The sequence below is a fragment of the Melanerpes formicivorus genome, unplaced genomic scaffold (assembly GCF_026170545.1).
Source record: "Melanerpes formicivorus ecotype bairdi unplaced genomic scaffold, bMelFor1.0.p_v2 SCAF_45, whole genome shotgun sequence".
In the NCBI taxonomy this organism is placed as follows: Eukaryota; Metazoa; Chordata; class Aves; order Piciformes; family Picidae; genus Melanerpes; species Melanerpes formicivorus.
Genome location: NW_027142397.1, coordinates 1888414 through 1990202, shown reverse-complemented (window position 1 = coordinate 1990202; position 101789 = coordinate 1888414). Strand labels below are relative to the sequence as shown.

The 101789-nt window shown below is 61.2% G+C and overlaps 7 protein-coding genes across 11 annotated transcripts in view; 3 read left to right on the top strand and 4 right to left on the bottom strand.

Annotated features, from left to right (window-relative positions):
• Positions 1–10745: 10745 nt before the first annotated feature.
• Positions 10746–24968, bottom strand: NT5C1A (5'-nucleotidase, cytosolic IA). Its single transcript, XM_068159183.1, has 6 exons — positions 24652–24968; positions 17732–17899; positions 16725–16854; positions 15772–15894; positions 15150–15334; positions 10746–14397 (listed from the first exon to the last, which is right to left on the bottom strand). Exons 1-6 carry the CDS (start codon positions 24754–24756, stop codon positions 14032–14034), a joined length of 1077 nt encoding a protein of 358 aa, XP_068015284.1. The 5' UTR covers positions 24757–24968; the 3' UTR covers positions 10746–14031.
• A 2496-nt stretch (positions 24969–27464) lies between these two features.
• On the bottom strand, positions 27465–31902 carry HPCAL4 (hippocalcin like 4). Its single transcript, XM_068158923.1, has 4 exons — positions 31776–31902; positions 29900–30069; positions 29541–29756; positions 27465–28889 (listed from the first exon to the last, which is right to left on the bottom strand). Exons 2-4 carry the CDS (start codon positions 30059–30061, stop codon positions 28692–28694), a joined length of 576 nt encoding a protein of 191 aa, XP_068015024.1. The 5' UTR covers positions 30062–30069; positions 31776–31902; the 3' UTR covers positions 27465–28691.
• Positions 31903–35028: 3126 nt separating this feature from the next.
• LOC137451585 (CYFIP-related Rac1 interactor A-like) lies at positions 35029–43130 on the top strand. Of its 4 annotated transcripts, none has more exons than XM_068159180.1 (12): positions 35029–35172; positions 37900–37981; positions 38504–38584; positions 40379–40500; positions 40578–40683; positions 40869–41005; positions 41189–41266; positions 41382–41498; positions 41606–41685; positions 41767–41893; positions 42332–42402; positions 42512–43130. In XM_068159180.1, the coding sequence occupies exons 3-12, from the start codon at positions 38515–38517 to the stop codon at positions 42573–42575; spliced, it is 972 nt and encodes a 323-aa protein (XP_068015281.1). In that variant the 5' UTR covers positions 35029–35172; positions 37900–37981; positions 38504–38514; the 3' UTR covers positions 42576–43130. The 4 variants fall into 4 exon arrangements, with proteins under 4 accessions (XP_068015281.1, XP_068015280.1, XP_068015279.1 ...); XM_068159179.1 differs by lacking the exon at positions 38504–38584 and adding an exon at positions 39774–39853 and having other exon boundaries at positions 35030–35172; XM_068159178.1 differs by lacking the exons at positions 35029–35172; positions 37900–37981 and adding an exon at positions 39774–39853.
• A 4435-nt stretch (positions 43131–47565) lies between these two features.
• Positions 47566–67544, bottom strand: TRIT1 (tRNA isopentenyltransferase 1). Of its 2 annotated transcripts, none has more exons than XM_068159157.1 (11): positions 67312–67544; positions 60773–60913; positions 60252–60350; positions 59900–60048; positions 58167–58309; positions 56822–56978; positions 55509–55621; positions 54660–54737; positions 51739–51848; positions 51347–51464; positions 47566–48195 (listed from the first exon to the last, which is right to left on the bottom strand). In XM_068159157.1, exons 1-11 carry the CDS (start codon positions 67486–67488, stop codon positions 47996–47998), a joined length of 1485 nt encoding a protein of 494 aa, XP_068015258.1. In that variant the 5' UTR covers positions 67489–67544; the 3' UTR covers positions 47566–47995. The 2 variants fall into 2 exon arrangements, with proteins under 2 accessions (XP_068015258.1, XP_068015259.1); XM_068159158.1 differs by having other exon boundaries at positions 56822–56933; positions 67312–67518.
• A 2392-nt stretch (positions 67545–69936) lies between these two features.
• Positions 69937–75379, bottom strand: MYCL (MYCL proto-oncogene, bHLH transcription factor). Its single transcript, XM_068159162.1, has 2 exons — positions 74511–75379; positions 69937–72069 (listed from the first exon to the last, which is right to left on the bottom strand). Exons 1-2 carry the CDS (start codon positions 75013–75015, stop codon positions 71495–71497), a joined length of 1080 nt encoding a protein of 359 aa, XP_068015263.1. The 5' UTR covers positions 75016–75379; the 3' UTR covers positions 69937–71494.
• Positions 75380–82326: 6947 nt separating this feature from the next.
• Positions 82327–92903, top strand: MFSD2A (MFSD2 lysolipid transporter A, lysophospholipid). Its single transcript, XM_068159155.1, has 14 exons — positions 82327–82439; positions 82546–82668; positions 83285–83409; positions 86840–86963; positions 87097–87175; positions 88039–88211; positions 88328–88418; positions 88968–89089; positions 89386–89469; positions 90279–90362; positions 90873–90985; positions 91193–91336; positions 91522–91698; positions 92211–92903. Exons 1-14 carry the CDS (start codon positions 82356–82358, stop codon positions 92275–92277), a joined length of 1590 nt encoding a protein of 529 aa, XP_068015256.1. The 5' UTR covers positions 82327–82355; the 3' UTR covers positions 92278–92903.
• A 5713-nt stretch (positions 92904–98616) lies between these two features.
• Positions 98617–101789, top strand: part of CAP1 (cyclase associated actin cytoskeleton regulatory protein 1) — a 14591-nt gene continuing 11418 nt past the window's right edge. The window contains exon 1 of the mRNA XM_068159166.1: positions 98617–98711. The gene's annotated coding sequence lies outside the window, so the exon portion shown is untranslated. The remainder of the gene's footprint in view (positions 98712–101789) is intronic.

The following is a 101789-nucleotide window of genomic DNA, read 5'->3' as shown; positions in this document are numbered from 1 at the left end:
TCAGTTAAAAAACGCAGACATCTCCAAACTAAACTTCCCATAAACATGTGTTTGGGAGAGATTAATGCTCTCTCCACTGATAAAACCCTTTCAATGGGATCCAGAGATTGGTGATTTCAGGCTCTTGCTCGTATCACAGGGAGCCCTGAACCAAGTGGAGCCCAGACCTGCCACGGAGGAACACTTTTCTTCTCCATTAGAAAGGAATTCACTGTCCAGACTTCATCTTTTCTGGGCCTTGTCTAAGCATCATTATCTGGGTTCAATTGAAGTGTAATTGGCAACATGTTTTCCTAGGATTACACTTCATTACCGGCAGAGTGGGGGCCCTGGAACCCACTTCTGCTGTAATCGGATCCCTTTTCCCAGCCTGTGCTCCCGGAGAGTGGTTTAGAATGGTCCCCAGCAAGCCCTGGGGATTGGAAGGGCCATCTGAAGCAGCCTGGGATTAGCTCTGTGCCGTGGAGGAGTCCCCTGGCAGGTCAGCTCAGTGGAGACGACAGGGCAGGATTAAATGGGTTTAGCTGCGTGTGAGGGGAGCCAGGTTTCAGGAGCACAGCTTTCGGGAGCACAGCTCTCAGGAAGCATTGCCCACAGCTCCTGGGAGAGAGCAGCCAGACACAGCCTGCTGTGACCTAGAGCTGATGCTGGGGAAGGGGAGCTGGGGTAGGATCATAGAACTGGTTGGTTGTAAAAGCCCTTGAAGATCATCCAGCCCGACCATTCTCTCCACTCACCAAGCCAGGTGCTAAGCTGTGGCACTCAGCACCCCACCTCTACCTCCAGGGATGGGGATCCAACCACTGCCCTGGGCAGCCTGGGGCAGTGTTTGAGAACCCTTCTGGTGAAACCCACTGACTCTCCAACCTAAACCTCCCTTGGTGCAATCTGAGGTCATTTCCTCTCATTCTAGCTCATGTTTCTAGGGAGAAGAAACCAACCCTCACCTTGATCCAGCCTCCTTTCAGATAGCTGTGGAGAGCCAGGTCTCTCTCCTGGATCTAAGAGCAGAAATGGGGTTTCTGCCTCCTGCTTGCCTCTCCCCATGGAAACCATTCCCACTACACACTTTGTTGTGGTGCAAAGCTTGTCCTCAAGCACAGAGCCACAAACAGTGGGTGACCAACATCTGCCCAGAGCCCATCTGCTCTTCCCCAGCGACCTGTGGGATTTGCCACAGCCAAGCCCTAGGATTTATTAGAGGAAATCTCTCCCCAAGCCCTGAATTACCAACCCTGGCCAAGTGTTCAGGGCTGCTTCCCCTCCTGCACAGTCTCTAGGAGCTCAGCAAGCATGGCTGCAGTGCCTGTCCCTGTCTCCAGGACCCCCGTGAGACCCTGCAGGACTCAGGAGGTTGGCAAGGGCTGTTCTCCGCCATGGCTGGCTCCGTGGTGGGAGCTGCCTGCAGAGGATGGGTGTCACGAGGATGGGGCTAAGCCATCCATCACACCCAGCACTAATTGGCTCCCCTGCTTTGGAGGCCAAGGAATAAGTGAGCTGCAAAGATTGATGTCCCTTCTCCGCAGCAGGAAAAACTCTCCCGGCCAGGGCTGAGGGTGGATCCCTGCCAGGGACCTGGGATCACCCAGATTTGCCTGTGTCAGCTCGCTCCTAGGGGAGAAAGGCTCCAGCTCAAGGTTCCCTGAGGGGGTGACAGTCAGCCCAGCCACCAACCCCCTCCTTCCCATGCTGGGACCACAGCCCCTCCCTCCCCTCCCTGCTGCTCAGCTCTGGGAAATGTCCCCAGAGAGCGGCCAGCTGTGAAAAGCTGCAGCAGCTGGAATGTGGGAGGGAGGGCAAGGCTTCTGGAAAGCCAGAGGCAGCCAGGAGCAGGAGGTATCTGTTACCTCCCGGTGAACTGACACCTCTGCTTTAACCCCGTGCGTGCCTGGAATGCCCTGTCCGCACTTCTTCAGTCAACATCACCTCCTAACCTCAGGTCCCACCAGTGGCTGCCAGAGCCACAGCTGTAATTTCCAGAGCAGAGGTCTGGCAGGGATGCTGGATGGGATTCCTGGCCAGGGTGCTGTGGCCAGGCTGTCTTGTTCTGTGGCTAAGCAGAGGGATTAATCACAGAGAGGAGAATCAGGCAGGGCTCTCAGGAGATGCTGTGGGATGAAAGCGTGGAGGTACAGATAGGATATCACCTCCGTGCCTTGTCAGATCTGGAGCGTGGCCAGCAGAGGATTGTTTGCCATGGCTCCACTCCAAGCCAGAGGCACTGCAACTGTTGACTCCCCCCCACTTCCCTGGCCCACGCAATCCAGAGCTGGCCCAGCCAACTGCTAGGGGCAGTCCAGGGGAGGGAAACCCAAAGTTTTCCCACAAAGCCACGGCCTCACCCTTCCCCAGGCAGGGACAGGGCAGATCTTGTATCTGCTCAGCACCAGGCTCAAGCTCGGTGCTACCCTGACACTGCCATCTGTGCCCTCGTGCCTCCTGCCCCCCAGGGTCTGTGCTGGCCCTGCCACCACAGCCTGGAATGTGGTGAGCTCAGCTTGGGCAGCCCTACAAACCCCCATGGGATGGGGCACCATGAGGCTGCACCTGCTGGGTCCCTGGCCAGGGCACCTTAGAGGTGCTGCTGTCTCCGCAAGAGCTTCTGCCCCATCAAATGGTTGTTGTCACCCTTAGCCTGTGCCCAGGGCAAGACTGGGACCTTCAGTCACAAATGCCAGGTGTAAGGTGGCTGTGTCACTGCATCCCCAGCTCAGCAGGGCTGGAGGACAGCCAGGGACAGGAACTCCTTCCTGCATCCCGAGGGTGAGCATCAGACGACGCCGGCGTTTCAGTCCTGACTGGCCTTGATATGCCTCAGTTTCCCCACCCATCCTGACACTAATGCACTGGGCACCGACTTTAGAGAGGAGCAGCAATGAGGGATAATTAATATTGCACCAGCCCTGCTGCCAGCCTGGGTTACTGGCTTGTCCAGGAGCCCAAACCGAGAGCAAGGCTCCACTGTGGCTACAGAGAGAGAGCTCCGAAACTCTCTGCTGGTGGACACAGGTCTGCTCTCCTCTTGTGCTTTGGACCTGGAAAGGACAATGTGGACAAGGTGAACTGTTGCAATACAGGTTGGTCTGCAGGAACATGCCGTGGTGGGCTCCTTGGCTGCCAGGGACAGGCTGAACCCACCCTGGAGGTGCCAACCCTGCTCCAGTCTCCAGGTGCTGGAAGGACACCGATGGCCTCGAGGTTACACCGGTGCTAAAGCAACACCAGGAGCTGGGCTGGGAAAACCCATGGCTGGTGAAGCAAGGCCCTGGCCTTCCCCTGAGGCCAACCCCCAGGGCTCCAGGGAACACACTGCCTTTGTTTGGGACTTTGCCTGCGCAAGGAGCCCTTCCCTCGCTCAGCCCCAAAACACCAACCCTTCAAAAGGCTTCTTCTGCACTACCAGCGGCCCCCCCCCCCTCCCCTTCCCCCAGCAATGCTAATGTGCCAGGCCTCTTCTCATGAACCCTGGGAGAGATCAGGCTGGTAGACAGTTTCACCACTTGTTAAATGTGTGTTTAGCGATCTTGTGAGTAGACAAGAACAAATACAAACAAGCCAGGCTGGAGAGCCCCTGCCCCTCCGCCCTGCCTGGAACGCACCAGCCCCAAAGCCTTTCTTCTCTAACCACTTCAAACTTTCATTTCTTCTGAAGCCACAACAAGGCACACTTTGTAAAGCAAATGAGTAAACAGCAACTTTCAGCTTAAAAGGAAAAACAAGGGGGAGGGACTGCTTTTAATTACTGGATTTTAAAAAGGGCTTTCTTCAGTTAATTGCTTTCTGTTGTAAAATGTTCCTCTGCGCGCAGCCCCTGGGTTCTAGCTGCGTCGCTGCCGGCCAGATGGCATTGCAGAGGCAACGACAACATGTGCCTTGGCTGCTTGGGTACACAAGTGCCTTTAACATTCACAGACATCGCTCCCCCGCCCCCAAGCCCTCCCAGCCTCCTGGAAATGACACCAAGGCACCAAGTTGTGCTCAGACACGACCAGTTTGGTTTGGCGTGCCCAGCTCCCATCGCTTCCCAAAGGAGCGGAGGAAGAGCCATCGGCACGCACAAGGGGGGGGAAAAAGCCTCTGCAGCATTTCAAGTCAAGTTCCCAAAGAGGGCTAATTGCTGTTGATTGTCTTGGCTGCAGAGTGTCACCTTCCTTGTCTGGGGTAATAACCCAAGTTCGTGCGAGGTGCTGCTCTCAGCTCAGCCCTCACCCGGCAGGGTGCCAGTCTGCTCTACCAGGGCGCAGGGAGAGTGCTGTGAAGTCTGGCACGGCAGCCGGCGTGCGTGGAGGCATCTGAGCAGATCCTTGTGCGTGTGGCTCGCTGCAGCAACACGAAACGGCTTCCAACTGCGTGCCCAGCGATCACAACCGGCTCGGAAGATAACCCTGAGCGCCTGTGGAGACAGGAGGGCTGCAAGCAGGGAACCGACAAAGAGGTCCCCCAAAGGACCTGCAAGCAGGAACGCCACCAGCGCTGAGCTGTGGAATTGTCACCGTGCTGGGGACAGATGGCACGGGGAAGGGATGGGCAAAGAAGGCAGCAGGAGGCTCTTCTCCAATTGGAGGGGAAGAGTGGGGGAAGGAAATGGAGCAGGAATGGCCTTGGGAGCTGCCAGGGAGCCCCTGGAAGCCCTGTGGCTCCTGGCTGCAGTCTGGGCACTGCAGGGGCTCCATGGAGCCTTGGTGAGCAGCTGCCTCCTGAGCGGCTCAGAGGTGGTGCAGGAGACAATGGAGCCAGGCTTGTAACCAGCCATGGAGAAGATGGAGCCAGGCTTGTAACCAGCCATGGGGCTCACAGGTGCATGCTCTCTCCCCTCCCTTGCCAGCCTAGAACATACCACGAGGGAGCACACAGGTGTGTGAGGGAAGGGGCACAAGGGGGTTCCCTGTTCCTGCAGGGATAGGGATCATGCTCTGCCCCTCCACACACAGGCCAGCACCTGCTGGCTTGGACAAGACAAGCATCCAGCACAGGGGAGGAGAAATGAACATCCAAAGGGCTTCCGAAGCTTGCAGACCTCAGCCACAGAGACCTCAGAATCAGAGATTGTGCAGAGTTCAGGGCAGAGGCTGAACCTGCAGCGGTGAGACTGGCCTGGGAGTGGGGAAGCCACTGTGCTGCTGCTCTCTCCAGCACTGCAGGCCTGTGGCTTTTCCTCCCCGCTTGGCATCCCCCCAGCCCTCGGTGGTGCTTTGAACAGGTGAGCTGCTTTCCCAAACCAAACACGGGAGGGAACATCAGCTGCAGTGCAGGACAGGAGGAGCAGCATCCAGCCTTACCTAGGAGCTCTCTGGAGCAGCGCTGGCAGCCAGCTCCGTGGTGCCCAGGGCCGCAGGCAGCTTTCCCGCAGCGGAGAGCCTAGGAGGGGTTTGCCGCTCCCGCCGCGGCGGGGGGGTCTGTGCCTGCCAGCAGCCAGCAGCTGCTGATGAATGCTCACTTTCTCTAATTGAATAGCAGGAAGTTAAATCTTGTTTCTTTGCTTTTCAGCCTGTCAGCTGGAACAATTGCCCACCTGTGGCACCACCCCGGGGGTATAAATAAGGAACAAAGCACAATGCGGCCAGAGGAACGGGACTGCGTTCCCAGAAGATCAGAGAATGAGCAGAGAATGGTTTGGGTTGGAAGAGACCTTTAAAGGTCATCCAGTCCAACCCACTGCAGCGAGCAGGGACATCCCCAACTAGAACAGGTTGCTCAGAACCCTATCAAGCCTGGCCTTGAATGTCTCCAGGGTAGGGGTCTCCACCACCCTCATTGTAGAGGTGTCCAACCTAAATCTACCCTGCTCTAGCTTAAACCCCAATCTCCTGAGAGCTCCTGATGCCACAGTGTGCCCACTCAAGAGAGTTCTTGCACCCTGTGTGTCACAGCCGTGACCACGGGGTGCACACAGAGCACAGCAGTGGCATGCAGGGAGGTGTTGCCCCGGGAGGCTGCTGCAGCAAGCCTGTGTGCACGGGATCCTGCCAGCACGTGGAAGCACTCGTGGGTGACTTGTACCACCAGGAGATTGAATTCCAGACACTTTGGTGGCCGATGGTCCCATCCAGCACGCCGGGTTGGTCCTGCCGCCCTGCATCTGGTGCACCGGGGGCTGCTCCCCGTGCCCGTCTGCCTGCTCGCCCTGCCAGCCTGGCTGTGAAACCCAGAGCTCCTTCCTAGGGCTGAACTTTCCCTCCTCACCACCCAACGTGCTTCTCCACCGTCTGCAGCACTCACATCATCAGTTCACAGCCGGGCCTGGCGCTCCCCCCGGGACGCTCCCGAGGCCGCGGCTGTCACAGCTGGGCTGCTGAAGCTGAGGGTTACACACAGCTGGAAGAAGCCCAGCTGAGGACAGGGATGGAGGAAACCCGCTGTGAGCAGCACGGACCCTCCGTGCTCGGGGGGAAGGGGGGCTGGGAGGGCAGTGGAGAGAGCGGCACGCGTGCAGAGGCACACACCCGGCCCTGGCATTGCTGCCGCCAGAGGAAATTATTAATTTGCTGGGAATAAAGTCGGCAGCGAGTCAAGAACCCCGAGCGCCGGAGCAAAGCCTCCCAGCCCTCCCCTCCTGCCCTCCCTGGGAGCAGCCCTGTCGCCTTTGTAGCGAGAAGAGGAGCCGACACCAGGGCGTCTGTCTGGGCACCACATCCCCCCCACGCCGGGGTGAAAGGCGGCCGGGGGTTGTGCCCAGACACCAAGAGCCCCTGCGGCACTCGGGGATGCCCTGAGCCGGCATTCCTGCCCCGCCGGCCCCGTGGCATTGGGGGGAACGTGGCCGTGGCCCCCCTCCCAGACAGCCTTTTCTCAGTTGCTGCGGTAACAGCCGCGGTGCAAACGCCTCTCCCCTGTTTGTTTCTCCCCTCTTCCAGTCTCCATCACAAGGGCAGCCATAGCCTCCCTCCCTCCAGCTCCCCGAGCAGGAGCCAGGGTATTCAGGGCTCGGCAGCCTGAATGAAGCCAGATCCCTGGACACATTCCTGTGGGTTTGGGTTTTGTTGGTGGGTTTTTTTTTCCTTTCTTTCTTTCCCTTTTTCTCTTTATTCCACACACCCCCACCCCCCACCCCCTCCCCTTCTCCCTCGCTTGGCACAAGCTAAAGGATTCAAAAGGAAGCCAGGCTTGGCAGACACGGGGGGAGGAGGGAGTGGGGAGATGAAAGAAGGCTTCTCTCCAGCTTTCTCTTCCAGTTCCCACACTCAGCCCGGCGCAGAGAGCTCCTAATGATTCCCAGCCGCACCTGGAGGAGGCTGCCCGGCCGCCGAGGAAGTGGGGGCCTGGTTATAGAGCCAGAGGGGAGCGTCCCCACTGCCCCAGCCATGCCATGGGGGGTGGCCCTACAGCCCCCTCCCAGCATGGCCACCCTAAGTGACAAGGTGCCCAAGGTGGTAGCCTTGTTGTGCCGCCCAAGGACACAGCCAGAGCTCCAACAAGGGGCAGTGCCAGCTGCAGGGCTGCTCATGGGTGCCACTGGCTGAGGGGATGTGAGCTTCCCACCAAGTAAAACTCAGAGCCAGACCTTTTTTGCCACAGAGAGAAGGGTAACCATGCCAACTGCCCCAAGAGAAAAGAAACCCAAGTCCCTCCTGGGCACAGGACAGCTGGATGCCACCCCAGAGGGATCTGTTTGGTTCTCAAGTCATTCAGACAGAGAACCTGGCACCAGCTGTGCCATGTTCACCATGCACCAGAGGGTGCAGCATCTTGCCTGGCATCTGGAGCCCCAGGGGCTGTGGAGACCCCCTCCTCTCCTCCTTGGTGGGATTATGTGCATGGTCCTCTCCGGCACCGTGCTGCCAGCCAAGCTTTGAAGTGCAGCCCTGGTAACAGAGCTTCTGCTGCAGGAATGGGAAAGCATCAGGGCACAGATCTCTGCCTCCTTCCCTCCCCGGGCTGGGCAGAACTGGGAAAATGAAGCCATTTTTCAAGAGGTGAATCTCCAGGCACGGATTTGGGACAGATTTGCTAAGCAGTTATGAGATCTTGGCCCTCTTCCATTTTGCTCCAGCCCAGGAACCAAGGGATTATTGCCACAAGCAGGGAGAGCACACAGAGAGATCCCCACAGCTGCCTTCAGGACTAGCCCCAAGGTGTGGAAACCCAGGGGCTGCCAGGCAGAGCTGGCCAAGCCCCAGTTCTGGTGAGAAGAAAGAAGTGGGGTGGAAGCTGAGCTGCTTTACCCCCACTGTCTCTCCCTGGCTAGGGACCAAACCTTAAACAGAAACCGTCTGGGTGCAGCTTCCAAGGAGCTGGCCCAGCGTGGAGCTGCCTCTTGGCAGAGGGGGACGGCAGCTTCCTCCCGAGCAGCTTCACACAGGGGTCTCTTGAGACACCACATCGTTGGTGGCCTCCCCAGCACGATCTGGCTGAGCACAGTCACCCCGGGGGAGCGCAGGGGGATCCATTTTAGGCTCTGGTGACAGAGGCATCAGCGGAGGCTCTATAAATAGCGGCGTGGCAGGAACGCCGCGGGTCAGGCTGCTCCCATCCTGGCACGGCCCCGCTCCGGCCGATAGCGGAGTGCCCTCTGCTTGTTCTCTTGCCGCCGGGTCTGCTTTATCTGTTCTCCCAACCCGGGGTGTTTCTGTCGCCCTGTCACCAGGTCCCCTGCCCTGACATGTGAGCCTCCCGGGATGGCTGCAGGTCTCTGCTCGCATCTCTCGGCTGCTGGTCGGCACCGCGGGGCTGTCCCCCCGAGCGCAACCTGGGACCCCCTCACGGCCAGCGCCATGGGGCTGTGGGGACAGCCCTGCAGCTGCATGGGGTCCTGCTGCTGGTGTCACTGCACAGAGCAGCGGTTCACTGTGCTTAAGAGCTCTCCTGGTTGCTGCTCGTCTTTTGCAAGGAGCTGCAGGCAGCCTCCAGACCTGACATTACCTCTCCAGCATTCTGATCTCTGCCGTGGTGGTGAGGAAACTGAGGCATGGAGCTGTCATGACTTACCTTAGGTACATGAGGACCAAGAGAGCAGAGCCCACACTCTGTGCAACCTCCCTGCCATGCAGCTGGTCATCAGGAAGGGTTAGCTGGTCACCTAGAAACCCCACAAGTTCTTGGGGTTAAATCTTCTGGATTCTGAGAGGTTCTCCTCCTCCTCTACTCTGCCCTAGTGAGGCCACACCAGGAATATTGCAACCAGTTCTGGGCCACTCAGTTCAAGAAGAACTTGAGGGAACTGCTTGAAAGAGTCTAGCACAGAGCCACAGAGCAGCTGCAGGCAGTGGAACATCTCCCTGTGAGGCCAGGCTGAGAGCTGGGGCTTGAGGGCTGCCCTCATTGCTGGGGATGAAGATGTGCAGGGCTGGAGCCAGGCTCTGCTCAGGGATGGCCAAGCACAGCACCAGGGGCACTGGGGGCAAGCTGGAGCAGAAGAGGTGCCAGGGGAACAGAAGGGAAAACTTTGTTGCTATGAGGGTGCTGGAGCCCTGGAACAGAGAGGTTGTGGAGTCTCCTCTGGAGAGCTTCCAAACCCACCTGGATGTGTTCCTGTGTGCCCTGCCCTGGGTGATCCTGCTCTGGCAGGGGGGTTGGTCTGGATGATCTCCAGAGCTCCTTTCCAACCCCTACCATTCATTCTGTGATGATTCATGGATCCATCCGGGGCTGGGGCTCAGCAGAAAAAGCAGCTCTTGCTATTCAGAGGCCATGATTACCTTGTGAACATCTGTGCTGACAATAGCTGAGTGGCAGCTCCATCCTGCACCAGCTCTGCCTCCGCTCTCTCCTCCTCCAGGGTCTTTATTTTAAAGCAGTCACTGCAAAGCCCAGGGATGCCTGATGGGGGAAAAAAGCTCAGAAAACAGCCAACAAGCAAAAACTCAGGCTTGCTGCAGAGCAAGAAGACATCACAGATGCCACTGCACAAGCCTCCCCCTTCCCTCTCTGCATGGCCTTGGCCCAAGTCTCTCTAGGACCTGTTGGCTCCTTGGCCCCAGTCCAGTGCTGGTCCCATGAGAACAAGGCAGAGGCTTGGGGAGGACTTTTCATGTGCAGGAGAGGCAGCTCTTGGCTTTGGCATGGACATCTTGACCTCTCAGGGCGGGGGGGGGCACACCTGAACTTTCACTGGTGCCACATGGGTCTTACCAGTGCTGGAGTTTGGTTTTTCCTCCAGGGATCCAGGGCTGGGGATGGAAACAGGGAAGACATTCCAGTGAGCAAGGCTGAACATGAATGCTCCCTGCTGAGGGCCATGCATCCCATAGCAGAGATGCTGCCCTGGGGCCTATAGACATTCCTTGGCTATATTTGGAGAGGGATGGAGGACTTTGCTGCTCCCCCCTACCCCATCTGTGCTCCTTATTGGCAGGGAGGAGCCAGCACGGGATCGGCAGCGTGGCGAGCTGGATAAACCCAGAACTCCAGCAGCCATAAATCTGCTCTAAAAAGCTTCTGCTGCCTCCCACCTGTTGGCTGGGAGAAGTTGACAAGTTGACAAAAGTCTTCTGCCAAGCTGTGTTTTCATCCAGGACTTCATCACCAGAGTCCAGGTTACAACAGAAGCCTGTTCAGGAAGCAGAGGGAGGGAGGGAAGGAGCTGTCCCATGGCACAGCTCCCAGCTCTGGAATCCCACCTCTCCCAGAGCTCTCCAGTTCCCAGGTAGCTGCTTTCATTACATTGTCTGAATTCCCTTCACTCCCCAAAGGCCTTTTTCCTTCTCATCACCCCCTAACCCCTTTCACAATAAAATCTGGGAGGTCCCAAGCAGGGACCCCCAAACTCTCTTGCTGGCTGCAACCAAGGAGCCAAAATATCCCTTGAGAGAATGTCAACAGAAGGAGCCAGGCTGGGACCAACACAGTTTATTACAGAAGAACAGGCAGAGGGGTTCCATGGCCATGGCAGCTCAGCCACAAGAGAAACCACCAGAGGACAATGAAGAGAAACCCACAGCAACAACACACAGCAGGAGAGTGCAGCCATCGGCCAGCAGAGCACAAGAGGCACAACCACACTGCCCCACATCAGGGTGGGAGATGTGCCCAGCCCATGCAGCTGGTCCTGAGGACCACCTCGTTCCCCCAGCCCCGGGGGGTGTCATGGCTGGGCACACAAGGGAAGACCACAAGCAACAAATCCATGTCTGGCAGTTGTGGTGATGGAGGAGGGGGAAAAAACAACCAGAGGAAGCCATGTGAGGAAAAGCAAACAGGGCAGCCAGGGAGGGAGCATAAAGTCCTCCCCACACAGGAAGGGCTCAGGAGGTGCAAAAGGAGGTCCACCTCACCTGGGGCCCATTTCCCAAGGCCCAGGTCTCCCAGCAAGCTCCTAAGCTGCCCCAGCAGCAGGAAGACCCCAAGTAGAGTCAGAGGAAGACCCTACACAATGTCACTGAAACTCTTGCCTGCACCATGCTCCTGCTCCCCAGCTTGCACCCAGCTCCATGTGCAACTCAGGGGCTGGGAAGGGAGCAGGGAAAGCTGCTGAGATCCCAAAGCCACGACACATTGCTTCCCTAGAGCTAACACCACCTTCAGACAGGGCTTCTCCTGCTGCATCCCTCCTGGCACTCAGTGCAAGCACCCATTCCCAGTGCCCAACTTCACCAGCACCCTGCCCTGCCTGGGGGTTCCAAAGAGCTTCCTGTTCCTCTTGCAGCATCACCCCGGGGCTGGCAGGAGGCCCCAGTGCAGCAAACTGGGCTTGGTTGGGTTTCCCCAGTGCAATCTTCAGGAAACACCTTGGAAATGCTTTGTGGGAGGCCCAGGCTGTTGTCCTCCTCCCAGCTGCCAAAGAGATCTCCAAGACACAGTTCAGATCCCAGCAGCTGGGGTTGACATTCAACAAAACAAAACCAAACCAAACCCAAGAGATGAAACCTTACAAAGCTCTCCAGTGATAAATGTGGTAGTGAGATGCTCATTTCCTTCAAGCCTGCTTTTTCTTCCTGGCTTTTGGACCTTCCTCTCAGGTGCTTGCCACCAAGGTGTGACAAAGAACAGTCTGGCAAAGTCAGATGGTAAGGGGAGGGGGGAAGAAAAGTGCAATTAGCTTTTCAATGCTAGAGCAAGGAGAAAACAGTCTCCAGAGCCACTGAAGGCATCAACAGATTCTTCAGAGAGTTATCAAAGTGCAGGAACTCCAGCTCCAGCCTCACTGCTGGGAAGAGCTGAGCTGCAAGGTTGAGCTGGAGGCAGAACCTAACCTCGGGAAAACTGAGCCCATGGGCTGGTGTTTGGAGGAAACAGCTGCCTGATGGCACTGGGCATCTCTGTGCCCAGCCCTGGGGCATGCTGCACCCAGCTCTGCTTTCCCCAGCATCAGAAGGACACAGAGCTGCTGGAGAGAGTCCAGAAGAGGCCACAAGGATGAGCCAAGGGTTGGAGCAGCTCTGCTGTGAGCACAGGCTGAGGGAGCTGGGGGTGTTCAGCATGGAGAAGAGAAGGCTCCAGGGGGGCCTCAGAGCTGCCTGCCAGGACCTGAAGGGATCCTGCAGGAAGGCTGCAGAGAGACTTCTGCTGAGGGAGTCTAGAGACAGGCCAAGGGGGAAGGGTTTGGAGCTGAGGCAGAGCAGGGTCAGAGTGAAGCTGAGGAAGAAGTTCTGCAGTAGAAGGGTGGTGAGGCTCTGGCACAGGCTGCCCAGGGAGGCTGTGGCTGCCTCCTGCCTGGGGGTGTTCAGGGCCAGGTTGGATGAAGCCCTGAGCAGCTGAGTCTGGCTGGGAGGTGTCCCTGGGCATGGAGGGGAGGTTGGAGCAGAGGAGCTCTGAGCTCCCTTCCCACCTGAGCCATTCTGGTGTTGTGTGAAACACACTTGAAAAAGGAGTCCAAATAAAGAGGACAGAAAGAGGTCATCTTCAGATTGTCCTCCTGAGAGTGTCCTTTGGGGCAGACCCAGCAGGGGTCATTTTCACACCACTTTTGGAGCAGGTTTCCAATTGATTTCTCTTCCTGATTTCCCCCCCCTTTACTTGGAGATTTGATTCTCCCTCACAGCATCACTAGCAGAGATGTCTATTTTAGGCCACAGCAGAGGTTTTGAGAAGCTGAAGAGCAAAAAAACAACACCAAAAAAGCTTATCAACTGATATGGGCTCAGCTGAGAGAGGGAGGGGGGGAAAATAAATAGAATAAAATAGAATAAAAAGCCTTTAATTAAAGCCCTCAGGCTGAAACTCTGAGCAGATTTACCTAAATGGACTTCAAATGCTGTCCCTAATACATGAATTAAGCTAAAAGCAGGCTCTGGAGCCCCGGGCTTGTGTCTGCAGCCCCTGGAGGGCTCACACCAGAGCTGGGGGTTGGCTGCCTCACTGAGATTATTATTCAACCCTGAAGCCCCAAAATTCAAACCCTGGGCCCAAAGCCCCAAACAAGAAAGAGGATTTTTTTTCTCCCCTCTTCCTCCTCCTCCTCATTATTCTCTCTCTCTTTTCTTTTTCCTCCCCCCATTTCAACAGATTTGTTTCTAATTGTCCAGGTTTGGAAAGCTGCTCAGCTGAGGAAATCCTGAAGGGTGGACAAAGATAGGGAAGACTCTTGGGGTGGTTTGGGGTTTTTTTCCCTCTCCCAGCTGGGGTGTGTGAAGGAGCAATAGTCTGGTTTTCATTTGAATTCAAAAGGGACATTTGGGTTCAAAGCTGCATGGAGTGGGTTTTGTGTGCTCCCCAACTTTCCACTTTTCCAGTTCAGCCTGAAGGTTTTGCTTTGGCCATCAAAGGGCTTTAAAGAAACACCAAGAGGTCAAACCTGCCCAGCCTAACAAGAGGCAGGATGCATCCTGGAGGGGATTTTTGCCTGAGCAATGTGCAGAGGGATGGAGAATCTCATGGGGCTGGGCTGGCACAGGGCACTGCCCATGGAGACTCTCATGGGGCTGCTCTGGCACAGGGCACTCTCCAGCCCCACCAGGGCCGGGGCTAACACCACCACACGGCAATGACTACAGCAGCAAAAGGAAACCTCCTGACAACTCCCATCCTCCATCCATGCCCCCAGCAAGGCTCCCACTGGTCTCCAAGACAAATGCTCTTGGTCTTGTGGAGCAGAACACGGAGCAGAGGGTGAAGCCTGTGCCACACACCAGGGTCCAAGGCACCAGGCAGCTTCCACTACTTGCTGTTCGGGGTCTGCTTCTCCTGCGCCGGCCGCTTGTGCTTCTGGGCAACCCCATAGGGGACGTGGGCAGCCACAGTGCCCAACTCCTTGGCTCCCTCCACGTGGAACATCTGGTCATCAAAGAAGATGTGAGGACGAATCTTCCTCAGCAGGGGACCCTTGGGAGCCCCGGCCAGGAACAAAGCTTCGTCGGTCTCCAGGCCCCAGCTGCGCAGAGTCTTTAGAGCCCTGGCTCCCGAGCTGGCGGCGCTGCGGGCGGTCACCAGGTAGGTGCGGATGGGACACTCCATCCTCAGCCCCTTGGAGTAGAACTTCTTCTGCAGCTTCCCCAGGGCCTCCAGGAAGCCCTTCAGGGGGCCCTGCCAAAGCAAGAGGAAACCATCACAGAAACATTCAGGTTGGAAAAGAGCCTCAGGGTCACCAAGTCCAACCAGGAACCCTGCTCTACAAGGGTCACCCCTAAACCAGACCATGGAATTGTCAGGCTTGGAAGGGACCTCAGGCTGCAAGCCTGAGTTTTTGTTTCTGTTGGCTGTTGTCTTCCTAACATCCAATCTGAATCTACTCATTTCTGCTCCATTCCCCCCAGTCCTATCACTCCCTGACACCCTAAAAAGTCCCTCCCCAGCTTTCCTGTAGCCCCCTGCAGATACTGGAAGGCCACAATGAGGTGTCCTCAGAGCCTTCTCTTCTCCAGACTGAACAACCCCAACTCCCTCAGTCTGTCTCCATAGCAGAGCAGCTCCAGCCCTCTGCTCATCCTCGTGGCCCTTCTCTGGACACCTTCCAGCCCCTCCAGATCCTTCCTGTAATAGGGAATTTCAACAAGCACTGCATCCAAATGACCTTTGCAGACCTGCACACCACCCCTTCCTGCTGGCACCCACTCCCAGCAGAGCCAGGCACGGTGCTTAACCCCCTGTGAGCCCCCCAGAGTGACAGCAAGGAGCCAGCCCCCTCCCTCCCACGGGGCCAGCAGGACCAGGCTGCCAACCATCCCCACCTCACGCTCCCCATGTGCCAATCCCTGGCAGCTTCTCAGAGGGGAGAGCATCCCTGTGATCTGTCTCCCTGCCAGAGGATCTTTCTGGCTGCCCTCCCCCAGCAGTACCTGTGCCAGAGGCTTGTTCTCGTGAGCCTGCTCGTGCTCAAAGAACTTGTCCAAGCCGTGAGCCTTCACGATCTGCTCCGACTCGTCGGAGAAGAGCACAGCGTCGCCATCGAACGCCACCCGCAGCTGGCTCTCCGACACCTCCAGGTCTTTGCTGGGGCTGAAGATGGTGGCTGCAGCAATCCCTGTGGAGGTAAAGCATGAGGCAAGAGGTGGCAGCTGCCCAAGCTCCTGGCCTTGTGGCTTCTTCCCCAGGGAGCAAAGCAAAGAGGGCAGGCTGGAAGCAAACGCCGCGAGGAAAGCGCAGGTGCCCAGCAGAGCCTGCAGCTCGGCCCCAAGAGCAAAACCAAAGCCCCAGGTTCCAAACCTCTCTTTGCACACAAGAATTACCAGGGCAAAGCAGTGCCTTGGCCCTGGAAGGGCTGTGGAGCTCATTTGTGTGGAAACAAGAGGCTGCTGGGAGCAGCAGGGATGGGGATGTGGAACGAGGCAGATCCTCGCTGCACAGCTGTGTAGGGACAGGGACGTTGGAGCTATGGCTCCTGGCACCAACAGCCCCCACCCCGAGGGCTCCAGTTCCCCTCACTGCCCTCTCCCTCCCCAAGCTGGACCCCAGACTCACCCTCTTCAATGGCCCCACTCACTTTCTCGGCATCAGAGGAGAGGTAGAGGTTGGTGTGGTAGGCCTTGAGGTAACAGATGGGGCTGTTCCCTCCTGTCATGCAGAACCTCTCGATGAACAGACCTGGGGGCAGATGGACCCCAGGCTCAGCCTGACTGTTCCCCATGCAAGCTTGGATGCTGCTCCCCTGTGGTTTCTCAGGAACCAGCATGATGGGAGAGTCATTTTGTCCCAACAGCATGGCCACAGCCAGAGAGCATCCTCCTCAGCAGCCAACTTCCACTCCAAGCCCAGGAAACTTGGGAGAAGTGGTCTCAGGATGTGGTTTGGAGGACAAGAGAGGAGAAAGGTCAAGGGAGGAGATTCTGCCCCTCTGCTCAAACCCCACTTGCAGTGCTGGGGCCAGGTCTGGAGTCCTCAGCACGACACAGACAGGGACCTGGTGGAGCAGGGTCAGAGGAGGCTACAGCAATGCTGGGAGGGCTGGAAGCCCTCTGCTGTGAGACCAGGCTGAGAGAGTTGGGGTTGTTCAGCCTGGAGAAGAGCAGGGAGACCTTCTGGTGGCCTTCCAGGGCTTCAAGGGGCTGAGCAGAAAGCTAGGGACAGACTTTTGAACAGGGCCTGTTGTGACAGGACCAGGAGTGAAGGTCTGAAGTGAAAGAAGGAGATTCAGAGTGGAGAGAACAAAGAAAATTTTTATGCTGAGACCCTGTCCCAGGTTGCCCAGAGAGGTGGGAGATATCCTGGGCTGGGATGGCTCCAGGGATGGGACATCTGGGGCTCTGGTTTGGGGATGTCCCTGCTGACTGCAGGGGGTTTGGACTGGATGACCTTGAAAGGTCCCTTCCAACCCCAACCCCAGCCCGCGATTCCATGACCTTGCTGCCAAGCAGCAAGGCTCTGCCCCACAGCCAGCAACCCCTGGGCCAAGGAGAGCTCTGCTCTCAGCTTACCATGGTGGTTGATGCTGTTGATCAAACGAACCCCAACCTGGGCATGGTTGTTGGTCATGAGGACGATGTCGAAGAGCTCCTCGCTGTCAGGGTAGAGCTCCCGCAGCTGCGTGTTCACCGCCTCCAGCGCCTGCAGCACCCCAGGGGGGAAGGGGTGGGAGGCTGTCAGCAAGCCCTGGAGTGGCCCTGACCTCCTTCTCACCCAGCAAACCCACTGCTGCTCACCAAACCCAAGGACTTGGCCCCCAAAACCCACTTTTGTTCACCAAACCCAAGGATCTGGCCCCAGCCCCAGCTGTACTCCTGAGCCAAGCTGACATCAGCAAGCAGCATTAGCTGGGGAAAAGATGATTGATTGGGGGGGGAGAGGGGAGGAGGGGAAAAACAAACACCCAACAGACATAGCTACTCTTCTATTTTCAGACACAGAAGGTTCCAAGTTTTCATCTGCAGATGAGAATAAATTAGCTCCAAGTTCCAGAGCAATCAGAGACAGAAGAAGTCTCTCCCCACCGAGTGGATTCATCTATTCACTGGGAACAGGCAAGAGATTGCTTCCAGTGGGAGCCAGCAGACAAAACTGCTCCAAGTGCAGTGGAAGTGAAGCAGAAATTGGGGGTGGGGGAGGGGGAAATATAATAAAAATTAATCTTTTTCCAAGGTTGAAATTGCTTCATTTCAACACCTCCAAATTAGCAACTGGCCGACTCCAGAGCATGCCAAAGCTCAGCCAGCTTGGAAAGGAGAAATGGAGAATTCCCCTAAAGAAATCTGCTCCACCAGAGATGATTCTCTTCAGCTCTTGGCCCTGGTTGCCAATTCAGTGTTTCCTCAGTCCTGGAAGAAGCAAATCGCTTGCCAGGAGGTTTGTTTGACCTCTCTTTGCTCCCTGGCCTCATCCCTTCTGCCACGCTGCTCAGCTCCCATCCCTTCCCCACTCCGCCACTACAACTCTCCCCTCAGGACCACAGAGCAGATCCAGCGCTTGAAGGTGCCCAGATGCTCACCTTGACGAAGGGGAAGGCAGCCCCAGGGAGGAAGGGCTCATTCTCGTGGTCCAGCTGGTACTTCACATAGGCCTCCACCCCTTGCTCGTTGTAGATCTTCTGCTCCTCCTCCATGCGGAAGAGCGCTCGGGAGGACACCGCGATGGTGATGGCGTTCTCGGGCTTGGGCTGCGGGGAGAGGGGGCAAGTGAGGGGGGAGAAGGCGGCAGGGAGGAGGGGGAGAGGGCAGCAGGGCTGGAGGGGGAGAGGGCAGCAGGGCTGGAGGGGGAGAGGGTGGCAGTGAGGAGGGGGAGAGGGCGGCCGGGCTGGAGGGGGGAGAGGGCGGCCGGGCTGGAGGGGGGAGAGGGCGGCCGGGCTGGAGGGGGGGAGAGGGCGGCCGGGCTGGAGGGGGGAGAGGGCGGCCGGGCTGGAGGGGGGAGAGGGCGGCCGGGCTGGAGGGGGGAGAGGGTGCAGAGGCAGCCCTTACACCCAGCTCTGCTGCCCAAGGAGGCATTTGTCAACCTCCACCACAAAAGGCCACGGGTGGGGTGTGTGTGTGTGTGTGTGTGTGTGTGTGACACCCCCATAGCACTCTGGAAGGTCAGCTGCAACTCTGAGTTTCCAACCCTTCAACAGCTGATGAGCCATCCCCATACATCTGAGACACCCAAGAGCTGCTTTCTGCTGCTTACACCCTGGCCAAGCACTCCCACTCCCAACAGGCTCCCAGGATCCACCCAGCCCCGAGTGATGAAGCCCTCAACCCCAGGCAGAAGGAACTTGTGTGGCTTTGTGTCCCCCCCACCCCCCAGCCAGGACAAACCACACACTGTGGCTGGGCCAGATCCACGCTCCCACGATGCTGTCCAGATGTGACAAAACAACCCTGTGCCAGCTCAGCTCAGGGAAAAAAAACAACCAACCAACACTTGATAGAGTTCTTGTGGGTGGAAACATGACAAACAGGTGGTGCAGGCAGTGATTTATGAGTCATTATTATTAATGTTGGAGGGTTTGATCCAAAATCCACTCAAGAGACCTCTAGTGGAACCTGGCAGCGGGAGAGGGGCAGCAGGAGAGTGGATCTCATCTTGACCGTCCTCCCTGCCCCTGCCCTTGGAAGGCAGAGGGGTGTTAATCCCCATCACTCAGTGGCCAGCATGCAAACAACTTCATTCCTGATGGCCAAGCAAGGATCCTTGCTCCCAGAACAGCAAAGCCCAAGGCTGGCACAGGCAGCCCTGTCCCCAGCGGGCTCTGCCTGCAGGGAGTCCTGGCAGCAGGACAGGGCTGGAGGGGATGCCCCCCAGGAGCAGACCCAGCCCATGTCCTCTCTGGGTGCACCTCCACAGGCAGCCTGTGGAATCCAGGCCACCAGCACCTCAGGAACACCTCACCCTCCGCTCCCTGGTGGTTGCCAGGATCCTCCCGCAGCACGTTGCCCTGTGACTAAGGCTGCAGCAATGCTGTTTGCCCAGGGGCAGGAGGGTACCTTTGCCAGCTGCTCTGCACACCCAGGTGCTCCAAAGTTCAAGCTCCCACCCTGCCTGGGGCTGAGCTTTACCGAACAAGCAGCCTGGCAAGGCCAAGGTGCCCCAATCCACACCGGAGATATTTGCTCCCTGCAGGGCTGGGCTTGCCCCGAGGCTCACTCTGCCCCCAGCCCAGCCCCGCCGATCCTGCCCAGCATGCAGACGCACCCAGCAATGAGTCAGTGGCAGCCCCCAGCCCATTCCCAGCACCACACCCACCCCCTAAGCGGTGCCAGGAGCCACCCCTGCAGCATGGTGGGTCCCAGACACCTCTCCAAGGCTGCAGCAGCATCCCAAAATCCCCAGCAAGCAGAGGGTGGTGAGAGAGAGACAGAGATTAGCTCCAGATGAGAACATCTCTGTGGCTCATGTGGGATCCATTCCCACAACATCTGCAGAGAAATAAGGTCCTGTTTGGAGGTGGCTCTCTGGAGGAAGCAGGTGAAGAACCCTCAGGATGTGCAGGAACACCCAGGGTGGTGGAGAGGCTGGTCAGTGACACCAGCATCCCTGCCACGAGTGACCTCCAGACCTCTTTCCCTCAGTGGGTGTTAGCTATTAACTTATCATGGGCCACATCTGGGCACTCCACCTCATTAATTAATAACTCTGGTGTCATGGGCCATTTATTAGCTGAAAAATATCAATAACCATTAAAGATCTTAGGACATCCAGCCCTTAGCCTTCAGCAAGGAGTCCTGCAGCTCCCTGCTGCTCCTGAGTCCTTGCAGCGTGGGGTTATGGATCTGGGGCTGGAGGAGAGGAGAGCTGCTGCCTGTTTGCTTCCTGATGGACCCCAGGGCAGAGCATCCTCTACAACCCCTCCAGAGAGCATCCTGAGAAGGATGGCAGAGGAGGCTGAGAGGGGATCTGATCCATGTCTATAAATACCTAAGGAGGGGGGTGGCAGGATGGGGGGGTGGCACCCACTGATAGGACAAGGACCAACAGGCCCAAGGTGGAACACAGGAGGCTCCACCTCAACGTGAGCAGAAACTTCTTTGCTGGAGCCCTGGGGCAGGCTGCCCAGAGAGGTTGTGGAGTCTCTGGAGAGCTTCCAAACCCACCTGGATGTGTTCCTGTGTGCCCTGCTCTGGCAGGGAGGTTGAACTCAATCTCCAGAGGTCCTTCCCAACCCCTAACATCCTAAGATTCTCCAGTGCCAGCCCTGCCAGAGGATCCCCAGCACAGAAAGTAGGTCAGCAACACTCAGAGCACAGAGACATGGCCAAGGGGGGTGAGAGGTGTGCGTGGGGGCCACGAGCTGAGCCGTGCTGGGTGCCCAGCCTCAATCTCCATCTCTCTCCCCACCCAGCACACACCTTGCACCCAAGCACCTTACACAAGGGCAACAGCAGGCTGCTCAAGGTCCCTTCCCTGCCATTTAAAGGCAGCAGCCTCCAGGAGGTTAATTTAAGAGGTAATAAAGGCAGCAATAAAAATAACCAAGGGCTTGGGGCACTGCTCTCTGCCCCAGCGTGGGCTGCTGCAGCCCCAGCTGCCTGCAGGCTGGGAAACCCAGCTTGGGGAATGGGACCTGCTGGATCCTGTTTGCTCCTGCCAAGGAAGATTTGCACCTTTGGAGAACTTTGTGCAAGGAGGAGGGGGGGAAAGCCTCAGCTGGGTTGCTGGTGCAGCTCCCAGCTGGGCTGGGAGAGCTGTGCTGCTCGCTGGGAAATGCTGACAGCCCAGAAACCAAGCAGCTCCCAGCGAGGAAGGAGCTGCAGCCTGGCAGGGCGTTGAAGGGGAGCTTCAGTTTGGAAGTTCTCCTTTCTCAAGGCTGTTTGGATGCCTCTCCATCCCCTCTAGCACTGCAGGTGATCAGCACTACGACTCAAAATGGGCTGGAAAATAAGTCACAGGGCTACAGGCAGCCCAGCACCTCAAATCCTCCAGTGGGATCAGGCTGTGGACAACCCAACACCCCCCACTTTGCCTTGGAACATCACTGTCTGGGGAGAGACAGCCTCCATTTTCAGTAGGAAACATGTCCACGGGAGGGGGATGCCCTCCTCAGGATGTGTTTGGTCCCACAGGCTCTCCTGGAGCCTGCACAGCACCCCAGGCCAGCACAGCCTCCTGCTCCAGCTGCCCCAGCACTGGTGGGTTTGGGCACTCTGGAGGGCAAACCCTGCTGCACCCTCAGAGCAGCAGCCAAGGGCAGCTAAAGCACATCCAACACAAGCTGGGAAGCAGCTGTGGGGGCTCTGCTCAGCTGAATCCAACCAAATCTGCTGCCTGGGGGTTCGTGGTGAGCTCCTCTCCTTTCTGTCCTTCCCCAATCCAACCCCATCCTGAATATCAAGCAAGAGATTGATAATGATGTGCTCAACCCCAGTGTGAGCAGGGCCACAGGAGGGGAGATCCCATCCTGACCCTGGGCTATCTCCAGGCTCAGCAGGGCAGGATGGACCAGCAGGGGCAGCCCAGCCCTCTGGGGAGGAGCATCATGGCCCTTCAGGACATGGTTTAGAGGCCATGGTGGTGTTAGGTCACCAGGTGGTCTCCATGATCTTAGAGTTCTTTTCCACCCAAAAGGATTCCCTGATGATCAGGGGGTCCACGAGGCCCAGACTCCACCTCAGGAGCACCAGTGACCTTCCCAGCAGGGTCTGGCTCTGTGGAGTGTGCAGCTTAACCCTCTCAGGCTCAAAGTTTTGAGGTGAAGCCTGTGCCAGCAGTGACTGGGAATGGCACATTTTGCTCTGCAGCCCCAACAGCTGGCAGGACTTTAAAGCATCCTCCTAATCACTGCAAATCCTAAGCAGCCCCCTGAGGATTAGAGGCAGACATTTGGCTCCCAGGAGGTGCAGTGAGGCTGTGTCCTTCCTCCCTCCCTCCCTCCCACCCATCAGAGCCACTGGTGCCCACAGCAGCACCCAACCCCCAGCAGCCTCACTGCCACCCCTGGGAGCCATCACTGGACCCCATTCTGCACCCCTTGATCCTTTGGCATTGCCTGGTGCTGAGCCTGCTGGGCTCACCTGGAGCCTAAACCCCTGGAACTCTGGCAGCTCTGGGCACTGTCCCTGGATGCTGCAGGGGACCAGATCCTGGCTGGCTAAATTCAAACTCTGAAGGAGAGTTTTGGAGTGAGTTTGGGTCACAGGAAAGGGAAGAGGAAAGGGTTTGGCTCCAGGGGCAAGGACGGTTCTGAGCCCACCCAAAGTGTGCCAGCAATGAGGCATCCCTGGTGAGCTGGATGGGTGCCCATGGGTGCAGGGGACAAGCAGGGTGCTAAAGGATTGGAGCCAGCAGAAGGCCAGCTCCCACCGACCCAGCAGCACTTCCCTTCCCTTCCTCGCAGCACTGAGGTGTCACTGGAGAGGCTGGGGGACATTGCTGGCATTGCTGAGGGGTGACAGCTCTCATCCCTGACCTCCCCAGCTGGCAGGAGCAGGCCTGGGAGCTGGGGCATGGGAAGAGCAGAGAAGCCTGCAAAGCAGGGAGCCCCATGGGCTGCAGAGCACCCTGGGGTCCCATTTCCCAGCCAGAAACAGGCACCCCCCAAAACTGCTGCCCTCAGAAGTCAGCTTCCTGCTGTCCTGCAGCCCAGCTCCACCAGGGAGCAGCTCCCACAGCTCACTTCTGATTCCCCACAGGTCCCTGCTCCTGCTGGCAGAGGTGGAGAGGTTTGCCTGGGAGGATGGACAGACCTGGCACCCACAAGGGCACAGCCAGCCAGCAGCAAACTCCATTTCCCTGTGCACTGGGAGCCCGGGGCAGCCACGAGCCCCCTGCCTGGGATCAGATTAAAGTTCAGGGTAGTGGCTGAGATGGGTTTGAGTTTTCCAGCCACATTATTTATACTGCAGAAAAGTGCTGGGCAGCCATCCATCATGGGGGGAGACAGCTGCCTGGCAGGGCAGGGCAGCCAGGCTGCGTGTGAGGGCAGCCTAGCCATGGCCTGGGGGCACCAGGAGAGGGGCACAGGGCTGGGTGGGCATCATGGAATTGTTCCAGCTGGAAAAGCCTTCTAAGATCATCAATTCCAAGCATCAACCTAAGGCCACCATGGCCACTAAACCATGCCCCAGAGTGCCATGGCCATACACTTCCTGAACACCTCCAGGGCTGGGGACTCCACCACCTCCCTGGGCAGCCTGTGCCAGTCCCTGACCACTCTTTCAGGAAAGAAATTGTTCCTAACCTCCAACCTAAACCTCCCCTGGCACAGCTTCAGGCCATTTCCTCTCATTGTGAACACCCCCAGCTCCACGTGGACCCAAGCACCTGGACCTCAGCTCTGCTGCTGGTTTGCTCCACAAGCAAACCACATCCCTGCCCTTGTGCCTCAGCTTCCCATCTGGGCAGCAGAGATGGGCACTGAGCAGGCTGCAAGGAAAGGAAGAGGAGGGACCTGGGCTGACATCCACAGGAGGCTGAAAGCATGGCATGAAAGACAACCAGGCACATCTCAGCACCCAGCCAGGCTGACCCCTTCTGGGAAGGGCAAATAGTTGGCAGCAGGGACAAAACTGAAGGCTCAGCACCTCCAGCTAAACAAACACAGGAGCTGGGGTGCACAGAGCAGGGACATGGCCACCTCCCCTCACTGCAGGGGGTCACAGCACCAAGGTGCCAGCTGTGAGTGGACCTCACGGTGGGCAGCACCTCTGCTGCAGTCCCAGGGAGGAGGGCACCTGCAGCCCTGGGGATGGCTGTGGCTGGATGGACTCAAGAGGCTGTGGGACCAGGACCAGCTCACCCCGGGACATGGCCCCAGCCCTGCCAGGCTGCCAGCCCTGTGCTGCCGCAGCTGTTCTGAGATAGGGCAGCACTTGAACCCCGGGCTCAGCCCTGGTTAGATAACACAGACTGTGCCTCTAATCTCCCGGAGCAGATGAGCCTGGCAGGGGTGGCTGCTCGCTGTGACACCCCTCTGCTTGGATTCACCCCCAGCTGTCCCCTTGCTCTGCCACGGCCACCCCTCTGGTCCCCAGCAGGGCCTCCCACCTTGGCACAGGGCACAGGCAGCTCATGGGGCACGAAGCTGCTCTACAAGGACATCTCAGCCCAAGAGGAACACCCCAAGGACCTGCAGGAACCCCAAAAGGCTGGGGGGATCCAGAAAGATCCCAGGCAACCAGAGGATGCCATGGAGGAATAAAAGCACCTGGAGAGCCCCGGAGCTTCCCCAAGGATCTGGATGGAGACAGAGAGTGTCCAAGGAAAACCAGAGCCACCCGTGGGGGCTTTAGAGTGCCCAGAGAGTTCCACGGGGGAACCCCGAGGAGATGAAGCACCCAGGAGGACGCCAGGGCACCTGGAGGAGATGGGACACCTGGAGAGGACCCAGAGGAGATGGGGCAGGGACAGGAAGGCACCCAAGGAGATGGGGCACCCAGAGGGGATGATTCCCCTGGGGGCTGGGGCGCGCTGCCCGGCTCGGCAGGTCGGGGGTCTCACCGATTTGGGTTTCTTCTTAGGGGCGAGGTTGTCGTAGAAAGCTTTGGCCTCGTCCCAGGGCCGCCCCGCCGCTCCCGGTGCGCCGGCCGTGCCCGGGGGCTCCATAGCGCGGCGGCTCCGGAGCGCCGGCGGCTCCGGGCACTGCGGCAGCTCCGCGGCGGCTCCGCGGCGGCTCCGCGGCACCAGCGACAGCGCTGGCTCCGGGCACGGCGGCGGCTCCGGAGCACCGGCGACACCGCTGGCTCCGGGCACGGCGGCGGCTCCGGAGCACCGGCGACACTGCTGGCTCCGGGCACGGCGGCGGCAGGTCCGCACGAACCGGGAAGCTCCCGGAGCTGCTGCCGGGCCGGCGGAGCGTGCTTTATAAGGCATCCCATGAAGCTCCGGGGTTTCAGCCCACCGGGACACGGTTTAACCTCTTCGAGACCGCCCCGCCGCCGCCTCTCCTCCCTTACCGCATCCCCTCCGCCCCCACCGCCCCTAAACCCCGAGCGCGGGGCGGGGAGGGAGGCAGGAGCGCTCCGCAGCCGCCCCGGGACAGAGCCAGCCCCGGGGGCACGCCTCCGACCCCCAGGAACGAAGGGAAGGGGCTGGAGGCAAGAAGGTGCCAGCAGAAGAGGGGATGTGGGATCGGGGGGTCAGGGTACCCAGGGTGTCATGAGGGCACTCTCGGCTCAAAGGCACCGGAGGCCGGTGGGGTTTGTCCATCCTTGCAAGACACAGGGTGGCACCGATGCCAGGGCACTAGGCAAGCTGGAAGGGCACAGGGGTGGTCAGCAGGCAGAGCTGCAGGGGCAGAGGCTGTGTGGTAGGTCACAACCGTGCTGGCACCCAGCTCCCTGCCAGGGTGACCTGCACTGTGAGCTGGTGAAAGGAGAGAGTGTGGGCATCAATTAAAGCTTTTCCCCACCAGTGCCAGGGGAGTTTAATTAACTCCCTCCTGGGAGATTAATTAACATCATTTCAGCATCACCAAAGATTCCTTCTCCCCAGTACCTTTGCAGGGAAATTCCTGAGGTCCTCTGGGACAACCCCAAGGGAAGCAGGAGCTTTGAGAGCCCCAGGGTCAGGGAGGCTGCACCCAGTGTCCTCTCCACCTTGAGTTGCTGCCCTGTCAGAAAGCAGCCCTGGCACAGCCCCAGGCTCCCACACACAGGGGACAACCAGCCCCAGCCCTCCTTCCCCAGGCACTGCTGAGGTGCAGACAGCAGCTCCTGGCCAGTCCAGGCAAGTATGGCAGCCAAAGCCAAGGTGAAAAGCTCTCCCTCAACAACACTACTAAAAATACACTGCCCTGGCCCTGGCAGGAGCCCATCTCTGTGCTCAGGTGCTGGCTGCTGCAGGACAGATGAGATGCTGGTGATCTGAAGGGTGGAAGCCAAACCACACACCTCCCAGCATGCTGGAGCCAAGCAGGATGGGCTGAGCGTGGCCAGGACCACAGGCCAGAGCCCACACTGCTGCCCAGGAGCTCACACTGCAGCCCAGGAATCAACACTGCTGCCCAGGAGCCCACACTGCAGCCCAGGAGCCCACACTGCTGCCCAGGAGCCCAGGAGCCCACACTGCTGTCCAGGAGCCCAGGAGCCCACGCTGCTGCCCAGGAGCCCAGGAGCCCACACTGCTGCCCAGGAGCCCACACTGCTGTCCAGGAGCCCACGCTGCTGTCCAGGAGCCCACACTGCTGCCCAGGAGCCCACACTGCTGCCCAGGAGCCCACACTGCTGCCCAGGAGCCCACGCTGCTGCCCAGGAGCCCACACTGCTGCCCAGGAGCCCACACTGCTGCCCAGGAGCCCACACTGCTGCCCAGGAGCCCACACGGCTGCCCAGGAGCCAACACTGCTGCCCAGGAGCCAACACTGCTGCCCAGGAGCCCACACTGCAGCCCAGGAGCCCACACTGCTGCCCAGGAGCCCACACTGCTGCCCAGGAGCCCACACTGCTGCCCAGGAGCCCACGCTGCAGCCCAGGAGCCCACGCTGCAGCCCAGGAGCCCACACTGCAGCCCAGGAGCCCACACTGCTGCCCAGGAGCCCACACTACAGCCCAGGAGCCCACACTGCAGCCCAGGAGCCCACACTGCTGCCCAGGAGCCCACGCTGCAGCCCAGGAGCCCACACTGCAGCCCAGGAGCCCACGCTGCTGCCCAGGAGCCCACACTGCTGCCCAGGAGCCCACACTGCTGCCCAGGAGCCCACGCTGCTGCCCAGGAGCCCACACTGCTGCCCAGGAGCCCACACTGCTGCCCAGGAGCCCACGCTGCTGCCTGATTAACTACAGAGAAGTCTTTGAAGCTGATGGTAGCTCCTTAGCAACAGCCACTGTCACTGCAGGCTGCTGCTGGAGAAGAAGGGACAGAGGAAAATCTGTGTGGGAAAGATGGGGGTGGGAAAGCAAAGGCTGAGAAGAAGGACAATGGTACAGTGCCAGCAGGTCCCACTTGATGGTGGTGCTGGGATGGGCCCCAGGACAAAGCCACCAGGTCCTCTGGCTACGTCCAGCCTTGAAGGAAGGCCACAGCCAGACTGCAGCTCCTGGCTGCCTGATGAAACCTGTTTGCAGCACAGACCAGGGCTGTCTGGTCCTCCCCACCCCCAAGAGATAACATTCTCCTTCCCAGAGCTGCCTGAGTGGCTGAAGGGTTCCACCTTCCCCCATCTTCAAGACCCCCCAGGCTGTGTGAGCTCCACTGTGCTGTCCTCAAGGGTTTCTCCATCCCTTGGAGTGCCACAGGCTCAGGTGACACCAATGCTGAGGAGTGCAGTGCCCACAGCTGCAGCTGCTCCCCAAGAAGCCACTCAGGGAGGAACATCACACGTGGGGGACAGTTTTATTTTCTCCATTAAAAAAATAGATACCAACTTCACCACCTCCTGACAGACACTACAGGCATCAACACCACCACTGTGCAGGACAAATACTCATCTGTGACAACATTCCTGGCCTGGGGCAGGAGGGATGGAAGCAGCAGGCTGGGATGGGGGCAGGGAGGAAGGAGCCAGACATGTTTCTTGTGGCCTCAAAAGCCTTGCCAGGAGGCTCAGCAGGTACAGAACCCAAGACCACCTCTCCACAGCCTCAGTCCAGGACCCACCGGTCCCCTCAGCAGTGCCACACACCAGGAGCAGCAGCAGGGCCTGCCTTCAACACCCACACCCCCAACCTTGTCCCAGGGCAGCCCACAGAGTCACACGTCCTCTGCTTTCAACCTGGGGCCCCAAGCATCACCTCAGGATCCAGGAAGGGGCAGAAATTCCACAGAACATCCAAGATGCTGCCAGGGCAGTTGTGGAGGTCACCCACTTGCTCTGCCAGCTCACACAGGTGGTGGGATGGAAGATGGCTTCTGAGATCAGTCACTGACCACACCTTGGACACTTCTGCTCTCCCCTGACCAATCCTGGATGCTGCCAGCAACAAAAGCAGGGCTGGAAAAGCTAAAGCTGGGCAGAGGAAGCCAAAGCAGTGAGCCCTCAGGGAGGGTGCAGCACCCTGCTCCAGCTCCCCAGCACCCTGGAGCCAGCCTTCTGGCAGCCTTGCAGGGAAACGCCAGCAAAGAGCCCAGGGCCAGGATTTGGGACCTCCCAGCCTCCCTGGAGGCATCACAAGCATTGAGAGGGGATCAGCAGAAAGGGGAAAGAACTGGGTTTGGTTTCAGTTAGGATCAGGGAATGAGGCAGGCAGAGCAGTGAGGGAAAGCAGGGAAGGTGAGGACAGTTAGCCCTGGGTCACCAGGATGCTCAGCACTGGCTGCAAGGAGTCCAGCTCCAGGGTGGGAGAGGGCTGATCTGAAGTTAACCTCAAGCCAGCAACACCCAGAGCAGGCTCCACTACCCACCAAGGGAGAGCTGGAGCCCATGGACTGTGTGCACCCAGGGCACAGGAGCTGCCCAGGAGCTGCCCACCTGGGAGCAGAGGCGGAGGGGTGGCAGGAAGGATGGAGCAGGCACAAGGGAGGCTTAGCAGAAGTTGGGGATGGAAACCACCACAGGGAGCAGAGGTTGGCTGCACCCAGTCCAGCAGTGAGCCCCCAGGGCTCTATTTCTGCATGTCACACTGCAGGAGGAGGACGATGGAGGGGTCACTCTTTGCTGCCTCCTTGAACTCCTCCAGGGAGATTTGGTCATCCTTGTCCTTGTCCATCTTGGTGAAGATCTTGTCCACACGCTGCTGGGGGGTCAGCCCATCCTGGTTCATCCTCATCATGATCACAGTCCCCACCATCTTGTAAATGGCCTGGAGCAGGAGGAGAAGCAAAGTATCAGAGTGGGAATGCTGGATGGACAGAAGAGCCCAGGACAAGGCAGGGGACAGGATTGCTGCTCTGCTGGGACCTGGTTAGCTGCTGGCATGAGCTGTGCTGCTGCACAGCTACCACCAGGAACAGACCAAGGGACCTTTCAGGCAAGGCTCTGGGGAGGAAAAAATCGTTCTTGGATGTCAAAAAGAAGAGGGGGAAGAAGAGGGGGAAGAAGAGGGGGAAGAAGAGGGGGAAGAAGAGGGGGAAGAAGAGGGGGAAGAAGAGGGGGAAGAAGAGGGGGAAGAAGAGGGGGAAGAAGAGGGGGAAGAAGAGGGGGAAGAAGAGGGGGAAGAAGAGGGGGAAGAAGAGGGGGAAGAAGAGGGGGAAGAAGAGGGGGAAGAAGAGGGGGAAGAAGAGGGGGAAGAAGAGGGGGAAGAAGAGGGGGAAGAAGAGGGGGAAGAAGAGGGGGAAGAAGAGGGGGAAGAAGAGGGGGAAGAAGAGGGGGAAGAAGAGGGGGAAGAAGAGGGGGAAGAAGAGGGGGAAGAAGAGGGGGAAGAAGAGGGGGAAGAAGAGGGGGAAGAAGAGGGGGAAGAAGAGGGGGAAGAAGAGGGGGAAGAGGCTCCTGTGCTGCTTTTAACCACTGCTACCTCAATGATCTCCAGCATCTCCAGGCGTGTGATCTTCCCATCGCCATCCAGGTCATACATCTCAAAGGCCCAGTTGAGCTTCTGCTCGAAGGTGCCCCTGGAGGTGACAGAGAGGGCGCAGATGAACTCCCTGAAGTCGATGGTGCCGTCCCCGTTCTTGTCGAAGGTGCGGAAGGCGTGCTGGGCAAACTTGGAGGCATCTCCATAGGGGAAGAACTGCAGGGAAGAGAGGAGGGAGAGCTAGGAACAAGGAGGAGGAGCTCAGCGTGGAGCCCACACCCAAAGCGGCAGCCTCGTCCCGGCAGGAGCAGGCTGCTCCAGCCCCACGGGCAGCGCTTGGGACCTCGGACAGAGCCTACCTTGATGTAGAGCTGCTGGAACTCCTCCAGGTTGAGGATGCCGGTGGGGCAGTCCTTGAGGAAGCCTTTGTACCACTGCTTGAGCTCCTGCTCGCTGAACTCTGTGCTCCTCACCAGGTCATCCAGCATCTCTGGGGCCAGCTTGCTGCTGTGCTTGCCCATGGCTGCCCCTGGGAGGGGAAACACAGGGCTCCTGCACACCAGGCACGGGGAGGGCTCTGCTCCCAGTCCTTGCTGGCCAGCCCTGCATGACTCTTCCCCATGCTGGAGCTGATCCACCCAGCTGGTGGCTGTCCATGCACTGCCAAATGCCAGGACAGTGACCCTGCCCCTCAGGACAGTGCCCACTCTTAGCTGTGGTGTGGCTCCAGTCCACCCCATCTCCAAGGCTGGCTCCTTTCAGGCTGCAGAAGAACACTCAAAAATCAGCTGAAGACTCAGAACTCCTCCTCACATGGCCTTTACCAGGCCACAGTGCCCAGCTGCCCTCTGTAGGGATGGGACAAAGAGGAGACAACACAAATCTGCCACCAGAGCAGGGAAACACCTCCCTGGCACCATCTGACTCTCGACATCCAGCCAGGCACACAATGTCCAACTTGCTGCTGGCCAGCCCTTGGTTAGGATGAGGTCCACAGCCAGGCTCCCCCCTGCCACGGGCTGCCCACAGCAGGGTGCCCTGGCGCTCTGGCAAGCCCCCAGCTGCGTGGGCAGGATGTGGAGCTGCTCTGATACACGCCGTGCCCGCTCCCACGCAGCCTTGGCTGCTGGCACCACTCAGCCTGAGCAGCAGATGGTTTGCTGAGAGCTCCTGGGGCTTTGCTCTCCGTGGAGAAAGTTGAGGAGAAGCTCACCTGGAGCTCAACCAAGCACTGTGTCCCTTCCAAGCATCTGATTTCCTGACCATGTGGACTCGAGGGACATGGGGGTTACCCTGGGGCGGGCACAAGCCTCCTCTGGGAGCGATGTGAGGCTTCCGAGGCTCCCAGCTGCTCCCACAGGCAGGAGCTGCTTCCTGCCCCATCAGCCCACCAGCAGCTGTCACTGTCTGCTGCGACAGCGCTGAGTCCACCACCCCTCAGCAGCCAGAGCTGAGATGTCTGGATGCCCACGGAGAACACGCTCAGCCGTGGAGCTGCACGAGTCCTCCTGGCACCACAGCCTGGCTCTGACCTGCAGGGACCAGCTGATGCCCACCTTGCTCCATGCCCAGCTCCCCCCACGCCTCCCACCAGCCATGTGCAGCCTCTCAGCTGCTCAAGGGGCAGCTTCTCCATCAGGGAACAGCAAGGAGAAGCCAGAAGCACCACATCTTGTCCTGCAAGCAAAGCCCTCAGCCAAGCTGGGACCCAAGAGGAGCATCCTTTGGACCACAGCCATCCATTCCCCAACATCCTTTGGACCACAGCCGTCAGTTCCCCAGCCTGAGCAGGACCACGCCAGGGGAGGGGACATCAGGGACCGGAAGGGCCATGCCTGGCATGATCTTCTTGTCTCCAAGCACCGATGTTATCCTTGGTTACTGGATGCTGCTCCCGACATAGGGCAGAGAGATCGCTACGGGCGTCCCCCAGACTCCAGCACCGCCCAACGCATCGGCACCTGGGGTGGCAGGGAAGGGGCGCAGGACCCGGCCCCGGGGTCTGGGTGGGGTGGTTGGGCCGGGGGCAGCAGCACTGGGGCGGTCAGGGGCTGCTCTGCCCACCCGGGGACGGGTCGGGTAGCTCCCCGGGGCACCGGCACCCGCTGGAACCGGCTGCCGGGATGAGTGCGGCTGCCGATACCTGCCCCGACGGCCGCTCCGCACCGGGCGGAGCTGGGGGAGCACCGGCTCCCGGCGACCGGGGGAGCGGCTCCCAGCCCCGACGGCCCTTACCTGTGTACTGTGCGGGCAGGAGGAAGCTCGGCGGGGCCAGGCGGGGCACGGAGCCGGTACCGGAGGGGCCGCTGTCCAGCCCGCCGGCTCTGCCCGCGCCGTTCCCGCCCCTCTTGTAGACGGGGGCCGCCTGCAAACTCCCCCCCAGCGCCGGCGGCAGCGATCGGCCGTTGGCTGGGAGCGCTGTCAATCAACGGGAGGGGCTGCGCGGGGGGTCGAGGTGGGATACTGGGGGGCAGTACTGGGATGCTGGGAGGCGAAATGGTACCGGGATGCTGGAGGGGGAAGGTAGAAGAGATGCCGGAGGATGATGGCGGTGGGATGCAGGGGGAACGCTGGCAGTGGGATGCTGGGACCAGGATGCAGGGATGCTGCTGGCCCTGCCTGGTGCCCAGTGCTGAGCAGACCCTCACTGTGCTCTGTGCTCCCTGCTCCTCCTGGCCCTCTCTGCTGATGCTTCCCTGCTTCCTCCTCCTCACTCTGCCCCACTCAGCCACCTCTGGCTTCTGTCCCTGGTGACGGCTGATACCGAAGCACCCCCAAATCCCCTTCCTTTGGTGTGCTGCAGGGCTGGCAGGGCCATGCTGCCTGCAGAGGGGACACCAGGACACATCTCAGTGCTCCTCACTTGGCAGAGCTGCGGCTGAAGGTGGAGAAAGTACCCGGGAAACTGCTCTGATCTCCAGAACCAAACGTGGAGTGTTTCCATGGTGATCACTGGCAGCTCCTCACAGTGACCTTGACCATCCCTCTGCCACCCCAGTGCCACCAGTGCCCATCTGCAGCAGCCCCTCTGCAGCTGGTGGCTACTCTATCGGGCAGGGCTAGTCCCCATCCCGGTCCTCAGTGGGGCTGGGGGGTGCCATGGGGGGCTCTGCCCTATGGCTCAGCATCCTCCTGCCCAGCTCTGCCCTGCTTTTGGGGGCACCTACCCTCGCTGGGGGGGTGGCTGCATGGAGCTGCAGAAACTGCCCCAGCTGGAGGGGGGAAAGGGCAGGTTCACAGAAATGCACCAATGCTGCAGCTGTGTTCATGCAGCAGGGCTGCAGGCATCCCAGAGCCAGAAACTCTGAGACTCCCCCTCCCAGGGCCGGATGTGACCCCTGTCCAGGGCTGGATCCTCACCCAGGGTGGGACAATTCATCCCCTTGGCTTTTAGGTCACTCCAGTAGCCTCCACCAAGCAGGTGCTGGGCACTCAGCTCTGTCTGTCCCCAAAGGCTCTCCATGAGCACCCCCCACGATGCCAGCTGGGCATCTCTTGCCAGTTCTTCCAATGCTTAAGGAGAGAAGACATCAATTAGCACCACTGCTAACTGCCTGTGCTCAGGGGGTGCAAAGAGGGGGGGCTGAAAAATTAATGAGGGCTTAATTGAAGTGGCATGGCTGCCAGGGCTAAGACTGGCACAGCTCAGCTCATGGGACACAAGCAGCTGGAAGAGAGTGGCAGGGCAAGGCTAGGGGTGCCATGAGGATGACCAGGGCAGCTGTGGGGTGCTGGGGTGTCCAAGGTTTTGGGGCTGTGACCCCTCAAATCCTGGTTTTGGGGAGGTTTGTGTGCAGCTGGGCACACTGGTGAGCCCGAGCACGTCAGCTGGAGCGCCCAGCTGAGCCCAGCACCCCGATGGGGGCACCCCAAGCCCTGGCATGAACCCAGGCTCAGCTGAGCTGCAGGTTCTGGCATTGCAGAGGGGACACCAGGCTGGCCCGGGCTGGGGACACAGCAGCTCTGCAGACACCTCTGGCTCCATGGCAGCCCTTTGCTCCCCACTCCTGCAGCAGCGGCACCCCAGCTCCCCGTCCCGGGGCGCAGAGCTGCCAGGACCTCACCGATCGCTCAAACCTCTCCTTCCCCAGGCAGGCTGCCGGTTGCAAAGGGCTGCAGCTTCCCCCAGTGGCTACGAGCCGCAGCAGCACAGCTCTGGGGGTCTTGTGCCCCACGGCAAGGACCCCACAGCCGCACCCCCCCCACTGCCTTGGGGCTGTTGTAGCTTGATCAGCCTCCCCCGAAACTGCTGGGAGCTGTGGGGAGCAGGAGTCGCCACTGCTCGTCCCGGTGCCCCCACAGGCAGATCCCAGCCAGCCCCTCTCTGACCCCCTCCCCAACTCTCCTCTGCCTTGAGCCTCCCCACGCCGTGGTCCTGGGCAGGTCCAGCACCCCGGGAGTCGTGGGCTGGGCAGGGCTGGGGAGTCCTGGGGCGGACACCATCCCTTCAGAGCAGCTGCAGTGTTCACAACCAGTGCAACCCCACAGAACCCCACAGGGGGCTGGTGGGGCATGGGCACAAGGTGGGACATTGGGACGGGCTCCAGGTGGCTTCTCCCCTGGCACACGTGTGCCCATGGGCAAGGCAGTGCCAGCCCCACGGGGTGAGCTGTGCTTGGCAGGGGCTTGGAGCAAAGTGGGGATTTTTTTCCTGCTCTCTTGCCCATTTCTCCTTCTGCCCAATCCCTTCAGGCTGTGTTTCCTCAGCAGCCTTTTCCCAGCCACTCACCAGGTCACTTCCCTGCCCTCTGAGCCCCGGAGCTGGGTGGTGCTGGGTGCCCTGGCACCGGGGTGCTGTAGGGCAGGCAGCCACATTCTCTTTTCCTGCTCAGAAATGTCCTTGTGCAAGAGCAAGGAGCTGCCACTGGGCAAGCTGGGTCTGGCGGTGCCCACACTGCTGGGAGTCCCTCCTGGTGTCCCTCCAGCCTGGCACTGGCCTGGGAAAGGGGGTGGAAGAGCAGAAATACTCCGAATTTGGGGCTTCTCCCCGGTTCCTCCCTCCCCCACCGCCCCTGTGGGAACAGCTCTGTGCTGCCATGTGCCGTCCCAGCCCCTCCTGGCTGTGCTCAGGGCTGAGCCAAGGCAGGACAAACCGTGCTGCCTGGGCCCCTGGGGCATGCATCTGGCTTGGCCCCACGGCAGTGGCACTGGGTGGGCTGCCCCCCACCCCCGGAGAGGGGGCTGGGGTGGGGGGAGTTGTGCCATCCAGAAGCCAAGGGAAATGTGGGGGTTCCCTCTCCCTGCTCAGAGCAGGCTCTGTGTGCTCAGCTGGGCTGACTGCGGTGGGGGCCGGGGGGGGGGGGCACACAGAGGTACCCACTCACTCCCATCACCCCCCCCCCAAACCCCAGCAGGACCCAAAGCCCTCCCCCAGGCAGGCCACAGAGATGCGCCGGCTGGCACGCAGGGGGTTAATCGTCCTCATCTCCCTCACACTTGAGACGTCACCGTCACCAGTGGCGGGGGGGGGGTGGGGGGGGCTGGGGGCTATGGTGGTCTTTGTGGTGCATTGGCAGCTGGCGCAGGGCGGCTCACGCACACGGCTCTGCCCCGGCTCCCGCGCTCCGCCAGCAGCCGCAGACGCCCCGCAGCCGCCGCCGCCTGCCCACGCCTCCAGCGCCCCACGGCCACGGTGAGCACGAGCGGCCACGGGGGACGGGGGACAGGGATGTCACCAGGCCTGAGAGCAGGGGGAAGGGGGAGGGGGGGGGGCTGTGGCAGCCGCTGATTATCTCCCCCCACCCCTCCCCCAGGGATCCAAACTGCTAGCGGGGCCCCCTCTTTCCCCTTGCACCCCCAACGCTTGCTGGGTGCCCCCAAGAGCGGGGGGGTGAGGGGGTGGGTGCAGCCTGCCCCCAGCACCCCTTCTCCCCTCCACTCTCCCGGACGCTGCGGCCCCAAGGTGGCCCTGGGTGGGTGCGGGCACAGGGCTGGGTGCTCGCTGCTGCGCCGGGGGGGTGCTGCGGCTCAGCGCCCCAGCAGCCCTGCGGTAAATCCTGCTGCTCACCCACAGCCGCAGCCAGGCAGGGGGGAAGCCCCCAGCACCTCTCTGACCCCGTTTTTTTTCGGGGCTCAGCACCATGGAGGGCTCAGCCCCATGGGGGGGGGGACACTCGCATCACCATCCAAGCCAGGGAGGTTCTCAAACCGAGGTGGGGGGTGACAGCCCCGGGAAGCCCTACCTCCACCCTGGGCAGGGATAGGGGTGCCCTGCTTCAGCCTAGGGCAGGATTTGGCCCCAGCATCCCATTCCCGGGATAAGCTGTCCCCCCGCCCCGGCAAAATCCTTCAGGCACCGCGAGTCTGACCCTGCGAGCGCTGCGGCGGTGCCAGAGCGGCCATGGGCGGGGGGCGGCTGCACGGCGGCGACTCGGTGGTGGCGGTGGGCACCGGTTCCAGCACCCAGCGGGAGCTCACTGGGCACCCAGGCAGGCGGCGGTGAGGGAGGGGTCCACAGGATGTGGAGCCGAGTCAAAGGGAAGGGGCAGCCAGCTCCTGGCCGGGGGAGCGGTGCTGCACCAGGCTGCGGTGCCCACAGCAATGCTGTGCCAGCAGCAAAGGGGCACAGCCCCAGAACGGCCCCCGGGTGACACAGCAATGGCCCGATCCGGGGGCAGCGCTGCCCCTTTGGCGTGGCCAGCCTGGGCACCACCGGCTGCCGGGGGAGAGGCTTCTGGGTGCCGGATTTGGCCCTGCCTGGGGCAGGAGAGGGGTTTGACCCCATTGGCTGCCATGTCCCTACAGAGGTGGCACTCGCTGCGGGGTCCCCGTGGGGCAGGATGCTTGTGAGGAGTGGGGAGAGGGTGGAGGGAGAGGAAGGGCTGCGGGGTCGGGCTGGGACACAAGGAGGCCACTGCAGGGAGGGACATAACTCGGGGCCACCTCAGGTGTGGCTGGGGACAGGGAACCAGCTGCCTCCCACCCTGCTTCCCCCTCCCCCGAGAGCAGCTCTGCACCGGCTGCCCTCCCCAGGCGATTTGTGGTGCGTGGGACCCCAGCTCAGCCTCGCAGCAGCCCCTCACCCTCCACGGCAGTACCCCCGGGGGACCTGCCTGCGGGTCGCAGGGCCAAGGGCCACCGCGGGACACAGGCACCTGGGGACAAGGACCTGCTGCAAACTGGGGGCTGAGCTCCCCCACACCAGGGGGGCTGCAGCAATCCCCTATCCTCCCAGCCAGCACTGAGCCCCCGTGTCATGGATCAGCCTCTTACTGGGGTATCCCCACCCTGGGGACCATGGCACCCCACCCGTGCCCCCTCCCTGGGCAAGGCAGAGCTGGGTGGTGACAGAGCCCAGCCCCAAGCTGCCCGTCAAGGACACTTGGTGGCACGGGGACGAGGACATCCCTGTGCTGATCACAGCCTGTGTGCCACAGCTGGAGCTGAGCAGGTGCAAATCTCTCACCCCAGAGCCCCCAGCACCCATCCAAAACACCCCAGCACCCAGCAGGATGAACGATGGGGTCACTGGGGGTCTTCATGCCCCACTCTGGGGGCTGAGCACCCACCACATGGGGGGAAATGGGGGCAGGGGTGTGCAGTGGCCAACCTGGGTGCCCTGGCTCCCCCAAAGCAGCATTTGGGCATCAGGCTGCTGCCTCTCATGCAGCCTCAGTGCGAGGCCATCACTTACCAGGCCCAGGAGGAGGAGGAGGAAGGCAGAGTCTTCTCTGCCGATGCCTAGGGTCTGCACTGGAGCTGTGTGGGGAGCACTGGGCTGGGGGTGGGGACACAGCAACCCCATCCCTGGCACAAGGCTACCTCACCCTCCCCACCACCACTGCCTCTTTCAGCTCTCCCTCTCCCCTTCCCCAGCTGCTTTGATTAAACTCAAGCTCATAATTAACAACCTGCTGAACCCCACAGCTGCTTCCTGGAGCCCACTGACACCACGGGGCCAAGGCTGACCCCCTCCCAGCCCTGCAGGAAACGCGGGAACCAAGGGAGCATCCCAGTGGATGCAGGATTTGGGTTGTGCCTCAGCAGCAGCCAGGGCTCTTCCCACAGGAAAGGGCAAACCCAACCAGTGGCACTGGGAAAGTCACCCCCAGGGTGGGGCTGGCCCCTCCAAGGAAAGATGGGGGGCAGGTGGTGCAGCCCCCATGCTGCTGGCAGGTGCCCCAAGGCGGGGGGCAGAGGGGAGGTGATGCTCAGCCAGTGCCTGGTGAGCTCCTGGCAACACCAGCTGCTGGCAGGGGAAAAATAATTGAGGCAAATAAGGTGGAGGCTGGCAGCTGAGAGCCAGGCCTGGGAGGTGCTGTGTGTCCCCCCTGCTTCCCTGCCTGGTCACCCCCCCCGCTGCTCCCCAGGGTGGGGAGGTGCCCCACGGGGTGGCCTGACCCTTGTGTCCTGCTCACAGGTCCCCGCCGGCCCATGAAGTGATTCAGGCAGGTGGCACAGCCCCTGCTCCTGCCATAGCTGCCCCCACACCAGGCACTGAGGTAAGGACCCAGCACCGTGGCCCTGGGGTGGGTGGGATGCTCTGGTGGGGGCACCAGGTCCTCAAACCAGTCTGTGGGGCAGAAATCCCAGCTGGGGTCTTCCCCTGCCCACGGGGGACGCCCAGCCCTGCCACCCTGGTGAATTGGCATGACCTTGTGGGGGGTCACCTGGGGCAGCCCTGCCGTCCCTGGGGCTGGGGTGGGGGAACTGGGGTGCTTTGGGGGGAGATGTCACAGCCAGGGGCACCCACAGGCAGAGTGATGCTTGTGAGCCCACCCACCCCCAACTCCCCTCCTCACCCCGGCCAAGGGCAGCAGCAGCAGCGTGGGGAGAGCCACCACGGCCTGGCAAACGCCCCCAGCCCTGTGCCCTGGCCAGGGGGGCACGGGCTGGGGGACAGCAGGCCCGTGGGGCGCAGAGCCCAGTGGGATGGGTGCAGGTAGGTGCCACGGCAGGCAGGGGCTCGGTGTCCCGCCGGCAGCCCCGGTGCTGTTCCACTCTGTTCTGTTTCTCTCGCTCAGGTCTGCTGGCCATGGGCAACCTGATAAAGGTATTGGGCAAAGATTTAGAAAACTGTCCTCATTTTTTCCTGGATTTTGAAAGTAAGTCCTGTGAGCAGGGCGGGCGTGGGGAGGGGGCCAGGGCCGCTGCCGAGGCTGCTCGCCCGGAGAGGGGGACGGGCACAGTGCCCCCCGAGCTGCCCCCTGTCCCCAGGCACACCCCGTGGAGGGCTGAGTGGGGCAGCGGAGTGGGACCCTGAGAGGGGCCCCAGCCCTGAAAGCACCAAGGAGACCTCCCTGGATGAGCAGTGGGGATGCAGGACACATTCCAGCAGCAGAACCCGGGGCAGGAGGACCTCAGGCCTGTGCCCGCTGCTGTTGGGCTGAGTGGCCATGTGGCACGACCCCTGCCACCACCACGGAGGCCAAGGGAAGGAGGAGGCAAAGATCCGTGTCAGGAAGGGCAGCGTGGTGGTCACAGCCTGTGCCCAAGCCTCAGGACCCCAGCTTCAGCCTGGGCTGGGCCAACAGGGACAGGACAGCACAGCTCCGGGGTGGGCACAGGAGTGTGTGGGAGATGGTGACCACCATGGCAGGACACCGGACACAGAGCAGCCCCGTGGGGCCCCTTTCCTCCCTCTCCTCCTCCTCCTCTCGAGGCACAGCTCAGAGCAAGAGCCGGGTGGGGTAAAAATAGTGCAGCAGCAGCAACCAACCACCGCTCCGCCCGGGCCCCGACGGGGAGAGGCCGAGCTCGGCTCACCGCAGCAGCTCCGCGCAGCCCAAAGCAGCCAGGGCTGGGGTCGCACAGCCCCCCTGCCCCCGCAGCGAGCGACCTTCCTGGCTCCTCCTGCGCCCTCTGAGGCAGCTCCGCCTTCGCCCGCCTCCGGCAGCACCTCGGCACTGGGACGAGGGGCTGCGGGGGCTCCCCAGGACCCCTCTTTTCGGGGTTGGATCTGGAGCCAGAGGTGGGGGGACGCCTGTAGCCAAGACCCGAGGGTCTCGCTCACCGCTTCGCCCTCCTCGCCGGAGCCCGGCCGCTCTCTCCTCCCTTCGCTCCTTCCTCTCCATCAGCCATCTGCCAGCGCTCATCACCATCGCGGGGGGAAGAGGCTGCAGCCCGGCGCTGGGAGCGGCCGGGGGGGGTCACCCACCGGCACCCCGAGCCCCCCCGGGGAGCAGCAGGAGGGGGACGAGGGCTCCAAGCCGCCGCTGCCCGCAGCCCCGCACCTCTTCCCCGAGCACCACCTCACCGGTCATGCTTTTTTCCCTCTTGTTTCTTCTCTTGCAGGTTTCACATGGGGAACCTTCTTAAAGTGTTGACTTATAACGAACTTGACCAAGGCCCTAATTTTTTCCTTGACTTTGAAAGTGAGATGGGATTTTTATTTTCCTTTTCTGTTTTGTCCTTACTCTTGAGTTCCACATCCGACACCATTTTGAGTTTCCTCGTCCCTCCCCGTCGCCCATCGCCCATCGCGCCCATCCCAGATGTCCTCCCCCCACCTTTGCCGTCCCGGGGGTGTCACCCCGGGGAGGGGGGTCCGCGGCTGTTGGGCAGACCCGTGCCCTTTGGGGCTATCTCTCGGCACCTCTTCCCCGGGGCGCTTTGCAGCCCATTGGGGCCGAGCCCGGGGCTGGGGGCTGCTCGGGGACCCCCATGAGCAAGGACCACGGTCGCAGGGCAGCCAGGACTCACCCCCTACTTGTCCCTTCTCCGTGACTTGGCTCGAACTGGGGCAAGGAGATGGACCAGGGGGAGAAACCCGCCAGGAAGGGCTGCGGGCTGGCGGGGGGAGCTGCGGGCTGGGGTGCTGGCACCCCGCTCCGGCTCTCGCCGCCCGGGGCCCCGCTCAGAGCCCTCCGGGTTTCTCTCCCCGGGGCGCTGCCCTGCAGATGCGCAGCCGACGGAGGCCGAGACCGCGGTGTGGAACCAGGTGAACGCCGTGCTGGAGGAGGCGCAGGCAGTGCTGGCCGAGCTGCAGTCGTACACGGGCGCCGGGCAGGAGATCCGAGAGGTGGGCACCGCTCCGGCGCCCGCTGCCCACCCCCCCACCACGACGCGGGGCAGTCACCGGTGCTCTCCCCGCAACAGGCCATCCAGAACCCCGGGGACCTGCGGCTGCAGGAGAGGGCTTGGAGCGCCGTCTGCCCGCTGGTCGCCAAGCTGAAGCGTTTCTACGAGTTCTCCCTGCGGCTGGGTGAGCTGCTGAGGCTGCATCCCCACCTCCTTGCATCCCCCTCCTTGCATCCCTCCGTGGGGGCAGGCCCCGGAGAGCCCTGCCCACGGGGTGTGCTCAGCTGTGGATGTCGTGCCGCCCCGTGCCTCAGTTTCCCCAGGCGGGGCTGAGGAGCAGGAGGGGGACCGGTGGTGCTTTGTCCCCAGAGAATGCCCTGAGGAGCTTGCTGGAGGCCCTCACCAGCCCCCCATATGCCCCGACCCAGCACCTCGAGCGGGAGCAAGCCTTGGCCAAGCAGTTTGCTGAGATTCTCCACTTCACCCTCAGCTTTGATGAGCTCAAGGTACCTCCCTGAGACCCCCTGGGGTTGGGGGAGGGGGGGGGCGGCCATGAGGTCCCCACATTGAAACCACACAAAAGCCACGAGGCAGTGCAGTCCCTCATGACCCCCAAGGGGCTCACCCTGGGCACAGCAAGCTGGCCATGCCCCTCACCTGGGTCCCTAATAGCGATCTGCCCCTCCCAGATGACCAACCCTGCCATCCAGAACGACTTCAGCTACTACAGGAGGACCATCAGCCGGAACCGCATCAACAACCTGCAGGTGAGAGGCTGCTGCTGTCCCCACCCCACCCAGGGGTGGCCTCCCAGGCTGGGGATGGCACAGAGGGGAGAAGTCAGGCCCCCCAGCGCCCTCCCCCCATCCTCCTCCCTCGCAGCTGGATGCAGAGAGCGAGGTGAACAACGAGATGGCCAACAGGATGTCCCTCTTCTACGCCGAGGCCACCCCCATGCTCAAAACTCTCAGCAACGCCACCACCAAGTTCGTGTCAGAGGTGAGCGAGGCCGGGGGGGCCCTTGGGCAGGGGGCAGCCTCCCTCCCGCCCCAGCACCACAGCAGGGTCAGGAAGGGAAGTGGCAGCCAGGGCCTGCTGGGTTTCAGAACAAGACCCTCCCGATCGAGGACACCACCGACTGCCTGAGCACCATGGCCTGCGTCTGCAGGGTGATGCTGGAGACCCCGTGAGTACCCCGCAGGGGCTGGGCATGCCTCGGTGCCGGGGCCCAGCCCGCTGGGCTCAGCCAGCCCCTCCCCCTGCACAGGGAGTACCGGAGCCGCTTCACCAACACCGAGACCCTCCTCTTCTGCATGCGGGTGATGGTCGGCGTCATCATCCTCTACGACCACGTCCACCCCGTGGGGGCCTTTGCAAAGACCTCCAAGATCGATGTGAGTGGTCGTGGGGGGCACTGGAGGGGGGGTCCCACTCATCCCAATGGAGCTGTGACACCCAGGGGTCCCTCTCCCTGGCTGTCCCCCTGCAGGGGGAATTTCTGTCTGAGCTGGTCCAGAGGGGAACTTGACCCCACCTGGAGCAGTGAGGAGGAGGAGGGGGAGGAACCATAGGCTGGTAGGAGTTGGGAGGGACTGCTGGAGATCATCCAGGGTCCCCTACAGCAGGTCACACAGCACTGCAGTGTCCAGCGGGGTTTGAAGAGTCTCCAGAGGAGACTCCCTGGGCAGCCTGCTGCAGGGCTCCAGCACCCTCGCAGCAGAGAAGTCTCTGCCCGTGCTGAGGTGGAGCCCCCTGTGTTCCACCTCAACACAAGGGGACAGCCCCCCGCGGCACCTCCAGGCTCTCACAGCCTCTCCTGCTCCCTCCACCAGATGAAAGGCTGCATCAAAGTCCTGAAAGACCAACCCTCGACCAGCACCGAGGGGCTCCTGAACGCTCTGAGGTGAGCCGGGGGGAGGGCCGAGGGCCACGGCAGGGCTGCCGCCGGGGTCGTGGGGTGGCAGTGGAGCAGCTCACGGTGCTGGGGGCGTGACTGTGCCCTCTCCACCCAGGTACACCACCAGGCACCTCAACGACGACACCACCTCCAAACAGATCCGGGCCCTGCTGCAGTGAGCTGGGGGTGGCCCCAGGCTCGTCCCCGTTGTCACCTCCCCCATGCCCATACTGCTCATTTTGTACAGAGGGGGAAAGGGACAAGAAGAAATACACAGAAATACACAAAGCAACCCTGACGAGGGCCTGGGGCCACCCCCGAGGCAATCCTCTGTCCCCCCCCACCACTTCCCACCCCCTGCTCACCGCTCACAGGACACAAAGGGTGGGTGGCACTGTGGGGACAACCATGCTGGGGGGTGCTGGGGCCAGGCAGGATGGACCCAGGCAGGGATGTGCCAACGGGGCTGGTGGCAGTGAGTGCCCATGGCATGGGGGGGGAGGCACCTTGGGGGGTGGGGAAAGGGGCAGGTGTTAGCCCTGTCCTCATCCTTGTCCCTGAGCATCTGGCTGCAGAGGAAGAGGAGGGGGAGGAGGAAGAGGCAAGATGCCTGCAGATGTGCACTGGAGGAAGTGGCTCAGGCCCAGCTGGCAGACTTTCATGAGCAATCTCCACTCACCTCCTCTTTTCTACAGCCTCTCTTTGGGTGTGCAATAAAAAGGACATTTAATGGTTGGGGTCTCTGCTGTGTCCCACCCTGCACTGCACAGGCTGCAGGCACCTGGAGCACTGTGCCCAGCCCTCGCACCCCCCAGCTCTGAGCCCTCCCCCCGACAAGGACCATGACCCCTCCCCTCTCCCTGACACCCTGGGGACCTGTTCCTGCTGGGTACCAATCCTCTCTCCCAGCCACCTCTCAACCCCCCTGGGACACTGCCAGCGACCCAGAGGGACAACAACCAAGGGCTGAGCCCCGCAGGGTGACCCCCAAGCACGGTGGGGCTGCCCCCAAGCACGCCCCTCTAGGGCATCCTCCTCCCCCAGTGCCCCAGCAGCCGCAGACTGGCAGAACCGGGAGGCTGCTGGGGCCAGGCTGGCTGCCACCTGCCTGTGCCTCTGCCGGCAGATGGCTCTGTGGCACCGCCACAAAGCAGCCCCCGGGCACCCCCCTGCACCTCGCCCCCGCGCCAGCCCCACCCTGGCCAGACCCACCCAGCCTCTGCCCCACCTGCAGCCCCCTCAGCTGGGGGAGGCCCCAAGGGGCACCCCGGAACACAGGGCTCTGTGCCAGCCCTTGGCAGCGGCTTTGTCACTGCCCCTGCCCAGGCATGGGGACACCTCAGGACATTCCCTGCCACAGCCAGGCTCCTGGGACCCAGGGCCAAGTCTTCTGGGGTTTGGTGTCCCCCCAGCCAGCCAGAGCTCCAGGGCTCCCCTGGCTGTGGCCTTTCCCACTGGGCAGCCCTTTGCTGCCCCCACACTGGGGATGGGCACCCCAGTTGTGACACTGGGACCCCAGAGCCCACCTACAGGGTGGCTTTCTGGTGGCATGGCCCTGCCTCTGTGCATGCCCACGGGGGTTGGAGCAGGGTCCTCACCGGCCTCTCAGCTCCAGACTTCATCATAGTGCCAACAGGGGCACCCAGCCCAGCCCCCACGTCCCTGAACCTGCAGGGGTACCCACCAGCAGCCCTGGCCACAGCACCCCCAGGGGATCAGGAGCAGTTCAAGGAGAGGACAAAGGAGGAGGAAGAACTGGCAGCCCCCAGCCCTTTGGGGCATGGCACTTCCTGTGCCCAGTGCCAGGCTCCAGCCGGGCACACCCAGGCTTTGCCGCCAGAGCTCCCGCGCTGGCCACGCACCGCTGAGCAGCCTTGGCCAGCAGCTCCTGTGAGCCTCTTGTGACTCAGCTGCCCCACAGCCAACCCTGAACAGTGCCAAGGACCCCAAAATCCCTGCCCTGCTCCAGCCCTGGCAGCAGCTGTGCCTCAGTTTCCCTGCGGTTACCTCCAGCCCTGCAGACCCCGGAGGCTCCATCCCCCCAGAAACATCACCCAGGGCTGGGTTCTGCCCCTGTGGTGTTCCACAGCACAGTGATTCCCCTGGGGACCTGCAGATGAGGCCCCAGTCAGGTGGCAGCAGCTGGCATGTGTCTGCAGGAGCTGCCATCCCCAGGTGACACCAAACCCCAGATGGTCCCCAGCCCGCCCGAGGCACCAGAGGCAGGATTCTGTCTGCAGGGTGGGAACCGGGCTGGGAGGAGCAGCACCACCCAGGAGCTTCAAGAGGAGTCAAGGGGCAGTTAGATCCTTCAGAGCCACCCCCGAACACAGGCACAGGCAGCAGCTGGTCACCGGTGCTGGGTGAGGTGGCAGCTGTGCCACAGTGCCCTGGTGGTGGCCAGCTCCTGGCACAGAGCCGCAGCCTGGCCACCCCTGACGTCCCCCATGGTGCTGCCTCTCCCCTAGGAGGGGAGGGCTGATGCCAAGCTCATCTCACATCTGTGGCTTCAGCCCCAGCTGTCCCCAGGCAGCTCCCTGCAGGGCAGAGCAGGTGGCAGGTCCCAGCCCGGCTAAGGGCAGCAGCGTGGGGATGAGAAATGTCCTGCGGTGGAGCAGTGGAGCAGAACACGGCAGGGAAAGGGAACCAACAGGTGGAGGAAACAGAGGCAAGCACAAGCCCTCAGGCAGCACAGAGGCTGGATCTGAGATCCAGGAGGTTTCACTTCAACATGAGGAGAAACCTCTTGGGTGTGAGGCTGCTGGAGCCCCGGAGCAGGCTGCACAGAGAGGTTGTGGAGTCTCCTGCTCTGGAGGCTTTCAAACCCACCTGGGTCTGTGGAACATGCTGCAGGTGACCCTACCTTAGCAGGGGGTGGGTCTGGACGATCTCCAAAGGGCCCTTCCAGCCCCTGTCCTGCTGGGATTTGGTGATGCCACCAAAGGGACTTGGGCTGCTGTGAGCTCCAGGGCTGGTGGCCAGCAGCGAGGCTCAGCCAGCCTCAGCTTCCCCTGCAGGCAGCGAGCGAGAGCTGAGCTTGCTCGGGTGCCATGGAAGAGGCTGGTGAAGGCTGGAGACCACCGGCAAGAGGGCACAGACGGTGGCACACAGCACACGCACCTCCCACAGCCAGACCCGGGGCTTGGGGCTGCAGCGGCTGCCCTGCCCCCTGCCCTGCTCCCAGGGCCGGCCCCCGGCCCCCAGCCGTGCCAGGGGCTGGGGAGAGCTGCCCGCCACGGGTGCCCAGGCGAGAGGGCTCCCCTTAGGACAGGGATGATGCCCAACCAGCGAGGGGCTCTGCCCAGCGCCAGCTCCCCAGCAGCCAGCCCCGGCCCGGCCGGGGCAGCGAGGAGTCGGCAAGCGCTGGCGAGCCCAGGCGGGCCGGGCCGGGCCGGCAGCAGTTTCTAATCCCGGTGTAATTAATGACCTTATCTTTGGCCAAAGCCATTTAGATTAAGTGGCTGTGTGATGGGCTGGGCTGCGGCCGCACAGATGGGAGAGCTGCGCTCGTCTGGGGATTAGCGCGGCGCAGATGGAGCCGGGAGCCAGTCCCCAGCCCCAGCCCTCCCGCCTCTGAAACATGAGACCACAACAACTTTCTCGGCCAGCCCTGCCCGGGCTCGGAGCTGCTCCGCATCGATTGTCCCTTCCGCAGGGCCGGGGCGAGAGGAGCAGGAGCTGAGCAACCTGCCGGGGCCAGGGGTCGGTGCAGTCCCTGCCGGCAGCTCCATCCCAGGCCCTGCCTGGCGCCCTCTGAGCAGCAGAGGTGCAGCAAAGCCTCAAGGAGATGCTGGCCATGGCTCTGCACAAAAAGCTGTCCCTGCCTGACGGCCCTCACCCCTCTCAGAACGCAAACTCCCCTGCTGCTTGCTGCTGGCAGCATCAGGGCAGGCTTCCACCTCCCTGTGTCCAGCCACAGCATCAACAGAAGCAAGGGGGACAGACCCCAGCACCACCCCCTGCTTCTCCGGGGCATCTGGGAGCTGCTAGCCCCAGCAGAAGGCAGAGGGTGGCATGGAGCAGGGAGGAGGCTGAGGAGCCCCTGGCAGAGCAGGCTGGTGAGCAGAGGCAGCTCTGGTGGCAGGGGAGGAACATTGCTCTGTGGGGATAACAAAGTTCCTATCAAACCGATTAGGGAGGTGGAATCCACTGCTGCCAGCAAGGGCTGCTGCCTGCACCCAGCAGTCAGAGCAGAGAACTCCCCCCCCTCGCTCCCAGAGCTGCCCCCATGGTCCCAGCCTGGCCTGGGGAGCAGACTCAACAGAGCCACACTCAGTGTTCCAGCAACAAATGCTGGAAGAGCCTGGCTGGAGAATCAGAGTCCTGGAAGGGCTCAGGTGGGAAGGGAGCTCAGAGCTCCCCTGCTCCAATCTCCTCACCCTGCTGAGGGACACCTCCCAGCCAGACTCAGCTGCTCAAGGCCTCATCCAGCCTGGCCCTGAACACCTCCAGGCAGGAGGCAGCCTCAGCCTCCCTGGGCAGCCTGTGCCAGAGTCTCACCACCCTCCTGCTGCAGAACTTCCTCAGCTCCAGTCTGACCCTGCTCTGCCTCAGCTCCAAACCATTCCCCCTTGGCCTGTCTCTAAACCCCCTCAGGAAAATCCCTCTGCAGCCTTCCTGCAGGATCCCTTCAGGTCCTGGCAGCAGCTCTGAGGCCCCCCTGGAGCCTTCTCTTCTCCAGGCTGCACAGCCCCTGCTCCCTCAGCCTGGCAGGAGAATCCCCAATGCCCTGGAGAAGGCCCTGCCAGTGCCACCCAGGCTGGGAAGTGTGGTGGCACAGACCAGGGCTGGCACTCCCCAGGAACAAGGCTGAGGAGACAAGTGCCTGGCAGACAGGGCACAGGGAGTTTTGCTGCTCAGCAACTGGGATTCAAATGTGGGGCCAGCTCCTGCTGCCAAACCACAGTGCAAACCCCTGGGAATCCAGCTCCAGCTAGGACAGGCTCCTCTGATGAGCTCATTCCAAGTTCCTGCTTAACAGGTGCCAGCTCCTTCTGCACCTGCTCTGTGCACAGGGCCCAGCCTGCCTCCACCAAGCTGAGAACATCTGCTCAGCTCCCTCAGAGGCTGCAGGAAAGGTGACTGGAAGAAGGAACCAGGCTTGGACATCCTTGCCCTGTGCCCAGAGGAGGGAACCTGAGCCAAGTAGAAAGAGAGAGAGCAAGAAAATGGTTCTTGGTAGCAGGGAGGGGAAGCCACAGCCACCTTCCAGCTTTATTTCCACACAAAAGGGAAACCAAAACAGATCCTCTGCCTGCTGGAGGCAGGGAGAGCTCCCCCAGCTCTGGAGCTGCACTCCTGGCCAAGCTGGAGGAGCACAGGGTGGGTTCTGCCTTCTGACAAGGACAGGTTCCCATGCCAGCAGGGTTGGCTCAGCCCTTCCCAGGCTGATGCTGCACACCCCTGGCATGGCAGGAGGCTTCCAGCAGCCTTGCCCTGGGGCCCAGCCCTTTCCAGGCAGGGCTGGGGCACCATGGGAACACTGCCTGGTGAGGCCACATGAAGAGGATCTGCTGCAGCTCACAGCCTTTGGTCATCACTCAAAACACCCCCCAAAACAAAGAGTGCCTCAGCTGGCTCAGTTCAAGGCCACCCAGGACTAAGTGGCTCCCTGGCTGTGCAGGTGGCAGCCTGGCTGCTCCTCTTGGCCAGCTGGTGTGCAAGCCTGGGGCAAAGGCAAGCTGCTGTCCTCCCCAGAGGTCTCCACCTGCTCCCCCTGAGCCTCTGCAGCGAGGCTGGGGGCCTCCAGCTTCCTCCTCTTCTTCAGATGGTGCAGGTGGGACTTGGAGCGTGTGTGAGCTGGGGGAGGCAAGCAGAGCACAGAGCACTCAGTGCTGGGGAGCCTGGAGAGGGCACCCAGAGAAACCACCTGGCTGGAAAAGACCTTCAGGTCATGGGGTCCAGCCAGAACCCAACCAACATCTCCCTCTGCACAACTCTCAGACCACATCCCCAGGCTCCTCACCCAAATGGCTTCTGAACAGCTGCAGGGCTGAGGACACCACCATGTCCCAGGCAACCTCCCAGTGCAGTGCAGAGCACTCTCCCTTCCCATCCTCCCTTTCCACCCTCCCTTCCCTCCCTCCCTTCCCATCCTCCCTTCCCTCCCACCCTCTCTTCCCATCTTCCCTTTCCTCCCTCCCTTTCCACCCTTCCCTCCCTCCCTCCCTCCCACACAAAAGGGAATCCCAAGCCCTGCCCTGGCTCTTTCTCAACACCCTTCTAGGCCAAACTGCTGGGGCTCAGGGGTGTGCAACCCTTCCAAGGCAGGAGAACCCAGGGACAAAGCCTGGCTTGGCACATGCAGAAGGCCCCAGAGCATCAGGGCTCAGCTCTGCCAGCAAGGCTGCTGCCAGCTGAGGCAGGATGCTGGGAGGGCAGGAGAAAGGCAGGAGTGGCACCCAAGCAGCAGCAGCAGCACACCTTGGGCTGTGGGGGAGGGTTGTGCAACTCTCCACCACCCATGGAGCTCTGCCAGCAGCATCTGTAAGCCCAGATGCTTGCAGCACAGCACTGGGGACATCCTGAGCAGCTGCAGAGCAGCTGGGGACAGAGCCTGCAGCAGGCTCAGCTCTTGCATCACTCCAGAGCGATGCCTCCAGCAACCCCAGCACTCCAGCAGCAGTCAGGATGGGATCAGAGGTGTGATGCCAAGGCTGCAGCTTGTCCTGGGCACAGCAGGAGCTGCATGTCAGTTTGAAATCACACAGCTAAGGGCAGCAAAACCTCCTGCAGCAGTGGCATCAGCTAGGCAGAAGGTGCTGTGTCTGACCAGACCAAGGCAGCCCTCTTAGCAGGGTGGTTTTGCTCTTTCCAAGAGATCAGAGCAGCAATTAAAGCAGCAAACTCTCCAAGCAGGGCCTTAATTAAGCCAGGCCATGTGAATCAAGGCCCTCAGGTGCCCTCCAGCCATCCCTCTCCTGCCAAAGGATGAAATTACAGGGCAGAGCTGCTGCTCTACCACAGTGCTGGAAGGGTCACCCTCAGCTTGAAATGAAGCCTCACCTCTTCCAGTCACAAGCTGACACCAGAGCTCCCAGGGGCTGGAGGAGGAGGCAGCACTCAGAACTCCATCAGGCTGGTCAAATCCAACACCATTTCCCAGGCTTCCAAAGCCAAAGGGGGACAGGGAAGCAGCTCCCAGGCCCCTCTCTAACCTGACTCCAGAACACAGAGCAGGCTGCAGCTCAGCTCAGCTCCCACTGCTGCTCTCACCTCCCTTCCAGCTCCCTGCAGGGGAGACCTCCCCACAGAATCACCAAGGTTGGAGGAGACCTCAGAGATCACCAAGTCCAACCTCTCACCACAGACCTCAACAGCTCCCTCTGGGAAGAGCTTTCTCCTCACCTCCAGCCTAAACCTCCCCTGGCACAGCCTGAGACTGTGTCCTCTTGTTCTGGTGCTGGCTGCCTGGCAGAAGAGCCCAACCCCCACCTGGCCACAACCTCCCTTCAGGGAGTTGGAGAGAGCAATGAGGTCACAGAACAAGAGGACACAGTCTCAAGCTGTGCCAGGGGAGGTTTGGGCTGGAGGTGAGGAGAAAGCTCTTCCCAGAGAGAGTTGTTGGCCATTGGGATGTGCTGCCCAGGGAGGTGGTGGAGTCCCCACCCCTGGGGGTGCTCAGGAAAGGCTTGGATGTGGCCCTTGGAGCCATGGTTGAGTTGTCAGGAGGTGTTAGGTCACAGGTTGGACTTGATGCTCTCTGAGGTCTTTTCCAACCTCACTGATTCTGATTGCAGACTCTGCAGCTCCAAGGCAGCACCCAGGGTTTGGAGCTCTGGTTTTGCCTCCCACCCTCTGGGGGGCAGGAAACAAACTCAGCCTGCTGCAGAGAACAGCTGCTGGGGGCTGAGAGAGGTACTGCCAGCACCCACAGAACCTGGGATGGCATCCCCCAGGAGCTGCAGCTGCAGTGTTTGGGGGGGGCTGGAGGAGCTCTCCCTCAGTCTCAAAACTTGCTGAGCCTGGAGGGATGGCACAACCCCCTGAGAGCTTTCAGAGCCCTCCAGCTCTGGAGGAGGTTGAGCTCCTTCAAAGCACCTCCAGGCTGCTCAAAATGACAATTCCAAACTGATCTCCCTGCAGCCAGCTTCCAGCTTTGCTTCCAGCAGTTCCTCAGCTCACCAGGGATAAGCAACTTGTCTCAATCCAAGCACCTGGGGACTTGCTCTTTGCACTGGGGCTGTGCACACTGCACTTGGGCAGCACAGGAGAGACCTCCCAGGCCCATCTCTGCAGGTAGGAGTTTCTCCACTGCTGCTGGTTTGGTTTGTTTGTTTCTCAGCATGAGCTTCACAGCAGAGAGAAATTCACTGAGTTAATCTGACTCCAGCTGAGCTCTTTTAAAGTAAGTCTATTGACAGCAGAAAATCCCTTCCTATTAACACCACAGCCAGGAAGAGTCTGGCTTTGCTGTGGCACCAGCCCCCCAGGCAAACAGGAGTCCCTGCAGCAAGCTGGAGCTACTGAAAACACGAAGAACACAGCAAAAACCTCAGAAGAAAGAGATTTGGCCTCTGCTTTCTGCCTGCTCTGGAGTGCTGAGGAGGGCCAGCAGCCCTGGCTAGCCAGGCTCTGAGGCTTGATGTGCTGTGGAGATGGCCAGGTCCAGCAGGAGGGCAGAGCATGGCAGTGCTCACACTGGGCAAGGGGGGGAAGCCTGGCAGATGGCTGCTGGGGCACAGCTCCTGCACCCCTCTGGGCTGGCAAATGGCTGCTCTCACACCCAGAGCTGTGAACAGCCCCTGACAGCCCAGGATCATGTGCTGAGGGTCACCCAGCCAAGGGAGCACAACTGCCCTGCTCCTGCAACCTGTGCTGGGTTCCATGCTCCTGCCCTGGCAGGGGGCTTGGCCTCAACGACCTTTGGGGGTCCCTCCCAACCCCCTAACATCCTGGCATTGCTGGTGCCCATGCCAGGCCCCCCCCTCTGCCCACTCCCAGCCCCTACCTGCCCACTCCCTGTCCCCAATGATGAGCCTGCTGCAGAGCTCACAGAGGTGAGGCCTCCGCTTGTCCTCCTCCGGCTCCTGCTCCATCCTCAGCGGCTGCGCCGGGGGCTCGCGGCCCTGGGGGGGAAACCAAGGCTGCAGCTGCTGCCCCCCACCAAAACCTGCCTGCCTGTGTCCCCTCTGGGACAAGAGCCTGCCAAAGCAGGTCACTGAGGTCAGCAGGGCAGAGTGCTGCAGTCCTGCCCTGCCAGGCAGGAGGAGCTGCAGCAGCAGCAGCAGCGCTGCCCTCGGGCAGCAGCCCCCAGCCCCAGGCAGGACACCAAGGCCTGGAGGCTGCCGAGGAGCTGGGTCCTCAGCCATGGCTCCCAGCTCAGCTCCTGCTCCCCAGTACCTGGATGAAGCTCTCCACAATCTCCAGGGCAGGTTTCAGCACATCCTCCTCCCACCTGGAGTGGTCAGACACCTCCAGGCCATACACTGGGGGCACGTTGGGCCCGGGTCCTGCAGGCACACAGAAGAGGAGGGAGGTCACCACCAGGCTGCACCCAGGGCTGCAAGCAGCTCAAGGCTCAGCCAGGCCCAACCCCCTGCCAGGGGCAGGGACACCTCACACCACAGCAGGCTGCTCACAGCCACCTCCAGCCTGGCTGCAAACACCTCCAGGGCTGGAAGTGTCAGCACCCCTGGGGCTACACTGTCAGCAGGGGCATCTGCCCTCTCCTGTGTGGTTGTCATTCAGAAGCAGACCACAGCAGCCTCCCCAGAGCCAAAAACCACCAAAGGCCTCAGTCTGGGGGACACAACCACCCAAGCAAAGAAGAAGAAGACCTAAGAGCTCCAGCAAGCACCTCCATGGCTGCCTGCCTGCCCTCAGGACAGCACTGGGAAACCCCAGCATGCCCACAGCCCACCACCACAGACACTTCAGCACAGCCAGGGCCACAGGAGGCTGCAGAGGGTCAAACCCAAAGCTAGATCCAGGCAGGAAGCCACCAGAGAAAGCAGGCATGGAGGCTGGATGAGGCTCCCACTCTGAGCTGGGATCCCTCCTGTGGCTGCAGGGGCTCCTGGCTCACAGCAAGAGAGGCTTCACTAGAGCCTCAGCTTGACAAGGTTCATGTGCACTCACAGCTCAGAAGCCAACTGCATCCTGGGCTGCAACAGAAGTGTGGCCACAAAGCTGAGGGAGAGGATTCTGCCCCTCTGCTGAGGCCTCCCCTGCAGGGCTGGGGCAGCTCTGGAGCCCTCAGCACAGACAGGGACCTGCTGCAGCAGGGCCAGAGGAGGCCACAGCCATGCTGAGAGGCCTGGAAGCCCTCTGCTGGGAGGCCAGGCTGAGGGAGGTGGGCTTGGGCAGCCTGGAGAGGAGAAGGATCCAGGGAGAGCTGCTGGTGGCCTTTCAAGGGCTGAGCAGAAAGCTGGGGACAGACCTTGGAGCAGGGCCTGTGGTGGCAGGGCAAAGGGAAGGGCATGGCTTGAACTGAAAGGGAGAGACTCAGACTGGAGAGAAGGGAGAAATTCCTTGCACTGAGGGTGCTGAGACCCTGGCCCAGGCTGCCCAGGGAGCTGGGAGGTGCCACATCCCTGGGCCCTCTCCAGGCCAGGCTGCCTGGGGCTCTGAGCAGCCTGCTCCAGCTGTCCCTGCTGCCTGCACAGGAGGGAGGCTTGGACTGGGTGAGCTTCAAAGACTCCTTCCCACCCAACCCACTCTCTGATTCCCTGATTCCAAGCCACCCTTCAGCCACCCCCAGCCTGGCAGGAGGGCAGCAGGTGCCCACTGCAGCCCAGCTGCAATCAGAGTGCCCACTGCCTGCAGCTCACCTGCCTGCAGCCACAGGGCACAGGGAGCCTCTGAGGCTGCCATGTGCCAGGGCCCAGCAGCTGCTGCTTTTGATTGCTGTAACCACAACCAAGCTGCCACAGGGCTGCTCTGCAGCACACCTGCCAGCAGAAAGGTGAGAAGCAGCCACCAGGCACATGGCTCCAGGAAAGCTCTTGCACCTCACTCAAAGCCCAGCTTTTCACTCTGCTTTCTCCCTGCCTCTTTTCCTTCCCTTTTTCTTTGGTGGTTCCTTTTCTTTTCCCCCTCCTGCATTATTGTTGGTTTGCCCCTACCAAGCACCTTTCAACAAGTGCCTGGCTCCCAGCTGCTGCTGCTGGCCCTGCTCCAAGGCTGGGGCTGGGATGGGGAAGTCCTGCTGGCTCCCTGCCACCGTGGCCCAGGCTTACAGCAGCCAGCAGGATCCTGCTCCCAACCTGGAGGGCAGCTGCCAGCTGGGCTTTGCACCCTGGGCAGGGAGCAGGAGTGGGTGCCTGGGGGAGGGATTGTGCTGGGCACCCTCTCCTGCAGCCCCTGGGCAGGCCAGGCTGCAGGGATGCTGCATCCCATGTACTGGGGTCACTTTGGGGGCCCCCACCCCAAGAAGGACATTGAGGGGCTGGGGCAGGTCCAGTGAAGGGGCTGGAGAACAGGGCTAGGGAGGAGCAACTGAGCTCAGCCTGGAGCCTGAGGGGAGACCTCCTGGCTCTCTCCAACTCCTTGAAAGGAGGCTGGAGCCAGGTGGGGGGTGGTCTCTCCCCCCAAGTACAAGAGGAAACAGCCTAAAGCTGCCCCAGGGAAGATTTAGGGTGGACATGAGGAACAATTTCTTCCCCAGAAGGGTTGTCAAGGCCTGGCCCAGGCTGCCCAGGGCAGTGCTGGAGCCTCCATCCCTGGAGGGGTTTCCAGGCCATGGAGCTGTGGTGCTGAGGGCCAGGGGTTAGTGGTGCCCTGGCAGTGCAGGGTTCATGGCTGATGACCTGAAAGGTCTCTTCCCCTCAGAACTATCCTGTGGCTATGACACTGTGGCCACCACCACCTCCTGCTGCCCAGCACCTGGCTGTGCCTTTGCTCACTGTGTTCCCCTGCAGCATTAACCAACCTGAGGCAGTTGGGTTGGGAAGAGCTTCCTTCAGGAGGGGCACAGGGGAAGCAGTGACAAGGAGCTGCCTCCCTGGGCAGAGAGGCTGTGAGCAAGGTAAGCACAGGCAGTACCTCTTGGGCTGTCTCAGGGGCAGGCAAAGAGCTGCTCTGCAGCCCAAGCCTGTGGGAGGGCAGCAGGGCAGAGCCTGCTCTGCCGATGGGGACCTTGGGTGCCTGGGGCTGCTGGAGGGACCTGGCTGGCAGAAGCACCTGCAGACACAGGGCCAGCAGGAAGAACCTGGGGAGGATCATCTGCTGAGAAGCTGCAGAAGCTCCACTCTGCTCCCTGGAGCTGGGAGCAGGGCTGGGAGGGGAGGGAGGGTGAGGGAAGGTGGGAAGGGAGAACTCACGCTTCAGGAAGCGGTTGCGCACCCACTTGTTCTGCCTCCGAGCGTACCTCTTGGTCACCTGCTTGAGGGCCTGGATCCCTGGGGGGCAGAGGGAGGGAGAGAGAAGCTCTGCTTTTATGTGATCAGGTAGGACACAGCTGCTCAGGGGCTGCCCTGCTCTCCTAACACCCAACTGAGTACTTCCCTGCACAAAGAGAGCCCGGGGGGGCAGAGGATGGTTCTGCACAGCCTTGCAGTGTTCACTACCAGACTCAGCAGCTCCCTCCCTCATCACCTCCTGAGCAGACACAGCAAGTCCCTTCTGCACCAGCTCTCTTTCCAAGCCTTTTAGCACTTCTGCTTCCTCAGCCTCCACCTCCCCTCCACGCTGAAGCCTCCTCACCACAGCGTGGCTCTGCCTGGGACCTCCTCGGTGCTGAGGAGCAGGGCAGCAGCTCTCTCCTCCAGTCAGTGCAGAATGACAAATGGCATCCTGCTGTGGTCCACCAGATCCCCAGATCCCTTCCCCCCATCCTGCTGCTGCACCAAACACTGGCTTCTGCTTCACTCCTTCTTTCCAGCCCTGTTCTCCACAGCTCTCAGACCCCAGCTGGGATCCCATCACCAGTGGGCCAGCTCCAGATCCCAAGTCATGCTGTGCTCCATCTTGCAGGGGGGCCTGGAGGAAGGGAGGAACTGCTCTGGGTGTGCTCAGAGTCTCTCCAAGCACTAGAAAAGGGCTCTCTGCACCCCCTGGGCTAGAAGATGCAGCTCAGCCCCAGCAAGACCCACCCCAGGGTTTGAGCTTGGTTCAGCCCACCATGCAGCGTCCCCTGGAGCTGCAGAGGGCACACAGGGTGCTCCTCCCACCTTTCTGCAGCAGCAGGGCACTGGTCTCAGGGGAGCAGCTCCCCTCAGTGACAAGGTACTCATGGAACTCCTTGAAGCCAATGGACTGGAAGATGCCATGCTGGTAATCCTGCCTGAAGAACAAGAGGCAGAGGTCAAGACCTTTTCCTCCTCCTTCTCCACCCTCCCCAAAATAGCTGAGGTCTTTTGATCTCACCCTGCAGGGACCCCCCCAGGGGCCACAAGCCCATGGCCTCAGGGGCCAAGCCCAGCCAGGCACAGCCAGGACACAGAGTGGTGCATTTGATACCACCCCACATCAGCCTTGCTGTGTGAGCACTGAGGCAGCACCAAGGGATTGCTACTGAGGGGAAATGGCACAGCCCAGGCCAGATGAATTCAGCACTGAGACCCAAGGGCCTCTGCTGTGTGAACAGCCCTGCCCTGTGGGGTCTGGAAGGGGAGGCTGGGAGGTGCTGGAGGATCTGGCTGGCTCAGACCTCTCTGCTGAAGGCCTCCCCCCAGGGGCAGGCACCCATCCCCCAGGGGCAGGCACCCATCCCCAGGGGCAGGCACCCGTCCCCAGGGGCAGGCACCCGTCCCCAGGGGCAGGCACCCATCCCCCAGGGGCAGGCACCCATCCCCAGGGGCAGGCACCCATCCCCCAGGGGCAGGCACCCGTCCCCAGGGGCAGGCACCCGTCCCCAGGGGCAGGCACCCATCCCCAGGGGCAGGCACCCTCCTCCAGGGGCAGGCACCCATCCCCCAGGGGCAGGCACCCGTCCCCCAGGGGCAGGCACCCATCCCCAGGGGCAGGCACCCTCCTCCAGGGGCAGGCACCCGTCCCCCAGGGGCAGGCACCCGTCCCCCAGGGGCAGGCACCCATCCCCAGGGGCAGGCACCCATCCCCCAGGGGCAGGCACCCTCCCCAGGGGCAGGCACCCATCCCCAGGGGCAGGCACCCGTCCCCCAGGGGCAGGCACCCTCCCCAGGGGCAGGCACCCGTCCCCCAGGGGCAGGCACCCGTCCCCCAGGGGCAGGCACCCGTCCCCCAGGGGCAGGCACCCTCCCCAGGGGCAGGCACCCATCCCACCTGCTGGCCCTGCCAGAGGAGCAGTGCTGCCCGGAGAGGCCTGGGAGCAGCAGCACCTCGGAGCTGCCGCAGGGAGAGGGAGCCATGGGGCTTGCAGGGGGTGGGAGCAGGGGGGGGCAGCAGGGGGGGCAGCGGGGGGGGGGCAGCGGGGGGGGGCAGCGGGGGGGGGGGCAGCGGGGGGGGGGCAGCAGGGGGGGGCAGCAGGGGGGGGCAGCAGGGGGGGCAGCAGCCTTGCACCCACCGCTCCTGGGCCAGCCTCTGCTGGTTGTAGCGGCGGTGGAAGTCCTGCAGCTCCCGCAGCAGCCCTGCCGCCACCATCTCGTCCACTCGCCGCTCCAGCCGCCGGTCCAGGGCTGCCAGAGGCCAGGACACAGCATCAGGACCACAGCAACAGCCAGCTTGGAAAAGACCCTCGGGATCACCAAGGCCAGCTGGCAACCCTCCTCTGCGAGGCTCAGCCCCAAGCACCACATCCAGACCACCCCTAACCCCCTCCAGGCTTGGTGACTCCACACCCCCCTGGGCAGCTCATCCCAGGGCCTGGCCACCCCTGCTGGGAAAAAGGGTTTCCTGCTGTCCAGTGGCAGCCTGAGGCTGTTCCCCCTTGTTCCATCACTGATTACCTGGGAGAAGAGACCAGCAGCAGCCTCTCTACAAGCTCCTTTCAGGTAGTTGTGGAGACCTGTGCCCCCGAGCCACCCACAGCTGGACAATGTCACATATATATACCTGAATTTATTGAGACCAGACCAGGTTGGAAGAGACCTTCAAGATCATCAAGTCCAACCCATCAACCAATCCAGCCCACCTCAACAACTAACCCATGGCACCAAGCACCCCAGCAAGTCTCCTCCTGAACACCTCCAGGGATGGTGACTCCACCACCTCCCCAGGCAGCCCATCCCAATGGGCAATCACTCTCTCTGTGTAGAACTTCTTCCTAACATCCAACCTAAACCTCCCCTGGTGCAGCCTGAGACTGTGTCCTCTTGTTCTGGTGCTGGCTGCCTGGGAGAAGAGACCAATGTCTGCCTGTCTACAACCTCCCTTCAGGTAGTTGTAGAGAGCAAGAAGGTCTCCCCTGAGCCTCCTCTTCTCCAGGCTAAGCACCCCCAGCTCCCTCAGCCTCTCCTCACAGGGCTGTGCTCCAGACCCCTCCCCAGCTTTGTTGCCCTTCTCTGGACTCGTTCCAGCAACTCAACCTCCTTCCTAAACTGAGGGGCCCAGAACTGGACACAGGACTCCAGGTGTGGCCTAACCAGTGCAGTGTCCAGGGGCAGAATGAGCTCCCTGCTCCTGCTGGCCACACTCTTCCTGATGCAGGCCAGGATGCCCTTGGCCCTCTTGGCTGCCTGGGCACACTGCAGGCTCATGTTCAGCCTACCATCAACCAGGACCAGGTCTGGCACTGCCAGCCTCCTGAACCAGCTGTGGAAGGCAGAGCCCAGCAGAGAGGGGAGCAAGCCTCTGTCACCCCCACTGCAGCCAGAGGAATCTCTGCCTCGTCAGGGAGGGGGCTGGGGGCAGGAGCAGGGAGCCAGCCCTAGCCCTGCCTGGTGCTCAGCCAGCCAGCAGCCCACCCTCACCTGCCTGGTCTGCATGCAGCCACAAGATGCAGCAGTGTGGGTACTTCAGGGGCCCACCTAAGGGCCCCCCACCTTCCTCTGCCTGCTGCTGGTGCAAGATTTCACTGTGAGGGATCCCAGTCTCTTCAAACACTTGGAGGCTCCTGTAAGCAGAGACAGACAGGGCTGGGAGGCTGGGTGAGGGGCAGCTTTCCCATCTCCCAGGCAGCCCTGGGGGCTCCTGCAAAGGGAACCGCAGACACTTGCCGTGATCCAACCCTCTCATGTGGGGGGAGGGCAGGTTTCTGCTCCCCTCCCCTGCCCAGCACACCCTGGGGGTGCAATGCAGAGCACAGCAATGGCACCCAAGGAGCCCAGAGCACAGCCACCCACTCCTGCCTGGCACTGGGACAAGCCCTGCAGGGGACAAGGTTCTGGCTCCAGCCCTGCTCTGTGCAGCGAGGCAGAGCTGCAGGGAAGGGGCCAGTGGTGCTGCTGCTGCTGTGAAGAATTTACCACCAGCCCAGCCCAGCCCAGCCCAGGCAGGGAGGTGGAGGAAGCTGTGCTGGGTGCTCCCTCCCCCTGCACCGTGCGAACGGGGTGGGCGTTGAGCTCTGCTGCCCCCGGGCCAGGGCTCGGCTGGGCTGGGCCTGCCAGAGCAGCAAGCCTGGTCTTGCTACCCTGCTGCTCCCACAGAGCTCAGCTATGTTACTCAGCCAGCACAGCAGCTTGCTCTTTAAATAGCTCCAGATAAACCCTGCTGCTGGGGCACGGCAGCAGGAGCAGCCCCAGAGTACAGGAGCCAGGAGCTGGCCTGCACCCCAAGGGCAGCTCAGGCTGGCAGCTGAGCGGCCAAAGGTCTCAGATCCCCTCCCCAGGGTCTCCATGCAGGTTGCTATGAGGCTAGGAGCACCTAGCTGGGGCGGCACAGCCCGGCCGGCAGCGCCCCCGGGGCAGGCACAGCCCGGCCGGCAGCGCCCCCGGGGCAGGCACAGCCCGGCCGGCAGCGCCCCCGGGGCAGGCACAGCCCGGCCGGCAGCGTCCCCGGGGCAGGCACAGCCCGGCCGGCAGCACTCCCGGGGCAGGCACAGCCCGGCCGGCAGCGCCCCCGGGGCAGGCACAGCCCGGCCGGCAGCGCCCCCGGGGCAGGCACAGCCCGGCCGGCAGCGTTCCGGGGCAGGCAGAGTCCGGCCGGCAGCGCCCCCGGGGCAGGCACAGCCCGGCCGGCAGCGCCCCCGGGGCAGGCACAGCCCGGCCGGCAGCGTCCCCGGGGCAGGCACAGCCCGGCCGGCAGCACTCCCGGGGCAGGCACAGCCCGGCCGGCAGCGCCCCCGGGGCAGGCAGAGCCCGGCCGGCAGCGTCCCCGGGGCAGGCACAGCCCGGCCGGCAGCGTCCCCGGGGCAGGCAGAGCCCGGCCGGCAGCGCCCCCGGGGCAGGCACAGCCCGGCCGGCAGCGCCCCCGGGGCAGGCAGAGTCCGGCCGGCAGCGTCCCCGGGGCAGGCACAGCCCGGCCGGCAGCGTCCCCGGGGCAGGCACAGCCCGGCCGGCAGCGCCCCCGGGGCAGGCACAGCCCGGCCGGCAGCGGCCCCGGGGCAGGCACAGCCCGGCCGGCAGCGGCCCCGGGGCAGGCACAGCCCGGCCGGCAGCGGCCCCGGGGCAGGCACAGCCCGGCCGGCCGCGCAGGCAGGCACACAGCTCCCTCGGGAAGGGGGGCAGGGCCCTGGCCCCTCCTGCCCCCTGCAGCCCAGGCTCACCTGGCCAGCTTGCGCCTGTCGTGAGGGTGCAGCCTGGCTGCCATCTCTGGGTCCACCTGGCTGAGGCGGCGATGGAGCTCCACACCGTCCAGCTGCTCCAGCTCCACCTTCCTGTCCCTGCCTGCCCCAGGGGCCGTGGTGGCTTTCTCCTGTGGGGCACAAGACAGCCCTGAGGCAAGCCACTCGTCCATGTGCAAGGCCCAGCACAAGCAAGGCCTCCCCCAGCCCCAGCAGCTGACCAGGGCACTCCTGGCTCTCTTTGCCCCACCCTGGCTTGGGGAGTACCACGCTCAGTGGCAGGAATCCTGCCCTGAAGGTGGGGCTCAGCCTTTCTCACTGCCCCCCAAGGTACCTTGGTGTTGATGAGGACCTTCCAGAGCAAGGACTCGATGTAGTAGTTGGTTCCTCCCACAACAATTGGGATCTTGTCTCGGGCAAAGATATCTTCAATGTGCTACAGTCAGGGAGTGTAAGCAGAGCTGCATGGCTGGGAGGGAGGGCTGTGGGGAGCAGAAGTGTGGGGCACAGACTCCACTCTCCCAGCCCCAGAGAGCCAGTGAGGCTGCAGGACAGGGCTAGAGATGTCCCTCATTTCTCACTGCTATCTTCTGCTACCTGTGCCCTGAGGGAGGGCAATACCTGGGGCTCAGCACTGCTGCTTCCCCACCCAGCCCTGAGGAGCAGCAGCTCTTGGCAGCAGCTGGGTAAGAGGAGCTCCAAGCCCCACTCTCCAGCAGCATCCTCTGAAAACTGCAGTTAGTTGCAGTGTGGAGAGCCCCAGGCTGATGTGAACACTGATCCCTCCTGCAGGCCTAGCTGTGGAGGGGGGAAGTCCCTATCTGCTTGGCCAGGCAGGCTGCAGTGAAAGGATATCAGAGCCACAGCCTTGTCTCTGAAATCCACCACGGTGTAGTTGGAGACAAGGGGATCCACGAAGCTGATCATGTGGTGCCTGCACAGACGCTGCTCCTGGGGAGAAACCTTGTTGGTGATGATGTCCAAGCCCTTGTACACCTGGGGAAGAGAAGAGAAGGGCCTATGGCTCACCCCTGTGTCCCACAAATGCCTCACTGACTGCTGCTCCTTCCCCCAAGCACAGCCACTCTCTGCCCCATCACCCCTCTGAGCCCCTCCTGCAGAAGCAGCACAGGCACAAGCCCAGCTCAGGCGAGGCAGCAGGAACCCTGCCAGCACCTGCTCCTGCCAGGGCCAAACTGCCTCTCTCTGCTGTTTGTTCCTGCCCAGGAGAGGTGAGCCCTGAGTCCAACAGCTCACCACTGCCTGCCTGCTCCGATGGAGCCCTGTGGCTAGGGATGGAAAGGTTCAGTGAGCGATCAGAGAGCGCTGTCACAGCCGGGTCAGCACAACCAGCCAAGCCCAGAGCTCTGCCACAACGAGGGCAGCTGCCTCCCAGCTGCCAGCTCCTCATCTGCTGCCCCTGCAGCTCAGACCTCAGGTGTGCCCCTCTCCAAACATCCCTCTCCACTCACCTGGGGACGAGGATCACTGCTTCCTGCGACACACCAGCATCCCTCTGGATGCAACATGCAGCTCCAGGGAGCCTCCTAAGCACACACCAACTGCCTCAGCTCATGCACAGCTTAACAGCCTGACATCAAAACCTGCTCCTTCTGAGCCAGACAGGCACAGAGGGCAGCAAAAGGCATGGGTGCAAGTCAGTGACCCCAGGAGAGAAGGGGCACTGTAGCAAGGTGCCAGGAGGCACTGGTCAGTGCAACCAGCAGCATCTCGCTGCTTTGAGGGGCATCAGCCAGACAGCTAAAAGCAGAGCAGGAAGAAAAGCCACCCAAAGCACCCCCTTGGGAGCAGTCTTGGTGAAAAGCCAAGGCATCCTTGGATGCCAGCAGCAGGCACCTGAGCCACAGCCCAAACCCACCCTCCAGGCTGCAGAAAGCAGCAGCCACAGCCCAGCCCAAGGAGCCAGGCAGCGCTGCCTCAGCCTGGTGTCCTGTCCCCGTGGCTGGGCTGGGGCCCCTGAGCAAAGCCCTTGCAGGTAAAAGTTCTTTCACCCAGGAGAAGGGAAATGACTCTTTCCTCTGCTGCTCACAGCCCTCCTCAGCAGGAGTCGCCCCTGTGCATGCCCTGGGCATGACTGTCAGTGGGTGCTGCAAGGCTTTGCAGGGCTGCAAACAGGAGTCAGAGAAGGGATCCACAGCCTGAGGGTGGTGGCAGCAGGCACATGGTCACAGTGGGGCACATGAAGCCTTCCTGCCCAGCACAGCTCTGCATCATGCCAAGGACCAAGCACTCTCCATGCCAGCTGGGGGTAAGGCTCTGCTTCAGGCCACGGTCACAGGGAGGATTTGTTCAGCTCTCAGCACCTTCCTGCTTGGAGCAGCCTCCCAGATTGGGATAAACTGGGCTGGCAGAAGGAAGGGCTGGAGAAATGGCTGTGCTCATTTCCTCCTCCATCACCCAGTAACTACCCCAGCCACAGGGCCAGACCTCCCCAAACAAATTTCCCTCTAATCCCCTCGGAGAAGCTGCCAAGCCCCCGGCGGCAGCACAGCCTCCTCCCACTGCCTCCCCTGGTCCCAGACAGAAGGACAAGGTGACACCGAGGTGACCCACAGGCAGAAGGGACGATGGGAGGTTAGTGGAGCAGGGAAGCCCGATCTGATCCCTGCCTGGAGCAGTCATGCGAGCTGCTGGGGCAGCTGAACCGGCTGCAGCCTGGCAGACACTCCCTGTCTTGCTTAACTCTTGCTGGGATGGTGAGGGCCAGGGCCGGCTCCTGCCCCAGCTCCGGTCCCTCAGCAGCAAAAGGCTTGCCCTGGGGGTAGGAAACGAGGGGGGAGCAGGAGGGCAACCAAATGCTCTTCCTTTCTGCCCTGCAGAAAGCCAGCTGGCCCCAGGGGATGGCGAGCAGACAGGAGGAGAGGCCCAAGAGGCAGCTCCCTGCCAACATGCCCCGTGGCTGGCTGCAGCCTATTGATTCCCTCCCATTAGCCAGCACCATTCAACGCAGGCCCCCAGTCGGCACCGAAAAGCCTTTGAATTCATCGAGTTTTGGCTCGGTGCCTTCTCTCCCCCCTTGCAAGGGCCAGTCCAGACCTTCAGCTCCTCCAGCTCCCCTTCATCTGCCTGAAATCACAGTCAGCACCGAGGGGCTGGCAGCGAGATGGGCAGGCAGCCGGGAGCGCGGGCAGGGCTGGGATTTACAGCTCCAGCTGCAGTCCCCCAAGGTTCTCCTGCAGATTAAACAGCAAGAGCCTCCCCAAATAATCTGGCAACAAGAGGAGGAATGTGGTGTCAGTGTGTGGGCCGGCAGGAAACAAAGGCAGCCTTTTACACACGCCCAGCAAAGCCCGGAGAAGGTTTCCACCAGCTGGCTGTCGGCAGGGCCGCGCTCCCAGCCGTCCTCCCGCCGCTGTGTCTATTTTCAGCAGGCAGCTCAGATAAGCCTTTGTTGCTTTCTAAGGCCCCAAAACAGATTAGCGAGCAGCCCGGAGCAGCAGGGCCTCCGAGACATCGAGTCCAAGCCGGGGACTAAAGATGCTTAGCCTTGACGGCGTCCTCCCACCTCTGCGGCTGAAACCCCCGGGGCAGGTCGGTCCCACAGCTCCCGGGGCTGGGCTGGAAGGGCAGCGCTGCCTGCCCTCCTAAAAGGGTGGGGAAACTGAGGCAGGAGACACGAGCAAGCAGTGTGTGGGTCCTCAGGAAACGGTGAGGACCCTCAGCCCGAGGCCTGGGGAGGAGGGGCTCTCCCAAACCCTCACTCTGCCACCAGCTTCGTGCACAAAGCCCAACTCTGTCATTCTGTCCTCCTGCAGGGAGCACAGCTGCAAAGGTGACACACACAGCACAGGGACCTCAAACACATCCAGGCCACCTACAGCTGGGAGAAGCATGAAGATTTCACAGGGGCCAAGGCATCCCCCAGCTGGAGAGGGACATGCAGGACCCCAAACCAAGCTGGGGTGCACGACTCACTCTCTCACTCTCCTGCCACAAGAAGGATGTCAGCCAAGGCTCCCGAGCTGGCCTGGCCTGACACAGTAACCAGCACACGTCCCCAGTGTGCTCCACCGGGCTGTGGAGAAGGACTGCACTGCCACCTCCAAGGGTGACATCCAGAAGGGAGAGTGGCATCAGGACTGAGAGCCCTGCAGCAAGCTGGCCCCGGGGCTCACTGCCCAACCAGGAATGAAGAAAGAGGACCGGCTTCACCCCGGGGAATGACTTACTCCTAAAGGAGCCTCACTGGGATGACAAACGTCAACAGAGAGGACAAAAGAAAGATTAAGAGGCCATCAGATTAAGCAGAGCTCCTGAGCTGCAGGCAGGCAGCAGCTAAATCTGTAATTTGACCACAGCGACTCAAGGGCCATGACTAAAACGTCCTGAAGATAGAGGGGTGTCTGTGTGCAGGAACAGGTGGGCCTGGGGGCTCCCTGCCCCTTCCCCAGCCTGGCTGCGGCTCCAGCAGCTGCCCAAAACACTGCCAGCATTTGTCAGAGCTCCACAGAGCCCACACAGGACACGGGGATGAATGGACAAGAGGGAGCTGAGGGCGGCTGGGTCGCTGGCAGCTGTCAGTCCGAGAATGAGCAATGGGGAGGTTTAAAACCCAGCGACTCTTCCCCGCCGACACCGGAGCCAGCTCTGCGCGGCAGAGGGGAGAGAATACTGCACGGGAACAAAGCCAGCGAGAAAGCAGCCCCAGTTGGCTGGCCGCGGCCGCCTAAGCAGGGCACGGGGGTTAGTGGAGCGTGGTGGGGGAGGCGCAGACGGGAGCTGCTCCAGGCTCTGCCTTCAGGCGGCCAGGGCTCCCCCGCCCCGCCGCCCCGAGAGGCCTCGCCGCCAGCACGGCTGCCCGCCGGGATAAAGCAGCAGAGCTGCTGGGCTCTCGCTCCACAGTCACGCTAGAATGAGATTAAAAGGAAAGGAGGACAAGAGCCACTCAAAGCCCAGATGCCATTGGGTGCCTGCAGCCAGAGTCCTCCTAGCGCCTGCATTCCCATAGTGGGACCTGAAACAACCAGAGCACAAAATCCAGGCTTCAGAACAGCCACCAGCAGCCTGCTGCTCGGCTCCAGCCGCGTCTGCAGAGCTCAGGATGCAGCAGGAACCTCCTGTCCACAGGACTGCCCAAGACAATGATCTCAGAGGTCTTTCCTCCTGATCTCAGAGGTCTTGTCCAGCCTCAGTGATTCTACGCTGCACTCGCTGTACATACAGCGCAGTCACCACGTGCACAGCTGCCCAGAGAAGCTGTGGAGGCTCCAAGCCTGGAAGTGCTCAAAGCCAGCTTGGATGGGACCCTGAGCAACCTGGTCCAACAGGAAATATCCCTGTCCATGGCAGGGGGTTGGAAGTGGATGATCTTTAAGGTCCCTTCCAACCCAACCCATCCTGTGCTTCAAAGGCTGTTGTAGGCTGGGCTGGTGGTCACCACGAGGTCAGAGAACCTCAGCATCCACAGTGCCCCAACAGGCATGAACAACCAAACCAAAGCTGCAGGGCTTGCCTAGATCAGGAAGGTCAGGAGTAGTAACACCACACTGCCCAAGCCCTGCTCAGAGACATTTCTACTGCAGGCCCTAGAGCAGGGCAACTCACGTTGGAAACTAACCAGCAGCCGCCCAGAAGCCACCTCAGCCCAGAGAGGGTCTGCAGAGAAAACCAACCCACAGGAGCTCCACCTTGGGCTCAAGGAGAGCAGGATGGACTCCCCAGTCCTTCTTTAGGGGGCTCACAACACCAGCAGTGCCTGGTGGCTCCCAGCACCCGGAGAACCACAGCCAGACAGCGCTGGGCAAAGCTTCTGCATCCTGCCTGAGCATTTTACCCCTGCAGGATCGTTGTCAATTCTGCTCAGACCTCGAACACTCTTTCCCCCAGGGCTTAAGGAAAACATTCCATAAATACAAAGCTTTCTGATTGCTTGCTCCAAATTCAGAAGAGGAAGCTTTCCCTTTTAGCTCTCTAGGAGACAACCAACCAGCATCAGAAGTCTCCTACAGGAAAGCAGGAGGTGGCTGCAGGACAGTGAGAATCAATCTGTGGGCAGCACAAAAGGCAGAAAATAGCTTCTTCAGAAGTGCAATAAATAGGTTAAACATTAAACTTGACAGAGAGCTCAGGCATTAAAGAACAGTGGAAGTGTTGATGAGGGAGGGAAGCATTCTGCTAAACACTAACAAAGTCCCTGTGGTGGCTGAGATCTACATCTTGTGACAAAGCTCTGGTAGCTGAACACAATTAGGGCCACAAAAAAACCCAGGAGGCAAGGCCCCTTGGTGCTCATTGACCCTGCCTGTGCAACCAATGTATTCCAGGCTGCCACCTGCAATAAGAGAAGAGACCACAGAGACTGCCACAGCAAGCAGCAAATATCATCTGCAATCTCTCTCCCATCCCTCATTGCTGTCCCTTTGCTGGTGACTGAGAGAGGGAGGGGAGTGCTGACCTTCAGCTGCCACAAACTGCAACACAGAAACTTCAGCCTCAACGTGAGGAGAAACTTCCTTGCAGTTGTCCATGGCAGCAGCTCCACATCAGCAGAAGCAATCCTGGGTGTCACTTACTACTGATTAACTCTTGCTGCTGTGCTCCTTCAGTCAATTGCTCCTTGCACCTCCACATAGCTCTCTGTAGGTTAAGCCTAAAGCACTCTTGCTTTGGTTTCCTTCCCAAAGATGAATGTATGGGGATGGCAAAGGCTGAACAGATTCACCGCCGGAGCTTCGGCAGCGCTGCCTTGTTCCCAGCCAGCAGCCCCCCGAGAGCAGGAGGGGAGGCTGACCCCACGCACTCCAAAGCGGGGACACCGGGACAGGAGCACAGCCCGCAGGCAGGACCTGTCCCCGGGGCTCTCCCCCGCAGCCCCTCAGCCGCGGGGGCTGGGGTCCGCGGGGGCTGGGGTCCGCGGGGGCTGGGGTCCGCTGGGGCTGGGGTCCGCCGGGGGCTGGGGTCCGCGGGGGGGCTGGGGTCCGCCGGGGGGGCTGGGGTCCGCCGGGGGCTGGGGTCCGCCGGGGGCATGCAGCCTGCAGCCCCCCCCCCCCAGCGGCTGGCGGCAGGACCAGGCCAGGCCAGCTCCGACCCCCGCGGCCGGGCCCGGAGCCCCACCAGGGATCCCCAGCCCGGCTCCAGCCTTCCCCAGGCCCAGCCGCGGCCCTCCCCGGGCCTGGCTCTTCAGCGCCCTGGGCTCCAGGCCCGGCGCCGCTTTCCTTCCGGCCTGGCTGCGGTGCTCGAGCGCGGCGCCGCTGGCCACCGCTCCGGGGCCCCTCCCCGGACCCCCCCGAGCACCGCAGCCAGGCCTGCCCCGACCCCCGGGCCGGCTCCCCACCCCCAGCCCCCGGCCGGCTCCCCCCCCCCCAGCCCCCGGCCGGCCCCCCCGAGCCCCGGGCAGGCCTCCTCGGCGCGGCGGGGCCGGGGCCCGGCCGTACCTGCATGGAGTCGGCGCTGACGATCTCTCCGCCGAGCCGCTGCCCCAGCTGCAGCGCCAGCGCCGACTTGCCGGTGCCGGTGGCTCCCAGGATCACGACCAGCGGGGGCCGCGGCGAGGCCCGGCCGAGGCGCAGCGCGGCCGCAGCCATAGCCCGGCCCGGCCCCGACGCTGCCATGGGGACGGGCGGGCGGGACGGGGGCGGGACGGGGCCGGAGCCCGGGACGGGGCCGCAGCGCGGGACGGGGACGGGGCCGGGGCCGGGGCCACCCGCGGCGAGGACGGGGCCGGGCCCCGGCCCCAGCGTCCCTCTGCCGGGGGGGTTCCTATCCCCAGCCCTGGTCCCTCCCCTTGCCCTGGGCTCCGGACTGCATCCCCAGCCCCGGCTCCATCCCTGGCCCCTGCCCCATTTGGGGTCCCCCAGGCACCCCCTGCCTACGGAGCCACCCACACCCGAATCGTGCCCGCGAGTGGGGTTCTGCCCCGCGCTAACTTTTTTTGTTTGGGGGGGTGGGGTGGGTGTAGGTCGGGGTGGGAAGGATGCTATTGCCATAGCAACAGGGCAGGAGGATGAGGAGCGGGGCTGCTGCCATAGCAACAGAGAGGGGCTCGTTGCCACGGCAGCCGCAGCCTCCTCGGGGGCTCGTCCTCTGCTCATCGCCACGGCAACACGGGGAGATGGGGAGCGGGCGGCTGTCTCCGTGGCAACGGCGAGGAGGGAAGGCAGGGAAACGGTCGCCACGGCGACGGCGGGAGGAGGGTATCCCCGCGGTGCCCGCTCTCCCTGGCAACACACGTCCTTTGCCATAGCAACAGGGAGCAGCAGGCTGCGGGGCGGGGAGCGGGGCGGGCGGTCAGCCCCCCTCGGAGGGGAAGGGATTATCGCCGCCTCGGGAAACTGTCCTAAAAATTTGCCAGCCCAGGCGTGAAGGCAGCCCCGAGCCTGCGGCACCCCCGGGCTGGCTGAAGCTGCCCTGCACGGAACCGAACCGGGAGCGAAGCTCTGGCGGGAAAGCAGAGGTGGTTTGGGGGTGATGGGAGTGGAAGCAAGGGGGTGAGTGGCAAAGAGCAGGGGGCGAGCAGGGCAATGTGCATTAAAACAGTAACTGTCAAGCCTGGAAGCACTGAACAAGGCTGGCTACTGCAAATTGCAGCACTGAGCGGAATAGAACAGAATTAACCAGGTTGGATAAGACCTTTGAGATCATCGACCCCAACCCATCACCCAACACCATCTCATCAACTCAACCACAGCACCAAGTGCCTCATCCAGGCTCTTCCTCAACACCTCCAGCCCTGTGTGTTTATTTTTTTCCTCATTTAATAACTCTGTCAACTCTGCTTCCCTGGTCCTTACCATGGCAACACAAGAGGAAATATTTGCTTTGGTAACCAGGGAAGCTTCAGGTAGAGAGCTATTGACTTATGTTGGCTTTAAGCAGGAGGAGAACTCGAAACTATGTGCAAAACTGCCACTGCTCCTTGCTTTGATTCGAAGCAAATTGCATTTTCCACTGGTGAGGTTCTCAGCTCAGGCCAGGAGGCCTGCCCATCATTTCCAAGAAAGAAAATGATGTGCCTCCAGCATGAAAAGACAAAGAATAAACCCCCCCACCTTACTGAAAACCTTACCTGGAGGGTCACCTTGAGCTGAAAAAGGACACCAGCCTGCAAGTGTCAGTGTACACACAACCAAAATAAACGTTGGAGGGGGCCAAGTACATCTGGGCTTTGTTTTCCTGCTGATGGGTGAGGTGTCAGATTTAGGTCACCCTGCTCCCTGTTTAAACTGTGGTTCCTGTGAGCACTTTTTAGCACAGCTCTCAACCCCTTTGCCCCGGCATGATGCAACGTGCAGAAAGTGTGAAACCTTGCCAGGACCAAAGGGAAGGGGTAGTAAAGAGCTGTTCTGCAGAATTGTTGCTTTTTAAGGCTGCTTTCCCCTGGGTGGTTGAGCCTCCTGCAGCAGCAGCAGCAGCAGCAGCAGCTCTCTTCTGCCTGCTCAGCAGTAACAGGATCTCATTTCTCTCCTGCATTTAGAATAAGACTTTTGCCACTGGTACGAAGGAAACCCAAAAGCATCAGGTTCAGGGAGAGCAGGGAGCACACACATGTATATAATTTCATCCACTCTGCAGACCTGGGGGTGGGAAGTTCTCTGATGCCCCTTGAAAGGGAGCAGATTGCGCTCTCCCCCTCCTTATAGGGTTACAGGTCAGCAACTGCCCCACACCGACTGCCCCAAGCCCCATTAGGTGCGGTTAGTGTTACAGCAAAGCCTCCTCTGAGCCCAGTGTGGGCTCCCTGCCCCTCCTTGCCAATAAAACCACTTAAAAGGAGGAAAAATAATCCAGGTGATTCATTTCCCTGGCCCCACCACCGTGACAGCTTCTGTTTCCATCGCTGAGAGAAAGTCAGGACAAAGAGCTCTGTCTTGCCGGCAGTGAGGCAGCCAAGCTCTGCTGTCAAATATATTAATCTATCTTCGTGTTGGGGGCACCCCCAAAAGGCAGAAGCCAGGCCAGCCCTCTCCAAATCCGCCCCCCCACCCCCCCCCCCAGCAGGAGCATGGTGATGTGATGCATGGAAACCCCCAGCCACCTGCATGGAAAAAGCTAACCCAGGCTGTTGCAAACTTATTTATTTATGAAGCGTGAGGTAATGAAGAAAGTGCTAAATCCGACCACAGTGTTAACTCTAACGGTTCTCAGCAGGTCAGCAGGGACCCAAGGGTGCTGTCCCGTGGTGCCACCCCTGCCAGCACCCACAGGGAGGGGAGGGAGGACTGTGCCACCCCTGTAACCCCACCACAGGCTGGGCAGCAGGCTGACAGTTGTGGGGGGAACCTCAAAGGCAGCACAAGTCTCCCCACACACTCAGCCTACCCATCCAGGCAGGCTCCCTGCAAAGCCCCAAGCTTCACTGGGGATTTTAAGTGGCTATTGGTGAGGGGGTGCTCACAGGGATGGAAAAGTGGGACACAAGGATGGGAAAGGGGAAGGGGAAAAAAAAAAACAACCAACAAAAATTCCCCTGTTATTGCAAATGGGTGGCTTGGAGAGCTGCAAGGGGGAAAAGCAGCCTCCATGAGGACTCAGCTCAAGGGTCTGGCAGAAGCCAGCCCCTTCCTGATCTCCTTAAAGTGCAGCAGGACTGAGCCCATTCCCCACAGCAGGAACCCTCCCCTCCCCACCCACCCCCACAAAAAAAAGGTTTTATATATATATAAAAAAAGCAAACTCTTTACCAATACTTCTCAAAAAGTGGTACAAAAATACAGTATAAAAAACACAGCCTCCAGTATAAGACTTGCAGTTACAGCAGCAGATTCTAGAACGTAAAATCCAAGACAAGCTACTGTGTGAAGTGTAAGAAAGTGAGGTACGGTCCAGCCGAGCAAGGGGGGGTCCACTCGTGGGGGGCTGTTAGCCCTGGGGAGACAGACATCCCTCTGGCACCCTCTCATGGGGGTCCATCCAGAGATGTGCCCTGTGCGGGGCTCCCTCTGTCTGCCTCCAACTGCTCCCCTGAGCTGCAGCAGCAGACTGTGGTGCTCGGGATGGACACCCAGGGGCGGCTCCCAGCGATGCTGTGGGTGGGAAGTGGCAGAGAGGGGCACAGGGGCTGCTGGGGAGGGGGAATCATAGAACCTCCTGGTTGGAAAAAAACCCTTGAGATTGAGTCCCACCTAACACCTCCCTGTACACAACTCTTAGACCATGTCCCTAAACTCCTCATCCAAATCTCCTTCAAACACCTCTAGGGATGGGGACTCCACTGCCTCCCTGGGCAGCCTGAGCCAGTGCCCAGTGTTGGCAAAGAAATTTTTGTGGAGTTAAGCCCACAGATGGAAGCAGTCACTTGAGAAAGCTTCACTGAGTGGATGCAGGGGGAGAGGGGAGAATATCTTGCAACACCCAGTGCCAAAAAGCCAGCCCCAGGCAGGCAGTATCACAGGGCAGCCCCCCCAACACACACACACACTGTGGCCTCATTCCCACAGCCAGGAGCACCGCCAGAGCCACCCCGCATGCAGTGCCTGCCATCTGCTCCAGCTCCCTGGGACCAACAGTTCAACCAACCAACCCCAACCCAAAACTTTAAAAATGTGCAAATTGAGAGGGAGCTGCAGGATGGTGGGGACCAGGGTTGGGAGGAGGTGGGGGGAGGGGACACACGGGGTGCTAATGCCCCTTGAGGTGAGCAATCCGTTTGAGCAGCTGGGTCTGCTGCAGCCGCAGCTGCCGCTTCTCAGCCTCCATCCTCCTCTCGGCGCTGAGGAGCGACTGCAGGTACTCGGAGGATTTGCTCAGGATCACCACTTTGGGTGTCTTGGGGCAGCTGGCCAGGCCGGGCACCTGGTCCCGCAGGGCCAGGAAGCGTGAGCGGAGGTCGTTGCGCCGCTTGCGCTCCAGGTAGTTGTGGTTTTTCCTCTTGGCCACGTCCTCGCTGTCGGAGCCGGGGCTGCTGCCGGCTTTTGGCAAGCCAGGCTCGGGCAGAGGGGCGGCGGCAGGGGCTGGCTCCGCGGCGCTCTGCGGCTCGGGGGGGCTCTCGTCCTCGTCCTGCTGGGCTGGCTCCGGCGGGGGGCAGGCGTCCGGCGGCGAGCGGGCAGCGTAGTTGTGCTGCTGCTGGTGGACGGAGATGTGGAAGCGTTTCATGCAGGGGTCCAGGGGGTCGGCACGCAGCGTGATGGTGACTGGCTTCCTCAGGCTGAGGGATTGCCTCTTCTCCACCGTCACCACGTCAATCTCCTCGCCTTCTGCTCAAAACAGGCACGGCAAAATAAACCCAAACACAACCTCACCATCAGCTGGGAGCCTTTGGTCACCCCCACCGGGGCTTCCTGCAGCTCCTCAGACAATCTTCCCACTGCCTTCCCACAAAAGTCTCCCCAGGCACTGCAAAGCCACTCCATGACCTCCAGAAGGCATTGGGTCATTTAAACGTTTTTCCAGCCGTTGCCCAGGGAGAAGCTTCCCCCCCCCCCCCCCCCCCAATCCATCCATGTGCCACGAAGTTGGGATGGGGCTTTACTTCTGCCTCGCTTCAGCACCAAGAGCAACCAAGATAAAGGATCATCAGGTAAACACCCGAGCCGCCCTGTCTGGGATGGGGACAGCAGGAACAGGATGCTGGGGGACCTGGGACAGCCCAGCTCCAAAGTTCATCCCGGTCCGGAGCTTTCATGGCCCATTGGAATTGTAAATGAGGGACGCTGGGGCAGAGCTGCCCTTTGTTCCCCTTGGCTGCAGCTTCCCACTTCGGTGACTTGTTACTTTTCACAAGTGATAAGCCCCATTCAGCCCGGGGTCCCTGGGGACAGAAGGGACAATCCCCCACGGCGCAGGCGTGGGGGAGGGAAGAGCTGAAGGGGTTCTTCCAACAGACTCGGTGAACCTCGAAGGCATTCCCAGGAGTCAGCAGTGGGAGGTTATCAGAGCTGTGAACAGCGAGACCCAAATAAAGCATAACTGGGCCCCAAGCCAGAGCTTGTTTCGCCCCAGCAAAACCCAGTGGCATGGAGCTGGCCCTTGGGGACAGTAGGGTGACCTGACTCCAGACACTTGTGATTGCTCTCTCTAGGAAAGAAGGAGAAGCTTTAGGGACGTGCTTCCACCTCTGTTCTTAGGCTTCATGGAGGGAAACAACCACTCAAAGGTCTCCTGAGATGCTCAAGCCTCCACCAGCACACTGGGCAGGCCGCCTAAGATGTTCTGACCCTCGGACCCTCACCTCTCCTGCACCAGGGCCAGCAGCGGCCACAGGAGATGAGCTCCAGAGCACTCTCCTGCTTGCGGCCCCTAGCGCCCCAGTCCTCCGTTCCCAGACTCCAGGGGCTCTGTCCAGCAAGCCCAAGCCACCCTACTACTGAAGCTACTAAGGCACCCTGCCCCGCGATGACCATACATCAGTGTCACAACCCGGCCGGGCTCAGCCACGTGTGTACACACAGCCCCCCCACCCCAGCGCTCATTAATAAAAGTCAGATTGCAGGGCCCCGCCCCTCCAAGCCACCCATTGGCTGTCTGACGGGGCCGGCCGACCGCATCCTCATCCTATTGGTCCCCTCTCCTGTCCATCAGTGCTGCCCCTCTTATTGTTTGCAATCTGTTGCTTTTTGTTCGTTTCCCACGTGGCACAACCGAACCGGGACCGGCACCGGGACCCCACCGGCACCGAGACCCTCAGGGGTCTTTCCTCTTACCCCATCCAGCCTTCTTCCCCCAATTTGGGCTAAGCCTCTTAACGCCCGCGACCTGCTTACTGTCCCCGGGCTCTAATGGCATTAAGTCCCCTTCCCGCGCCGTGACTCACCGGCGCAGGTCGTTGCCACCGGCAGATTTATTAACGGGGTCAAGGCAACCACGGGCCTCGTCATCGCTTCCACGGCAGCCGAGCCCGTGGGAGCGAGGGCAGAAGCGTATGCCCCACCCCAGCAAGGGGAGAGGGGGTGCTTGGGCAAGACCCGGGGGTTGTAAAGAAGGACCGAAAATGTCCGGCTACAGCTTGAGACGCAGGGGGGTGACACCGCAGTGCCCATGGCTGGTGAGTTTCGGAGGCAGCACTGCTTCCCAGCTCGACCCCCCTCGTGTAAATACCCCACCACCATCCCGCCCCCCCGGGGCGGACAAGCAGTCGTGCCCCGGGGATGGGCTGGGACGCGCCGTAACTGATGCGGGATGTTCCTGCCCGTCCCACGCGGCCACCACTCCGCGACCTGCCAGCCCCAGGGGACCTTCTGCCTTTTATCCCGAGGGAAACTCGTCCCGAGGGGGCCCCCTGCGTGGTGGGAGACGGGGGAACAGCAGAGGTTACGAACCCACAGCAAGAAAACCCCAAACTTTCCCCTGTGAGCTGCAAACTTGCCCCTCACCAACCTGCCCACGAAGCTCCCGTGGGGCCGGGACGAGAAAAAAGCCCTCCAGAAACCCCCGCAGCGGCTGTGTGGGAGAGCAAGAATCCCACGCACCCCCCTGAGAGGGACAAGGGGTTCCCGAGCAGAGGCCCCGGTGGAAAAGAAGCAGCCGAACCCGCTTTGTTCCTGGGGCCGGGACCGGGGGGGCTCGTTTGGAGCCGCAACAAAGGCGCTGCCTTGGCTGGGAGGGTCCTACATGTGCGGACACGCGTGGCCTCTCCACGGGTTGTAGCAAGGCTGGAGGAGGGCTGGGCCGGGGGACAGCCCTGCGCCTCGATCCTTACCAGAATCGCTTTGGCCCTCGGAGCCCGAGGACGCGGGGATCTTGCTCTCGGCCAGCGGGCAGAGGAAGACGGCAGCGGGATCCACGCACTCGCTGACGGAGCTGCTGAACCCCAAATCCTGAGCGAAGGAAGGTTTGTGGGGGGTGGCCCTTTGAGTGCCCGTGGAAAGTTTCTCCGTCATCGCCTTCTCAAGTCTCTCCCGGGCTGAAAACCCACTCCACATGCAATCCTTGAGGATGAAAGCGCTCAGGTTCCCGAAGATCTGCCCCGTCCCGATCAAATACTCCGGCTCTTCCCCGGCCAGGCAGTAGCGGGAGAACCAGCCCGAGCGCTCCTCAGCCCCCGGGCAGCAGCTCTTCTCCCCGGGGGTCCCCAGTGGGGACAGCGGGGGCGTGGGTACCAGCTCGAACTTCTTCCAGATGTCCTCGCTGGGTGCTGTGGAGCGGTGGAAATCCTCCTGGGCGTCATGGTCGTAGAAGTAGTGTTGGTAGGAGTCAAACTCCATCTCTGCGTGAAGCGTGTGAGCTTGGAGGGGGAGCTCGGCGGCCACAATAAAAGAAAAAGGAAGCAACCCTCACACCCACCCAATCCGCAACCTGGCTCAGGAAAGGGGCACCCCCAGCCCCATAGATGAAGGCGGGGGAGCCCCCGGTGTAGCCACCTCGCCCGGCGCTGCGGGTCGCGGCGGCTCCAGCCCCCGAGCCGGGACCGCGGGTGTATTGTTTCCCCCCCCGCTCTTATAGCCTGGCTGCGGCTCTCGGCCCCGCCCGCCCGCCAATCGCTGTGCCTAGATTTGCATAGAGGGCGGGATCTTGTCCTATTCCCCGCCCAGCGGGGGGCACGATCTGAAGGATGCCGCGACCCCCCTGTCATGTTCTCCGGTCCTGCTAACGGGGATACTAACGGAACCGTCGGCCAGCGCCCACCCCGTGCGCTGGGCCCCCCAGAGCATCCCACCAGCTCCCAAAGCTCTCCTCAGCCCCCCAGAAAGGTTGAGGTTTTGGGGATTTCCCCCCTCTGCAAGCACTAAGAAGTGGTCTCCTGCAAAGCAGATTTTGGCTGGGGATGCCCAGGCTGAGCACAGCCTGGGGACACTCAGCTGAGAGTGATGGAAAGCAAACTGGAGCAATGGGGACAAGTAACAGTCAGGCATCACCAACTGCCAGGGACCACCCTGGGGTGGCTTTTTCCAGTCACCTCTCCCTGCTTGGCCATGCTCCCACTTCCCCTTGGGCTCCCAAGCTGGCACCAGGCCACTGCCACCACCCTCTGCCACAGCCACCGAAGCCACTGCTGCTTGACTGTTCCCTGCAGACATGGGCATGAGAGCGGCTCCAGCCCTGGGCATCAGTGGGGTCACTGTGTCTGTGTCATGCCCAGGGTATTCCTGCAGAGGGGCCCCCACAGCCATCAAAGCCCTCACAGATCCATCCAGGAGCTTCACCCTTCTGGAACCACCATCTGGAGGGAGCAGGAGCTGCCAGCACGGCTGGGAACAAGAGGCCCCAGAGGGAAGCTGGGGTGTACTGGGCTACAACAGAGCTGTTCTTGCACCACCAGCAGCGTTTTGTCCCACCACTGCTGTTCAAACTCGGCTTTGCCCCCGTGGTGCCCAGCACCATCCAGCCTGGGGGGCTGGGAAGATGTGTTGTGTCCCCAGGGATGTGGGCAAGCACAACGGGATGCTGCACCCTCCACTGCCAGGCTCCTTCTAGGAAGGGCAATAAACGTTGTGAAAACACAGTGGGGCTTTCAGCTCCTGCACTGACGACCCTGGTATCAGTGCACACACACACACACACACAGCCGTATGTGTGCCACTACGAAGCCCACCTGGGATGAGCAGATCCCCTCAGCAGCCTGCACTAACCCAGTTCAGCCCCAGCACCCTCCTTTTGCCGCCAGTAAGGTCAGGGTCACAGGCTCTGCCCTGGCTGATGCTGCTGGGAGCCAGGGGGCTGCGGTCTGGGTCCCTCCTGCAGCGCCAGCCCTGCAGGGAGAAATCTGTCCCAGGCCAGAGACCAGCCCAGTATATCCCAGAGCTGCCCAGCGTGGTCCAGCACAGCCCAGCGCAACACACCACAGTCCAGCTCTTCCCAGCACAGCCCAGTACAGCTCAGAAATGCACAACCCACTACAGCCCAGCACGGACGAGCCCAGCCCCGCACGACCCAGCACCTCCCAGCGCTGCCCAGTGCGGTCCAGTACAGCCCCCCGGCTCCTCCCCGGTCCCCTCCAGGCCTTCCTCGGCCCGTCTCGACCTCCCCCCATCCCCACCTCCGCGAACCCCGCTGGTCTCCTTCTCTCTCCCGGTCCTCCTGGGTCCCTCCGGTCTCGCCCAGTCCTCTCCAGTCCCCCGCCCTGGTCCCGGGCTCCTGCCGCCGCCACCGGCGGGCGCGGGGCGCCCCCTGCTGGAGCTCGGGCAGGCCTGCGAGGAAACCACTGTCCGTAGGATGAGGGGACAGGATGAGGGGACAGGATGAGGGGGGACATGCCCCACGGGGCACCCCCGGGCCCCCCGGGCACTGCCCACTCGCTCTGCTTTGAGATACCGGAGGAGCAAAGGATGAGCGACTCTAGGCTGGTGGGGACACAGTCTCAAGCTGCGCCAGGGGAGGTTTAGACTCGAGGTGAGGAGGAAGTTCTTCACCGAGCGAGTCATTCGTCATTGGAACAGGCTGACCAGGGAGGTGGTTGAGTCACCGTCCCTGGAGGCGTTCAAGAGGAGATTGGAAGTGGCACTTGGTGCCATGGTCTAGTCATGAGGTCTGTGTTGATAGGTTGGACTCGATGATCTTCGAGGTCCTTTCCAACTTTAGTTATACTGTGATACTGTGATACTGTGGTGGCTGATCCTAGGATCCCCAAGCTTTTTGGGGTGCCCCAGGGTTGCCCAAGCCCTTGCCCTGCTGGCACGGGGTGCAACTGAGCCCTACCAGCATCCTGCATCTAGGCCAGTGCATCAGAAGGGTGCTGGGCCCAGGGCTGTGATTCCCCAGTTATGAGGGTGCCACTGCGACCTTGCAATGGCTGCAGCGCCCTGCAGGTCCTCCTGGCACATCCAGAGAAGCTCTGAGCATCCTGATCCTGCCTGCTTGCCCACGGGGCTGAGGCAGGAGCTCCAGAACCCATAGAGTCCCGGGAGCCCAGGCTGATGTTCTCATTGTGCTCCAGATTCAGCACAGATCTTTGTCCCCAGTCGAGCTGGGAGCCCCTGGGCTTGTCCCAGACAGGCTCCTCTACCCCAGGGGCTGCTCTCAGCCTTTCTCTCTTCCCAGGAAGCAAGAGTGAGGTCTTCTCTTTCTCTGGAGGAAGCAAATTGTCCCATCAACATTAAAGGCAAGGGCTGTGGAGGTTCATCCTGCCCCGGTGCCATTGGGGCCAGCAGGGATGAGGGAGTAGGACTGGAGACACATTGCCCCAGACCTGCTCTGACACCAACACATCCCCAGGCACAGGAGCAAAGGCTCCTCACAACCTGTAGCTCCTGGCCACGTCTCCTTCCCCCTCCCTGCTGGCACCAGGGACCTCTCCAGCTTTTCCCAGGGTGAGGCAGGACCTTGTCCCAGCTTCAATGGGCTTGGGATGCTTTGAAGGTGAGAAAGCAGCACTGGAGAGGGCTGGAGGGGCCACGCAGCCCTTTCATCCCAGCTCCTCCAGGCACTTGGCAAACAGGACCCAAGAGCCTCTTGCCGCCTGTGCCGGCTGTGCAAACAGGGGGGGGTGGGAGGGTGGGCTGGGGGTGTGTGGTGTGAGTGAGTGCTCCAGGGGCTGTGTCACAGCAGGTGACAACACTGGGGGGCCACCCACAACCCAGGCCAGCACCTTGCTGCAACACCCCCACCCCCCAGCTGCAGGGTGCTGGCACAGCTCCACAGCTAGCACTGAGCACGTGCCCAGCGCTGGCACAGCTTCACAGGACCTGCCATGGCCTAGCTGGAGGCTGGCACAGCTCCTGTGCCATGACGCAAAGCAGCTCCCAGGGTCCTCGTGCCCTTTGTATCCCCACTGACAGCAAGGCTGGACTTGGACCCCTTCCCCACGGTGGACAGTCACCTTTCACCTCATGGGTGTCCCTGGGGGCACCCTGATGTGGGCACTGCCTCTGCCTCTGGCTGTCCCCATCCTGCTGCAGCAGCAGCTTTCCAGCCACTCTGCTGTCCCTGCAGGACTGCTGACTTCCCAGGGACAGAGAAGCTGTGAGTCCCTGTGCCAACACATCTCCACTCCCTCTCATCCCTCTCAGTCTTGTGACAGCTCCTCGGAGTCCCACGTAGGAGGGGTGTGGACAGGAGGGGTGTGGGCAGCACAGGGTGGTCGCATGTGCTGCCATATCCCCTTTGTCCCCCTGGAGCTATCGGGCAGCCGTCTGGCTGAGCCCTTGCGAAACGCCTGCCCAAGTCCCTGCCCACATCCCTGGGGGCAGAGGAGCACCGCAACAAACCCAGCCCTGAGCGGCAGGGGACAGTGCTCACAGTCCCGGGGTGAGGCCAGCCCTGGCACCGCGGGGGTGCAGCCACCCACTCTGGATTCAGCAGGCAGTGACGTCCAGAGAAGGGAGAAGGAAAAAGGCACCCCGGGCTCCAGCCCAGCGCCACTGCCTCCTCGTCTGCACTGCACCCATTGTGCCCCCAGCACATCCTGCCCGATGCCAGGAGGTCCCCTGAGGCCTGAAGAGGAGTTCTGCAGCATGTGGGCAGCGCTGTCCCCAGACTGGGGAGCCACACCGAGGCTGGCCCATGGCCCCCCAGCAGGTCTGGGATGACCTTGGTGCTGGTCTGCCCCCGAGCCCCTGCTCCCCGTGCTGGCTGGCCCAGCCTGGCAGGGCTGGCTGGTTTCGGGTGCGCTCACGCTTGCTCAGCTCCCGCTCCAGGCTGTGCCGGATCTGTGACAGCAGGGAGGTGTGGGTGGCAGGAAGGATGGCACAGCCATCACCCACTGGAGAACCCCCACTCCTAGCCCTGTCCCGAGGGCTGAATCATGTTCCCGGGGTTGAAGCATATTCCTGGGGCTCAGCCACGTCCCCAGGGGCAGCATTTGCATCCCAGCCCCCAAAATGTCCTCCCCTCAGCCCAGTGGTGTCCCCAGCTCAGCGGTGTTGAGGACAGGATGGTGTAGCATCACCCTCAGAGGGGGACTTGAGCTCTAGCTCATCACACCGAGCTGGTCCTGATGCCAAGAGTGACTTTGTGAGTGGCACAGCTTCAACCTCTTGTAGGTCCCTGGGGATGCCAGCTCTGCCTGGTGGGAGCGGCTGCACCGACATCCCCACCCCGCTGGGATCAGCCTTTGGCAGCTCATTAATTACTGTGAGTGTCACCCAGAGCATCTGTTTGGGTGGAAGGTCTAAAATCTTCTCCCCCCTCCCTGGAAATTGTGCAACGCCAGACTTGGGGGAGAAAATCCTCCTAAGCCGGGGAAATCCTGGCCTTTCTACTTCTCCTCCTTGGTATGTGAGGCAGAGCTGCACCTATCTGCAGGCTTTCTGCCCCATCTCCAGCACAAAGGGCTGCTCATTGTTCCCCTCAAGCCCCCTTTGTCCAGGAGGCAGCTCCTCAGAGATCTGCTCAAGGACAGGAATGTCAAAAGCATGGGGAGCTGAGGAGCCCCTGGGACAAAGGGAACAGAGCAATAGCGCTGGCGCCAAACACAATGAGGAGCCGATCTTGCCTCTGGGTAGCTTGGCCCCTCCAGGGCAGGTAAGTGCCACCATGAAAGTCCTCTGTCCTCCTGTGCCTTCTCTGTGGAGGGAAACTGAGGCACAGAACGGGTGGGAGGCCTGCACTGAGTCTGGAGGATGTTGGCTCAAACACGTCCCCCTGGCAGCTCCCTGGTCATGTGTGCTGGGGGAGCAGAGAGCTTTGGGGCACCCAAATTCGTGCTTTGGGGGTGATGCAGGGCAGGGCTAGGCTCAGGCAGGGACACAAACCTGCATGGATGTCCCCAGTGATGCTGCCTGGGGACCACCTTAAGAGGTCTTTTCCAGCCAAGACAATTCTATGATTCTCTGACCCTGCTCATCCCCAGTCAGAGGGTGTCCAGGGCCCTCTGCTCTGCACCTGCACCCAGAGCCAGCAGCGAGCTGGCTGCAGCCTTATGGCACAGCCACCTGCTTCTCCCCTTCATCCAGCACAGGAGGCAGCATGGGCCCCAAAATCAAGACCCTTTAAACCTTCTGTGCTGCCCACTGCAGGGTCACACCACTCATCCCAGTCACCCCAGCTCTGGTGCTGAGGGAGAGCAGAGTCCATGCAGTTCATCACACAAGTGTGCTGGCAGGCACAAGCACACCTTGGCACCAGGCTCCTTTCTCCTGGAGGACTTCCAGCTCACACCAGGATGCCTGTCCTGGAGCTGCCCAGTGCCAGATGCCACCTGAGCCACCACAGCACAGCGGTGTGAGGAACCCAGGGCAGGTCTCTGCCAAACTGGCCAGGAAAGTGGCACTGCCCACACCTCACTCTCCTCTTTCTTCAAGGTATTTTGTGTCCCTGAACAAATCTGGACAGCCTGGAGCCTTGTGTGGGTGGCATTCCTGGGTGCCCAGCGTGGCCGGACGCAGGGCTGTGATGCATGGCGGTGCCAGGGGAAACCCTCTGCACACAGCGGTGTGAGGGGAGAGGAACTGAGTCAGTGGTGACACCAGCACAGTGCTCATGAAACTGGGAAGTGCCTGGAGGCACCACTCCGTGTTGGGGACCCCCCTCCCTGCTTGTCCTCAGTGCCTGCTCAGGCTCTTCTGCATCCCAGGTCCCTGCTGGGTACCCACTGCCTCTTCTCCCACCTGTTCCCCTGCCTGGCCCCATGCCCATGTAACTGCAGTTCCACAGCCAGCTCCAGGTGTCAATCAGGTGATGGCACTGGTGCCACGCTGGCCCTGCTGGCTTGGACCTGCTGTGCAGCTCCATCTCACAGCGTACCTTGGGGTGATCTTTGAACCCTGGTGGCCTGAGAAGGGCTGGTGGCTGTCACTGTGTGACATGGCACTGGCACAGCCATGCTTACACCTGCACCAAGAGGTGCTGGGATCAATGTCCACGTGGCCATTTAGGACAGGGGACAGCACTGGTGACCCAGGGAGAGGTGCTGAGGCCCAGGAGCCACCATCATGCACCAAAGCTGTCGAGTGACACCCAAGGGCCACAGGCATTGATGCTGGGGGGGGAGCTCCTGCTTCACTTCAGCCCTTCCAATGTGCCCACATGGAGTGGGGTTGAGTGGGGCCATGCTGGGGCTGGCATTGAGAGCCTCCAGTCCCCAACCCTCAGTGGCTGGTGCCATCGGGAACCCGTGGGGCAGGGAGGGTGACAGCATCTCTTCCAGCCATGTTCCCTTGTAGGCCAACAGAGTGCCCTCTGCGAGGAATAGGGCAGCTGGGGGGAGAAGGCAGGGACAGGGGAGACGCTGAAGGGGAAGGGATGAAGGACTGGCATGGAGGGAAGGGATGGAGTGAGGTGATGAGGGATGGGAACGAGGGATGGGGAAATGGAGGAATGAGGAGATGAGGAATTGGGGGATAGAAGGAATGAGGATGAGGGATGGGGGAATGAAGGGATGGGGATGGAGGGGTGGAAAAGCGGAGGAATGAGGGGATGAGGAATAAGGAAATGCAAGGATGGGGATTTGGGATGGAGGAATAGAGGGGATGGGGACAGAAAATTGGGGAGCGCAAGACTGGAGGAGAGAGGGAGGAGGCAGCGGAGGAGTGCGCGAACGGAGGGCCGAGACAGGAGGAGGTCTCTGGGCCGGGGGGCGGAGGCGGGGAACGGTGCTCCTCCCGGGGCGGGGCGCTCCCGGTACAAGGCCGGCGCGGGCGGCGGCGCGGCTCCATTCATCGTGCACGGCATGGCCGGAGGCGGCGGCGCCGGCGCCGAGCGGGCCCGGCCCGGGGGGCTCCTGCCGCCCGCCTGCCGACAGCCCCGCCGTAAGGTGAGCCCCAGGACCGGGGGAGGGTGGGAGTGGGACTGGGACTGGTCGGAGAACGGGGGAGCTGGGACACGCTTGCCGGTCGCGCTAACCCCGAGCCTGGTTGCAGGAGAACCGGGAGCGGCTGTCGGTGTGCAGCAAGCTGTGCTACGCCGTCGGGGGGGCCCCGTACCAGATCACAGGCTGCGCGCTCGGCTTCTTCCTCCAGATCTACCTCCTGGACGTGGCACAGGTACGCCCAGACCCGGAGGGAGACGCTGGGATCGGGGGTAAGGAGAAACCGGAGCTCCCGGTGCCTCTTTGCCCGGTGGAAGGACGCGCCCGGGGCTTGCCGGTGGCCAGACCCTCGTGGGAAGCGGGGAGCAGGGGTTATCAGTCACGCAGGAATCGCAGTCCTGAGTGATCGTCTATCCTGGGGCCGTGGGGTTCCCCAGACGCTACCATCGGGTCACGGTGTCGGTCCTGTGGGATCTGTCCCGGGAACCCGCAGCGTTCTGGCTCGATGGGAGGCAGGGGGAGAAGCACCCCTGGGGCACTCCTGTGCTGGCTGCAGGTGGGTTTGGGGGAGCTCTGCGCTGAGATGTGGAGCTTGGTGTAGGAAGAGTTCCTCCAGCCCTGGGAGAGGCTGTGGTGCCATGCTTCAAACCCCACCGAACAAGGGACCCCGGACCCCAGATCCCCCTCAATATGGAGCCTCAAACCCCACCGGACAAGAGGGAGAGGCCGAGGGACCTCTCCCCTGTTCCCAGTGGGGTCACAGTATGGTTGGGAAGGTCTTGAGTAGCTCAGGAAAGGGAGCCAGGGGCACAGGGGTTTGGGTGCCCTGACACAAGATCTTCTCTCTGCAGCTGGATCCATTCTATGCCTCCATCATCCTGTTTGTGGGGCGGGCCTGGGATGCCATCACAGACCCCATGGTGGGCTTCTTCATCAGCAAAACGTCCTGGACCCGCGTCGGCCGCCTGATGCCCTGGTAAGAGCCTTCTGCAGCACCTCACATCCCTGCCTGATGTGTCACAGCACCTCCAGTCAGCTCTGGGTCTCCCTTGGCATGAGGTGTGCCAGGGCAGGGTGTGCTGACTGCCTCTCCCGTGCCACGTGCCTCCCCCACCCCCGCGATACCGAAGCGGTGCCAGCAGCTGGGGCTTCGAGTCTGTGCCTGTTGCTCTGACTGGTCCCAGGGTGTCCCTGTGCAGATGACCTCTGTGTCACTGCCCCTGCAGTGGCTACAGCCTCCCTGGGAGCTGCCCTGATGCTAGACTTTGTTCCTCTGGTGATTGCTGAGCCCCTGGCCAGTGACAAGGCCACAGTGCCAGCAGAGCAGGTACATCACACCCTCGTGGAGGAGGGTCGGGGGTGTGTGTGTGGTCCATGGCTGGTGGTGCGGTGCCAGCTGATGGTCATGAGGATGCCCTTCTGGAAGGGAAGCAGCTGGCCTGGAGCTGGACGTCTGCACGTGGGTGTTGCTGCTGCCCATGAGATCAGGATACTGAGCTAAGGGGTGTGGAATGAAGTTGGAGGAGATGGGATGGGGTTTACAAAGCTCCAAAGGGCTCCTGCCTGCACCCAGGGCAGGCTAAGGATGTCCACAAACACCTGTCCCTGTGTGGGACACTGAGCACTGCAGGCTGCTAATGGCCAAGCCTGGGCACGCTGGCATGTCCAGCGCTAAAGTCACCACGTTCTGGGCACCCGTGGGGTTGCTGAAACACAATGTAGTGAAGAGGGTGGGCACGGGGGGAGTGGAATTAGAGGGACACAGTCCTTTCCCTGCAGATTATACCCTCTGCTTCCTGGCTTTCCTGGAATAGCTCTGGGCAGTGGCAGTTGGCTGTTGTTAAAGCCAATCTCCACGCGTGGCCTGAAATAGTCTCTGTGAAGCCACACGTGTGGCAGGGTCTGGAGATTAGGGCTGTGTGGGACAGCTATGCGTGCTGGGGTGGCCACTGGGGTGGCTCTGCTGTCTGTGGAGGCAGGGGGCATGGGGGTGGGGATGCAGCGGCTGCGTTCCTCCAAACGGCTCCTGCGTCGTTAAAATTAGCCAGAGCCTTCCCGGAGCTTTTGCTTTGTGCTGGGCCCCTCGGCCCTGCCCGGGCAGCCGCCTGCCAGCAGCCTTCTGCTGCTGTACCGCGGCTCAAGGGCAACCTGCTGAGGCCAGTCTGGGTGAAGCCGAGTCGGGTTTAAGCCTCCCGAACTTGGGAGTTGGAGCTGCGCAGCCCCCAGGCTGGGCTGGCTGCTCTGCTGCTTGCTGCTGCTGCCTCGGTGTCCCTCCGGGCAAAGCAAGGAGCCGCGGGGTGGTTTAGGAGGCTGCTGCTTGACCCCAGCGCTCGGCACCCAGGAGGGGACTCTGTGTCACCCCTCTGTGTGCCAGGGTTTGCTGCCTGAAGTTTCTGCCAGACTCTGAGGGGGCTGTGCCGTGAGGACAAGCTCTGGCAGCTCTAGCTCAAAGCTTGAGGCTGCTTTGACCCTTTGGACGGGAGAGGAGACACTCCCCCAAGGACCATCATCTCTTTCCCTTTCAATTCTTCCTTTCTGAAAGCTTTGGGCACGTTTCGTGTGCCAGCAGCTCATCCCCCAGCTGCCTCCTCCAGTCCTTTGGCTGCGGGGACCTTGCTCGGTCCCCAGCCCCGAGTAAATCTCCGTCTGCTTGACCGTCTTGGACTTGCTGGTGACTAAACTTTTCCTTGACTGTGTCGGTGACCGCGGAAGCCAACTTCGGGGCTGCAGGCGTTTGCAAACGGTTAACAGCCGAGCCGGGAAGGGGTGTGGGAGCAGGGAAGGGGTGTGCGAGCCGCGGCACAAAGGAACACACCATGGCTCGGCGGCCAATGAGCGGAGCTGCCGAGCGCGTCACGGGCAGCCTCCGCCGGGGCCTTAATCACCTTGGCCTCGGTCAGGGGTAACTCTAAGTCACTCACTCGTCTGCTATTGCCAAAGACTTGTTGGTCACCCCTGGCCCGGCACTCGGCACCCCGGTCCCGGTGGTGCTGCCGTCGGGGGGGTAACGCGCGGTGGGGAGGGGGGCTTGGCGCATCCGCCCCGCCTGACGTGGTTCCCGCCGCGCCGTTTGACGTCGCTGGTTCAAAACTTCCCTTGGCTCCTCCACGTATGCGAGCAGTGATAAGCAGGGGAGGGAGAGAGGAGTGGCTGCAGCTGGCTCCCCCCTTTCTTCCCCTCCCCACCGGCAGCATCAGGGTGACGTGCTCATGGAAAAATGTGCATGTGTTAGGTCCTGTGCAGTGAGTGCCTCTGCCTGCTCCCCATCCTCTTCCCCCACCCCACCCCCACCTTCCTCTTACACTTCAAATGTTTGCGTCCTGTGCGTCAGCCTGGACGGAAGGCTCCGGCTGTGCCCAGGCAGTGGAAGCTGCTGAGGGCCAGCAGGGCTCTGGCTGTGCAGGGCTCTGGCTGTGCGGGGCTCTGGCTGTGCGAGGCTCCGTCCTGTGTCCGGTTCTCCTGGCCCCATGCCAGGCTGCAGCCTCCATCCTGCAGTTCATGGAGCTCAGGGTGCTTGCAACCCTGTCCCCGTAGCAGGTGTGGAGGTAACCTCCACACTGGGCTCACTGCCCTCCAGGAGCAGGAGTTGTGCCCCCCCCCCCAAGTGATGTGGGGCACCTGGGGGTCCTCAGGCTGCTGGTGCAGGGCTGGAGCTGTTTCCTTGCTGGGTTGCAGCAGGACAAAGGGTTACAAGAGGTGCTGGATGAAGTGGAGAGATGCTCTGGGCAGCTTCCTGCTGCCCTCACTGACCAGTCCTGCTGGGACTCCTGCTGAGGCCCAGTGCTTGAGCAATCCTCTCTTACCCTCTCTTGTCCTTTGCATCCCAGGTCCCTGTGCCTGCAGCTCTGGGAAGCTGAGCAGGGGTGAAAGAAGGAGCCAGCCTGCTGCTGGCTGCTGGTTTGCCCCATCCCTGCCAGAAGGGAGATGACCCCAGGGCTTTTGGGGAGGCTGGCAGCAATGTCAAGCTGGTGAGAGGCATTTGGCTGGGGAGCCTGCAGGGCTGCTCCCCAGCCCTTGCTTGAGTGAGGGAGGTGATTGCATCCTGCTGAGCACACGGCAGTCCTGCCCGGGGGAGAGGCTGGGGCTGGGGGTGGGAGCTGAAGGCAGGAGCAGATCAGTGGCTTCCATCGAAGCTGGGATGTCTGTTTCTGCAAATGCAGCTTTTTACCTGGAATTCTGAGTCAGCTCTTCTCCCTTTTCACCCTGCAAGACCTGAGCTGCTGCCTTCAACCTGGTTTGAATCACCCCTAAGGGTTGGAGCAGGGTGAGCCCCCCCAGGACAGCTCAGGAGCCCCCAGAACCAGATGCCTGAACCTCGCTGGATGTGTGGCAGTGGGAGGAAGTGGGCTGGTAGGGCTACCCCTGGCTCTGTGTGCTTGTGAGGCTAATGCTGTGTCCTCCCAAAGGATCATCTTCTCCACCCCGTTTGCTGTCACTGCCTACATCCTCATCTGGTTTGTGCCTGACATCTCCAGAGGCCAAGTGATGTGGTACCTCTTCTTCTACTGCATCTTCCAGACCCTCGTGACGGTGAGCTGGGGCTCTGCGTGCCCTGAGGGTGGTGGGTGAGGGGTGGAGGGGGTGAATCCCTGCCTCCACGTGGCTGAGCTATGCAGCAGGGCAGGTTCCCATCCCCAGGCTAACTCTCCTGGTGCTGTTGCAGTGCTTCCATGTGCCCTACTCAGCGCTGACCATGTTCATCAGCAGGGAGCAGAGCGAGAGGGACTCAGCCACTGCCTACCGTAAGAGCATCTCCTTCCCTTCCCCACCATGGCCAGGGGATCTAAGGGATGCAAGGATGGAGAGCTGGGATGCTTGGTGGGGTTCAGGAGGTCCTCTAAGAGAAGCCAGCAGTCCTTCTAGAGCAGTGGGTTCCCTCATGTGAGGCCCAGGGGTAGAATATAGGCTCAGGGTGCATGCAAGAGGGCTTTGAGTGGGGGGAGGCTGGCACCTGTGTTAAGGAGAAGAGCAGAACAAGTCCCACTGTGAGTCTAAAGATTCTGCTCCTGCATTTCATTCTAGTCTGGTGTTCCTTGTGTCTGGGAACTGCCACTGGGGGACAGGGTAGGGGCTGGAAATGGGCTCAGAGCAAGGCCTGGGTAGTTTCCTGCAGGTCTAAATGCACTGTCACCATGACCTTTGCAGCTGAGGCATGATCCTCCTCCAGATGCCTTGCTGGAAGGGCTCATTTGGTCACAGGATGGTGTGTGGAGAACACCATTCTGAGCTTGAGTTGCAGCTCTGTTGAGCTCTTTTCCCCAGCTCCTCCAGCAGACATCCTTGTCTGGTCTGGTGAGAGCTGGGCTGATGGGGAGGCGGTGCCTGGAGCAGATGATGTGGGGTCTGAGCTCCTGAGTCTTTCCTTCTGCTCTGCTGTAGAGCAGCATGACCAAGTGTCAGTCTCTCTCCCTGCCTCAGTTTCCCCATCCCTCTTTCCCTGTGGTTTTAGCCCTTGGTGATTTGGAGGGAGCTGAGCTGGTGATGGTCTCCCTGGAGAAGGGCAGGGAGCTGCAGCTGGGGAGGCTCTGCTCCGGAGCTGAGGGTTTGGCTCCCGTCTCCGGGGTGCCCAACGACTCTGCTCAGCCTCACCAGCCTCTCCCTCCAGGTATGACAGTGGAAGTGCTGGGCTCTGTGCTGGGCACTGCCATCCAGGGCCAGATTGTGGGCAAGGTGGATACCCCCTGCGTGGAGAACCCCCTCTTCGTCAGCATGCCCAACTCCTCGGTGGCCATGGAGGAGCTGAACATGACCCGTGACACCGGGTCCCTCACAGACACGGTGAGCCAGGGCTGGGCACCTGCTGGCAGCCACAGCCTCCTCCTCCTTGGGGTTTTTTTGCCCCAGCTGGTTCCTGGGGTGGGCCTCTCCCCTCACTGCTCCCCTCTCTTGCACAGAGGAATGCCTACATGATCGCTGCGGGGGTCATCGGGGGGCTCTACGTCCTCTGTGCCATCATCCTGTCGGTGGGCGTGCGGGAGAAGAGAGGTGAGGCTTGGGGCATGCTGCACCCCTCTGAACTCCTGGGAGTGCTGTGGCTCCTGACAGCTTCCTCAGGAGCCTGGCTGAGCTCTTGGCCCTTCCCTCATGGGTTGTGCCCCGGAGGAGAGGGGCAGGTGGGGCTGAGCTGTGGGTATGGGGGCCTGGGGAGGGGGCTGCGGAAGGGCAGAGCATCTCAAGGGGGTGTCCCAGCACAGCCCTGGGGACTTGGCTCTCTGCACTGTCACAGAGAAGGTTTATCTTGTGCAGTTTTGGCTGGCAAAGATTGCTGGTGCCAGCTAGGGCATCCCAGGGTGAGGGGATATCCAGTGCCCAGTAGCTTCTGTCCTTCCTTCCCTCTGCTTATCCCAGGCAGACCAACCAGACCATCCTCTCCTCTCTGTGGGGCTGAGGGAGCCCTGCATGAGGGCAGGGAGGTGTCCCTGCAGGCATCACTCTGACTCCCTTGGGGTGGGGTGCTGTAGGTGGGCAGGGGCTGGTGCAGGGTGCTCAGCAGCAGGCCTGATGGTGTGATGATGGTCTCACTCTGCTCCCCAGAGTCCTCCCAGCTGCAGTCAGAGGAGCCTGGCTCCTTCTTCCAGGGGCTGAAGCTGGTGATGAACCACGGTGCCTACATCAAGCTCATTGCTGGCTTCCTCTTCACCTCACTGGCCTTCATGGTAAGCACAGCTGGGCTTGGAGGGACTGCAGGAGGGAATGGCAGCAGCTCAGCTGGGACATGGCTTGGGGGGGATGAGCAGAGCAGGGCACAGAAGGCTCTCTGGGGGCTGGGAGGGTGTGAGGTGGCAGCTCTGAGCCGGAGCTGCCCGGGGCAGAGGAAGGATGTGGCCTCAGAGGGGTCAGTGAATGGCTGCTTTCTTCCCCTGCCTGTGCTTTGGGTGCAGCCTTGTGAGGAGCAGCACAGCCCTCCTGGTGCCTTTCCCATCCCCCTAACCACTGCCTGCCTCCCCCACAGCTGCTGGAAGGTAACTTTGCTCTCTTCTGTACCTACACCCTGGGCTTCCGGAACGAGTTCCATAACATCCTGCTGGCCATCATGGTGAGTGTGGCCCTGCCCTGGGATCTGCTGTGGGGTCCTGTGGGTCCTACCCAGGAACTGATGTGGGATGGATGCTGTGCGGCAAGGATCTGATGTGGAGGCAGTGAGCAAAGGCTTCCTGGGAAGAAGGGAGGGAGAGGGAGCTGCCAAATGTCCTGCAAAGACCAGACAGGCTGGCAGGAACAGCAAGATCTTTGTTCCTGTGTGCAGGCAGCCAGAGATGGAGGAGATCAGGAGTCATGGGGACCTTTTGTCCAAATCCTGCCACTTATCTCCCTCTCCCCTCCCCCCCAGCTTTGAGAAAAGGATCTCAGTGTTCACTGCAAGAATGATGGAGCAAAACAGCTCCTTGAAGGCACATTTGAGCTTGCCTCATCCCTGGCAGCCCTTCCCACCCTCTCTGCTTGAAGAGACGGAGAGGTACAAGGTGCCAAGGTCTGGCTCTTGGCCATGCTGTACACAGCAGTGACAAGATCAGGTCCCTCCCCAGTGCTGAGGATCAAGTCAAATCCTCCCTTTGTCTGGGCAGGTGTCCTGGAACCTGCTGGGTGTCAGGGTGGAGGAGGAGGAGGTGGCCCCACACACCTGCTCCAATTGCAAGTTGTCCTTCCTGGGAATGGAGGCAGGTGAGGGATGGGGTGAGGGCAGCAGCTGCAGCAGTGTGGCTCTGCCAGCCCCGGGAGTGTGGAAATCAGGAGGTGCTGCAATGGTGATGGGGGAGGCTGTGTCCAGCAGCTGAGGTCAGAGCTTTTCCACCAGAGAAGAGCTTGGCCAGCAAGTGACACCATGACCCTCTTCTCTTCTCATAGCTCTCAGCCACCTTGACCATTCCCCTCTGGCAGTGGTTCCTCACCCGCTTTGGGAAGAAGACTGCTGTCTACGTGGGCATCTCGGTGAGTGGCTGCCCCCAGGTGCAGAGCAGCACACCAGGATGGTGCTGCACACCAGGATGGTGCTGCACACACAGCCTGGGCAGGGCTGTCCCCCTCAGCGAGCCCAGGGCTTGGCAGGGGCTGCCAGTGATGACAGCTTGGTGCCTTTCCCTCATCCTGCTCTTTGTGCTGCCACGGATGTGGCCAAGGCCAGCAGCAGTGGCTGCTGTGGGGCTCTGGGAGGAAGGCTGCACTGCTGCTTCCCCAGCTGCCACAGACACATGGAACACAAAGGCCTTAAGGTCATCCAACCATAACCATGTACACAACTCTCAGACCATGTCCCTCAGCTCCTCATCCAAACACCTTTTAAACCCCTGCAGGGATGGGGACTCCACCACCTCCCTGGGCAGCCTGGGACAGTGCCTGTCCCTGTGGTTGGGGTCTGGTGTGCATGGGAGGGGAGGGGAAAGGCTTAGAGGGTCTGGGTCAGGCACTGCTAACACAACCTGTTCTCTGTCCCCTCTCCAGTCTGCCATCCCCTTCCTCATCCTGGTGGCTGTCCTGGACAGTAACCTCATTGTCACCTACATCGTGGCCGTTGCAGCTGGGATCAGTGTCGCAGCTGCCTTCCTCCTGCCCTGGTGAGTGTGGGGTCCTGGTGCTCAGCACTGCACCTCCAGAGCTCTGGGCAAGGTGTTTCCAGGGCCTGCTGGAGTGGTTGGGAATCCTTGGGAGGCCTTTTTCTGTGTTTTTGACCCAAGATGGGGCCCTTGGAGGGAAATCTCAGCAGGCAGAGGAGATGCTTTGTTGGCTCAGTCCTCATGGTCACTGCCTTGCTCTCCACACAGGTCCATGCTCCCAGATGTTGTAGATGACTTCAAGCTGCAGCACCCTGACTCCCATGGCCACGAAGCCATCTTCTTCTCCTTCTATGTCTTCTTCACCAAGTTTGCCTCTGGGGTCTCCCTGGGCATCTCCACACTCAGCTTAGAGTGAGTTCTTGCAGGAGAGCCAGCGGGGAGGGAGGCCAACGAGCCTTGCCCCTCTGCTTCCCCAGGGCTGGGGAGGAGGTGGGAGGTCTAAATCCCGCCGTGGCTCCAAGCCTGCCCCTTCAGGGGACAGGTTGGCAGCCTACAAAGCTGAGCTTCCCTCGCCTGAAGGTCCCTTTCTGTCACAGCTTCGCAGGGTACCAGACCCGGGGCTGCTCCCAGCCCAGCGAGGTGCACATCACCCTGAAGATGCTGGTGTCAGCGGTGCCCGTGGGGCTGATCCTGCTGGGGCTGCTGCTCTTCAAGCTCTACCCCATCGACGAGGAGAAGCGGAAGAAGAACAAGAAAGCCCTGCAGGACCTCAGGTGGGTGCCAGCCTGCGCTCTGGAGGCAGGCAGCAGAGCCTGGCAGTGCCAGCGGGGCGGGTGGGGGCGGCGCCAGGCCCGGGCGGGTTGGGACACACCGGGACTCGTCCTCCAGGATCCGTGGGCGCTGGGCTGAGGCAAGGGCTGCCTTGGCTTTCCCAATCCTGCCTCCCAGAGAGATGGTGTGAGGTGCTTGAGATCGACAACAGGAGCCTGCCCCAGCTGCTGAGGAGAGCTGCTGTGGGGGCTGTGCAGCGGCCCCCGTGCTCCAGGGCAGCTGCTAGGCTGTGGTTGGACTCAGTCTGCAGTCTCTCCCAGGCAGGCAGTTCACAGAACCACAGAATTGGTTTGGGTGGAGGAAGTCCTCCAAGCTCATCCAGTCCAGCACCACCATGGCCCCAAGTGCCATGCCCACACGTTTCTTGAGGACCTCCAGGGGTGATCTCTCTTCTGTGCTCTAGGGCTGAGGCAGACCTTGCTCTGTCTCCTCCTCACCCATTTTTTCCCCCCAGGGAGGAGAGCAACAGCAGCAACAGCAGCTCCGAGTCAGACAACACAGAGCTGGCCAGCATCGTGTGACCCCAGGCTGGGTCCATCTGCTCACACCAGGGCTACCCAAAGGACTTTTCCCCTCCAGGGCTGGCCCAGCCTGGGACTGCCATAGGTGTGCAGCATGAGGAGCACCTGGGAGAAGCCTGTGGAGCCTGCAGTGAGTGGAAGAGAGGATCTGTGCCGGTCCTGTGCCTTCCACGGGATCCACAGAGCGCCGGTAGTGTACATTACACGAATTGACCCTCTGGAACTGGCTGTGCCATGAGAACCAGGATTCCCTGCTGGCTCCTGGAGGAAGAGAGAGAGAGAGCAGAAAAGCCTGGAGTTGGGACCCTGTTGGGAGTTGGGCTCCTGGTGCTCCTGCCACTCGTGCCCCGTGGGGCCAGGGGTAATGGTTAGTGTACATTACACTGTGACCGTGCCGAGGACGTGAGCTCGCCTCTGCTGCCTGTACGGAGGACACTGACTTCCAAAGCTCTTCTCATTTTGGGGGGGTGGTGTTTGTTTGGTATCTTTTGTTTTCTAGACCCTAATTAACTTAATGATGTAAATAAGCAGCAGTTTGCTGTCTGTATATTTGTACAGAAACCCACCTGGAGGACCTGCTCGTTTGGATTGCCATAAAGCCAGCAGCCCGGGTGGAGAGGAGTGGAGTTGTTTGGCTGTGGTGGTTTTTTGTGTGGCTGTCAGCAAGCTCAGGGTTCCCCTCACATGCTGTGTGAGGTGCAGGATTTGACTTCTCCCTGAGCCTGAAAGCACAGGAATGCCATAATCCAGGCAGCAGGCTGTGCCCGGCAGCCCCTTACCCTCCTGCGGCTCCCTGCTCGCTGCCTGCTCTGCAGCAGCCCAACAAAGGCTTCATTATTTACTCCCTTTCAAGAGGCAGCACGGGGGTGGAGGGAGGAATGGAATCAAAGTGAGGGCTGTGGAGATTGTGAACTGAGGGCTGGAAGGAGGGGAGAGGCAGCTGGGGAGCAGAGAGAAAGGGAATGTGGGCTGTGGGTGACAGCCAGCGCTTCCTCCCAGGGCGCAGAGCTGGGCAAGTGCTAAGCCTTGTGGATATTTATACCTTGCTCCTGCATTCCACTCTTCCCCAGCAGAGATGTGGAGCAGCAGAACTGTCCTGCTCCAGCAGCAAGTGCAGTGCTGGGGGGGGAAAGCAGCATGGAGTTGAGCACAGGGAGGATGCACCAGAGAATCCTTGTGGTTGGAGAAGTCCTCGAGGTTGAACACCTCCAGCTCCTTCAGCTGCTCCTCCCCAGCCCTCTTCTCCAGACCCTTCAGCAGCTTCCTTGCCCCTCTCTGGACCTGCTTCAGCCTCTGTGTCCTTCTTGGAGGCCAGGATTTGAGGTGTGGCTTCACCAGTGCCCAGTACAGGAGGGCAATCACTGCCCTGGTCCTGCTGGTCACAGTATTCCTGACACAGGCTAGGATGCTGTTGGCCTCCTTGGTCACCTGAGCAGCCACTTCTGCAGCTGGGGCAGATGCCTGCTGTGAGGGCACTGCAAGCTCTGTCCCCATGGCCACTGCACCACAGGGGCAGAGCTTTTGCCTTTTGTTAAGTGTATTTGTCACACCGAGGACTTGGTGGGGTCAGCCCCTGAGCTGAGAGAGGCCTCCCTGCAAAGGAGGGGTTGGGGGGAAGGAAGCCTCATCCTTAGCTCCACATTTGGGTACAAAGGATTGGAATAAGGCTGGGGGGGAGTTAAAAATAGCTACAGAGGGATTAGATCTTAGCTGGGAATGCTGAACCGGGCCCCACTCAGCCACCATGGCACAGGTCATGGAGAGAAACAAAGGGGATGATGCAAGGAGCTGGCTTGGTGCTGAGCAGAGGCAAAGTTAGACATGGCCTGGGTGTCCCCTGCTCCCCCAGGGATGGAGCTTGCAGCAAAGGAACAAGGGCAGGGCAATGCCAGCGTGCTCTGAAGCCCCATGGGGCTGGGCAAGTAGGTGCCCTGTGCACCCTCAGAGAGGAGGAGGAGGAAGGCAGAGCTCCAGACTGTTGCAAATGCACTGACCCCTGCCCTGGTCCTGGCCAGGCTCTGGAGGAGTCATCCTGGCCCTGGCTGCCTCCAAGGGGTGTGGGCAGCAGTGCTGCCTCCAGGGCTTTAGAAGATTGCTGCTGGTTTTTCAGAGAGCTCCAAGGGACATTTTCTTCCTTGCCTCCTCCTCTCTGGCTCTGGGGGGCTCGCAAGGAGTCTCTGTTCAGGTCCTTCTGCAGCCAGCTTGAGAGACAAAACCAGCCAGAGCTTGAGCTGGGGCCCAGACATTCCTAGCTGAGAACCTCTTCTGCTTGAGGGGTTTCAGGGAATAGATGGGAAAGGGGAAAGAGTGACTCTGGGAGTTGAGAGCACTGAGCCCTGGGCAGAACTCCAGCCTTGAGTCAGAGGCTGTCTTGCTTCAGTCCTGATGAGAGAGGCATGAAGAAAGCTTCTCTAGCAGGGGGAGACTGACCAGGAGGCAGGGGGAGAAGCTGTCTGCACTTAGAGCTGGCCTCCAGCAGCAGCTGTGCTGCAGCTTAATCCACATTAACCTCGAGGATGAAGCAAGTGTCTGGGAAGCAGCTCCCTGCAGAGCTGGAGCTCCATGGCTGCTGTCCCCCAGCTGGGTGAGCCACAGGTCTGGGCTGACAGGGGCAGAGCTGACTCTGTGAAACCAAAACCAGGGGATGGAAAATGCAGGGGAGGGCAGCTGTGTGCTCAGCACCTGCTGAGCTGCTGCCTGCAACAGCACAGGGGCTGGGGCTCTGCTGCCCAGGAGCCATGTGTGGGGCTGGGGCTCAGCCCCAAATCCCAGCTGAAGGATTTAGCTAACTACTAGAGCAGAGGTTACTCCCTCTGGTAATGGGGCACAGACTGGCACTCACCCCAGCTGCAGGGCGCTTGTCCTGGGAGGTGACTGTGGAGGGGGATGAGACCAAGCAAGCCTCAGCTGTAGCCTCCAAGGAGCAGCACATCACCCTGCAAAACTGGACCTGCACCCTCTGGACAGTCACTGAGGGTGGCTTTGCCAGGAGGCAGATCCCCTCCTGCTTGAGGCAGCAGGAAGGGCTGGAGGGACAGGCCCTGAGGTGAGAGTGGCCATGCTGTGTCTATTTACCCTAAGGAAAGTGGAAGTGAGAGAGGTGTCTGCTGGCAGAGCATGAGGCCTAACCTCATTCCTTATCTGAGGGAAAAGGGCAAAGATCCCTGGGGTTTCTCTCCCAGCAGGAGAGATTCACAGCTGCTGGTGGTGCTGGCTTTCCCTTGCCCCCCAGGCTGGAAGGAGCTGTGTGCCCACTGCAGCAGAAACCACCCAGGGCTGTGCTGGATGCTTCAAGCTGAACCATGCCCAGGCTCACCCAGAGAGGTGTTGGGCAGTGCAGCCACCCCACAGTGCTGGCACTGCTTCTGGGGGAGCCTGGCTCAGGGAAGGGACCCAGCTGGGACTTGGCTCAGCCTGGGAAGCTCTGGGAGGAAGCAGGATGGCTGGAGCAGGGCAGTGCTGGGGGCAGAGGTGCTGGGGGCAGAGGTGCTGGGGGCAGAGGTGCTGGGGGCAGAGGTGCTGGGGGCAGAGGTGCTGGGGACAGAGGTGCTGGGGACAGAGGTGCTGGCCAGTGGGTCACAGTGAGCAGGGCCTCGTCACCAGCATCATCTGAGGTCTGTCACCAGCTGGAGAAGGCAGAGGTAACCCAGGGCCAGCTGGGTAGCCTCAGGGGCACAGGACAAAAGCATTCCTGTGCAGAACTGTCCCCAAGGGTCGCTTTGTGCCACCTGGCTGAGGTCATTCCCTTGTCTGCAAACAGAAACAGAAGGCTATCGACCTGTTTGGGGAGGCTTTAGTCAATGTTTCACAAACCCCCTGTTTCCAAAGATGTAAGCAGACAGGTGCTGCAGCATGTGGCAAGAAACTGCTGGGACAGCTCCCAAGCAACTCCCTTTTCCCAGGAATAAAGCTTCAGCTTGCTTTTACTAGGAAATGAAAGGAGGTGTGCAAGCCAGCACCCAGGCTGAGCCTCAACAAGGGATGGCACAAGGAGCTCTGCCCCTGCCAGGGCTCTCTTTGCTGCTGGGGGGGAGCTGGGGGCTGCTGAGCATCACAAAGACCTGGGCTGGAGCTCAGACAAGTTCCCTCCTCACCCCACAAGGGAGCAGGGCCAAGGGCTCTCGTTCAGCTGCAAGAAGCCAAAGGCACTGCCCAGGGGACACGAAGGCTCCAGGGAACACAAAGACATTTTAGCCATGTAATAGCCACTTCATGTTAGCCTTTTTGTGACTCAAGAAAAAGGGACAATGTTCCCGTGGTGCTTGGGGGAAAAGGAGATGAGGCAGCAAACCACCTGGCAGCAGCACCAGGAAGCTGTAAACTCTTTCCCTGCAGCCAGGACAGTGACCGCCACAGGCTGACGTGGTTTATGGGCACCAGGATCCCTGACAGAGCACTGCCCTGCTTTACAGCCCTCCTGGAAAGAGGCAGCTCCTCCATGACCCAGCCTTACCAGGAACTCGATCTCTGTTCCTTCAGCTGAACTGAGCCACCCCAGAAGCAAACACAGCAGGCTGGGGCTGGGTTGCAATCTCCCCGGTGAGCCACATTCTTCCTCCCCTCCTTCTCTGGTTATTTCTGGTTCCTCTTCCCACCTTTGCTTCCTCCCCACAGATGCAGCCTAGGAGGATGGCTGCTGCCTGTGCTGCCCAGCAGGGTCCCCAGCGAGGCAGGGCAGGGCTGGGGCTCCACTGCTGTGCCCTTTGTGTGATGCTGGAAGTGAGAGCAGAGAGGTGGTCGTATCTTGGGTTTTGTTTGGCATCACACCGACTGATCCTAAAGTGCCTGATCTTAGTGGAGGCAGTGGCAAGAGGCAGAGCAGGTGTTTGACAGGGTGGAAAATGAGGCCAGAAAACCAGGCAAACAGCACCAGTGACGGCAGGAAGCTGCTTGTTTGCCCTCCAGGCTTCAGCCTAACTGGGAGGGACGATGGGAGGGCAGTGGTGCAGGTCCAGCTCGGCTCAGTCTGCTTTGCCAGGGCAGTGGATGGGTGCCAGGTGAGGACAGAGAGGGGACAGGGGACAGCGGTGAGCTCACCCGGGTGACACACAGCTCCTACCCACTGCCTGCTCAGCAAACAAACCCTGGGAAGGTTTTGAACGCCTCCAAGAGCTCGCAGGAGGGCAAAGCGAGAGGAGAGAGCCTCACTAGATGTCAGCAGAGCCACGCTCCCAGCCTTCAGCCCGCCTCAGGCTTGGCTCCAGCTGGGAGCCCGCAGCCGGAGCCCGGATCTGCGCCCGGGAGCTCAGCGCTGGACAGGCCCCGCTCGCACCGCAGGCTGCCGCGGTTGTGACCATCTATGGTAGCGGAGCAGAGGGCAGGAAACGCTGCTGGAGGCAGCCAACCTCGCAGGGTTTTCTCCTCCTTCCCATCCTGTCAACGTGTCGCAGCCCCCGCTGCGGCAGATGCTCTGTCTGGCTGCCTGTATGCACAGACCCCAAGCCCCGAAGGAGGCTTCAGCTCCCTTCAAGACTGCTGAGACCCCAAACACAAAGCAAAGCTCCAGGTCCCTCCCTGCCCTGTCTCTAATCGCGGCAGCAAACACTTTCTCGGAGCAAACCCTCTCCTAATGGTAAAAGCAGGCAGCAGAGCCTCCTGTGGGAACCATCCCGGGCTGGCTACAGGGACTTCTTCCTCAATCCAAGTTATTTTCCCTTTGAGCAGTTCAGTCTCAGTCTCTCCAGAAACAAAGCTGGGACAATTATCTGCCCAGCCCCTGCAAAACGCTTTGACACCCTCGGATCGAAGGGGGTCTGTGAACACAAGGCTCCAAAGCGCTCTGCAGCTCTGGAAGCACCCAGGAGCTGTCTGCTGCTTGGGTGGGTCAGCACAGGCCAGCGGTAACAGCATCCTTGACACACAAAGCCAGCAACGCGACCCACCCAAGGCAAACAGCAGCCCTCCCCCAGACCTGCGCCGGGGTGTCTCAACTGCCCCATCTGGGGCTCTAAAGCCGCTCCCAGCCCCTGTGTGATGATCTCGGGCACTCGGAGGCTTCCGGGGACCCCCAGCCCCTCTCCGGAGATCCCCGTCCTCCCTAGGGGTCTCGAAGCGTCCCCAGCCCCTCTGTGGGGACCTCGGGCACCTCGAGGCTCCTGGAACCCTCCCGGCCCCTGTGGGGGAGCCTCATGCACCTCCACACTCCCGGGGCCCCCCCAGCCCTACGCGGGGGACCCGAAGCCCGCTCGCCCCCCGCCCCCGCCCCTCTCCGGCTCCACCCCCGGCGAGGCCCCACCCCCGGCCACGCCCCCGATCGACTCCGGCCCCGCCTCCAAAGCAATCCGCCAATGGCAGGGCGGGGGCCGCTCAAAACGCCTCCCCCCGGCGCCGCGCCGCGCGCACTTCCGGCGCGCTCGGCGGGGGCCGGAAGCGGCGGGCGCGGGGGGTGCTGGGCGGCGCCGGGCGGCGGCGGTGGAGCGCGAGCGCGGCGGGAGGTGAGCGCTGGGGCGGGGAGCGCTGGGGCGGGGAGCGGGGGGAGGCTTCCCGCCGGGGCCGCGGGTCCTGCCCCGGAGCCCCTCTCGGCGGGACCTAGGCCGCTGCGGAGCAGCCGCCACCGATCGCGCCCGGCCCCGGGGCTGGCCGGTGGGTGCCGGTGAGGGGTCGGGCCCACCCGGGCTCGGAGGACGCTGTCCGCCTCTGCCGGGGCTGCGCTGGGAGGATGCAGGGAGGCGGGAGGGGCTCCTGCCTGCCCGATGGGGGTTAAATCTGGTAAAGGCGGTGGTTTCGGGTTAATTTAGTCACGCAACGGTGAAAACTCCCTGGTGGGGCCATTACCGGCGCTCCCCGCCGCCCCAGGCACCGGGCGGGGCAGCTTCGGGCCTACCTGGGCATCCCTGCGGGGAGCGGAGGCGCTTCCTGCCGCGGGGGCCCCGCCTGGGGGTGTCTTGCGCCCGAGCTCTGCCCGGTGGGGAGCGGGGTGGGAGCGCAGGTTACCGAGGTGCGGGCCACCGACGGCCATCCCCACCGGCGTGGGGGAGCGGGCTGGGGGCTGGCTATCTGCCCCTGGAACCCTAAGTGAGAGGCGTTTAGTCCTGCCCCTTGCGGCCGCTCTGTCTCCGCCCTCTGGAAGGGGGCCGGGGGGTGCCGGCGGGCAGCCGTCGGTCAGGTCGCCGCTGGCCGGTGGTGCGGCGAGCGGGCGGGTCGGAGAGCGAAGGGGCCGGGGGGTTCCCGGGGCTGGCAGCTGCTGGGTGTGTGCCCAGGTGATAGATCCACGGCGGCGCTGGTTTGGCACAGCCTGCAGCAAGGATGTTCGGGCGGGCGGTGTTGCCCGGCTGCCCTCGCAGGGCGCCGGGGGAGGGTTTGCTTTCAGCCTGTTGCTGCCTTCTCGTCTGCCTTGTGTGGTTTGGTGGCGATTTGGGCGGGGTAAAGGTGTAAAGGATTGCTTTGGATTTGGTGACAGTGGAATGAAACAAATATTAGAGGTCGGGTCCCAGGGTTTTGTCCCACAGAACTGGGGCTGTGGGTGCACATGGCTGAAGCCCCAGGGATCCGCGGCGTGGAGAAGCTGCTCTGTTCCCTTTCTCTTCCTCACACAATCCTCCTGTCCCTGGGATACTGCTGAGCTCCCCCAAAGCCAAAAATACCTCCCTGGCATTGATGTAACAAAGTTCAGCCAAGCAGGCACAGCTCGGGAGGGATGCTGATGAGGTTTGATGCTCTGAATCCCTGGCAGGGAGCTTGGTGCTGCATCCAATTTAGCTGAGATCTGAGATCCTCAGTTCCTTCCCTGGTGGATTCATCGCCCTGACAGGGAATGGAAATGAGAGGAGCATAGCAACAAGAGTCTGGCAAGTGGGGGAAAAAAAAATCTCCTGTTTCATGTAATGGTGATGGGGGAAAAAAGGAGTCCTTGTGCTGGCTGTGCTGTGGAGCAGTGATGCACAAACTCCAGGGGAAGGTTGAAGTGCAAATAGCCACTGAGATGTCTGATGGCTTTGGGAGGGTTTGCTGTCTCAGAGTTTAAACAGGGTCCAGATGGAGGTTTTTTTTCCTGGGGGGCTGGCTTGGGGATTTGGTTTTCTTCCAGCACTTTTGGTTTTCTAAATGAAGTAGCTGTGGAACACCAGCAGCAGTCACCACGGGCTCTGGAGCAGTGTCAACAAGTATTGTTGTGCTATAAACAGCAGAGATCTCTCTCTTGGCAGCTGCTGGGACCGGCAGTAGCTGTCTGGTGCTCACGGCTGGTCCTGACAACTGACTAAATTCAGGCACTGGAGCCCTGTCTTGCTTGAAATAGTCCTGTGCTTGATGGGCTGAAAAATAGCATGAAATTCCTTGGGCTTCTGAAAGGTAAAAAACCACAATGTTGGGAATCATCTGGCAGCTGATCCCCTGAGAGTCATTCCAGTGTCAGCTCAGAAATAAACTCTGGTATGTTCTTAATTTAGTTGTCCCATCTTTCTTCCTCCTCTTGCCTGCAGAAACAGGAAGTAGCTGATGCAAATTTCGTGTTGCTGACAGCACTCTGTCGGCCCTCACAGGAGCTGAAGCTGAAGGCAGGCGTAGGTTTGACTTGCTTTGGCTCTGAAACTAGCACTGGTGTCTTGCAGAGTGTCTTTAAGTGAGGGCTGGGGGTTAATGTGCAACAGGAAGGATTTCACTGGCACCATTCCTCTGGGCTCCTTTGCCTGGGACATATATCAGCCCCAAACAGGAAGCTCCTCTTGCTCTGGTGCTGGGCAGGGTGGGCTGGGGGCTCAGCTCCCTTCCCCTCCCCACTGCATCAGAACAGCCTGCTTGCAGATGAAAGCTTGTTTGCTGCACACTGTGTTCACAGCCATGTTCCCAAGCCTGGGTGGAAATCAAAAGCTCATTAAACAGATGAAGCAAAATGTGCTGTGAGAATGAATGGAGGCTCTGGCCCAGGGTGAAGTGTGTGTTTGCTGGGAGCCCATAGCTTCTGCTCCATTGGTAATCAAAGCTCAATTGAATTTAAACAAGACCTAGATTTAAGTGCTTGCTTTTATAGTCCCAAAAGGGAGAGCTTCATCTCCACTGCTGTCAGCAGCAGAGCTCGAAGCTTGGCCTGCACAGCACAGCTTGAAAGCCTTTCCCATTCCTCCTGAGCAGAAGTGACTCTTGGGTGATTTCTGTGTCCCAGCTTCCTCTGGAAAGGAGGCAGAGGAGTTGATAGCAGAGTGCTGAGGCCTGGGAAGTCAGTCAGTCTGTCACCAGTCCTTCTGCAGGCAGAATCCTGGCTGGGTGTAGCCCAAGCAGGTCTGCCTCTGACCCTGGCTTTCCTTTGTTCCCCCTTGCTAAACATTAATCTGTGAACTCTGGCTGCTGCTGTTGCTTACAGCTAAATCATTTCATTCCTTGTGGGTGTGTGTAGATAGCAGAAGGAGTAAGGGTGAGCCAAGATCACTTCAGCAAGGAGTGACCCAAGCTGCCTGCTCTGGGACTTTGTGCTGCCTGCTCCCAGTTCTGATTTTGCTGCCGGTTTACCCAGTGACTTATCTTGTAAGTTGCCTTAATGCTGCCCATTAAAGAGAAATTAAAATGAGCTCACCATC

What these genes read in the sequence shown, in the direction of transcription:
- HPCAL4 (XM_068158923.1), bottom strand. Translation starts at nt 30,061, where the DNA reads ATGGGCAAGCACAGCAGCAAGCTGGCCCCAGAGATGCTGGATGACCTG. An exon ending in TCCAGCAGCTCTACATCAAG is followed by an intron (nt 29,757 to 29,899) that starts GTAGGCTCTGTC and finishes TCTTCCCTGCAG; the next exon opens with TTCTTCCCCTATGGAGATGC. An exon ending in AGATGCTGGAGATCATTGAG is followed by an intron (nt 28,890 to 29,540) that starts GTAGCAGTGGTT and finishes CTCCTGCTCCAG; the next exon opens with GCCATTTACAAGATGGTGGG.
- LOC137451585 (XM_068159179.1), top strand. Translation starts at nt 39,781, where the DNA reads ATGGGGAACCTTCTTAAAGTGTTGACTTATAACGAACTTGACCAAGGC. An exon ending in TCAGCTTTGATGAGCTCAAG is followed by an intron (nt 41,006 to 41,188) that starts GTACCTCCCTGA and finishes TGCCCCTCCCAG; the next exon opens with ATGACCAACCCTGCCATCCA. An exon ending in CCACCAAGTTCGTGTCAGAG is followed by an intron (nt 41,499 to 41,605) that starts GTGAGCGAGGCC and finishes GCTGGGTTTCAG; the next exon opens with AACAAGACCCTCCCGATCGA.
- NT5C1A (XM_068159183.1), bottom strand. Translation starts at nt 24,756, where the DNA reads ATGGAGCCCCCGGGCACGGCCGGCGCACCGGGAGCGGCGGGGCGGCCC. An exon ending in CTGCCTTCCCCTTCGTCAAG is followed by an intron (nt 16,855 to 17,731) that starts GTGAGCATCTGG and finishes GGGGTGCTGCAG; the next exon opens with GCGCTGGAGGCGGTGAACAC. An exon ending in CAACAGCATCAACCACCATG is followed by an intron (nt 15,895 to 16,724) that starts GTAAGCTGAGAG and finishes ATCTGCCCCCAG; the next exon opens with GTCTGTTCATCGAGAGGTTC.
- MFSD2A (XM_068159155.1), top strand. Translation starts at nt 82,356, where the DNA reads ATGGCCGGAGGCGGCGGCGCCGGCGCCGAGCGGGCCCGGCCCGGGGGG. An exon ending in GGGCGTGCGGGAGAAGAGAG is followed by an intron (nt 88,419 to 88,967) that starts GTGAGGCTTGGG and finishes TCTGCTCCCCAG; the next exon opens with AGTCCTCCCAGCTGCAGTCA. An exon ending in ACATCCTGCTGGCCATCATG is followed by an intron (nt 89,470 to 90,278) that starts GTGAGTGTGGCC and finishes CTCTTCTCATAG; the next exon opens with CTCTCAGCCACCTTGACCAT.
- MYCL (XM_068159162.1), bottom strand. Translation starts at nt 75,015, where the DNA reads ATGGAGTTTGACTCCTACCAACACTACTTCTACGACCATGACGCCCAG. An exon ending in CGAGGGCCAAAGCGATTCTG is followed by an intron (nt 72,070 to 74,510) that starts GTAAGGATCGAG and finishes TGTTTTGAGCAG; the next exon opens with AAGGCGAGGAGATTGACGTG.
- TRIT1 (XM_068159157.1), bottom strand. Translation starts at nt 67,488, where the DNA reads ATGGCAGCGTCGGGGCCGGGCCGGGCTATGGCTGCGGCCGCGCTGCGC. An exon ending in GACAGGCGCAAGCTGGCCAG is followed by an intron (nt 58,310 to 59,899) that starts GTGAGCCTGGGC and finishes CTCTGCTTACAG; the next exon opens with GAGCCTCCAAGTGTTTGAAG. An exon ending in TGCCCTGCTGCTGCAGAAAG is followed by an intron (nt 54,738 to 55,508) that starts GTGGGAGGAGCA and finishes TCTGCCCCCCAG; the next exon opens with GGATCCAGGCCCTCAAGCAG.